Raw genomic sequence first — 144,179 nt, 5'->3', positions numbered from 1 at the left:
TGATGAATTGAACAATGTGGACCCTGTTGTAAACAAGTGTAATGCTTAATTGGGTCGTCCACTCACAGTTAACAGTCTTTGTATTGAGTTTGTGCTTAAAATGTACTGTAAATTCTGCAAACTGTTAATAAATATTTCAATCAATGAATCAAAAGCCGCCGGGTTAGTCAAGTTGAGAGCGCTAAATGCTCCTGTGAGGAAAACAACCCTGAGGCCGCGTTTCAGAAAAGAAAATAAATGTAATAGATGACTTCAAAGCTATAGGCTTTCATAGAAATGTATCAAATATAATGATATTCATCTTTGAAATATGCAGCCTTAGTAAAATCACTTTCACCATGAGCCATGAATCATGGTGACGGGGTCAAGATAATTTTAGTTTTCTCTATACACAGTGGTGGGAAAAGTATTTTTAATAAATGTATCAATACTGCAATATAGAAATACTCCAAAATATCCAATAAACGTACAAAAGTATTGGCTTCAAAATGTAGGCCTACTTAAAGTACAGAAAGTAAAAGTACTCTACAACAGAATGTTGTTATGCAAGATTGCAGTATTGATACTTTTAGTAAAAAAATGTGAGTACTTCTCACCACTGCACATAATAGGAACATACAGTATGGGTGTAGTGCTCACAGGTGTTTTTACACTGAGGGCATGCAGTCCTTTTTCTGAGATCTAGTAAAGTAGAAGTAAACATACAGAGAATTGGAAATACTCCAGTAAAGTAAAACTAGCTCAAAAGTGTACTTATTCACAGTAGCTACAATATGCACTTTTTTACACTGAGGCCATGCAGTCCCTTTTCTGGCCCCCTGGGGGCATCATGCAATAAAGATACAAACTATGGGGCCTTTCTGTGTGGAGTTTGCATGTTCTCCCTGTGTCCCCCTAGGGTAGGTACCCTCACATGTTCTCCCTGTGTCCCCTAGGGTAGGTACCCTCACATGTTCTCCCCGTGTCCCCCTAGGGTAGGTAGGTACCCTCACATGTTCTCCCTGTGTCCCCTAGGGTAGGTACCCTCACATGTTCTCCCCGTGTCCCCCTAGGGTAGGTAGGTACCCTCACATGTTCTCCCTGTGTCCCCCTAGGGTAGGTAGGTACCCTCACATGTTCTCCCCGTGTCCCCTAGGGTAGGTACCCTCACATGTTCTCCCCGTGTCCCCTAGGGTAGGTACCCTCACATGTTCTCCTTGTGTCCCCTAGGGTAGGTACCCTCACATGTTCTCCCCGTGTCCCCTAGGGTAGGTACCCTCACATGTTCTCCCCGTGTCCCCTAGGGTAGGTACCCTCACATGTTCTCCCCGTGTCCCCTAGGGTAGGTACCCTCACATGTTCTCCCCGTGTCCCCTAGGGTAGGTACCCTCACATGTTCTCCCCGTGTCCCCTAGGGTAGGTACCCTCACATGTTCTCCCCGTGTCCCCTAGGGTAGGTACCCTCACATGTTCTCCCCGTGTCCCCTAGGGTAGGTACCCTCACATGTTCTCCCCGTGTCCCCTAGGGTAGGTACCCTCACATGTTCTCCCCGTGTCCCCTAGGGTAGGTACCCTCACATGTTCTCCCTGTGTCCCCTAGGGTAGGTACCCTCACATGTTCTCCCTGTGTCCCCTAGGGTAGGTACCCTCACATGTTCTCCCTGTGTCCCCTAGGGTAGGTACCCTCACATGTTCTCCCTGTGTCCCCTAGGGTAGGTACCCTCACATGTTCTCCCTGTGTCCCCTAGGGTAGGTACCCTCACATGTTCTCCCCGTGTCCCCTAGGGTAGGTACCCTCACATGTTCTCCCCGTGTCCCCTAGGGTAGGTACCCTCACATGTTCTCCACGTGTCCCCTAGGGTAGGTACCCTCACATGTTCTCCCCGTGTCCCCTAGGGTAGGTACCCTCACAAAAAACATGCAGTAATCCTGGTCACTAAACTGCCTCCCCCTGGCCAGCCGGGGCGCCTGATGGAGGGGAAAGGAACTGGTTGGAATAACGTGTTCCTTCCACGGGCTACGTCCAACCAGGGAAACTCCCCCCTGTCAGGTGTAAAGGAGCAACTTGGACACTCAGGCATGAAGGAAGCATGAGTTCAAGTCCGTTGCTCTCCACTTGTCCCCCATATGGGAACTAGGTTGGTCTCCCCTTGTCCCCCATATATGGGGACTAGGTTGCTCTCCCCTTGTCCCCCATATATGGGGACTAGGTTGGTCTCCCCTTGTCCCCCATATATGGGGACTAGGTTGGTCTCCCCTTGTCCCCCATATATGGGGACTAGGTTGGTGGAGGGTGTGTAGAGCCCAGGATCACATTAGATGATTGACACAGGGAATCGTGGGATAAAAAAATCGTGGGATAAAAAAAAAAATATATATATATATATATATATATATATATATAAATAAATAAAAAGATACAAACTATGGTAGAAAAAATAATGGCTTAAAGGCTGTAACCCTAAACTTCAGTTTAGGGCGGTGTAAGGCAGCAAAGGGAAACACAAGTGCGTCACACTGTTTAAAATGAACAACATTGGCCAGAGAGAGAGAGAGAGACCAGACGCTTTGATCCAAAACTGAGAAAGATGTTGACTATATGTACAGACTCAGTGACTATATGTACAGACTATATGTACAGACTCAGTGACTATATGTACAGACTATATGTACAGACTCAGTGACTATATGTACAGACTCAGTGACTATATGTAGAGACTATATGTACAGACTCAGTGACTATATGTACAGACTATATGTACAGACTCAGTGACTATATGTACAGACTCAGTGACTATATGTACAGACTATATGTACAGACTCAGTGACTATATGTAGAGACTATATGTACAGACTCAGTGACTATATGTACAGACTATATGTACAGACTCAGTGACTATATGTACAGACTCAGTGACTATATGTAGAGACTATATGTACAGACTATATGTACAGACTATATGTACAGACTCAGTGACTATATGTACAGACTATATGTACAGACTCAGTGACTATATGTACAGACTATATGTACAGACTCAGTGACTATATGTACAGACTCAGTGACTATATGTACAGACTCAGTGACTATATGTACAGACTCAGTGTCTATATGTACAGACTATATGTACAGACTCAGTGACTATATGTACAGACTCAGTGACTATATGTACAGACTCAGTGACTATATGTAGAGACTATATGTACAGACTCAGTGACTATATGTACAGACTCAGTGACTATATGTACAGACTATATGTACAGACTCAGTGACTATATGTACAGACTCAGTGTCTATATGTACAGACTCAGTGACTATATGTACAGACTCAGTGACTATATGTACAGACTATATGTACAGACTCAGTGACTATATGTACAGACTCAGTGACTATATGTACAGACTCAGTGACTATATGTACAGACTCAGTGACTATATGTACAGACTCAGTGACTATATGTACAGACTATATGTACAGACTCAGTGACTATATGTACAGACTCAGTGACTATATGTACAGACTATATGTACAGACTATATGTACAGACTCAGTGACTATATGTACAGACTCAGTGACTATATGTACAGACTCAGTGACTATATGTACAGACTCAGTGTCTATATGTACAGACTCAGTGACTATATGTACAGACTCAGTGTCTATATGTACAGACTCAGTGACTATGACTATATGTACAGACTCAGTGACTATATGTACAGACTCAGTGACTATATGTACAGACTCAGTGACTATATGTACAGACTCAGTGTCTATATGTACAGACTCAGTGACTATATGTACAGACTCAGTGTCTATATGTACAGACTCAGTGACTATGACTATATGTACAGACTCAGTGACTATGACTATATGTACAGACTCAGTGAATATATGTACAGACTCAGTGACTATATGTACAGACTATATGTACAGACTCAGTGACTATATGTACAGACTCAGTGACTATATGTACAGACTATATGTACAGACTATATGTACAGACTCAGTGACTATATGTACAGACTCAGTGACTATATGTACAGACTCAGTGACTATATGTACAGACTATATGTACAGACTCAGTGACTATATGTACAGACTATATGTACAGACTCAGTGACTATATGTACAGACTCAGTGACTATATGTACAGACTCAGTGACTATATGTACAGACTCAGTGACTATATGTACAGACTCAGTGACTATATGTACAGACTCAGTGACTATATGTACAGACTCAGTGTCTATATGTACAGACTCAGTGTCTATATGTACAGACTCAGTGACTATATGTACAGACTCAGTGTCTATATGTACAGACTCAGTGACTATATGTACAGACTCAGTGACTATATGTACAGACTCAGTGACTATATGTACAGACTCAGTGTCTATATGTACAGACTCAGTGACTATATGTACAGACTCAGTGACTATATGTACAGACTCAGTGTCTATATGTACAGACTCAGTGACTATATGTACAGACTCAGTGACTATATGTACAGACTCAGTGACTATATGTACAGACTCAGTGTCTATATGTACAGACTCAGTGACTATATGTACAGACTCAGTGACTATATGTAGAGACTATATGTAGAGACTCAGTGACTATATGTACAGACTCAGTGACTATATGTAGAGACTATATGTAGAGACTCAGTGACTATATGTACAGACTATATGTACAGACTCAGTGACTATATGTACAGACTCAGTGACTATATGTACTGACTCAGTGACTATATGTACAGACTATATGTACAGACTATATGTACAGACTATATGTACAGACTATATGTACAGACTCAGTGACTATATGTACAGACTATATGTACAGACTATATGTACAGACTATATGTACAGACTATATGTACAGACTCAGTGACTATATGTACAGACTATATGTACAGACTCAGTGACTATATGTACAGACTATATGTACAGACTATATGTACAGACTATATGTACAGACTCAGTGACTATATGTACAGACTCAGTGACTATATGTACAGACTATATGTACAGACTATATGTACAGACTCAGTGACTATATGTACAGACTATATGTACAGACTCAGTGACTATATGTACAGACTATATGTACAGACTCAGTGACTATATGTACAGACTCAGTGACTATATGTACAGACTCAGTGACTATATGTAGAGACTATATGTAGAGACTATATGTAGAGACTATATGTACAGACTCAGTGACTATATGTACAGACTCAGTGACTATATGTACAGACTCAGTGACTATATGTACAGACTCAGTGACTCAGTGACTATATGTAGACTCAGTGACTATATGTACAGACTCAGTGACTATATGTACAGACTATATGTACAGACTCAGTGACTATATGTACAGACTATATGTACAGACTCAGTGACTATATGTACAGACTCAGTGACTATATGTACAGACTCAGTGTCTATATGTACAGACTCAGTGACTATATGTACAGACTCAGTGACTATATGTACAGACTCAGTGACTATATGTACAGACTCAGTGTCTATATGTACAGACTCAGTGACTATATGTACAGACTCAGTGACTATATGTAGAGACTATATGTAGAGACTCAGTGACTATATGTACAGACTCAGTGACTATATGTAGAGACTATATGTAGAGACTCAGTGACTATATGTACAGACTATATGTACAGACTCAGTGACTATATGTACAGACTCAGTGACTATATGTACAGACTCAGTGACTATATGTACAGACTATATGTACAGACTCAGTGACTATATGTACAGACTCAGTGACTATATGTACAGACTATATGTACAGACTATATGTACAGACTATATGTACAGACTCAGTGACTATATGTACAGACTCAGTGACTATATGTACAGACTATATGTACAGACTATATGTACAGACTATATGTACAGACTCAGTGACTATATGTACAGACTCAGTGACTATATGTACAGACTCAGTGACTATATGTAGAGACTATATGTAGAGACTATATGTAGAGACTATATGTACAGACTCAGTGACTATATGTACAGACTCAGTGACTATATGTACAGACTCAGTGACTATATGTACAGACTCAGTGACTCAGTGACTATATGTAGACTCAGTGACTATATGTACAGACTCAGTGACTATATGTACAGACTATATGTACAGACTCAGTGACTATATGTACAGACTATATGTACAGACTCAGTGACTATATGTACAGACTCAGTGACTATATGTACAGACTCAGTGTCTATATGTACAGACTCAGTGACTATATGTACAGACTCAGTGACTATATGTACAGACTCAGTGTCTATATGTACAGACTCAGTGACTATATGTACAGACTCAGTGACTATATGTAGAGACTATATGTAGAGACTCAGTGACTATATGTACAGACTCAGTGACTATATGTAGAGACTATATGTAGAGACTCAGTGACTATATGTACAGACTCAGTGACTATATGTACAGACTCAGTGACTATATGTACAGACTCAGTGACTATATGTACAGACTATATGTACAGACTCAGTGACTATATGTACAGACTCAGTGACTATATGTACAGACTATATGTACAGACTATATGTACAGACTATATGTACAGACTCAGTGACTATATGTACAGACTCAGTGACTATATGTACAGACTATATGTACAGACTATATGTACAGACTATATGTACAGACTCAGTGACTATATGTACAGACTCAGTGACTATATGTACAGACTATATGTACAGACTCAGTGACTATATGTACAGACTCAGTGACTATATGTACAGACTATATGTACAGACTATATGTACAGACTATATGTACAGACTATATGTACAGACTCAGTGACTATATGTACAGACTATATGTACAGACTCAGTGACTATATGTACAGACTATATGTACAGACTATATGTACAGACTATATGTACAGACTCAGTGACTATATGTACAGACTATATGTACAGACTCAGTGACTATATGTACAGACTATATGTACAGACTCAGTGACTATATGTACAGACTATATGTACAGACTCAGTGACTATATGTACAGACTATATGTACAGACTCAGTGACTATATGTACAGACTCAGTGACTATATGTACAGACTCAGTGACTATATGTACAGACTCAGTGACTATATGTACAGACTATATGTACAGACTCAGTGACTATATGTACAGACTCAGTGACTATATGTACAGACTCAGTGACTATATGTACAGACTCAGTGACTATATGTACAGACTCAGTGACTATATGTACAGACTATATGTACAGACTCAGTGACTATATGTACAGACTCAGTGACTATATGTACAGACTCAGTGACTATATGTACAGACTCAGTGACTATATGTACAGACTATATGTACAGACTCAGTGACTATATGTACAGACTCAGTGACTATATGTACAGACTATATGTACAGACTATATGTACAGACTCAGTGACTATATGTACAGACTCAGTGACTATATGTACAGACTCAGTGACTATATGTACAGACTCAGTGACTATATGTACATGACTCAGTGACTATATGTACAGACTCAGTGACTATATGTACAGACTCAGTGACTATATGTACAGACTATATGTACAGACTATATGTACAGACTCAGTGACTATATGTACAGACTCAGTGACTATATGTACAGACTCAGTGACTATATGTACAGACTATATGTACAGACTCAGTGACTATATGTACAGACTATATGTACAGACTCAGTGACTATATGTACAGACTCAGTGACCACCGCCTGGCAATAGAAACAGGCAGACACAAACAGAACTGGAGACAGACTTCAGTCTGCTCTCAAGGGGAGGTGGAAACAGAGCTACACTTTCTGTTACAATGTGACGAATCAGACATCAGAACAGTCCAAATGCACATTCTTGGCAGCAAATTACGTGTGGAGTTGTCATCAACTGAGGGACAGCCAGTGGACAGACCTGTGGACCTGTTCAGCCAGGTATATCTGGCTGAACAGGGTCACTAATTTGCTGTAATATAATTGCCTCTGTTTGTTATTTTCTTTTCATTGTTACTGTATTGCTTGTTGTTCATTATCGTTATTATTTTATTATAAAAGTTATTATTGTCTCTGTGTGCGCAATATTGCGATTTGTTTTGTTGTATGTGTGCTTTGGCAATGTAGAACATATTTTATCATGCCAATACAATAAAGCATTTTGAAATTGAGAGAGAGAGAGAGTGTGTGTGTGTGTGTGTGTGTGTGTGTGTGTGTGTGTGTGTGAGCCGTGCGCGTGTGCGTGTGTGCGTGTGTGTGTGTGAAAAGCATGAATTCAGGCCAGGTGTAGATCCAGTATCCAGTATCCTTATTCAATTTGAAATAAAACTAATATCTAGGAGAAACTAACTGTTGCCTGATCACCATTGTTCCTTCATTTAACATTTATTTAGGAATCAATCAGCATTTGAGGATCTCAGGGATCAAAATGTAACGTGAATGTCCTCATAAAAAATGGACTTAACTTTAGCCGAAGAGGCCCATAGAGGCTTCCCACTTGCTTTACTTCTTATACAGCATTTAACCCATTCTGACCTGAGATCAGATTCTAAAAAATGTCAGTTGTTCTTCGATTTTTCAAAAATAGCAGACCTACAAGCTCGTATCGCGCCACTCGGTGGCGCGATATGAGCTTGTAGATCTGCTATTTTTCAATAGCTAAAGCATAACATGATGCTGACACCAAAATGGGTGCCCGGTCAGAATGGGTTAAATTGACCAGAAAAGAGACTGCTTTGCTTTGAATGGTCTCTAACCACAAGACAAAACGATTGTTCTTGAAGAGTTCCATTGCTGTGACGGTGACCATTGTGGAGATGAGACCTGCAGTGAAATCTTATATTTTCAACGCCAACTATAGCCCACACCACTCGCCTGCAACCGAAGCATCATCTGACCATGTGGCTGCTGATTCGCAAGGTGCCGCCATGGCAACAGCAGCCTAGGTAGTCGTTTCCAATACGATGTTGTTTCCGGCGCAATGAAACTGCATTAAAGAGCAATCAAACTCCCATTTAGTTTGACATTGTCTGAACACCTCATCATGGGGTAATTATTGCCATGACTCTGAGCTAATTGCACCACTGAGGGTCGTTACGTTGCAAGCACATTCAGGATAATGCACATTTTGCACAGTTTGCACACACACCTCGTCACGGTGGTGGAAAGAAATACCCACATTGTATACGGCTACTTAACCCATTCTGACCCGAGATCAGATTCATACGAGGTTTCCGCTGGACACACACTGGTCTGATGAACCCATTCTGACCTGAGATCAGATTCTAAAAATGTCAGTCGCTCTTCGATTTTTCAAAAATAGCAGACCTACAAGCTCGTATCGCGCCACTCGGTGGCGCGATATTAGCTTGTAGATCTGCTATTTTTCAATAGCTAAAGCATAACATGATGCTGACACCAAAATGGGTCAGAATGGGTTAACACTAGGAAGGCTGAAAAAAAATCACTCCTACTCAGTCTGACTATATCGGCCCATTCGACCGCTCTCCCCCTTTATCCCCCCACCCCCGCACCACTCGTTCACACCTCTTCAGCTGGAGAAGTCATTGTTGCCTACACGCACTCACTTTTATTTATTTTTTCTTCCCTCTCTTATGAATACATTATTATACACCCAATGAAAATGTACACTTCACGGATTATATAGGCCATTTGGAATTAGAACAATCGGTAGAAAATTGGCCGAGAATAGCACAATAGCACATTAATTATTGCCTAAATGTAGGCTACGGACTTTTCTGAAAATGGTTAATCTGCAAGCTGCCCGACATTTCAACTTGATATGTTTCGTAGAGAGGGCATAGGCCTACACAAGCCAGAATTCCGTAGTTTACATGGTATTTTGAATTTTTTAAAATGAGCAAAAAATAAGCGAGTTATGTAAAGAGGGGTGGAGGGGAAAAGGCGATTATTTGGCACAATCAATCAAATATATATTAATTACATCGCGTAGCCTATAATGTTTCCCCCTCTATATAAAAATGACAATATATAACTCTAATGTCGTATTTCGTCATGTATGTGAACTATAGGCTGCTTGAAATACTGTTGGTCAAAGTAACTAGTTGGGCAGGCTAAATATAATAGTAGGCTATAAGCCCGTTTTCAGCTAAATGCGGAAATGTCCAGGCTAAAAAACTTATCGAACGGGAGTCGTGTTAATATTTATTTACTCGTCATTGTCATGTTCACTCCAAATAAGCAAGTATTATGTAATAAATAAATTAATTTCGTGGCTTTTTGTTCTCTTTTCTCCAGGCGCATACCCGCATCGAGATGAGCTCTGCGACAGCCGTGCTGTGCTGTTTTCAATTAAATTACTTGCAGTATAATATTAATAAATACTACATCCTATATACATTGCTTGTCTGTCTAATCATTCAAATGTTTTTCTATATGCATATTGCATAGTTTATGTAAGCCTGAATTAAAGTCTGATTACTGAGGCTTTTTCCCCCGTCTCTCTCACAAACAACGAAGCCTATAAATATTGTCACCTTTATGCAAGTTCGTTTGATATTGTTTAATTCGATAACGATAGCGAATATGCAGCTATCCGTATAGGTGCCCTTTGTGTCAGTGTGCGCCTGCCCAACCCCTGGCCTCTGTAGAACCTGAATCCCCCCCCCCACCTCATTTCCCCTCACTGTATTTTACATTCCTGCTGTTGTCACCACGCGGTAAATAATGAATACTTTGTGTTAATTCAACCATGTTTATTTTTTCTTATTGTTCACAATATCAGAAAGCATGAAAGAAAGTAAATATAAAGCGAAATAAAATCAGGGAAAACACAAATCCAGTTTCTGTTGCTATACTTAGAGACACTTGACACATGTCATTGTAATTGTTCCCGTACATGTGCCACATGCCCGTTTGCCACATTTGTGGCAGCTGGATAGCGTCTTGTTTCCACATCTGTCAAGCTGACACTGCCGTCGCTTCTTGGGCGTGTCTGGTGTCTGTGGACCATCCTGTCTCCTCTTGGCAGTTTGCTGGTTCTGTGGTGTGGTAGGCAGCGGCTGCAGTGCGCTGCGCTGCTGGCGCCGAGGGGTGCGTGGTGGCATGACTGAGTCCTTTTCACCCATGTGTTCCTCGCGGAGCTGTAGTGCCAAGTCCTGTAGGAACTCTCTCCTGGTGAGCTGCGGTTTGTTCAAGCACTGTTTGTACAACACATAGGCATTGATGGCAGCCAGGTCCAGAATGTTGTAAAAGACAGCCATTGGCCAACGCCTGGTGCCAAGTCTGACGCTGTAGTTTCGTGCCATCTGATCCAAAATGTCCACTCCCCATTTCGTGTCATTATAGTCCGTTACAGACTCTGGTTTCGCTTTGGGGTCTTTACCAATCACGATCGAACGGTGCATGGTGCTTAGAATGCAAACGTGTGTGTGTGTGTGTGTGTGTGCACCTGCACCTACAGTATATATATATATATATATATATATATATACAAATAGACACTTCTATGTTGCTAAAGAACAGAACAGGAATTCATCATATAGGAAGCAAAAAGGGATAGTGTTAAAACTACACTTTTGGGGTGGAATTAACTCTAGGCTGAGTTTGGTAACACTGGCGTGATCAACTCTTTCAAATGACTCCAACACTGAACCCAATTTAAATCTGAAGGTGTTAAAATGACACTTTGGGAGTTGAAATCAACTCTGCAATGTTTAACCCTGGAATTTTAACTCATGTTCTGTTCTTTAGCCACATAGAAGTGTCTATTTGTATGTCTCTAAATGTTGTGATGAATTGAACAATGTGGACCCTGTTGTAAACAAGTGTAATGCTTAATTGGGTTAATATAGTATGTTTTTGAACGAATATTTGGGCCTACAGTTTTGTGTGTGTGTGTGTTTCTGGCCAGTGTTGCCACATCTGCTGTTTATAAGCGATTTTGGGATTATCTTTGTAGATTGAAATGTTTGAGAACCACTGCTCTAAAACAATATTAGACAAAGTTTGAGTGGGCTATATTACTACAGAATTCCAATGCATTGACAGAGAGGGCGTGGTGATTGCGCGGTAATTGCTGTTGTCACCACGCCCTCTCTGTCAATGCATTGGAATTCTGTATATAGCCCACTCACAATGTGACACATTGTGACAACAGTCACAACAATCCCAAAATCGCTTATAAACAGCAGATGTGGCAACACTGGCCAGAAACCCCATTTCCCCTCACTGTATTTTTTTTAACGTTTGTCTATTGGTATGTCTCTAAATGTTTTGATGAATTGAACAATGTGGACCCTGTTGTAAACAAGTGTAATGCTTCATTGGGTTAATATAGTATGTTTTTGAACGAATATTTGGGCCTAAGCAGTTTTTTGTGTGTGTGTGTGACCAGTGTTAGTCGACTCGGAATTGCAGCCATCCGTAGGTGCCCTTTGTGTCAGTGTGCGCCTGCCCAACCCCCCCAACCCCTGATGTGTGGCACCTATACGGATGGCTGCAATTCGAAGTGGCCTCTGTAAAACCTGAATCCCCCCCCCCCCACCCCATTTCCCGAGTCGACGAGCAACACTGGTCACACACACACACAAAAAACTGCTTAGGCCCAAATATTCGTTCAAAAACATACTATATTAACCCAATGAAGCATTACACTTGTTTACAACAGGGTCCACATTGTTCAATTCATCAAAACATTTAGAGACATACCAATAGACAAATAGGGAAATATATATATATATATATATATATATATATAGCTTGTCCCATGTAGGCCTAAATGTAGGCCCCCCCCCCACCCCATTTCCCCTCACTGTATATGTATCTTTTCCCTTTTTGCTTCCTATATGATGAATTCCTGTTCTGTTATAGCGCATCATTATATCAAAACCAGGCCTATACTGAATGTATTACTTTTGTTTAAATCAACTGAACTAGACCAATAAAATAGTAGGCTAGTATTTATGTTTTTCGTTAATAATAATACATGCTGAGGGAATGTGCTCCGTTCATTGGCTCTATATAGGCCGTGCGAGACAGGATTATTTTAAATAAATATGTCTCTGCTCTGACAGAATGCGGCGGCATGCTTAAAATAAAAAGATATACAAGGCCCTATACAAGACATAGGCTACCAGCCAGTAGAACAGGAATTCATATAGGAAGCAAAAAGGGAAAAGAATAAAGATACATATACAGTGAGGGGAAATGCCAGGCCAGGTCCTACTGCTTTTGCCAAAGTCAGAATCCACGACGAGTTGAGCAGTTTTTTGTGTATGTTTGACCCCGACATGTTGGAAAACGTCAAAGACTGCACAGTGAAGTTTGCCCGCAGTGATGGACAGAATCAAGAATGGGATCTGTCTGTTACTGAACTGAAAGCATTCATCAGCGTGTTTTTCATTCGTGCGATGTCGACATCTGGTTATCCATTGAATCAACTGTGGGCGAAAGGGGCATGGGGGAATGAGACGGTGAGCGAAACAATGTCTCGTGACCGTTTCAAATCCATAATGCGATACCTGCGATTTGACGACAAGGACACCAGAGAAGCACGCAAAGAAACAGACAAGTTTGCTGCAATAACGGACATTTGGAATCAGTTCACAGATAACTGCATATCTTGCTATGTGCCTGGAGGAAACATCACGGTCGATGAGCAACTCTTCCCATCCAAGGCAAGATGTGGATTTACGCAATACATGGCCAATAAACCAGACAAGTTTGGAATTAAGTTCTGGATTGCTGCCGACCTGGACAGCAAATACTTCCTGAATGGATTTCCATACCTTGGAAAGGGCCAGTACCGCAGCAGGTGATTTATTTTCCTTTTCTAATAATCAATAATCATTTAAAATGTCTTTACATCAAAGCCTATTATGTATATATTTTTGCGTTGTAATAACCATTACACCTTCTCCCTGTCATTTGTATATATAGTGATGGCGTGCCGCTCTCTCAAGACGTGGTCCAGAGGCTGGTAGCACCATTCCTCGACAGAGGCCGAAACATCACAATGGATAACTTTTTCACTTCGATGAAGTTGGGGCAGTCTCTCCTAGCAAACAACACAACGATACTTGGAACTGTGAACAGACAGAGGCGAGAGTTGCCTCCATCCGCACGTGGAAAAGAACAGCTGTTCCACACACAACTGATGACAAGTGATGGTGCCACACTGACGATTTACCAAAGCAAAGCAAACAAAAACGTTTGCATTCTAAGCACCATGCACCGTTCGATCGTGATTGGTAAAGACCCCAAAGCGAAACCAGAGTCTGTAACGGACTATAATGACACGAAATGGGGAGTGGACATTTTGGATCAGATGGCACGAAACTACAGCGTCAGACTTGGCACCAGGCGTTGGCCAATGGCTGTCTTTTACAACATTCTGGACCTGGCTGCCATCAATGCCTATGTGTTGTACAAACAGTGCTTGAACAAACCGCAGCTCACCAGGAGAGAGTTCCTACAGGACTTGGCACTACAGCTCCGCGAGGAACACATGGGTGAAAAGGACTCAGTCATGCCACCACGCACCCCTCGGCGCCAGCAGCGCAGCGCACTGCAGCCGCTGCCTACCACACCACAGAACCAGCAAACTGCCAAGAGGAGACAGGATGGTCCACAGACACCAGACACGCCCAAGAAGCGACGGCAGTGTCAGCTTGACAGATGTGGAAACAAGACGCTATCCAGCTGCCACAAATGTGGCAAACGGGCATGTGGCACATGTACGGGAACAATTACAATGACATGTGTCAAGTGTCTCTAAGTATAGCAACAGAAACTGGATTTGTGTTTTCCCTGATTTTATTTCGCTTTATATTTACTTTCTTTCATGCTTTCTGATATTGTGAACAATAAGAAAAAATAAACATGGTTGAATTAACACAAAGTATTCATTATTTACCGCGTGGTGACAACAGCAGGAATGTAAAATACAGTGAGGGGAAATGAGGTGGGGGGGGGGATTCAGGTTCTACAGAGGCCAGGGGTTGGGCAGGCGCACACTGACACAAAGGGCACCTATACGGATAGCTGCATATTCGCTATCGTTATCGAATTAAACAATATCAAACGAACTTGCATAAAGGTGACAATATTTATAGGCTTCGTTGTTTGTGAGAGAGACGGGGGAAAAAGCCTCAGTAATCAGACTTTAATTCAGGCTTACATAAACTATGCAATATGCATATAGAAAAACATTTGAATGATTAGACAGACAAGCAATGTATATAGGATGTAGTATTTATTAATATTATACTGCAAGTAATTTAATTGAAAACAGCACAGCACGGCTGTCGCAGAGCTCATCTCGATGCGGGTATGCGCCTGGAGAAAAGAGAACAAAAAGCCACGAAATTAATTTATTTATTACATAATACTTGCTTATTTGGAGTGAACATGACAATGACGAGTAAATAAATATTAACACGACTCCCGTTCGATAAGTTTTTTAGCCTGGACATTTCCGCATTTAGCTGAAAACGGGCTTATAGCCTACTATTATATTTAGCCTGCCCAACTAGTTACTTTGACCAACAGTATTTCAAGCAGCCTATAGTTCACATACATGACGAAATACGACATTAGAGTTATATATTGTCATTTTTATATAGAGGGGGAAACATTATAGGCTACGCGATGTAATTAATATATATTTGATTGATTGTGCCAAATAATCGCCTTTTCCCCTCCACCCCTCTTTACATAACTCGCTTATTTTTTGCTCATTTTAAAAAATTCAAAATACCATGTAAACTACGGAATTCTGGCTTGTGTAGGCCTATGCCCTCTCTACGAAACATATCAAGTTGAAATGTCGGGCAGCTTGCAGATTAACCATTTTCAGAAAAGTCCGTAGCCTACATTTAGGCAATAATTAATGTGCTATTGTGCTATTCTCGGCCAATTTTCTACCGATTGTTCTAATTCCAAATGGCCTATATAATCCGTGAAGTGTACATTTTCATTGGGTGTATAATAATGTATTCATAAGAGAGGGAAGAAAATAAAAATAAAAGTGAGTGCGTGTAGGCAACAATGACGTCTCCAGCTGAAGAGGTGTGAACGAGTGGTGCGGGGGTGGGGGGATAAAGGGGGAGAGCGGTCGAATGGGCCGATATAGTCAGACTGAGTAAGAGATATATGCCTAAAATCATATTTAGAAAAAGTTTCAAATGGGGAAAAAAACAGAGATGATTTCAATCGAATATTTAGACAAAGTCATGAAAGGGGAACTTTCTCTGGACTCCATGGGCTGAGAAAATAAACATTGAAATCTCAAATTCGGTCAGAACGGCTGCTCAGACTTCCTAGTGTTAAGTAAAAGTACCAATACTGCAATGTAGACTAGAAACACTTAAAACAGCAGATCTACAAGATCACTTCGCAACATGACTTACTTGTGTACGTCACGTTGTGAGCTTGTAGATTGACTATTTTCAAATAGCCAACGTTTAAATAGGGCTGAAGTGGTTAATGTTTGTTTCAAATAATACAAAGTCAATCAAAAATAATGAAAATATACAAAATAAACGTTTTCAAATAGCCTATTTAGCTCTGAGATCTTGTAAAGTAGAAGTAAACATACAGAAAATTGGAAATACTCCAGTAAAGTAAAAATAGCTCAAAAGTGTACTTATTCACAGTACGATATTCACTTAGTTACTTTCCACCACTGCCTCTTCATTTTACAGCCGAGGTCAGCTGTATAATAAAGATCATTACAAACAAACAAAGATTAAGGTTTAACCCATTCTGAACGGGCACCCATTTTGGTGTCAGCATCATGTTATGCTTTAGCTATTGAAAAATAGCAGATCTACAAGCTCATATCGCGCCACCGAGTGGCGCGATACGAGCTTGTAGGTCTGCTATTTTTGAAAGAAATCGAAGAACGACTGACATTTTTAGAATCTGATCTCGGGTCAGAATGGGTTCATCAGACCAGTGTGTGTCTGGCGGAAACCTCGTATGAATCTGATCTCAGGTCAGAATGGGTCAGACAATGTTCTTGTACTCCTGGAATAATAACGCAGACACAGAAACACAAGGGGATGAGATCCTAGTAAAGTGGATGACTCATAGCATGGAGGTTCTGTTAACGTGTGTTCATTGGCTGAGGACGACACACATGGTTGAGGGTGACTCCTCCTCATGGACCCTATAAGTGATATTTCCTTGTTGAAATAAGTGTTCAATTGCTCTATATTCCGAATAACATTATAGACAAGTGTTTGTTCAGTAACAGCTCTTTTTTATTAAACGTATTCAAACATATTCAGGTCTGGATCATGCAGACACCCGCACACACGGCCAGAGATTTACCTGTATATCAGGATTACAGTAGCTGTATTCACTATGGAGTTAATTGTCTCCACCAGGCCGAAGGCATGGGGGGAGAGTATGTTTTGCACTCCGTCCGTCCGTCCGTGTGTGTGTCCGTCCGTGTGTGTGTCCGTGAGCAGCTAATCTCGGCCACCGTTAACCCGGTCGATGCCAAATTTTGCACACACACTCCCTGGATGCCAACGATGAACCTCTGCCCCAAAATTTCCAGAACGGCCTGTTATAGCGCCACCAGGAGGCCGCTTTGTGCAAAACAAGTTTTTGCACAGTACACCTACAGATTTTGTCCAAACATCGCGCAAATTGGTACACAGTCTCTCTAGAGCCATTCAACGAAACGGGTCTTTCAGATTTCTCAGACTCCATCCTGATTGGTTAAGATTGGCAAAGTTCACAGGAGTGCTCAGTTTTAAAAAAATGCTGCAAATCATGAACACATCGCGTGATTTCCGTGAAATTGTGCACCCACATTCCCACTAGGCCGAGGAAGAAATGCCACATGAACAATTTCAACTCAGCCTCAAGGTGGCGCTATAACTGGCCGAAAAGTGTTTTTACCTCTAATTTACTTTTGTTGCCCTTTTATCCAACCACCAGATGAAGGCAAGCTGCAATGTCCTACATTCCTATCCTGGTGGAGACCTGTGCCCAGAAGGGCACTTTTTCTAGTTGTTCATATTTTGCAATGAATAAGCTGACCTGACAGGCGGGGAGGAGAAAAAGACAGCTTGGTCGTCGTCTTTAGAAGATTTTAGGTGACACAGTTAGTTAGTTAGGCCACAGTTAGTTGCTCAGCTTTGATTACATCTACACCTACAGTAGTTCCTAGTTTAAAACGTTGTTTTAATATTCAAGTAAGTTACATGGAGTATATTGAAGTCTCTTTAAGAAAATCACATGACCACGCCTTTCCTCTTTTTTCATTTTCAGCCATGTCATCATCCAGACTTTGAAACGGTCCAGTTTGCCTATAGGTCAGTGGTCCTCAACAGGCGGACCGCGGTCCACCACCGGACCGCGGTCCACGACCGGAGCGCGGCACACCTCTCTGCGGACCCTGGAGAAATGATAGAATAAAGAGAAAAGGCCTGGGCCGTGGCTCAGCGGGAGTGACCCCCCATCGGTCTCCCCATTTCCTGTCAGCCTACTGTCTGTCTGTCCCTCCATAAAACATATCAAAGAAAGGCGAAAGCCACAAAAAAACATTAAGAAAAAAGAATAAAGAGAAGAAAAAAAGTCACCGCAACCGCGAGTTGAATTCTCCGTTGTATTCGATCAATGCCAAGAAACGCAATTAACACTCTGAATGTAGCCTATGTGTGTATTATGGGCTGGCATGTCATGATGACAATGTTGCGCTGACTGGCTTTCTAGCAGTGACACATTCACACATTCAGTTGAATGAACAAAATTGGATTTTTGGAGGTGTGAATAATGAATCTTTGTCAAAGTGAAAAAATATATTTTCATACTCTGCCACCCCAGTGTTGGTTGGGATGGGACCCGGTTTGTATAGCTTGGTTTGACTGTACTAAACAGGCATAGCTGTTTCTAGGGGTGGGGGGGAGGGGGGCGAGGGGGGCAGCCCCACCCCATGGGGCCCACGTGGCCCCTAGTTTAAAACGTTGTTCAATATCCAGTAAGTAAGTTACATGGAGTATATTGAAGTCTCTTTAAGAAAATCACATGACCACGCCTTCCTCTTTTTTCATTTTCAGCCATGTCATCATCCAGACTTTGAAACGGTCCAAATTGCCTAGGACTATGTGTTCCAGGTAGAGGATGGGCATGAGTGTGCTGCCACAATACGGGATAATCAGAAGCGGAATAAGCACTTCTTGACACATGAACACAGACAACGGAAGCAGAGACAGCAGAGGCAACAGCAGAGGTAACAGCGCTGTAGGAAGATAGACGATGGCTGTCATGATCAGGCTGTTGACAATGATCTGATGAGCTCTCTTCTCCTGGGGATTCAGGTCTCTTCCACCCGGGTCAGATCTCCTCAGAGCACTGCAGAGGATGGAGAAGTCACAAAAAGCAATAGTGGGGAGGGAAATCAAATGTGGCCAAACTGAAAACAGTGCATTGTCGTACATGTGGTACAATGACGCTAGAATGCCATCATGAGCCACTGCGGCGAGCCAGACAATTTAACCCATTCTGAACGGGCACCCATTTTGGTGTCAGCATCATGTTATGCTTTAGCTATTTAAAAATAGCAGACCTACAAGCTCATATCGCGCCACCGAGTGGCGCGATACGAGCTTGTAGGTCTGCTATTTTTCAAAAATCGAAGAGCGACTGACATTTTTAGAATCTGATCTCAGGTCAGAATGGGTTCATCAGACCAGTGTGTGTCCGGCGGAAACCTCGTATGAATCTGATCTCAGGTCAGAATGGGTTAAGCAGCCACAACCCGGGGAATGAGACTCTTCTTGGCCCTGTAGACGAGTGGATGGATCACAGCCAGGTAGCAGTCTGTCCACGCAAATGCAAGACATGAGTAGAGGTCGTCCACTCAGGCTCAACATTTCAGCACATACAACAATGTCCAATGATGTTGAGCTGTACTCCAAGAGAAAAATTGACGATGTCGACCAGGACAGTCACAAAGAAGATGATCACAGTGATGTTCAGCAGGGAGATGTCATTCGGGGTGAACGGGCTGCCGTTCCCTGTACCTCTTAAATTGCTCCCACATGGCAGCGACACAGGCGGGAAAACCAAAGAGAATATTGACTGCACTGAAAAATGCCCAGGTGATGGCACCTTCCTTCATGCCATGGCACCATTCATGCCATGGCACGTTTGGTAAATGGTGCATTTATATAGCGCCTTTATTCAAGGCGCTTTACAGAGATTGTGCATTACATTCACCCATTCACACACACATTCATACACCGATGGCAGCGGAAACCATGCAAGGCACCAACTAGCACATCGGGAGCAATTAGGGGTTCAGTGTCTTGCTCAAGGACACTTCGACAGTAACTCTGGGGGAGCCCGGGTTCGAACTGGCAACCTTACAGTTACCATCCAGGCACTCTACCCCTGAGCCACCGCCGCACCATTGCTTCAAGGGTCTCGGTGGAGTTTGTGGTGACATTTTGAGACAAAGGAAGCTGCTGTAGTAACATTGTCAAACGTAGATGAGACGATGAGGAAACTCAGGATGGACGTGAGATGACAAGAAGAAGCACTACAAAAGAAAAAGAGATAAGCATGTAGTTGTTTTACAACAAGGGCAATAAATACTACAAATGCAATTTCCAGACGAAATAATATAAATAGGACTAGTCTTTTAGGAAGTACTCTTAACATTGCAAGTGTATTGTTTTACAGCAGAGTGGAGACAGTGGAACCAGATACAGTACATACCTATTCCTCTAGTCAGTGGATATGTGGGATGAGATCCTTCACCCTTCATGGCCCATGCTATTGACGCACCGTTTATGATCAGATTTATGTAAATATATGTTGGTAGCAGATAGTCAGAGCATGACATGACATTATGTTGCATTTCTTTGTGTACTTGTATATTTGTCTTGTGTATTTGTATATTGTTGTTGTTGCTATAGGGTATTTTGCCACAGTACATTTGCAGATGAAAAATAATGCAAAAGAGAAGCACGCAGTACATTTGCACACATACACATGTCAATTTGTCTTCTAAGTTTACCCATTCTTCCCTTTCATTTGTTTTTGCATATACTCTCATTTGCAATCTTCCTGTTTGTGTCACCTGTACAGATGTAAAGTAGTGACTAAATCCAGCATTGTATAGCCTACTACTCATGTTCATTAACATGCTCTTTTCCGATCAAATAATACAAAACAAATAAATAATAGCAAGTGTCATTAGAAAAATGACAGGTGTCGTCAGAAGAAGAATGCAGAGTCTTGACTGAGATACAATCATAATCGATAAATCAGCTACAAGGGGAAACATTGGTTAACCCATTCTGACCTGAGATCAGATTCATACGAGGTTTCCACTGGACACACACTGGTCTGATTAACCCATTCTGACCTGAGATCAGATTCTAAAAATGTCAGTCGTTGTTCGATTTTTTTCAAAAATAGCAGACCTACAAGCTCGTATCGCGCCACTCGGCGGCCCGCTATGAGCTTGTAGATCTGCTATTTTTAAATAGCTAAAGCATAACATGATGCTAACACCAAAATGGGTTCCCGTTCAGAATGGGTTAATTCTATTCAAAAGGCCTGATACCAAATATTCCTATAGCTCCAGATATACTGCAAGGAGTGGAGGTGGAATAACTGTAACTGGAAGTGTAACAATGTACACTTGTACATGTCTGTGGTTTGCAAAGCTGCTCTTTGTTGACAGTCAATGAAAAATTATAATCAGTTTCCTATTATAATAAACCTCGTTGGGGTTTGGTTTTTAAGATAACACAATAGATAGATAAGATACGAGGTTTAACATTGTCTGCTTCACATTCAAAAGTCCAATCGAAAATCATCCCATCTTTCTCCAGTGGCCAAACAAATCCCAAATCGATGTCTCATTCCGCTCTCATTGTTGACATGATGCCAAGGTGAGGCCTCGCTGCCTAGCAACCCAGACCTCAATTATCCTCAATATCTCAAACAGTTTCTAGAACCACCCACTACCAATTACCAACTGAGGCATTCCATTCAACCTTATTTTTCTGTTCCCATAGTCTCCAATACATTAGGTAAGAACCAGGGGGGCAGTCAGCCAGATATTTCGTGAAGCCTCATTTGAAATCGGTAGTTCATATAATGGCCTGTTGTGGCGCTGGACTGGACCCAAAAAGCCCCATAGCTCCATAGAGGCCCATGTATTTTGGCCCAACTTCACCTAGACTGTATTACCTTAATAAACATGGTCATGAATACTTTCTGCTTCCAGTCACTAGTTTAAAGTCTCATTTCTAATGTCATAATATTCTTTTTGGAAAATTATGGTCCCATTAATTAAAAAAAATGACCATAAAGTTGCGCATGTTCTGAGGGGCGTGGCTACCGTTACAGTCTATGATCGGGATTCCCCTCCCACTCGAGTCAAAATAAAAACCAACGGAGAAGAAGGGGGGAAGTCCCGCCTCGTTGACTGGGCAGCCAATGGCCAGCTGGTCCAAAACGGAGCCAGCCAATGGCCAGCTGGTACCAAACGGATCTAGAAAGATGGCGACTTACAGTGCAGGAATAACAGGCTTCATTTTACGTCCATGTTAGACCCGGGGAACGCTTTGTCCATATTTTTTACAGTCTATGGTAAGAACGCATTTATGTTTAAAGCTCCCTCTGACTGGAACAACTCACCAACCAATATTCAAACCATTTCATCTTTCAACATGTTCAAAAGTGCGCTGTCTTCTTACCTTACGACCTCCTGCACATGCCCATGATGCCATGATGACTATTGCTCAACTTATTTATTCAATGTATTTATACACTATTATATTACATACCTGACTTAGCCTATTTATAGTTACTCGCAATGAATATATAAACAGTGTATATGTGTTTCACGTGGATACGTATGCTCTGGATATGTACATATGTGTTTAATCAACTGTACTCTAATGCTGACCAACGGAAGTGACAGTCATATCTGACAGAACAAATGATCCATCTCTTTGCTATTACACTTGCTTATTGTAATACCCTGTGTTTTGTATTTTGTGTTTGTTTGTTTTGTTTTGTGTTTTAGTTGTTTTAGTTTTTCTTTTTTCTCTTTTCTCCCTTTGGTGTATTGTATTGTATTGATGGTAGTTAGGACCCTCTCGAAAACGAGATACTGTATCTCAATGGGGTATTCCTAAATAAAGACATTTCAAACAAACAACAGACGTAATTCCAATCCTCTTCACGTCTGTCCCATCTGTCTGTCTGTCTGTCATAGATTCTCCTCGCTGTCACTGGAGGAATGATTGAAGCTTCACTTGCGTAAAGTGTGTGTGAGTGGAGTAGTTAGAGAGTTGGTGGTGTGCATCACAACATAAAGTACCACAAGTAAATTACGATTACGTAGCATATCCCAGTAGATCGGCTATTTTCAAACAGCCAGTTAATGCATGGGCAATGATCTAATTCTATAAAGTAACTACTAGTAACTCAAGATTTCTAATTGTAGTGGAGTAAAAGTACAATATTTGCCTCTGAGATGTAGTGGAGTGGAAGTAAAAGCATTTCAAATTGGAAATGCTCCAGTAAAGTAAAAGTACCTCAAAATTGTAGCCTGAAGCATCAGCACTTCACTTATGTGCTCAATGTCCTCAAATACCATCTGAACAGTGACAATGTGTGTGGAGTAGTTGGAGCCGGTGGCATGTGTGTGTGTATGCCTAGGATGTTGGTGCAGAGTGTGTGTGTGCCTGTGTGTGTCTGTGTGTGTCTGTGTGTGGGTGGGTGATGATCTCTTTATGGTTCATGATTGAAGCATTGATTGTGTGCCGACATGGTTGTGTGAATCAATGCTCTCTCCACCACGCTAATCACGCACACACATTCACAAACGACATGATCCACTGAAGTGCTCTGTTCCAGCTGAGCTCAATGACCCCCCCAATACACGCACGCACGCACAAAATGCTACACATTACCACCAATTATCGTAAGTCAGTGTGCAGTCCACATAATAAAATAGTCCTATCCATAGTCCTCCACCCGGCGCCAGTGGGCTATTGCCTACATCAGGGGTCCTCAACTAGAAATGCTGAAGGTCCACAAATATTTTTTGAACAAGACCATGGTCCAGTCTCATGCGCACGCAAGTAAAATTGCTACGCCCCTCACCTAGAAACAACTATGCCTGTTTAGTACAGTCAAACCAAGGTATACAAACCGGGTTTGTATAGCTCTTTCACTTTGACAAAATATTCATTATCCACACCTCCAAAAATCCATTTTGTTTCATTCAAACTGAATGTGTGAATGTGAGCCAGTCAGCGCAACATTGTCATCATGACATGCCGGCCCATAATACACACATTCAGAGTGTTAATTGCGTTTCTCGGCATTGATCGAATACAACGGAGAATTCAACTCGCGGTTGCAGTGACTTTTTTTCTTCTCTTTATTCTGTTTTTTTTTTAATGTTTTGTTGTGGCTTTCGCCTTTATTTTATATTCTTTATGGAGGGATAGACAGTATAGGCTGACAGGAAATGGGGAGAGACATCTCTCTCCCCATTTCCTGTCGGGATCGGGAGTCGAACCCGCGGCACACTGCCAGACTGGATTACCAGCCAAGGTGCCTGGACCGCTGAGCCACGGCCCAGGCCTTTTCTCCAGGGTCCGCAGAGAGGTGTGCCGCGGTCCGGTCGTGGACCACGGGCCGCCTGTTGAGGACCACTGGCCTACATATTCTTCATATTTGTCTGTAATACTGTGCACACTCACAAATGAGAGCATATCACACGTTGTCACACAATGTCACATTATACACCTCCTCTCCTCGCTTCGATGGTGTCAGGTTCTTAACCCATTCTGATCGGGCACCCATTTTGGTGTTGGCATCATGTCGTGCTTTAGCTATTTAAAAATAGCAGATCTACAAGCTCATATCGCGCCACCGAGTGGCGCGATACGAGCTTGTAGGTCTGCTATTTTTTTTTAAATCGAAGAGCGACTGACATTTTTAGAATCTGATCTCAGGTCAGAATGGGTTCATCAGACCAGTGTGTGTCCGGCGGAAACCTCGTATGAATCTGATCTCAGGTCAGAATGGGTTCATCAGACCAGTGTGTGTCCGGCGGAAACCTCGTATGAATCTGATCTCAGGTCAGAATGGGTTAATAAACATTTTCCAGACTTATTAAATAACTAACCCTTTGTTGCAGGCTTTGGTGCTATATAATGTCTGCCACCATTTGTTCTGCCGTGGCAATATGCCAAGCTCATCTTCTCCCTCATTACGGTTGACAGAATACAACCATACTTGATGCCAACATGTTTGCAGTGCACCTCTTGTCTGCTGAGAGGGCTCCTGTGTGTGGTTGCATTCAACGTCATATACTCAGCCTCACAAAACAAGTGAATAATGGATGCTACAGAAGGTTGCTTTCCATTCAATTGCCATTAACCCATTCTGACCTGAGATCAGATTCATACGAGGTTTCCGCCGGACACACACTGGTCTGATGAACCCATTCTGACCTGAGATCAGATTCATACGAGGTTTCCGCCGGACACACACTGGTCTGATGAACCCATTCTGACCTGAGATCAGATTCTAAAAATGTCAGTCGTTCTTCGATTCTTTTCAAAAATAGCAGACCTACAAGCTCGTATCGCGCCACTCGGTGGCGCGATATGAGCTTGTAGATCTGCTATTTTTAAATAGCTAAAGCATAACATGATGCTGACACCAAAATGGGTGCCCGGTCAGAATGGGTTAAATCAAAGGACCCTGTTTGTTTACATTCACAGGTCATTCATGGATTGCATTTTTTATAGTGCTATTCTAAGCACTAAAAGCACTTTACAATGGTCCATTCATTCATACATTGGGATTTGTGAGGTGAAGCGGCAAACTGTCTACGCCAGCGTCCTCACTTCCCACATTCACACACCAATCAGCGGCCGACTCATTGGAGGCAATGTGCGGTCCACTAGTGTCTTGCCCAAGGCCACTTTGAAATGTGGACAGGAGGAGTCGGGATCGAACCGCCGACCCACGGATAATTGGACAACCTGCTCTACCTCCCGATCCCATACAGCTCAGCCCGCTTAGAGCATTACCACAGGTTCAAACACTCCCCCTTTGTACTCCTTATCGCATCCCTCTCTCTTCCCGTTTCAACCCAGTCTGAAACCTGGGGTCGACCACACCACACTGTGAAAGAAAGAACCATCTGTCTTTCCATTCCCCATTTCCCCCCCCAAAAAGAATAGCCCATGAAGAACCTCAAAATAGTAAAAGTGCTGAGGGGCCTCTCCATCACATTAACATTATGTTGTATTAATGTCAAAACAACGTGAATGCGAACCATCACAGCAATTAATATGTGAATGCACTGAGGTCCTTTTAAAAGGAGTGCCGATCTGGATAGGAAATGGAGGCGAGCCAAGGGCTCACTCATTGACATTCCCCACACTCGTCATCTTCTATCACCACCACCAGGGCAAGGCCATCAGGGAGGCAGAGATGGATTCCTCTGTTTTCTCATTTCAACATATTTTAATCAACACGGCAGCTCATTTCTGACACCGGATGAAGCCAGAGAAAAGATATGAAGTGTGTGTAGTGGAGGTGCACGGTAATCAGTGTAACACTGATTGACTGGTTAAGTGAAAAGTTTGGAGTACAGTACAGTAAATCTCAAAACTAATCCTGCCATTGTCTGGGCATGGCTTTGTTGTGTTCGTGCACATGTGCATGCATGCAGCTAACCAGTGTAACGACACACAAATGTGCATACTGTACAATTTGTTTACCACTCCAGTATTGGGAGTAGTGGAACTGTGTAGCAGAGTAGCCCTGCCTTGGAGGCTGAGTAGATGTTTGATTTCCCATGCGGGAACACGGGGGTTTGAATCCAGGCAACTACATTGGGGGACAACATTCAGGGGACGGCAGCGTAGAGGGGAAAATGGGGTGGTTTAGGTGATGAAAGAAATGGCATATAACTTCAGATAAGACTCGACCAAGGTTTTCTCCATGGCTGCATCATCTCCTCTTCCTCTCTGGTCTTATCTCTCTCTTTGTATGAGAACATTGTCTTGTGTGCCTCCCTCCCGATCTCATTTCATAACATTGTTTCCATGCTCGTAGCTTCCAAGGTCAGCCGTGGCCTACTTGGCATGTAAAGTCACCCCCACAACACAACACTAGAACAGTGTTACTCAACGTCAGGTTCGGAGACCACCACCACCACGGACCCAAATGGACCCTTACAAGGCTTTTTACAGGTCTGTAACTCTGAGTATACACATGGAACCATATACTTTCAGACTTCAATTAACACTGATAACCGTACAGTGTAGATTGGGGTCCTAGAGATGAAAAACATCTGGTATCAATGCCAGGCCTGGCTTAACCGATTCTGACCGGGCACCCATTTTGGTGTTAGCATTACGTTATGCTTTAGCTATTGAAAAATAGCAGATCTACAAGCTCATATCGCGCCACCGAGTGGCGCGATACGAGCTTGTAGGTCTGCTATTTTTGAAAAATCGAAGAACGACGGACATTTTTTAGAATCTGATCTCAGGTCAGAATGGGTTCATCAGACCAGTGTGTGTCCGGCGGAAACCTCGTATGAATCTGATCTCAGGTCAGAATTGGTTAATGCAGGCTTTAGGGGCTTTAGGGAGGGGGGGTACAAGACTATTGCAAGTAACCGCACCAAAACATGTTTTTTGGGGCTGCTGAGGTATTGATAGTACAGTACAGCCAAAACGCATTAGGAGCAACATTCACCCCGCTGGTGAAAGGGACGTGAACACTTAGAGCCCCCTGGGTACCACAACTGGTTAGTGGTTAATCTAGCCCTGCCTAATTCACATCAGAGTCCTTCAAATGGCAACGTTTGAGAATCACTGGTCCTATAACACATGAGAGACATATAATGGAGAGATAGGCATTTTAAAGAGCAGTAGGAGAGGGATGGAGGGAGTAAGATGGGACGGGAGATAAATTAAGGGCTAATTTAATACATTGCTTGCTAAAAAATAACAGATTTTCAAGCAAAAACATGATGTACCATCGACGACTTTTGACAGAGTATAGTTTTCTCTGCCATGCAACGAAGTATAAAAGAAGCATATAATATTAAGGTGCAACAGCGTTTAGCCGCCCATCCAATCACAGCCCTGACCAGGACATTTAATCCAGTGGTGGAGAACAGCTGCAGCTCATTTAACAAGCAGCCCACTTCCAGCCCTGCCTTTTTATTCCCACCCGTCGCTCGCTGAACGCTTTTATCCTGAGACAGGCTGTCACCAGAAACCAAAGGCAGGACAGCTGGAGACGGCCTCTGGCTGAGGTGGCGACAGTGAAAGCCCTTGGTGTCATTTAACCATCTGAGCGATGAAGCGACCCTGTTCCTCAGCATTTAACCATCTGAGCTATGAAGCGACCCTGTTCCTCAGCATTTAACCATCTGAGCTATGAAGCGACCCTGTTCCTCAGCATTTAAAATTTATACTTTTTGCATCTAGTACCGAGTAGCCTACGTTGGTAACAATAGAAGTACATGAAGTCACAGACGTCATGTTTCTGAGGGGCCCCTCCTATAAACTGCTATGGTGTTTAATGTTTGTGTTGTTTGAACACAAACATTAAATGCTATTGAAAATGAATTGTGTCTGAGCAAATCAGCATAAAATGTCGGTGGGGATCCTTGGCCTCACTTCACACAGGTGTGATTTTTTTATTTGTATACACGTATGGGTGAAATTCCTTCTGGGAGTTGCCCGCTTGTTTGTTTTCTTGAATGGTTATGAGCAAGTTCAGTCAGGGAAGCTCAGTCAGCGCGCCGGCCGTTAACTCATCGATTGCGCAAAACGCTCTAAAGCGTTTTATTAATCTCGAGCGCCGTCTGCGCGTCACGCTCTAAAGCGTTTTATTGGTTTTTTTTATGATTAATGTGCTTCATATTTATACGCGCCCGGACAACATAGAAAGTAACACCGATGTCTCTAGGAAGGTCCGTTATTGTGATCCGGGAGTTAAAAGCCCCCCCCTCCTGAAAAGAGGTCTGGTCTATGCGGCATGCCGTATCCATTACGACGTACTGGAGGCGGCCTCGCCGGCATGCACGGCATAGACCAACGCAGATGTCAAGGGGATCTAAAATGGAGGTACCCATGCTAGTGTGTGTGTGAATACACTTGATTCCCCTCCCCTCCTGTTTCTACATGGTTTTTCCCGAGGCAGCAATGTAGGCCCCCCCCTCTTCGTTTCGGATCGTCGCATTTCAGTTTCAGTCCCCCCCCCACTCACTTACCCACTGTGGCTGTGCCTCGAACTGCCTTTCACCGCTGCTTCGTCCTCTCATTCTCGGAAAGAAATAGCCCTCTGCCCGACGTTACTAGGAGAGATCACCGCCGTGGAACCCCCCCCAGGCCCGCGTTGTGATCGCTTTGCATCTCTCTCATTCTCGGAAAAAGGACATAACGCCTCCAACTGCAACCGCCGCTTCGTCCTCTCATTCACTCGGAAAAATAGCCCTCTGCCCGACGTTACTAGGAGAGATCACCGCCGTGGAACCCCCCCCAGGCCCGCGTTGCGATCGCTTTCCACCTCGTCCTCTCATTCTCGAAAAAAGAGAGCCCTCTGCCCGTATATAAGAATAATCTGCAACGGTCGCCATGTCATAATGATACGCGAAACGAATGACGTATTATGAGAGAGATGATCAACTGGCCGCTTTATATGTCTTGACCACCCATGTTTGGGCAAATAAGCCCGTATAGCGATTCTCGACTCGACACCGTGGATCACCATTAGCCATAGAGCCTTCGCCAGGCAACACTATCCGTACTCCGTAGTGTGGTTGTAACCGACTTTTTATTCATTATAATTGCAGTGATAAGACCGCAATGAAGGCGTCTGCGACGTAATCGACCCGTTTGTAATGTACAGTATAACGAATACACATTGATTAGAGTCTCTCTCTCTCCTCCTTTCCACCGCTTATCTCTCCTGAGGTTCTTTGCCCCAGAACATGTCCAGACATGTCTGTCAACAACGACTAACGTGTCTCACCGTTACACAATACACTATCGTTCTGAAACTGCCTGGTACACTGATCAAGACATGTGTTGCCCCCCCTGTTACTGAGACAATTTCAGATATGTCTATAGTATGTACATGTCGCTATATGCCTTGTCTAAAATACTATTTTTCAGAGAGGATTTCAGAGAATGAAGGACCTGAAGAACTATTATTCACAAAATAAGGCCTATAGCGACATGTACATAATATATACCGTATGAAACAGAAGACTCTCTGCTTTCATAAGAAAAAAACTAATACTGTAATAATAATAAAAATCACACCCCTGTGAAGTGAGCAGTGCAATGTTGCACAACATTGCACTGCTCACTTCACAGGGGTGTGATTTTCATTATTATTACAGTAGAAGTATTTTTCTTATGAAAGCAGAGAGTCTTCTGTTTCATACGGTATATCATATGTACATGTCGCTATAGGCCTTATTTTGTGAATAATGGTTCTTCAGGTCCATGCATTTTCTGAAATCCTCTGGTGGGCGCAAGCTGCATTCAACAGCCAATTACTGACAAACTATACATGGGAGCATGTGTATTTGTTTTCCTCCTAAAAGTAGACATTCAGGGCTTTCATTCAGTGTGTAGTATGTATATGATATTATTTGTGTTCATTTTTATATCTGTCTGTCAATGTCTGTCAACTTCAACCTTCCATATCTCTGCTGTTTTTTCAAAAGAGCAGCGTGCAGCGAAAAGCAGGTTTTAGAAAAAGGTCAATATCTCCAGAATGGAAGATGGTAGAATCATATATTTTTTTTTAAATTGAAGTGGACTAGTTTGGCGTTCTTTTGATTTATGCGATGTGCGATGTGCTATAAGAGGCCCCTCGCTGTGGGCCCCTAAAAAGTTAAAAAGTCCAATGTTAATCGTGTAGCACAAGCAATCCTGAGTAGAATTTCAAACGTTAGCAATCAATGTGTTAATTGGGCCACCGCAGCATCAGGCTCTCATCCACATGATTCACTCAGCCAATCACACGCTCACCCAATCTCTCATACCGGCTACTTTAACCGAAGGTTTTGCATTCATCCTCCTGCTTGCTGGCTTGCTGCTGCCGTTTTGTATACTGTGCGCTGCTGTATACAAAGCGCTCACCCACCTCCACCCCAGCTACCACCTGTCGTTTTGGATCTACTGTTTAGGTACGGGGGATTCAGAGTGAGTCCCTATGGTCGGGACTGATGCGCTTGACCTGAGTACCTAAAAAGCAAACCATAATAAATATATTGCATTGATTATCTTATATTCAATAAATATATATATATATTACATCCTCCTTGAGTTGTCTGACTGAACTTTAGGAGTTCATTTTGACAGCACAGTGAAAGGAGAATAAGTTGAAAGCATCTCCTGATCTTAAAAGCTGAACTGTGAGTGACCTTCTGGCCACGTGGACTGGTTGAACCACAGAGAAGGCAGCCTCTACCCTATTAGTTTACTCATGTCCAAAGTAATACAGATGTAGGTTTGTGGCTGTTCTGGCATCTACCTTCCATCCAGATAACGGTAGGTTGGTACAGTAGGTACTAGGCAGAGATCTGATTGTCAAGTATTGCCAAACTATAATAACAGCACATATGCCACTACATTCGTGGTGATAAAAACAGAAGCACCACTGGGACATACACACAGGAAGAGAGCCTGTAATGAGTTACCTTTAACCTCTTAACCCATTCTGACCTGAGATCAGATTCATACGAGGTTTCCGCTGGACACACACTGGTCTGATTAAACCCCAGGGGGGTAAATACGCAACATCGGAGTTGGAACCGGAGACCAATTGGGTCTCCATTGACCCGCTGAGCGCTGTTCAGAGGTGGACAGGCGCTGCTTATCTATTTATCCTACAAGTCATATCTAGTCAAAATTATTAGTCTTAAATTGTGATTTGTGTGGCATCATTAGCAAACTCCACATTCAAGGATCGGACAAGGAGGCCATGCCATTAGTAGGTCATCTCGTTTTTCTAACACTTGGGGCCGATTTATACTCCTATTTTAGAGCCGAATAAAAGTCGGTTCGGCTCTGTAGAGCCTACAATTTGACGTCATTTGAGGTTCGGGGGGGGGGGGGGGGGGGTGGGTACCGTCCTAAAGTCGGCTCTTCGGTGCTACTGAAAATTTCTGACGAGCCAGGTTCATGTATTTGTTTAGTTGCATTGAAATCCCCATTGAGGCGATTTTAGATCGCCTCATATAACAACTGTGTTTGAAAAATGAACATGTCACCCCGGCCGTTTCACTCATGTGGATATGAAGAATCAACTGACTGAGAGAAAACGCTAATGTTACTGCTGCTGAATTAGTTAGATTTTCGCTAGAAGCAGACTGTATCATATATGAGTGACTGACTGTCGCAAACGATACAGAGACACCTCCCTGACAATAACGCCGAGACAGCTTGTTTATTTTTTAAATTTCTTCCGCGAACCAGGGGAAGCGTCGGGATGAGCGAGTTACGTCAGGACTTCGGTGCTCTATGCCATTCCTCGGAAATCGCACAAAAAAACATTTTGATGCAAACATGCCGTTGTCCCACACACACTCATACAAAACAAAACATTAATACGGTTACCAATTCACATTTAATGCCCTGGGCTTTATTGTCATCATTTTGTGAGAGTTCCGTCACATTTTTTCTTTTCAGTTTTTTGTAAGTCTTTTCAGCCTCCAGGTGGGACACCGTAAACGTCATCATGGATGTATCCTGCCATTGGACTGGGCATTCAGATTCTGACACAGCACTGTAGCCCTACGAGAGGGCATTCAGATTCTGACACAGCACTGTAGCCCTACGAAGAGGGCATTCAGATTCTGACAGCACTGTAGCCCTACGAGGAGGGCATTCAGATTCTGACACAGCACTGTAGCCCTACGAGGAGGGCCGTCTTTGTGCCCGACTCTTCACAGAAGAGAATACATTTAATTCCCAAAGGAAGGCACCCAATAGAGGCCTGACGCGGAATATTCAACAAATGGTGACCAACACCAAACTTTAGCTTAACGTCATTGTTGCCTGATACAGACCTAAAAACCTGCTGGCTCAGTTACCTTCCAAGTGATCAGTATATTTATTACTTAATTTATTTTATTTCTCGATTTCTTTTTGTTATATAAAAAACAACAAATCATTGGGAAATGAAGGCCAATTTAGAAGATCATTTGTCCCACACGTTTTTGAAGAAAATACTTAATATAGCAGATGTACAAGTCATTATTTAATCAAATATTCTTTAAAATAATCGATTAAATAAATTAGTTCGATTAACTGTTGGACCCTAATCCCTTGTAATGTTGGTTTTTCATTTTTGAACCTTTGAAGAGAGGAGGCGGCTGCAACATTACAACCAAGTTTTTCGACCATGGCAGTGTTAGCTGGTACGACTTTGAATCAATTTGAAGTGATCTTTTCACAATTTTATACCCCACCAACCAACTAGAATACAAGGTGAAGTGGTTATCAGACTAATCAATATGGTCCATTTGTTGATACGAAAAAATCAATTTGGTTATTGCTGGGTTATTGCTTTTAAATATTATTTTTGATACGTTTTCGTTGTGTCAGCCGTCATCATTGGTAACCCATCTCCAAGCATTCCGATGCAGGCCTCTATACTTGTGGTTTTTGGCCTTGCAGCCGACTGGAGAATCTAATTTTTTTTTCCAAAATGAAAAACTAAAATAAAAATATAATGCAAAAAAAAAAAAAAAAAAAAAAAACAAGACGAAAAAGGGAAGAGGTGGAAAAACACATTCCACGCTCCTCCCATAATTATCATTAACCTTTTTTTATCTTTCACAAAAACTGGAATGATACATAAAAACAGCAATCACTGCCTCTCACCTCCCTTTTTCAACCTCTGCATGATCCAAGTAACGAAAGATTGAACATCTTTCAAACACGACAAAGCTTTACAATCATTATTTTTTTTTAACCACAAGAACAAGAGAAAATACAAAAATAACTTTTTTTTTCGTTTTGTTTTTACAAAAGTGTTTCGTGTGTGTGGGGTTTTAAAAAAATAAACAATGGCGTGCTTCCGTCGCATGAAAAAATTGGGAAGCTCCCCCTCTCCTTAAAAAGACAAACCAAAAAAACACAATTAAAACGATAATACAAAAGCAGCATTGATATTTTCTTTTATCAAAAATAAAACGAGAACAGAAAGAAATAGTGCTTTGAGTCAGAAGCGACTGAGTGCTTCTGGGAATAGACTTCATCCGTGATTTGATGGACAACAACATCGCCCTACAAATGCAAAGAGCAGTGAACAGTATAACGAAGGTCAAAAAGCCCTACATGCTACTTCATCACTTAACCCATTCTGACCTGAGATCAGATTCATACGAGGTTTCCGCCGGACACACACTGGGTCTGATGAACCCATTCTGACCTGAGATCAGATTCTAAAAAAATGTCAGTCGTTCTTCGATTTTTCAAAAAATAGCAGACCTACAAGCTCGTATCGCGCCACTCGGTGGCGCGATATGAGCTTGTAGATCTGCTATTTTTCAATAGCTAAAGCATGACACGATGCCGACACCAAAATGGGTGCCCGTTCAGAATGGGTTAAAAGTGTATGGTCCATTTTATACTTCATCATACACCAGTGTATCGCAAAAAAAACAGCTGATCGACAGCCGTTAAGATCTGCCTTTTTTCCCCCAAGTTGTGTTTTTCATTTTTGAAAACTTTATTACAATTCATTTTTTTTTTATATTGGATAAAATTAATTAGTTTGATAAACAGATGTTTGAAGTGCTTATTAAATGCTCACTTGATCCTTTGCTTTGTAGGGCAGAATGCAACGGGGTGATACCCAGGAAGAGAGGCGAGCCCCCCCCCCCCACAACGCACACTCCTCCTACAGAGAACAAGAACCACCACCATTCCAATCCTGGATGGATGTCACCGCTGGTTTACTTTCTACATGATTTCATACAAACACACACACACACACACACACACACACACACACACACAGGGAATAATCTCACGTAGCCAGACCACTATTCCACAGTTCGTCTGGAACTATAAACCTTCCAAAAGCCGAGAAAGGGAGCCATCGTCCGTCGGTTCGCCACTTACTTACACTTACGAAAATATATATTAAAATATATTTTTAATTTTTTTTGATTTTCCATTTCTGATATGCAGCAAACTATGATTATTTAGATTTATATTTAGGATGAATTTACGCCACTGTAAAGACGAAACGGAAGCGGGGAGGATGCGCTGCATCCGAGTCATCCCCAGTTAACCCATTCTGACCCGAGATCAGATTTCATACGAGGTTTTCCACTGGACACACACACTGGTCTGATGAACCCATTCTGACCTGAGATCAGATTCTAAAAAAAGGTCAGTCGTTCTTCGATTTTTCAAAAAATAGCAGACCTACAAGCTCGTAGGATCTGCTATTTTTCAATAGCTAGAGCATAACATGATGCTGACACCAAAATGGGTGCCCGGTCAGAATGGGTTAACTTTCACCGTTTACTGTACGAAGCATTTTGAACATTGTGGGAGGCGACAGTCTGGCTTTGCGAGAGACTACGTAGGTGATGGTTGCAGCGTTGGCGTGTTGTTCTGTGTGGCGGTGGCGTGTTTTTCTGTGTGGCGGTGGGGGGGGGCTGTATTGTGTTCTCCGTGTAAGATGTTAACCCACAACCTATCATTTACTACAGCACAGGAACCCATGAAGGTACGTACAGTGTACAAAAGAAAACAAAAACAAAACCAACAAAAATAATATGAACAAGTGTAAACACAGCACAATAAATAGATTAAAAAAAAAAACAGCAGGCTCCGCACCATGCATGTGATAAAAAAACAATTCCCTATTAAAAAAAAAAAAGAGAAAACACTCACAGCTCTCACACTCTCAATAAGTTACTGGTTTCTTCTTTAAAGTTTGACTCCCAAGTGCAAAACATCACAAATGGACAGGTCTGGATTCAAGTAACCTATATACAAGGCGGGGCTGGGGGGGGGGGGGGGGGGATTACAAATATGTAGCCACTGTACAGATTCTTAGAACTTTTGCCTTTTTTTCCTCTTCATAATTTACAGATTTCAATCTTTCTTATATATATATATATATATATATATATATATATATATATATATATATATATATATATATATATATATATATTATTTTTACTAATGTAATGAAAAAAAAAGAAAACAAAAAATAGAAAAGAGGGAAAAAAGACAAAACCCTCAAAATAAAGATTCCAAAACAACATGGGAGAGATGAGAATTGGAACAGAGTCCCCAGGGGGGCGTTAACGTAGCCTGGCTAATAAGCCAGCCTCAAATCACACGGTCGTCGTGTGGTATTTGAGTCTGGAGAGGCTGTGTATGGATCTTGTTTCCCGGGGGGGGGGGGGCGGGTTGAAACATTTTCTCTTTGACGCAATTGGTCAGAGCTATACTGTCAGTCAAAGGTCTCAAGCATTGAAAGTCACTGTACCATACCAAAGCCCGCCCATATTGCGTACCGTGTCCCGATTGGCCGCCCCCTCAGTTCTCTGGTGTAGGAAATGGGCGTATACAATTGAGCCTCTCCAGACCGTATAATCCGCCGGCAGGCAATTTGTTTTTAGCCAAATTCCAATACCCAAAATCTCGGCCACTCACTCACTCACTCCAGCATGGGGGTGTTACGGTGAAATTGGTGACCTGCTGAAATATGTGACCATCGTGTTGACGTCACATGACATCAGTGTCCGAATGTAAATCGTTGCAGTTTGTTTATTAGCAGAGTTCAATATAGCGGTATTCAGGCCACGTATTTAAAGACCTCCATGTAAGTTGTGTGAAGTCCACAAGATGGTCACATATTTCTGCAGGTCACCAATTTCACCATAACTTGCCATGCCGGAGTGACCGAGTGTGAGCGAGCGAGTGGCCGAGATTTTGGGTAATGGTATTTGGCTTTAGCCAACGGCTGATTGGGGTCTGGTTTATTAACCAGGCTAGCGTTAATGTGGAGACTAGCCGTCTGTGGAGTCCTGCTGTCCCTTTGCTCTTCCTTTTTCTTGTGCATTTCTGTGGGGTTGATGCACAGCACCTGGAGCCCCAGGGGGAGGGCTGTCACTACGTCACCTCCATGGCCACTGTGTTCTCTGCTAGACTGTTGAGTGACGGCGTGTCTTGGTCGTGGTTATCCCTGTAGGGGGGAAAAATATTTTGTAGTATATTTAGTATTAGTATCAGTACATCCTGACAGTTTCATTATTAACCCATTCTGACCTGAGATCAGATTCTAAAAGTGTCTTCGATTTTTCAAAAATAGCAGACCTACAAGCTCGTATCGCGCCACTCGGTGGCGCGATATGAGCTTGTAGATCTGCTATTTTTAAATAGCTAAAGCATAACATGATGCTGACACCAAAATGGGTGCCCGGTCAGAATGGGTTAAAGGGCCATTTCACCGCTGGAAGAAACTACAATCACTCAATGTTAATAGTATTCGTAGTAGGGATGGGTCCGATTAATCGATTATCGTTGATAGGACCCGAAATCGATTATGAAAATTAATAATCGATAATCGTTATTTTTTTTTTCCCGTTTAAAAAATAAAATGAAAATCTGTTGGAAAGGCAATATTGTCATCCAAACAGGACAGGGTTATAGGCCTACCAAAGTGTGCCTGGGATGTGTCTGTGTAGCTGCATGACTGAGTGGAAATTGATTCCAATCAAGATACAGGTTTGGAGGATTTAGCAGGTGTTGGGAATTTACCTAATCAGGCCTAGGCTGGGGTTGCTATGGTGATCAATTGTTAGTAACCAAATGAACCCTTATTAACTCTCAAGAGTTACAATTATTGTTAATCAACTACATCAGGGGTTCCCAACCTTTTTTGACTTAGGTACCCCTTGGGGGGAAGATTTCTTTTATTTGTAGGGTTCATAAAGCCCCCCCCCCCCCCAAAAAAAAAAACGATTAATCGATTAATCGTTAATATTGAATTATACAAATCGATTTTCATTTTGGACACATTTACACATCCCTAATTCGTAGTAGATAACAGTAGCACAACTTGAAATTTTCACTTTAACAACTCAATTAAAACTCAAAGAGTGGCCCAGGCCGTAGCGTAACGGTCTGGGCACCGGACTGGTAATCCAGTCGCAGTGTGCCGCGGGTTCGACTCCCGAACCCGACACGGCCTTTACTGCATGTCATCCCCCCATCTCTCTCCCGTTTCCTGTCAGCCTACTGTCTGTCCCTTAAAAAATCAATAAAAGGCGTAAGCCGCAAAAAAAAAAAAAAAAAAACTCAAAGAGTTTTATGCCCATAATAGGGACACCAGGTCAATATAAATCGGTCGGGCTCTCGTATCGATCGATTTCACAAATCACCCACTCCCTTTCGACTGTTAATTAGTGAATCTTATTGGTCATTCCTAGACCAACCAGAAGCTCACCTCCTGCCCGTGGATGTAAACCAGCCATTAATTAACCCATTAAAATCGGAAAATATTTAGATTTTAACCACTTTAACCATATTTTTTACTTTGGATATTAAAAAATAGCAGATATACAAGCTTTATGTCTTGTAGCGTATGGGCTTTTGGATCTGCAGTTATTTTTAAAGCATGAACATTTTAGCAGTGTGTTAATATATACATATTTTAAAGTGAATAAATCTTTGCTTCTGGGGTCCCTGGAACAAAATATTTAGAGATGGGGGGGGGCCCTTGACATGAAAAGCTTTGAGCAGTTTTTCAGAAAACTATTAGGAATATTAAGAAGACTTTGTATAGAGCACCGAAGTCCTGACGTAACTCGCTCATCCCTTCGATTCCCCTGGTTCGCGGAAGTAATTTTTCTATGGAGAATAACATGGGGTGATCTTAATATCGTCTACTATAAGCGTTGTGGTCCAACAATAAACAAGCTGTCTCTGCGTTATTGTCAGGGAGGTGTCTCTGTATCGTTTGCGACAGTCAGTCACTCATATATGATACAGTCTGCTTCTAGCGAAAATCTAACTAATTCAGCAGCAGTAACATTAGCGTTTTCTCTCAGTCAGTTGATTCTTCATATCCATATGAGTGAAGCGGCCGGGGTGACATGTTTATTTTTCAAACACAGTTCTTATATGAGGCGATCTAAAATCGCCTCAATGGGGATTTCAATGCAACTAAACAAATACATGAACCTGGGGACTGACGCCCTCTACTGAAAGTGACGTCAGACTTTGGTGCTCTATCGGCCTCGGGTCTTAATAACGGGCTAAGCAACATCTCTCACCTGGAGCCCATGTCCAAGCCCGGCGCAGCGGAGACCTTGGGCATCTGGAGGCTGTGGGACGTGGCCAGCTTTAAGGCAGAGGGCGGCACGCCGCTGCCCCCCAGGGCCCGCGGGAGGTGGTGGTGGTGGCGGCCGGCCAGGCCGGCGGTGACAGACGGCGGCATGCTCAAGCGGAGGTTGTTCCCGATCAGGACCTGAGTGGCGGCGGAGGCTGCCGCCGCCGCCGCGGGGTTGCTGCAGCCCAGGAGCCCCAGCGCCGCGGCGCTGGAGTTGCGTGAGACGGTGGAGAGGGACGTAGGGGTGGAGGCGACGGTGCTGTGGAAGGGAGGGGCCGAGTGGGAGGAGGGCTGGAGGAAGGTCGGGGTGGTCGTCGTGGATTGATTGTTGTGGTGGTGGTGGTGGTGGTGGTGGTGAGGGGCCAGGGTGGGACTGGGAAGGTGGAGGCCTTTGAAGACACCTGTAGGACGGTTTTGATTTACCATTAGAGGGATTGTGACATTAAAAAAAAGGTTTTGGAATTGTTCTTGTTTTTTTTAGGTTTTCTAATCTCAATTGCACCCAAAAAACATGAACTTTTAACATTCAGTAGATTTTCTGTGATCTGGGGTTTTCTGGCTTAAACAGGTGCTTTGATTTGCCGGCAGTAAGTGATGTAAGATCCTGCAAATCCCATATATGTCAATGGGATTTGCCAGCAGATGTGACTGTTTTCACTGTGTTGCCTGTTTTCATTGTAGCTCAAAAGGCTTCCAAACCCCAAAGAAAACTTCAGACCACAGAAAATCCACTGAATGTTCAAAGTTCAGGTTTTTTGGGTGTACTTGAGGTCATAAAACCTAAAAGAAAAAAGAAAAAGAAAATGAATGTCATAAACCCTTTAAGGTTACCTGTGCAGCATTGGAATATTATGATAAACTGATTGATTAAAGTGCTATTATGCATACAAATACACACAAAAAGCACAGAGGTTGGCTGCACAGAGCCCGACTGACCTGTGGGCGACACGACCCCGTTAACTCCCCCGGCCAACACCAGCTCCTCCTTGGCACTGAAGGCCAACAGCTGGTCGGTGTTGATAAGTGCTGACGCGGCAAACTGGGCACTGGCCTGGTCCAACGTGGTAGACACCAGACCCTGCAGGGGGAAGTCACATATAGATAATGGTACAAGTAAGACGCGCAAACGCGGGAAGCGAACGCAGCTCGTAAATTGCAATAACAACAATTAGAATGAATTAAGTACTTTTTTTTCCTTTTTAGTTAGTAATTTTTTTTAAGTTTTCTACTGTGTGTGTGTGTGTGTGTGTGTGTGCGCGCTACAGCTGCGCCCTCTGGTGGCGGGCGGGTGGTGTCACAGCGGGACAGACAGACAGACAGACAGACAGACACACAGACAGACAGACATGATCTGCAGGGTCTCATAGTTAGTGCTCACTGCGTTCGCAATCACTGCGTTCGCAAATACTGCACTTGCACTCCGATTGCTCAAGTCATGAAATTGAAACCTGATAAACAAAGCATATTTTTTATGCCAAGCAGGAATTGAGTCAAGATTCACTCTTAATAGGTTCAGGAAAATAAAGCAGTACCCCATTTTCCACTGATGGGTACGATTCCTGAAATGGAATATTTGGCTCATTGCTGCTCGTGTTCTGGCATGATTATGACTGCATGCTATGAGGAGAAGACTGAACATTCTTACAAGAGCAGCCTGTTGCGCAACAGCTTTGAGATCAGTCTTCACGCCCCATACCATCCCTCTTCTCCATTCTCACTATTACTCTACTACGTCCCCTTTGTTTAACCCATTCTGACCCGAGATCAGATTCATACGAGGTTTCCACTGGACACACACTGGTCTGATTAACCCATTCTGACCTGAGATCAGATTCAAAAAATGTCACAGTCGTTCTTCGATCTTTCAAAAATAGCAGACCTACAAGCTCGTATCGCGCCACTCGGTGGCGCGATATGAGCTTGTAGATCTGCTATTTTTCAATAGCTAAAGCATAACATGATGCTGACACCAAAATGGGTGCCCGGTCAGAATGGGTTAAACACAGCCCAATAGTGGGAGATTAACACTGGCCATCCGCCAAATAAATGTGATTTGCGGTTGCTATATGCGTTCACTCAAGACATTGTGACAGGCAATTGATCAGTTGCTATTCTGTTCAGGACAAGACTGAATGATGAATTTCGGGTAATTACTTTATTCCAAAAACGTACATGCATCCCTGATAACGTCACGACACCTGGGCATATTTGGGGGGCATTCCCTTATATGGGGATATTGAGTGACTTGACGGGAAATGTATGATTTCATAGGAAATGCGACCTATGGTCGCAATAAGTCAGCTGAACGACTGTATTCCAGGCTAGGTTTGTGTGTCCATCCTTTACCAACCTGTATGTTGGTGCTGTTGGCCTGCTGTTGCTGTCGGATCTGCTCCAGCTGCTGTTTCTGCATCAGGGCCAGCTGCTCTTGGTGCTGTTGATACTGCTCTGCCGTGAACACTGTGGGCAAATACAGGTGTCAGGTGATGGATGCAAAACTAAAACCCCTTTCTCTGGTGTTAACACACAGCACAAGCCCTGCAACATGGCTGATAGTTGATGGCAGCATTAAAGGAGAATTCCATACTAAAAGGCTTTCTTACCTTTCTTTGTAGTTGTTACGTCCCCACCAAAGAGGTCCAGGTGTTATTTTGTGCAAAAGCTCCTTATTGGCTATTTCCCCTACCATAAGCCCTAAATGAATTGCATTGAATTGAATGGGAATTGAATGGGGCTATGGGGTGTTGTGCTAATTCACTTATTTCCATCGCTCAAAATTATACTTTCTTTGTATATATCCTCTCTTCATAATGTAAATAATATCCCAAGCGGCACACTTTACTACTTCTTTCGATGGAAATAAGCGAATTAGCATAACACCCCATAGCCCCATTCAATTCCCATTCAATGCAATGCAATTCATTGAGGGCTTATGGTAGGGAAAATAGCCAATAAGGAGTTTTTGCACAAAAAAACACCTGGACCTCTTTGGTGGGGACGTAACGACTACAAAGAAAGGTAAGAAAGATAAGAAAGCATTCTAGCATGGAATTCTCCTTTAACACACAGCACAAGCCCTGCAACATGGCTGATAGTTGATGGCAGCATTAACCCTCAAGCTTGTAGATCTGCCATTTTCAAAATCTGCCAAACTTTGATGAAAATATATTTGACCTGCTCAAAAACGTGTAAAGTACCGCCTCTGAAACAATTGTTGGTTGCTGCTGGCTTGTTGACAAATTCCGACTTGCGTTTTTGTTTGTGTGTGTATGTCATCCTATGTCAAGTGTGTCTTTGTAATGTGCACGTAATTATGTCAAAGATCTTAACAATATTGAAAGAGACCTGCTGAAAATAAGGACACCAGGTTCCATAGCACACAGACAAGGAATTTATACTTTTGTATCGCTTCCTAAGTACACTATTATTTATAATAGTCTGGTGCTATGACTGAATCTCAGTCCTGCATTTCACAGCTTTTCCTTTATGACTAATGTGCATAAAAGGTTTTGTCAATATATTGTGCAACGCTATCAGACACTGAGCAGGCAGGATCACAGACTATCAGACACTGAGCAGGCAGGATCACAGACTATCAGACACTGAGCAGGCAGGATCACAGACTACAAGTAAGACGCGCAAACGCGGGAAGCGAACGCAGCTCGTGTGTGTGTGGTTGTGTGTGTGTGTGTGCTACAGCTGCGCCCTGTGTGTGTGTGTGTGCTACAGCTGCGCCCTCTGGTGGCGGGCGGGTGGTGTAACAGCGTGACACACACACACACACACACAGACATTCAGCCCTTGCTGTCATAGTAAGTGGCTCACTGCGTTCGCAATCAGACACTGAGCAGGCAGGATCACAGACTATCAGACACTGAGCAGGCAGGATCACAGACTATCAGACACTGAGCAGGCAGGATCACAGACTATCAGACACTGAGCAGGCAGGATCACAGACTATCAGACACTGAGCAGGCAGGATCACAGACTAAACAAAATCCACACTACTATTCCACAGGATAGACGTTATGCAACAGCAGAATATAGTACTAGAAAAAGTGCCCTTCTGGGCACAGGTCTCCACCAGGATGAGCAGATGTGAAAAATTCCAGGCAAAGGTTTTTCCTTGGCCTCTAGGGAGTTGGCATACAAAGTTATCCACAGATCCGTGCAGTTAGAGGTAAAAACACTTTTCGGCCAGTGATAGCGCCACCTTGAGGCTGAGTTGAAATTGTTCATGTGGCATTTCGTCCTCGGCCTAGTGGGAATGTGCGTGCACAATTTCACGCGATGTGTTCATGATTTGCAGCATTTTGTTTGAAACTGAGCACTCCTGTGAACTTTGGAAGCCAATCTTAACCAATCAGGATGGAGTGTGAGAAATCTGAAAGACCGGTTTCGTTGAATGGCTCTAGAGAGACTGTGTACCAATTTGTGTGATGTTTGACAAAATCTGTAGGTGTACTGTGCAAAAACTTTTTTTGCACAAAGCGGCCTCCTGGTGGCGCTATAACAGGCCGTTCTGGAAAGTTTGGGGCAGAGGTTCATCGTTGGCATCCAGGGAGTGTGTGTGCAAAATTTGGCATCGACCGGGTTAACGGTGGACGAGATTAGCTGCTCACGGACACACACACGGACGGACACACGGACGGACGGACGGAGTGCAAAACATACTCTCCCCCCATACCTTCGGCCTGGTGGAGACAATAACACAGCACTGACAGACCTCAATAATGTTTGATCTGAACCAGCATATAGGAGACTGAAATAACGTATAGCTCCAGGCTGAACTTGAACTCAATCTGTCTCAATCTCTTAGATCCATTACAAGCAGGTGATGGGGTCGGGTGGGGGTGGTTGGTGCGGTGCGTGGGAGAGGGTGAGCACGCTATCTGTGTATGAATGCATTTGTATACTTTTATTGTATGAATCTACTGTATGACCCCGAGTCCTTTCACGTTATGGGAGATCCTTGAAAATGAGCCGCTGCATTTCAAGGGGCTATTGTTCCCTTCAATAAGATTTGAAATCTGAACTATAAACAATTAAACATGGAACAAGAATGATGAGAAACCAATACTATATACTACTGCTTTGACCCCCGTTCAGTATTAGCATCAGGGATGCAAAGGTTTACAAATTTCAATTGATTTACCTCAAACAATCATTGATTATCGATGATTTAAGAACCTCAATTTCACTCAGGATCAATAAAGTTCTATTTATTTACATCATACAAAGCTAAACATAGCTTATGATACACATAATACAAAACGCCTGTTATATTCCTCAACACCCCGATCGCCCAGGACGAAGTTCACTGTCCTTTAAATTAGTAACACCCAGCGTCCAAGACGAAGACGAACAAAAAGACGGAGGTTATCGATATCAAAACCGATAGCAGCGCTCCACAGCCTGGGAGCGCCTGTTGCGCAACAGTGGAACGTCATCGAAAATGTTCCCCTGTTTAGCCGACGAGAGTGCTCCGCCAATATAAATCGCCGGGCGCTATGATTTAATGGATTAAATAAACCCGGGCATTCGGGGTGTTAAAAGTTTGACTGCTGACATTCCCGACTTTATTGATAAAGACCTTTCCCTGCCGAACCTGACATTCCCGACTTTAGTTTATCCACCGAGTGGCGCGATATGAGCTTGTAGATCTGCTATTTTTAAATAGCTAAAGCATAACATGATGCTGACACCAAAATGGGTGCCCGGTCAGAATGGGTTAACATCAGCAGAAGCATTAACAATCCAGGGAATGACACTAAGGTCTCAGAGGCACTTGCCCGTCGGTCATTTGGGCAAAATAAATTGTCCATTATAAAATGACAGGCAAAATTTTTGTTACCGTTTAATTTAACACTTTAAAATTAAAAAAAAAAGTGTAGCAACAGTGACTGGGACTGGTGTGACTGTATATTATTAAACTGCATGGGTCCGGAGCTGTCCGGACTCCGGAGCATAAACAACATGTAGGCTACAGTACATTAGCCTCCCTCGGTCCCAGCCAGGCAGCCAGCCCAGTGTGAGTGTGTGTGAGCGGTGCGCTGTTCCCCCGTTCCCCGACCCCGATGCTGCTGGGACTCTGGGAGCATACCATACATAACGAGAGGAGGGGGTTTCAACATGAAGTGACTGACCAACACTCACCCACCCCTCAATCAACATGAAGTGACTGACCAACACTCACCCACCCCTCAATCAACATGAAGTGACTGACCAACACTCACCCCTCAATCAACATGAAGTGACTGACCAACACTCACCCCTCAATCAACATGAAGTGACTGACCAACACTCACCCCTCAATCAACATGAAGTGACTGACCAACACTCACCCCTCAATCAACATGAAGTGACTGACCAACACTCACCCCTCAATCAACATGAAGTGACTGACCAATACTCACTCACCCCTCAATCAACATGAAGTGACTGACCAACACTCACTCACCCCTCAATCAACATGAAGTGACTGACCAACACTCACTCACCCCTCAATCAACATGAAGTGACTGACCAACACTCACTCACCCCTCAATCAACATGAAGTGACTGAACAACACTCACCCACCCCTCAATCAACATGAAGTGACTGACCAACACTCACCCCTCAATCAACATGAAGTGACTGACCAACACTCACTCACCCCTCAATCAACATGAAGTGACTGACCAACACTCACCCCTCAATCAACATGAAGTGACTGACCAACACTCACCCACCCCTCAATCAACATGAAGTGACTGACCAACACTCACCCACCCCTCAATCAACATGAAGTGACTGACCAATACTCACCCCTCAATCAACATGAAGTGACTGACCAATACTCACCCCTCAATCAACATGAAGTGACTGACCAACACTCACTCACCCCTCAATCAACATGAAGTGACTGACCAACACTCACCCCTCAATCAACATGAAGTGACTGACCAACACTCACTCACTCACCCCTCAATCAACATGAAGTGACTGACCAACACTCACCCACCCCTCAATCAACATGAAGTGACTGACCAACACTCACTCACCCCTCAATCAACATGAAGTGACTGACCAACACTCACTCACCCCTCAATCAACATGAAGTGACTGACCAACACTCACCCCTCAATCAACATGAAGTGACTGACCAACACTCACTCACCCCTCAATCAACATGAAGTGACTGACCAACACTCACTCACCCCTCAATCAACATGAAGTGACTGACCAACACTCACTCACCCCTCAATCAACATGAAGTGACTGACCAACACTCACCCACCCCTCAATCAACATGAAGTGACTGACCAACACTCACTCACCCCTCAATCAACATGAAGTGACTGACCAACACTCACTCACCCCTCAATCAACATGAAGTGACTGACCAACACTCACCCACCCCTCAATCAACATGAAGTGACTGACCAACACTCACCCACCCCTCAATCAACATGAAGTGACTGACCAACACTCACCCCTCAATCAACATGAAGTGACTGACCAACACTCACCCCTCAATCAACATGAAGTGACTGACCAACACTCACCCACCCCTCAATCAACATGAAGTGACTGACCAACACTCACTCACCCCTCAATCAACATGAAGTGACTGACCAACACTCACTCACCCCTCAATCAACATGAAGTGACTGACCAACACTCACTCACCCCTCAATCAACATGAAGTGACTGACCAACACTCACCCCTCAATCAACATGAAGTGACTGACCAACACTCACCCCTCAATCAACATGAAGTGACTGACCAACACTCACCCCTCAATCAACATGAAGTGACTGACCAACACTCACCCACCCCTCAATCAACATGAAGTGACTGACCAACACTCACCCCTCAATCAACATGAAGTGACTGACCAACACTCACTCACCAACCCCTCCATCAACACCCATCGTTTAACCCATTCTGACCTGAGATCAGATTCTATAAATGTCTTCTACATCCTGACAGTTTTCTGAAAAAGCTATGTTTCTATGTCAGTCGTTCTTCGATTTTTCAAAAATAGCAGACCTACAAGCTCGTATCGCGCCACTCGGTGGCGCGATATGAGCTTGTAGATCTGCTATTTTTAAATATCTAAAGCACGACATGATGCCGACACCAAAATGGGTGCCCGGTCAGAATGGGTTAAGTGACATTGAGCAAGACGGAAAGACAGACTTTTGCAATTTATAGATTACCCACATTCAGAGACGCAAACTCTCACACACACACACACACACACACACACACACACACCATACAACAGCACCACAATCTTCTCCTCTCCTCAACACAATAGTACAATAGTTTGCGTGTTTAGACAGCTGGTGGATGGAAAAGAAGCTCCACCTCCGCGGCTGACTGACGCGACGGACAGATTCCCGGAAACGCTCTCCTCCGCGTCCACCAGCTGTCTAAAAAGCCGGAATGACGTCGGGCGCCAGCTACCTCTGTCCGCGGCTGAGCGCGAAGGTGTGCCCCCGGCCAGTACAATCCAAGGCACCAAGACAGAGTAGGGGCAGCCCTAGTCCTTTACAGCAGGGTGACCCACGCTTTACAGTATGAAAACAGAGGAAGGCACAGAAGATGAACAAGAAATATGGCCCGTATTTGCACCCGAGCGCAGGTAAATGGAACTTATGATTATGTGGTTGGCACATTAACTTTTGGAGCAACCAGGGTATAGAGCGGCGCAGTCCCTCCCCCTTTCAGAACAACGAACGGCCCAGGAAATGAAAACGCAATGCATTTCCCCATAGGCAGTTTTTATTACATTTATTTAAAGACCTTTTAAGCGTCGTAATTCTTGTCATGACAAATCATGACAACACACACAATATTTCGGGCCAAACAAAGAATTAGAAAGTAGGAAAAAAACGGCAGGTTACAACACTTTTTTTGTTGTTTTTCTTCTTTGTAATTATTTGTTTGGTCCAAAATATTGTGTGTGTTGTCATGATTTGTCACGACAAGAGTTGGCTTCGTACGACGCTTAAAAGGTCTTTAACCCATTCTGACCGGGCACCCATTTTGGTGTTGGCATCATGTTATGCTTTAGCTATTGAAAAATAGCAGATCTACAAGCTCATATCGCACCACCGAGTGGCGCGATACGAGCTTGTAGGTCTGCTATTTTTGAAAAATCGAAGAGCGACTGACATTTCTAGAATCTGATCTCAGGTCAGAATGGGTTAATCAGACCAGTGTGTGTCCAGTGGAAACCTCGTATGAATCTGATCTCAGGTCAGAATGGGTTAATACACAAGCTCGTATCGCGCCACTCGGTGGCGCGATATGAGCTTGTAGATCTGCTATTTTTCAATAGCTAAAGCATAACATGATGCCAACACCAAAATGGGTGCCCGTTCAGAATGGGTTATTAGAGATGTCCCAAGACTGTATCGGTATCGGAAAAGGGTATCGGATCTGCCCTTATTTGGTCATATCGGATCATATCGGTATCGGTGAATATGCCAGTCTAACCACCGATCCGACACAGGGGTAAAGGGGTTGACACTATGGCAGGTAAATAAAATGTTGGGGCATCATGTGGAGTTTGCTTTGGAGTTGCCCAAACTGCAAGTACACATTTGAGTGAGGCGTCTGCTATAAACACAACACGAGATATATAACTTGATAACTATAAAACACTATTCCCGGTTAGTGGACTTCAAAATAAGTTATTTTTTATTTATTTTAATTATTATATATATTATTCTCTGGTATAGGTATTCGGTATCAGTTAACACAGAAATTGTCGTATCGGGATCGGAAACGAAAAAAGTGTATCAAGACATCCCTAACCCATTCTGAACGGGCACCCATTTTGGTGTCGGCATCATGTTATGCTTTAGCTATTGAAAAATAGCAGATCTACAAGCTCATATCGCGCCACCGAGTGGCGCGATACGAGCTTGTAGGTCTGCTATTTTTGAAAAAAATTGAAGAACGACTGACATTTTTAGAATCTGATCTCAGGTCAGAATGGGTTCGTCAGACCAGCGTGTGTCCAGTGGAAACCTCGTATGAATCTGATCTCAGGTCAGAATGGGCTAATTATTATTCTGTGCAATTATATTAATGTTTTCTCTCCAACTCTGGGAAACTTGTCAAGGTCTTGGCGCACAGATAGCGGTGGGTCCTCCCTGCATTCTTCTTCCTCTCTCCTCATTCTCCCCCTCACCTCTTTGCCCGTCTCTGTCTCTCTCTGTGAGTGGGTCGAACTGGGACAATATAATACTTGTGTCCTGCTTTCTCACGACATGTTCCTTGAAGATCCTGCCATGAGCACATCTGTCAGTGTCAATTAACATCCGTGTAATAAATGCCACTTTGAATCACTTGAGACAGCTTTTGCAATACTCATTCCTCAACCGTAACAGTGTACAAATTAGCCACGTCAATTGGTGTCGGAAGTTTGTGAATCCTGCGTATTGAGCTCCCGAGGATTACGTTTCTACACAATGCAATTCACCAGGACTAAACCTGGTCCAGACGGGAGGGCATGGATTTGAGTTAGCAAATATTTACGTTTGAAGCAACTTTGACAGGAGGTTAGGTCTGATCAATGTATTGACAGGAGGTTAGGTCTGATCAATGACATTTCAAGGAGATGAGAACATCATCCAAGATTCAGAGGAAAACCCCAAGTGAGAGAGAGACACACACACACACACACACACTAGGGCATTCATCAAAAAATCGATTTATCGATTTATCGATAAACGAGTCACGAGTCGACTCGCAGCAGCGCGAGTCGAAAGTTGAGCTTTTTTTTTTTTTTTTTTCTCCCCTTTTTTCATTGCATTCAGAACGCGCCCTTAATTAAAAACCAAATGCAGCTGTGTAGGCTATGTGGCTCTCAGCGCGCGGTGTCCCACTATTGAGACTGGCTGAAGTCTGTTTGAACTGCGCTGTGTCAGAGAAGTAACAGATAGAAGCACGCAAACGTTACCCCCAAACGATATCCCCCTCACCTCCGTGCTGGAAATATAACGTCTGGGTTCCCGAGGCTACATGCATGCTGACGCAATGACTGTCTGTTTCTGGCTAAGCTTTACGCGCAGCGCACATGAACCTCTCCGTCTCCGGTCAGTGCGGGTTGTTGTTTATTTGCATGGCTCAGAAAATGAGTAACAAATGAGAACGTTATCGAGTTGTGGAGGAGGAGGAGGAGGAGAATAATAATGTCATATCTCTCATTGTGTTCTCGGTGCTGCTGCTGCGCTGTGTGCCAATACCACTACTTTACCTGGATAACATCATCTTTTCATTTTGACATGATTCACATGAAATAATAATCCTGTACCGGAACCGCGTGTAGCGTTTGGTTTCATTAATGCGATCGTCACAAAATAGCCTACAGCTGCTGCTGCTAAAGATACAAAGATTGGACATTTTTAAACGACGCAAAACTTAGAATTCCCCTCTTGCGTACCAGTGCCACGTGTCCCGCGGACCGGCACCGGTGTTTGGGAACCTCTGATATAGATGATACATGCACTGTGACTGTGTCATATTGGAGAGGCCACTGAATGCGCAGTGCTATGTTTGACATGCTCCGTATTTGAGCGCGCGGCAGCTCCACCCGCCCCTGTTAAATCCCCCCCCCCCCCCCCGCGCGTCCGCGTCCGCCCCCCCCCCCCCCCCCCCCCCCCCCGCCGCCAGAAACGATAAATCGACTTATCGATAAATTACTGTCCGACAAGTCGACTGGGAAAAATCTCAAGTCGTTAATGCCCTAACACACACACACACACACACACACACACACACACACACACACACACACACACACACACACACACACACACACACACACACACACACACACACACACACACACACACACACACACACACACACACACACACACACACACACACACACACACACACACACACACAATCCACCAAAATGGTCCTACTAACAAAATGGTCCTACTAAACATCAGAAACGGATTCAGAGCCTGCGACATCCTGAACCTCTGCTCTCCATCCTGGATGGCATTCTTTTAACCCATTCTGACCTGAGATCAGATTCATACGAGGTTTCCACTGGGACACACACTGGTCTGACGAACCCATTCTGACCTGAGATCAGATTCTAAAAAATGTCAGTCGTTCTTCGATATTTTTCAAAAAAATAGCAGACCTACAAGCTCGTATCGCGCCACTCGGTGGCGCGATACGAGCTTGTAGATCTGCTATTTTTCAATAGCTAAAGCATAACATGATGCCGACACCAAAATGGATGCCCGTTCAGAATGGGTTAATATTCAGAGCACTCCGTCAGGAGCCAGCACTACTGACTCAGTTGTGCACCTCTCTCTCATATATCTATTTATACAAGACCGTTTCCAAGTCTCCCTCAAGCTGAGAGAGAGCGAGTGCAGACATTAATGTATTCGAGCAACGAAAGTGGGTCTGAAAGCAAAGGGCTCATTTGATTTACCACTGTGTGTGTGTGTGTGTGTGCGCGTGTGTGTGTGTGTGTGTGTGTGACTGTGTGTGTGTGTGTGTGTGTGCCTCAGTCTGTAGCAGAGAAATGAACCTTTGAAATGCCTCATCGGAATGCAATACAAATAGGCAGACGTTGGCCAAACAACAGTAGGGGTTTGCATTAAAAGTAAGTAAAAGTAAGTTCCCCACACACACACACACACACACACACACACACACACACACACACACCTTACATAATTTCATGCATGGAGACATTTTCCAATTATCTTGGTTCCTCTACACACCATGCAGTCTATAAAGGTTACTCACAATTTGGCTTTTACACAAATATAAGAGCTTCAGAGAGGGGGGGGGGGGGGGGGGGGGTTCGTTTGACTACTCTAATGAAGTGCCAGACTCTCACCTTAGAGGCCCTACCCTGCTGCTGCCTCCATATGATGGACTGCTCAGTGTCCTCACAAAGACAATACCTTAACCCATTCTGACCTGAGATCAGATTCATACGAGGTTTTCCACTGGACACACGCTGGTCTGATGAACCCATTCTGACCTGAGATCAGATTCTAAAAATGTCGGTCGTTCTTCGATTTTTCAAAAATGGCAGACCTACAAGCTCGTATCGCGCCACTCGGTGGCGCGATATGAGCTTGTAGATCTGCTATTTTTCAATAGATAAAGCATAACATGATGCTGACACCAAAATGGGTGCCCGGTCAGAATGGGTTAACCCATTGACTGAAAAAGCTGTGTTTCTATGTCAAAAATAGCAGATCTACAAGCTCATAGCGCGCCACCGAGTGGCGCGCTACGAGCTTGTAGGTCTGCTATTTTTGAAAAATCGAAGAACGACTGACATTTTTTCCAATAGCTAAAGCATAACATAATGCTAACACCAAAAGGGGTTCCCGCCCCAAAATGAGTTAATGCTCAGTGGAACTTAAACCTTTAGGTCCAGTTTGCCTGTGGTGTGGATGGTGCAGATCTTACATGCTTCTTCATTGCAGCTATTTTACCATGTTTTGAAACCAACTTATAGTTATCGCCGTTGTATACATTGGGTGATGGTGGTGAGCAGAACAATAGCAACATTCCTTAATGTAAACGAAGTCCACACCCACAACACCAGAGGGAGTGCAACAAACCATGTACAACCCAGATTCGGCACAAACAAGGGACTAAATTATTTTCGCTCCTATGCCACCAAAATGTGGAACGCCCTACCAACAGTCATTAAGACATGTGAATCCCTTGACTCCTTCAAAACCGCTCTCAAAGGGCACCTACGGATGGCTGCAATTCGAAACTGGCCTCTGTAAAATCTGAATCCCCCCCACCCCACCCCCCCCCCCCAATTCCCCTCACTGTATAATGTATCTTTTCCCTTTTTTGCTTCCTATATGATGAATTCCTGTTTTGTTCTTTAGCTACATAGAAATGTCTATTTGTATGTCTCTAAATGTTTTGATGAATTGAACAATGTGGACCCTGTTGTAAACAAGTGTAATGCTTAATTGGGTCGTCCACTCACAGTTAACAGTCTTTGTATTGAGTTTGTGCTTAAAATGTACTGTAAATTCTACAAACTGTTAATAAATATTTCAATCAATCAATCTGAACAGCCACTGTCCATACCAACATTTCCTTCTTATGGTTTCCTCAGTCTCCTCTGTCTCTATGTTCTTATTTATATGCATTTGTGTGGCCTGCCAAAGGACATGATTTATACAAATGAAGATCAGGATTAACTCACAGTTAACAGGGGCGGGTGGCGGTCCGACGCGACTCTGGCCATTGGCTCCCCCAGAGGCCTGGTTCCGGCCAAAACCCCTAAATCCTCGGCCCCCCGGTTCCCCTCCACCCAGCGGGTGGTGAGAGAGCGTCCGTGGTCTAAAGTGCCTCCAGCGGCACGTCTTAATGTTCAACAGAATCTGACCGAGGTCCACGGATGCTGCCGCCACCGAAGAGCTGGAAGGGGGACGCAGGGTGCCGGCGGCTGGGTCCGAGGTATGTGTTTCTGAGGTACTGGCGTTGGGGTTTCGGAGCTGACAGCTCGGCGGTGCGGGGACAGGTGACGACGACCAGGAGGAGGACGAGGAGGAGGAGGAGGAGGCAGCGGTCAGTTGTTGGGGCTCGGGTTCCGGGTCTGAGTCCAGACTGTGAAAGATGCCGTCCAGTTCTGTGTGAGCCCGGTCCAGCTGGACCCTGCAGGAGGAGAACACAAGCGTCATTAGAGATGAGTAGAGCTGGGACTCGATTAAAAAAATTAATCTAATTAATCAGAGGCTTTGCGATTAATTAATCTAGATTAATCGCATTTTAATCGCATATCAATATTCAACCAGAGAACAGCAAGAAACCTTTTTTTTTAATGTTTTTTGGTATCCCAGTGAATCAATGAATAGTGACTACAGGATACCACTCATTTTCAACATTTTACTGTCATTAATATACCTGTTGTGGAAATAATAATAAAAAGTCACCCCATTCTGTGTTGCCTAGAACTGGAGGTCTGAAAAAACATTAGTAACAGTAACAAGTACATCTCAGTGACATCACAAAGCTGTACTTACTTCATATTGTTACTGTTTTTTGTCAGACCTCCAGTTCTAGGCAACACAAAATGGGGTGACTTTTTATTATTTCCAGTTTTCAGTACTATAGAAAAGCGCCCAGTGAGAAACGTTCCGCGGTGAAAAAAAAGGTGCGATTAATTTATCTGTAGTTAATCGCCATTAATTTTTCTGTAGTTAATTAATCTAAATTAATCGCAATTAGTCCCGGCCCTATAGATGAGTTAACGTCTTCCCGGTACTTGTGCTGGTGAAGTGGTCAAGATTCTTTCTCTACGGAATCCTTGCTTTATGGTACATCTACGTACACAACATTGTTAGATATTGTCAATAAAGAAGAGTGGCCTGCCTAGGTCTTCTATTGAAACATTGGCTGGCAATAGCTAATGTCTGGAGGTTTGTACACTTGTTTAACACAGAGTTAACGTAGATCAATTCAACCGTCACACTTCCTTGGGTGGATTTTAACGTGAGGCTAATGTACCGAGAGGACGCATCTTGATATGGACAGGGCAAGGGTAGCTGCAGTCAACTCAAAGTTCTCAAACCATTAACCTGCTTTTGCATCTGAAGATTATTCTTCATGGTGACAAATGAACATGTGCGTGTGAATGGGAGGGGAAAGCTGTGAATGGGAGGGGAAAGCTGTGAATGGGAGGGGAAAGCTGTGAGGGCATCAGACGCTCACCTGCCCCCCCTGCCCACACGGCGGCGCGCCAGTCCCACACAGCGTCTCGGAGACATCAACGACGTCAGACAGTAGCGGAAGCGGCGGTCGCCTGTGCCGCCCTCCGACGGACAGACCCAGGGCCAGCTGCCTCCGCTCTGGTCCGCACGACACTGGAGAGAGAGGAGGATCGGTAAACCAGGGAGAGGAGAGGAAACGTGAAAAAGGAGCCAAATTGAAAAGCCAGAAGAGGCCAGAAAGAAAGCATAGGAAAATCAGAGGAGAGTGTGAACAGAAATGTGGAGAATTAAGAGTAGGAAAGGAAAGAAAGCAGAAAACAAACCGTAGACATTTGTTGGAACACATTAGAATTTAAAAGAACAAAACAGAAGGCAGGAAGATAAAGTAGATAGGAAATCACAGTGAAAGGAGGGAGAAAAACAGAAAAACATACAAACGGGGAGGAATGTGTATTGATAAAGTATTATAAAGAAGGAAAGAAGGGAAATGAGATTAAATAAATACAGGGGATGTCTCCGGTACTGCCATTGATTTGAGGATCAGAGGGTGTGTAATGAGGCAGGCCAGCCAGACTGGTCAGGCAAGCGACCTGGGGTTCTATTAATAGACGTGTGTGTGTGTGCGTGTGCGTGTGCGTGTGTGTGTGCGTGCGCGCGTCACAAATGCACTCACAGCGTAGTACTGACAGCCTGCCTTCCTCCTGAACGCATAGCAGCCGTCTGGGTCATTCTCCTCCTCTGCCTCCGACGAACCTGAATGGATCTAATAAGAAGAAGGAACATATCATGTTGAGTTTTGGTTTTCACTCTAGCTGTCAAAATGAGTTAAGGAAAACACTAGCTGGCTGGATAAACAACGACATTGAAGGACCAATGCAAAGACTCCAGTCCTTCATATGAGGATGGATTTATGATTTGTTAACCCATTCTGAACGGGGAACCCATTTTGGTGTCGGCATCATGTTATGCTTTAGCTATTTAAAAATAGCAGATCTACAAGCTCATATCGCGCCACCGAGTGGCGCGATACGAGCTTGTAGGTCTGCTATTTTTAGAAAAATCGAAGAGCGACTTGACATTTTTTAGAATCTGATCTCAGGTCAGAATGGGTTAATCAGACCAGTGTGTTGTCCAGTGGAAACCTCGTATGAATCTGATCTCAGGTCAGAATGGGTTAACAGTCGGTTGTAGACCCTTCTGCCCAGCAGTTCTAGCCAATACTTAGATTTCCCCAGATGTGTCGGTAGGTGGAGATCTCCGATAGTCCAATCAATAAATTAGCATCTACAGGAATTGAGACCAGTCCAATCACAACAAAGATCCGATGGCCTGTAATAGCATATTTCAGCAAATTGAGATGAAATGACTGCTGACAGAGCTCAGCCCAGCCTAAAATGCTTTATTTGTGCTGTGAATGGACCTAAATTAAATGATGTCACAATACATAAAGAGATTAGTCTTGTTCATACTTGTATTCAGCGAGACGTTTTGGTACTTTGAGAAAACCCAGCCTCTGTGAAAATCGCATTCGACTCATTCAGAAAGCATCTGCTATGGTTTTAACAGTATAAGAAAGAAGTAGTATCATCAAATATTGGTCCTCGTCTACAACCCATTAACCCTCTAACACCCGAATTAATTTCTACTTGCAAAAAATAGATTTCAACCTTACTACTACTTTGTACTACTAGGACTAAGACTAAAAAATGTTAAAAAAATAAAAAAATAAAGTTTGATGAAAAATTTATAATAATTATATAATAACATAATAAATTAATAATTTACATTTTGGGGATATCTTTCACAATAATGAATAAAACATGTTCTAGACATTCTAATGATCACAAAAAAACATATATTACAATTATTTTACCTACTTTTATTAGGGTAAAGGTCAAAAGTCTTAAAAAAAAGTCAAAATCGCGAGTCCAGACAATTTTTATTTGTGTGAATTTCAGCCTCTGTGGGGGGTATTTATATGCAAATATCATGACCAATGGCATTGAAATGGCATTGCAATGAACATCACTGATGACGTTTAGGTAAAAAAAGAACAGAAAAAAATAATAATAATTTAGTAATTAAATTAAATAAAATTGTTGCTAAAAAGCAACGCTGGGTCTTAAAGGGTTAAAGCAATTTTAGAAAGTTGTTGAAAATCGAACGTCTGAGAATTACTGATATAGAAGGTATTTGTAGAATCAGTCTCAGGTCTTAATGGGTTAAACTACTCTGGGATTTAGCGCCAAAAACCCATCTGATCATGATTTCACATATATATATATATGAACCCTCAAGAAGTCTCAGGTCACACGGGACGTAATGTTCCTAGAGTAAGCAAAACATGGTAAGGCGGCGTCTATAATAACAATAACTTATAATAATAACTTGAAGTGCCTAAAAGAATGTGCACAAACAAATATGGTGAGGCAGCTTTTTGCTTCTACGGCCCAACAGCCTGGAATAAACTTCCATTCGAGCTCAGACACGCACCCTCTGTAGACATTTTTAAATCTCAACTCAAGACTCACCTCTTCACTCTTGCTTTTAGTTGAGTTGTAATATGCACGTTCCTACCCTGCCCTGACTGATTTGCTGCATGTGGTGTTTTTATTTGTTTTTATTTATTTTATGTTCTTATATTCAATTTTGTTCTCTGCCATTGTTCTATCATTTTAACTACTTGTGTTTTATTGTATTTTATTTTTGTGTCCTGCCCTGTGAAGCACTTTGAGCTGCATTTATGTATGAAAAGTGCTATACAAATAAAGTTTATTATTATTATTATAATCATAATTCTACACTGCCGTTCATTACTAAGAACCGACACGCAAACCACCGTGACATTTTATTCTTTACCTGAGAGAAGGCCTCGTCCTCCGAGCTGGGGAAGTCGTACTGGTTCAGGTCCTTGGGGTTGAACACCGAGGGGCCTGAATTCTGGGCTGCCACCAAAGGAGGGACCTTGGGCTTCTTCTCGTATTTCCTCTTGGTTCGGACCACCTCCATTTTCTCTGGCTGGTTTTGACGAAACAGAATGAGGTTTACCATCATGGCTGCCCCCTTCCCAATGTATTCAGTATTTTAGCTGTGACGTGAGCGCCCCCTCCTGAGATACTTCCGGGTCCTACTTTTGTGTCGCTTTTGTGTCCCCATGGAGTTATACTGTGACGCTCCGTCGGACTAAATCTGAGACGAAAACAACCGCGAAAGTCTCATTTTACCGCTTTCCTCGCAACAACAAAGCTGCGCTGCTCTCCCAAATCTGACAGTGACAGGCCGTCTGTCCCACATGGAATACTATCGCCATTTTATTTTATTGTGTCAAATAAATCCTCATAATGAAAACTAGATTCAACATACTCAAGCCTGCACACATTCTAAATATACCCCAGACATATTTTACCGATCAAATGGACTGTTGCCACCTTCAATAATAATGATAATAATAGTCTTTATTGTCTCCACATCATATATTTTTGTTGTCATGGACACTTGTACAAAACATTAATAATTCCACTCGAGTTGGAAGCATTAAGACCCATTTTAACCCTCTATGGCTTCCTTTCTGAAAAATAACGTCACTGTAAAAAGATTCACGCGTTTAGATATTCTATTTACAATGGGATGCGGACGGGAGCTGGTGCCACTTGGACCCGGACGTAACGTAGCACTACAAAATGATGTTGGACTTAAATACTGAATTCATTTGTGATACAAGGGCAGCTGAGAACCGATGGAGGGAAGCTCTGGTTGGGGTTAACCCAGAGAAAGCAGGGGTGCATGTGTCTCCAAATACAGGGAGCACCAATACTATATCGAACTATCTCAACACCACTGTGTAGTCAAGCTCACAATGAGTCTATTCTGTGAGCTTGTAGATCTGCTATTTTAACTAGCTTTGAGTCCTGGGGGAGAAATCAAATGTATCTTTTGGGTCTCAAGGGAACCAGTGATCTACACACTGAAAAATGAAGGTCCAGAATATTGCATTGACATACTTATTTACAATGTGTCAAATGTTTGCCAAGTATCCTAGTGAAGGACCATTGCCCAAAATGTAAGATAATAAGTGTAACGGACGTATAAATAAAATAAATGTAATGCTATTAAGTGAACTACAGGAACTAAGCAAGTTAGGAACAATGCAAGTTGAAATGTGTGCCCCAGAATGTTATACAATCCTTTTGAATGGCACCCGTTCTGTCTCTTTTATGCCCATATATTGCTTTGTCTGTGACCGTTTTATCCCCATATATGGAGTTTCCTGATGTCATCAGTGGTATGCAGGGCAACCCATCAAATGGTATTTGCAACTTGCAAGGCCCCAAAAGGCCCTTGTTGTTGTCCATGCTGAGGAGTGTGTGCATGTTGGAAACAGCAGTGAGCAAATAGTCATTGATATGCAGATGGTGGCACACGACAGATGCCACTGCCAAGCCAGATGGCTGCTGCACTCCAAGTCCCAACCCCTAATGAGCTAAAACGCCTTGCCATTATTGGAGAAAATCCCCCCCTAATCGACTGAACTCACACTCTCTGATTTAAGTCTTATTTGGGGTCTCCAACATGGGTGGGCTACAGCATACCAGTCACACACCAGTGGAGCATCTCTATACTTCATTATGTATGTGCGCACATCGTCTCGGTTATGCAACATAGAGGCCAGGGTGACTCAAGTGAAAGTTACAGCAAGAGAAGAGAGACAGTCCTGAGACAATATGCCGGAGTCAACCAGATGCCACAGTAAAGGAGAAACGGGAAAGGGGTGTGTGTGTGAAATAAACTGTAGGTAAAGTTATAATAGTTGGTGGTGACATGTGAGTTTGCCTCTGCTGTCAGCAGTCTCTAAATGAAGCACAGACACTGAAACATGCACTGCAACAGTTCAACTCCGTGCAAGAAGAAACATCCCCGCTTTAACCCATTCTGACCTGAGATCAGATTCATACGAAGTTTCCACTGGACACACACTGGTCTGATGAACCCATTCTGACCTGAGATCAGATTCTAGAAATGTCAGTCGCTCTTCGATTTTTCAAAAATAGCAGACCTACAAGCTCGTATCGCGCCACTCGGTGGCGCGATATGAGCTTGTAGATCTGCTATTTTTCAATAGATAAAGCATAACATGATGCCAACACCAAAATGGGTGCCCGTTCAGAATGGGTTAAGAGAACTCGAGGGTGACAGCAGCACACTACCTGCATACATTACATTATGTGTTGCTTACTTGTTTGGTGAATAACTTGTGATTATCAAGAGTCTAGTGTCGGTATATATCGCTACGGCTCTACGGGCTCTTTCCACACAGTATTTCTTTTGGGACCCTAGAATCCTGACAATTTCGGGGTTTTGACGTTAGGCATGCCATTTTGTCGGCTTCCACAGCTGCTCGTGTGAAGCAACTTGGGCGCCTCAGCTAATATATTCTATGCTTATCCCATTCTGACCGGGCACCCATTTTGGTGTCAGCATCATGTTATGCTTTAGCTATTTAAAAATAGCAGATCTACAAGCTCATATCGCGCCACCGAGTGGCGCGATACGAGCTTGTAGGTCTGCTATTTTTGAAAAAATCGAAGAACGACTGACATTTTTTAGAATCTGATCTCAGGTCAGAATGGGTTCATCAGACCAGTGTGTGTCCGGCGGAAACCTCGTATGAATCTGATCTCAGGTCAGAATGGGTTATATTCTACTGGGTAGCAAGCCGATCCATGATGGAAGGTTCCCAGGGGTCCCATCAATTGTATACAAACGGGACTCAAAAAAAGCACTCTCTCATGAATAGATAGATGTAGACGTCCCCAAGCTTACCTTCTTATAGTCCTTCATGTCCAGGTGGTACTGGTTGTTGCTGGGCAGGGGGAGGATAGGGATGGTGTAGACGGGCTTCGCCAGGGCCTGCTGGGCCAGGGCTTCAGCCATCACCTCACTGCCAAAGTCAGGCAACGTGTTCCTGATGTGTGAGAAAACAACAGCATTTGTAGTAGAACAAAGGAATACCAGAAGACTCGACCCGGTGCTTGCCCGTTTTTCCTCCCGGAATTGTCACCAGGGAGGGGGATAACTTTGTAATATGCTATTGGCTGTTTGTATTCTTTTTGGAAAAATCTAAAAAGATTCTCCTGTAGAAAGGCTATATTATTTTACTTATATTGACCCTATAAACAATTTAGTATTATTTAGTATATGTAAGGTTTTGCACACTCAAATGGTACCTACAACTTCTGTGAACAGACTTCACTGTAGTAGCTTTTCATAAATTATATTTGTACTTAGGCTGTTCTGCTGTCATGAAAGTTTATAGTTAGAGAAATTCAAAGTCCAGCCGTCTGCTGTCCAGCCTCTCCCACCCCTCACATTGGGGAAAATTCTGGGAGGAAAACAGAAACGGGGCGAGTCTTCTTGTTACCGTATGTCCTACCGGTAGGGGCTCCTCACTGGCTGGTGAGGCAGTATAGGATACAACAGCAGTGACAACTTGATACACATGGCTCTCTCAACTACATTGGAGCAGCAGGTGAGAGGAACAATCTTTCAAAAATAGAGAAACGAGCACAGTGTGGAAGTAAAGGTATGCACAGGCACAGATTCCCCACCGCCGCCACTAACAGGAGGAAATTGAAATGTCACTACAAATCAAAAGCACTTCCAAGGACAGGACGTTCAATTCAAAAGCTACTTCCAGAGGGAACTGGTTTCCATTCGGCTGTCATGTCCAGATGGATTGTACGTTTGGCAATTGGGAAAACGGAACAATTCAAAAAAGAGCTCTAAAATGTATATTAAAAAACAGCTGAGCGCACAAACACAGAATAATATGATGCTACCACCTGGTATATTGCCCTGCCTAGCGGCGACCGGTCCAAGTTTGTGGAGCGAGCTCAAAGTCAATGAGCTCATTTCCTTTTGACCTTACTGCGCAAATAAGGTGAACTCGATAAATTGGCGATGCATGCCAAACCGTGTTCAGGGCGAGAACGTAATTGCCACCACAAATGAACACGACCAACCGTGCCAGACTCCATTAAAACGACATGCTTTACGAGCCATCATACGACAACATCACCGCTCCCCAGCGGTTCTCATTAGGCTTTAGCTTATTATATTGTTTAACCCATTCTGACCTGAGATCAGATTCATACGAGGTTTCTGCCGGACACACACTGGTCTGATGAACCCATTCTGACCTGAGATCAGATTCTAAAAATGTCAGTCGTTCTTCGATTTTTTTCAAAAATAGCAGACCTACAAGCTCGTATCGCGCCACTCGGTGGCGCGATATGAGATTGTAGATCTGCTATTTTTCAATAGATAAAGCATAACATGATGCCAACACCAAAATGGGTGCCCGGTCAGAATGGGTTAAGCCTTATTTACCCAGGGAATGTGGATTAAGCACAGATGTCATCCACCTTGAACACCTGGTCCATAGATGTTCAGGACAAACACAGAATCCAGTGTACTGTGTAGGTTAGGGATGTCAAAGGGTAACTGGATAGCCGGTTAGCCGACCGTTAAGAAATATCCGTGTATGCTTATCAGCTTTACGGTTTCATTTGCATAATAATAATAAATGAGTGTTCTGATCTTAACCCATTCTCAATGGGCACCCATTTTGGTGTCGGCATCATGTTATGCTTTAGCTATTGGAAAATAGCAGATCTACAAGCTCATAGCGCGCCACCGAGTTAGCCTTGTTAATAAACCAGACCGAATCAGCCGTTGGCAAAAAAAAATTGCCTACCGGCGGATTTCGGTCTGGAGAGGCTCAATTGTACGCCCATTTTCTACACACGAAAACGTGTGCGCCCAATCGGGACACGGTATGCAATATGGGCGGGCTTTGGTACAGTGACGTTCAATGCTTGAGACCTTTGACTGACAGTAGCTCTGACCAATTGCGTCAAAGAGAAAATGTTTCCCTGGAAATGAAATCCAAGCTGAGCCTCCCCAGACTAATATCCCGCAGTCCGTGCGATATTAGTCTGGTTTATTAACCAGGCTACCACCGAGTGGCGTGATACGAGCTTGTAGGTCTGCTATTTTTGAAAAATCAAAGACACTTTTAGAATCTGATCTCAGGTCAGAATGGGTTAATAATGAAACTGTCAGGATGTAATAGACATTTTTAGAATCTGATCTCAGGTCAGAATGGGTTAAATCCCTTTATTTTAGATAGTTTTTTTTAATAATAACATACTGTAAACATTACAGAGACTTTAGTTGTCACTGTACAATACTCTAAAACAGTGGTCATGTTGCACACATGCCTAAAATTGATGATATTTGCGCCGCCCTCGTTGAAAACAAAGTACCGGTATTTCAAACTCCAGCTTGTCACTCTCCAATCGATCGAATGCACTATAAAAGAGCAATTGGCATTAATCAACAGCAATGGCGGTAAGCATAGTATCAAAAAAATAGAACTACATCTACGGCAATGGCGCTGAATAAAATAAAAAAGGCTTAGCCCAAGCTGCCAGTGGCTTTTAGGTTGCTCAGATCTGGACTGGACACGTATTTATTTATGTTTTGGACTAAGCGGACCGCCGGACCCCTAAATGTTGCTTGTTTGAATACAATGTACATACTAGTATTCCATTCATCAAAAGAAAATCAACAACCGTTAACCCATTCTGACCGGGCACCCATTTTGGTGTCAGCGTCATGTTATGCTTTATCTATTTAAAAATAGCAGATCTACAAGCTCATATCGCGCCACCGAGTGGCGCGATACGAGCTTGTAGGTCTGCTATTTTTGAAAAATCGAAGAGCGACTGACATTTTTAGAATCTGATCTCAGGTCAGAATGGGTTCGTCAGACCAGCGTGTGTCCAGTGGAAACCTCGTATGAATCTGATCTCAGGTCAGAATGGGTTAATGAACTGGATAATGCCATCGGCTACCCGGCTGGGAAATTAACCGTTACCGACATCCCTAGTGTAGGTGCTATAGTGGACAGCACTCATTCACTCATCCCTAGTGTAGGTGCTATAGTGGACATCACTCATTCACTCATCCCTAGTGTAGGTGCTATAGTGGACATCCCTAGTGTAGGTGCTGTAGTGGACAGCACTCATTCACTCATCCATAGTGTAGGTGCTATAGTGGACATCCCTAGTGTAGGTGCTGTAGTGGACATCCCTAGTGTAGGTGCTGTAGTGGACATCCCTAGTGTAGGTGCTGTAGTGGACATCACTCATTCACTCATCCATAGTGTAGGTGCTATAGTGGACATCCCTAGTGTAGGTGCTGTAGTGGACATCCCTAGTGTAGGTGCTATAGTGGACATCCCTAGTGTAGGTGCTGTAGTGGACATCACTCATTCACTCATCCATAGTGTAGGTGCTATAGTGGACATCCCTAGTGTAGGTGCTGTAGTGGACATCCCTAGTGTAGGTGCTATAGTGGACATCCCTAGTGTAGGTGCTATAGTGGACAGCACTCATTCACTCATCCCTAGTGTAGGTGCTATAGTGGACAGCACTCATTCACTCATCCCTAGTGTAGGTGCTATAGTGGACAGCACTCATTCACTCATCCCTAGTGTAGGTGCTATAGTGGACAGCACTCATTCACTCATCCCTAGTGTAGGTGCTATAGTGGACATCACTCATTCACTCATCCATAGTGTAGGTGCTATAGTGGACATCCCTAGTGTAGGTGCTGTAGTGGACATCCCTAGTGTAGGTGCTGTAGTGGACATCCCTAGTGTAGGTGCTATAGTGGACAGCACTCATTCACTCATCCCTAGTGTAGGTGCTATAGTGGACAGCACTCATTCACTCTCAAGGTCTAGTCAGACGGGGAGCAACTGACGGGCCTAGTAATTGATTTTCAATGAGAGGCATGTATTTATTTTGGACGCGCGGATAAGTTGAGGGGCGACTACGGCTACGCAAGTGTATTTTCACAGGCTTGGCCCCGTGATTTTTTTACGCTACGGCTCCCGTGCCCCTCCATGAGCAGACCTGGCACAGTCACCCCTTCCCCGTCTGAAAGGACATTTACCCTGTGTAATACTTTGTTCAGGGATTCATCTCCAAAGCTCATTTCTTCTCTTTTCTAAGCTGCCATGCAATCAGCCATCTATAGACCCAACATCCAGAATCTACCCAGTATGACTTCACCACGCAATTAGCTTCTTCCACAGCTCAATGTGGTTTACCACCTTAACTTTAGTACTACCACAAAAAGGTTGTGTATACTTGTATGAGTATGGGATACCTGATTTAAGTAATTAACCCATTCTGAACGGGGACCCATTTTGGTGTCAGCATCATGTTATGCTTTAGCTATTTAAAAATAGCAGATCTACAAGCTCATATCGCGCCACCGAGTGGCGCGATACGAGCTTGTAGGTCTGCTATTTTTGAAAAATCGAAGAACGACTGACATTTTTAGAATCTGATCTCAGGTCAGAATGGGTTCATCAGACCAGTGTGTGCCTGGCGGAAACCTCGTATGAATCTGATCTCAGGTCAGAATGGGTTAAGCAACTAGTCGACTATTCAACTAGTCGACTAGTAAATCCACTAGTCAACCTTGTTGGTACTAGTTGATAAGAAAATAAAAGGGGGGGGGGGGGGGGGTTGTTTTTTCGATTTTGTAGGCCTCAAGATCAGATAGATTATAGTTATATCACCAATTTACAGTTTTTTTTTTTTTTACATAATATGTAGTTAAACTAGTCTACTAGTAAACTAGGCAACTGGTCAACTAGTCAAAATGACTTGAAGTGAATGCCCTAGCATGCATGTATGAGTAAGAAGCTAATCGTCCCAAACTTAATTTGAATAGGGTTGGGATGGTCACAGTTGACTAACTAAAACATGTTCCTCTAAAACCCTTGATGTTCTCTCTCTACACGTGTTGGGACTGCACCCTGTGTGAGGCATCCCATTTGGGGAGAAGCATCACTATATGCTCCCTAAGTATATATATATATATGGATGGTTGTATTACAGTCCCATTGCCTGGTTAACATTCTTACCTCTTCTCCACGATCTCCAACGTGAGGTGCAGCAGCTCTCTCTTGCTCTTCTCCCTCCTCTTGATCATCTCCAGGACGGTGACGGCTCGGCTCAGGTCCCGGCGCAGCTTCAGCATCTTCTCGTATGACGCCTCGTCATTCTTACGGTTCTGCAAAAGGAAAACGGGACCGTGGAATCGGGTTATGATGCTGTAAAACAAATGATTCCCCTAGAGGGGAACGTGTTATTCTCTTGGTATTAGCTGATCTGCTGATGGGCTGAGATTGTATGGACTTTAGCACCTTCCTAGTCTGCATCTTCTCTGTGCGCCGGCGAAAGGCCACATAAGGATCACTGGTGCTGGAGCCATCCCGCTTCTCCTGCTTGACGTTGACGCCGAGGCAGCCTTTCTTGGAGCCTTTCCGTTTGCGGCTCCAGTAGTCGAAGACCTCCTTGATCAAGTCGTCGTCCTCCTTCAGCAGTAGCTTGGCTTCCTGCAGGCTGACCAGCTACAGGAGGAGGAAACAAGACGTCAAGTAAACCTGGACATCCGTGCCTATCCTCACTGTGACAAAAGAAATGGCTGGTCCTGTCAAAACAGTCAAAAAGCACAAGACAGGATTCTCTCAATTAGCCTGTCACCGAGTCCCACCCAAGCACGTTGTGCTGTCCTCACCAAGCATGCACCTTGAGCTTGGCTATACAGCCAGCTAAACTCTTGTCCACATAAGTACAGGCAGAGACAGTGTTGAATCCTTTTGATAAATATTTATGTAGAAAAGTGTAAAACTGTAAATAAAACAGAAATACAAAACAAGTGTCACTCTTACAGTATAATGCTTAATACAAGCAAGAATAACATACAGCAAATGTGTACATGTATATTAATGTAAACACAAAATATCCCAACAGGGATATAAGTATATTAATAAGTATATTTTTATATACCAAAGAAACATAAAACACAATACTAAAATGAGGAAATATCAGAGTAGGCATCAGAGGTAGCCAGTAATGACAGAGCAAATAAACACTCAATGCACATTTCAAATGTAGGCAAGTAAATAAGAAATAATATCCTGTCACAAGGTTAATAACATACAAAACAATAAGTATCACTTACAGATGATGCCTTTTTGAGGGCAAAACGTGATAGATGGGACTGGATTGAGAACAGAAGTACAGAACATAGCAAAATGTCACAATGTGCTGAAGTGAATGCAACTTCCTGTTTCCTGTTTGTCTGAGTGTCCTTCAACTGTTTTCCCCCAAAATAGGTTCCTACCTAACAGAAGTTCCTAAGAAAAAACATTTGAACCACCACTAGGTGTCACAAAGTTCCAAAACACAACACTCCCCGCTTGGCATCTATAAAGATGCCACTACCAACTTCTCACTTATCTTGAAACTTCATGCAACAGAAGGCAAGAGAAGACCAAGTCGTTTGTTCTTTCGATGCTTCTAACATCGCTCCCTTGTGGTGTTCTCTGCGAATGGGTCCGACTCCAACCAGGAGTGCTGCCTGGATCCCACAGATAAAGAGGACCACTGGCTAGTCACAATCATGCCATCAGATTCACTATAGTTGTCTACAGAGACAGTGTTTTTCTCCCCGCTGTCTTTTGTGACCTCATCCATGCTGAAGGCGTGCAATGCCGAGTCGCAGTGATGCTTGCGTCCTGTGTTATGGCTGGGTTGCCTTCGTTGCTGCAGTGGGGTCAGTGGTGGGGCAACTTGGTAGGGAACTTTCAACTTAGAGCACTCATCCTTCACTCTAACGTGGCTCTGAAAGGTTTTTAGGGAAGTGGTGTGTCCTTTTTCTATGATGCATGTCTTCATAGAGGTGACTGTGGAGGGGGCTTGTGTACTGCCTAGGCAATCGTCACCTATTATGACCCAGCCTAAATCAAGCTTCTGGGCGAACGGTGCATCGTCTGGGCCGTTGAGCTGTTCACGGACCTTGTGAACCCGCAATATGTCCCTGCCAAGTAGTAAAAGGATCTCTGACCTTTTGTCCAGGGGTGGGATCTTGTCTGCTATGGCCTTTAGATGACTGTGATGATACGCAACTTCCGGTGTGGGTATTTCTGTACGTTTGTTGGGAACTCCGTCACATTCGATTAGAGTAGGGAGTAAGAAAGACATTTTCTCATCCACTGACTCGACAATTAAACCATGAGCTCTTCGGCCAGATGTCTCCACTGTCCCTGTGCATGTCTTTAATGTGTATGGAGCTGGTTCTCCCTTGATATTGAACATGTTGAAGAACTCTGGTTTGACCAGAGACTTGTTGCTCTGGTCATCTAAGATGGCATACATCCTGCGGGTCTGTTGGCGATGTCCAGCTGGATAGACATTTACAAGACATATCTTGGAACATGATTTGCCACTGATCTTGTCACCGCATACCTGGGTACACTTTGAAGAGACTTCCGTGTCAGACGTTTCATCATTCTCCCCGCCATGCTCTGACGGGGAAAAGGGAGTGGGAGAAGAACGTGTTGCTGTCTGAAGGACTGGGCCTGGGTGGAGTGCTGTGAGATGCCTCTCACTCTTACATTCATCACATTGGATGGGAACTTGACAGTTCTTGGCTTGATGCTCTGTAGAAGAAATACAGCGGAAACAGATGAAATGTTCTCTGAGGAATGCCTTACGGTCATCTAGGACCATGTTCCTGAATGTTCGGCACCTTTTAAGGGGATGAGGTAGATTATGTAGGGGGCACTGTTTCCCTGGACCTTGTGTTATGTCTTGTTGTGGACCCTCTGTCTCTTTCCCAGAAGGTGAGTTTGTGGCTGACACATTTGTGTCGTGGACTGAGACTGATGTCCGCATGAATGGGTTAGTTACTGGTCTGTCTTTCTTTTGTGTGGCAGAGCTGAAATCCAAGTTGAAGCTCGGGTCGTTTCTGGCTTTAGCTTCTTTCACAATGAAATTCAAAAAGAAAGAGAAGGGTGGAAAACTGACAGAATTGTCTTGTTTGTATTTAGAGCCTACTGACATCCACCTCTCTTGCAGATTAAAAGGCAGTTTATCAACGATTGGACCTACTCCTCTGGCTGTGTCAAGGTAAGATAGGCCGGGAAAGTTTTTATTCTGCTTTGCCACCTCTAGTTCCAGTAGCAGGTCTCCCAGTTCACGGAGCTTTGGACCATCTCTGCTTGATATTTTAGGGAAACTTTCAATCTTGGAGAAGAGTGCTCTTTCAATGGCCTCCGGAGATCCATACATCTCTTCTAGTCTCTCCCAGACTACATTGAGACCAACTGAAGGGCTTCCGATGTTGACCGATTTTATTCGCTGTGCGTGCTCACTAGACTCTCTTCCTAGCCATTTTACAAGCAGGTCCAGTTCTTCAGCTGCTGCTAGGTCGAGACCAACTATGGTGTTGAGGAATGTTGATTTCCAGGCTAGGAAATGTTCTGGGAGATCATCAAATTTGGTAAGACCTGAAGACACAAGCTGACTTTTAGCAAGGAACTTTGCAAGGTCTGTTGCGGCAGTGAAGTCACTTGAAACATTTGCACGACTATAAGGTGACGAGCTGTCTTTCAACGGCATGGTGCCATGCTGCACCGACGTGATGTTGGGTCTGGGTTCTGCTGAACGGTTGTATTGTGGAACATAGTCTTCTTGACGAAGCCGTGTTGCTGAGTGACTATAATGAGGATTGACGTTTTCCCGACGAGGCTGTCCCGCTGAGTGACTGTGGCTGTAGTCCTCCTGACGAGGTTGTGCTGCTGAGTGACTGTAGCTGTAGTTCTCCAGACGAGGCTGTGCTGCTGACTGACTGTAGCTGTAGTTCTCCAGACGAGGCTGTGCAACTGAGTAACTGTAGCCGTAGTTCTCCTGACGAGGCTGTGTCGCTGACTGACTGTAGCTGTAGTCCTCCTGACGAGGTTGTGCTGCTGAGTGACTGTAGCTGTAGTTCTCCAGACGAGGCTGTGCTGCTGACTGACTGTAGCTGTAGTTCTCCAGACGAGGCTGTGCTGCTGACTGACTGTAGCTGTAGTTCTCTAGACGAGGCTGTGCTGCTGACTGACTGTAACTGTAGTTCTCCAGACGAGGCTGTGTCGCTGAGTGACTGTAGCTGTAGTTCTCCTGACGAGGCTGTACTGTTGACTGACTGTAGTTCTCCTGGCGAGGATGTGCTGCTAGCTGACTGTAGCCCTCCTGCTGACGCTGTGCTGCTGAGTGACTGATGTCCTCCTGGTGAGACTGTGCTGCTGAGCGACCGTTGTCCTCCTGGTGAGACTGTGCTGCTGTGCGACTGTAGTCCCCCTGGCGAGAATGTGCTGCTAGCTGACTGTAGTCCTCCTGCTGACGCTGTGCTGCTGAGCAACCATTGTCCTCCTGGCGAGACTGTGCTGTTGAGCGACCGTTGTCCTCCTGGCGAGACTGTGCTGTTGAGCGACCGTTGTCCTCCTGGTGAGACTGTGCTGTTGAGCGACCGTTGTCCTCCTGGCGAGACTGTGCTGTTGAGCGACCGTTGTCCTCCTGGCGAGACTGTGCTGTTGAGCGACCGTTGTCCTCCTGGTGAGACTGTGCTGCTGAGTGACTGTAGTCCTCCTGGTGAGACTGTGCTGCTGAGCGACCGTTGTCCTCCTGGTGAGACTGTGCTGCTGAGCGACCGTTGTCCTCCTGGTGAGACTGTGCTGCTGAGTGACTGTAGTCCTCCTGATGAGACTCCTTCTGTCTTACTATTCTCTCCATTTCTGTCTGCATGTTATTGTTCACAGAGTAGTGTAGCACATACTCACTTGTTCTTTGTCTTGAACTTCGTTGCAGAGACATAAACTCTACGTCAACTAATTCTCTTTCAGCTTGCAGCTCCACGCTTCCTACAGTCTCTTCCAGTACTTGAGCCTCTGCTAAGGCAGCATCGGCTTCCATTTCTAGTTCCAAAGCATGTAGAGTTGCATCGAGGCGGGCCCTTTCTACTTTGATGTTAATTTCCCTCTGTGCATAAGCTGCTCTAGTTTGGGCTGCTTTTGCTTTGGCTTTAGCTCTTGCCACTGTAATGTCTGCATTTGAAATTAAAGATGTTCGTGAGGTTTTAATTGATGATCGGGCAGATTTAATTGATCCGCCCTCTATGTCATCGTCCTGTTCTGTAAAGTCTTGCTTAGTGTTCTCCATGACATCCATTAAATCTTTTTTTATTGCGTGTGCAGATTGTCAGTGTACCTTGATTGCTGTCATTTAGCAAACCTCTTGACTGTATGACGTGGCAATCAGAATCCAGTTGTCATCTTCCCCCAAAACACGGCCATCTTTTTACTGTGCTGTCCTCACCAAGCATGCACCTTGAGCTTGGCTATACAGCCAGCTAAACTCTTGTCCACATAAGTACAGGCAGAGACAGTGTTGAATCCTTTTGATAAATATTTATGTAGAAAAGTGTAAAACTGTAAATAAAACAGAAATACAAAACAAGTGTCACTCTTACAGTATAATGCTTAATACAAGCAAGAATAACATACAGCAAATGTGTACATGTATATTAATGTAAACACAAAATATCCCAACAGGGATATAAGTATATTAATAAGTATATTTTTATATACCAAAGAAACATAAAACACAATACTAAAATGAGGAAATATCAGAGTAGGCATCAGAGGTAGCCAGTAATGACAGAGCAAATAAACACTCAATGCACATTTCAAATGTAGGCAAGTAAATAAGAAATAATATCCTGTCACAAGGTTAATAACATACAAAACAATAAGTATCACTTACAGATGATGCCTTTTTGAGGGCAAAACGTGATAGATGGGACTGGATTGAGAACAGAAGTACAGAACATAGCAAAATGTCACAATGTGCTGAAGTGAATGCAACTTCCTGTTTCCTGTTTGTCTGAGTGTCCTTCAACTGTTTTCCCCCAAAATAGGTTCCTACCTAACAGAAGTTCCTAAGAAAAAACATTTGAACCACCACTAGGTGTCACAAAGTTCCAAAACACAACACACGTTGTTGGCCAATATCACGTTAGCAACGGTTACTAGGTTAGGATCCTGGTCAAGCTTGCAATGCTGGTCAAAATGGTTAAGCAGTGTCAATACATATATTTGCTGTACAGCATGTGTGGACCTCAGAAAAGAGTCCATTCCATGAATTATTTCGCTCCGTTGTGCAGTTTGTTTAAGTTTCTGAACGGGCACCCATTTTGGTGTCAGCATCATGTTATGCTTTAGCTATTGAAAAATAGCAGATCTACAAGCTCATATCGCGCCACCGAGTGGCGCGATACGAGCTTGTAGGTCTGCTATTTTTGAAAAATCGAAGAGCGACTGACATTTCTAGAATCTGATCTCAGGTCAGAATGGGTTAATCAGACCAGTGTGTGTCCGGCGGAAACCTCGTATGAATCTGATCTCAGGTCAGAATGGGTTAATAGTATATATAAAAATAGGCTCTCATTGACTTCCGTTGTAACGGGGAAACAGCTCTCAAAAGTCAGTTAGCACATAAGCGAACACAACAAAAGCTGATTATTCTGACAGTTTATGACATCAGGAAAACTCATGCCGTTTTATTTTTTCGTCTTTTGATAGATTTATAAAATAACTATATTGGGTTGGAGATATACAGTGAAGCGGTTCTGGCGTTCCTCGTTTGTAAACAAGTCGCCATGCTGTTTGAGATGCACCCAGCTGCAGTCCCGACTCCCAGACATTTCTCCATGCTGTTTGAGATGCACCCAGCTGCAGTCCCGACTCCCAGACATTTCTCCTAAAGCATCTCCCTCAAACACGTCCAAAATTGTGTATGGTGTTTGCGACAAGTGGACGAGATCAAATACATTTGTTTACATTCAACGGTCTGGATGGTAAGCCTGGGACCGAGGCTACTTCAGGAGTGTGTGTACAGATTTGGACCAATCAGATCGTTTTGTAGGCAAACCGGAACTTCTTTCCACACAAACTTGTCGGGGTTGCCAAGTCTGCTTATTCCCCGCTACTTTTGGCTTAAGGCTAATAATTAGTACTGTAATACAATACCAAAACATTAATTATCATAGACATAGGCCTACATAGTATTTATGATGATAAATGCATACAATATTTTTATTAGGATTATATATGGGCATTTGTTTTTCTTGATTTGGCTTTAAGAGTTGGCTTGTTTTTGGAGGTGGGTTGGCTTATATCTCTCACACAATGTGGCAACACCGTAGTCAAAACAAAAACAAGACAACGTTGATTTTTTTTAATTAAAAATAAAACCGCATGAGCTTTCCTGATACCATAAATGGTCAGAATCAGCTTAGTGTTCTAAAAGAGTGACTTTGAGAGTTGTTTCCCGAAGTAAATGAGAGCCTATTTTTATTTCTAATACTACTAAACTGCACAACGGAGCGAAATAATTCATGGAATGGATCCAGTTTGCTCATAACAAGGTAAGAAAACAAACCCTCTTTCTGAGTTCCTCACATGCTGTACAGCAAATAGATTTATTGACACTGCAAAACCATTTTCACCAGCATTGAAAGCTTGACCAGGATCCTAACCTAGTAACCGTTGCTAACGTGGTATTGGCCAAGAACGGGCTTGGGTGCGAGTTAGCGACAGGCTAGCCTGACCTAAGCAGAGACATTTCTGGCCTAGATGGGAGGGTCGCGCCTCAGAAAAGCGCGCACCCTGATTGGATCTCATCGATCTGTCCGTCACCCCCGGCCCCTCCTCTCCCCCCTAGTGCAGCGCTACGTCACATCATTTAGAGCGACGCCCACCCGGAAGGGTTGACTCCCACTTTTAGACTGGTTCAGCCCACGGCTTTTTCCAGGCTTTCATCTTTCGCGCAGACGAAATGAAAGCCTGGGTATCGAGGCTAGCGACAGGCTAATTATAGCCTTGATAGTGAGATGTGTCATTACTTAGATTATTACTCTAGTATCAAGTGTGGCAGGAAATTAGAGATTTCTCTATATTTGATCTGTAGTTATGACAACATAAAAAAGAAAATCTTCTAGTCAACACTTGCTGGCAAAACAAAACATCTCAATGCAGAGAGCCAGAGACTAAATGTTTGGAAAAAACAATATACCCCACAATAGTATAATGTAATTAGGTTTTAAAAAGGTACATGACACCAACCAATCACTCGTCCAATACCCTAACAGGAGAGCATGGCTGAACTTCATATCTACATATGAACGTACAAGATAATAACGTCACAAATGGTTGCCTGTTGCAATGTTGATACAGATCCCCAACTCGTCTCATTATCCGACCTTGGGGCATCTTTAATGGCTTGTTTCAAGTTAAGCTAATTTCTCACTTTGCATAGTCATTTAAAAGTTAAAGAGACAATTAAACTCTGGCACGGGCAGGGATGACCGTGACAGTTTCAGAGGACCTGCACACTGGCCTATCTTTGATAATAAATTAGGAGGCGATGTCTGAAAATACTTGAATGTAAGCGAGCATTTTTACCAAAGCCTTCCTTATGAAAAGTAGGAATGACAGAAACTGACCAAATCAAATTAGAAATTTCTAAAGCTCTGAGACTCTGACCACTGAAAATCTTAGCACGTTCGTTAAGCCATACGAAAGTGTTTGACTTCTGGTTAGTGGACTTAACAAAATAAGCAGAGCAGTCAAATTGTCGGAAGGTATGCGTTTGACTGCCGGTGGGTGGAATCCAAAAGAAAAGCAACAATGACTTAAACTTTCACCTAACAAGTAGTATTTATAGTCCAGCACTTTCCACCTACACTACGTTTTCCCCCTGCGGTCATTACAATCTACAGTGTGTACCCTACATTATAAATAAATAATGTTATTCGATTAAGCTTTTATAAACAACCTTTCTACTTTGTCCAGTCACGAGAACACGTTACCTGCTGCCCGCTGCCTTTCTCCAGGCGGTCGACCATCTCCTCAAACTGCAGCGCCGTGATCTCAAGCTTCTTCTTCAGCTTATTCACAAACGTGTCGTCCTCCGAGTCCAGGTCATAGTCGGGCTGCTCTGCGTCCAAGCTGAAAGCTGCATGTGTGAAGGAAAAACAAGACGAGAGACGGATGAAGAGGGAACTTCTGAGTGGCAATACGAGCCTCGGCTTGCATTCACATGCAGCCACATTGTAGGGCATTAACCAAACGTGATTTTTGATAGTCGACTCGACTACCATCAAAATCGATTTATAGTCGATTAGTCGGCGGTAAAATATGATATTTATTCCATCCAATCAAGCATTAAAACATCGCGTTCTGAAACAGCCAGCGAGTGAAGCAAAACAGAGCCGGTGAATGCACTCAATGCAGGCCGTGTGGAATAGTACTAAGAGAGTGGCGACACCTATGGGCTATAGTTCCAAACATTGGAACTGTATCCCATTGAGATAGAATGAGCACTTCCGCATTCCATTGTTACAGTGGGAGTCAACGCGAGTGTCGCCACTCTTACTAGATTACGCTGAATGCCGCTCTGGTTGGCCGAAATTAGCTCAGCTGTTTCAAGTCAAAGTTGCAAGTCCACAATGACTCACGGATGGACGCGTTGTGAGCTTGTAGATCTGCTATTTTTTATGCGCAAGACCGTTCTACGGAACAGCATAGCATGTTACGTTGTTCACAATGTTTTGGAGTGGAGACTGAAGCGGGGAGGAGGCGAAGGAATGAACCTTGCGATGTTTTTCATACAACCATAAATGTTCAACAACAAGTTACAACAACAGTTCCTTTGGTTTTTAGAAGGAGCTACAAGCTAGGGGGAGGTTTGCTAGCTAGCAGGCTGCCAGGCTATGAATCAGATGATCAACTACTTAACTCCATCGCGAGTCTTTTGCGACTATTAGAACTATGGTCGTGCGGCATAGCTGTTTGTTTTTAATAATGCCACACGCGGCACGCCTGGACTTTTGTTGGATAAGCATGAAGAAACATGAAATCACGGCAAGAGCTACTGTAGTTTGACTGTCACCAAACTGGATAATATTGGGCAGAGCGAGGAGGAACTCCTGCTATACTTTACTGTACCGGACGACGACACGTCTCCAATCTAACTTGTTGAACAAACTACAGTAATAAACTCACCAATAGTAAAAGTATTTACACACTGCAGTTGTCCCCATTGATCTTATGAGCCTATGAGGCATATCGCATATGCTTTTCCCAAAGAAAATCTGTCTTGAATGCTGCTAGTGCCACCGCCGCCCACCGCACCTACACGAGTGAGGGTGACGGCAAACTCCACGTACAGTAGGCTTGTATATGATATGAAAACAATCAGCCAAGAATGGATTAGTACTGAAGTTGGCGAACTACCAACAAAACAACCGAGCTCACAGCTGCATGACTGCATGTCTGCTGTAGAAAAGAAAAAAAAAGAAAAAAAAATCATAAAAAATATTAAAAATTAATATTAGCGAATAATCGGATGTCAATTAACAGTGTCGACTAGTGTTTTGCTAGTCGACTAGTCGACTATTCGATTATTATGTTAATGCCCTACCACATTGTCCTTAGGTGGCCTTTCGATCCTTTATCGATCTATTGCGTCTAAGGATGCAAAGCGCAGCCTGTTAACACCACTGTAACAGACACATCATATAGTATCTCTCTCATCCCTAGGGATGTGATATGCGATACATCATTTGACCACAAACGCACCACATTTAACTGCAAAGGAATAATACCACTCTGACTTTAACTTGATGTTGCTGCAGGCTGTTGTGAACGCAGGAGTGAGGAGTGAACTGCAGGTGCACAAGGCTACATTTCAACCAACTATCAGACTCATGTTAAGATTATGCAAAATCATTGACCTATGAAGTAAAAAAAATTGAAGTGAGTGGTGCATCTCTGTGTGGGGTGGGGGGAGCTTCAAACCCACAGGAACGCACCCAGGGGGGGTGGGCCGATTCCGGCGAGCCGTCCAAAACAGTTGAGAAATGACAGTTACTGTGTGGGGGTCCCTCTACTGTACCTTATACTGTACTGTAACTGTACTGTACTGGCACACGCGAAAACACCAATTATACAGTTAACCCATTCTGACCTGAGATCAGATTCACACGAGGTTTCCACTGGACACACACTGGTCTGATTAACCCATTCTGACCTGAGATCAGATTCTAAAAATGTCAGTCGTTCTTCGATTTTTCAAAAAATAGCAGACCTACAAGCTCGTATCGCGCCACTCGGTGGCGCGATATGAGCTTGTAGATCTGCTATTTTTCAATAGCTAAAGCATAACATGATGCTGACACCAAAATTTGTGCCCGGTCAGAATGGGTTAACATGTGTGTGTGTGTTAGGTTGCGCACAGGTGGTGAAAAACAACCATGCTGTTTTCTTGCTCAGACATACCCACCCACCCACACAGCTACGTGAGGGAGTGGTTGCACCACAAAAATAAATAAAAATAAAAAATAAAAGGCAAAACCACCATTACAAGTAACAGGACAATAATGGTAACTTTAGTGGTCTTATCCTATCCAAAAGAAACTATTGCTGAGAAAGATCTAAGCATTTGTGTGAGCTGGACTCCAGACTAGGGATGGAGATCCAAACACGGTTACTTTAACTAGGGATGCACCGATCCGATACTCGTATCGGAGATCGGCGCCGATCCAGGCTAAAATTCCAGATCGGGTATCGGATCGGTGGCCGATCCATTATCCGATCCCATCCCATCCGATCCGGTAATTATGTGTAATTACAGTATGAAAACAACTATACCTCCTCTGTGACACAGCAGTGTAGTATTGACAGTATAACATGTGGAATGCAGCCAGGCTAGCCTGCGCACACATTAACCTGGTCTAATTGTTGCACAGTTATTTAATAAATAATTCAGTGCATTTATATCTGTGTTTGTTACATTTTGTTTTACAAAGTTGGGAAAGTAATGTTTAAGTCAAGCCTTGATGTTGCCTTACACAAAATAATGATTCCAGACTCCACACAGCTTAATAGGTTATTACGTTTCTTTGTGGGGGGTATCGGATCGGTACTCTGTATCGGCAGATACTGGACCCCCATGTATCGAAATCGGTATGGAATGCCAAAAAGCCGGATCGGTGCATCCCTAACTTTAACCCATCCAGAAAGTCATCCCCCAAAACGAATACAGCCGTCCTTGATCTCCCTATGCGAATCAAATGCCAAAAAGGTCCCATCTTCAAGGGGATACAACCGAGTCGAAACGCCAAACATCGTTTTGTGGAGCAGAGCGTTCGGTTCCATCAGATAAATAGGTTGCAGGTCCAGAGGGAGCACCTCTAGTCTGGCTCAATTTGACAGCCTGACCCATAATTCACCTCCTGTTTTACCCTTCTCTCTCTGCAGCAGTTTGCTCAAATGCTTTCAGACCCCTCTGGGATCACAGATGCTAAAATATACCCCAGGGACTGGTACATTCCTCTGTGTGTGTGTGTGTGTGTGTGTGTCTCTCTCTCTCCACCCCACCCCCCGTTTTAGAAGTAGCCTAAATGATAAGGACAGTAAGTAGTCAGGCATGCAGACACGCCCAGGGTGAAAAAGGTGACAGTATGCGGGGGCCCCCAAAGGGTGCAACGGCCATCATTGCAAAGCACGCAACCGGGCATTATTGCGAAGCGTGCATCGGCCGTCATTACGAAGCCCACGGCACGAAACATTTGGGGGGAATTTTAGGGGTGCGAAACACATTTTGGGGGGTGTTACTGTATATAAGGTTATACTACACTTGAGTCAATCAGTACACATCTATACACTCGGCATTGAGCAAGATATGAATATTAATTCCCTGATGAGATGAATACATTGATTTGCAGTGCACTCACAGCCACAGGTTGTCGCATTTTTATATGCTAATAATGCACAACCTGCTCGTACACTGCATGATGTCATTACGGTCTGTCAGAAAGAGTCATCCGGGGGCCACGACCAGCCCCCCCCCCCCCCCCCCCCCCCAACACATTTCTCAACGGATTTGCATGAATCACACAGTGACAGGTGACCCGTTTGGTTTCAACACTGCATACAATTTGCACAATATAAAAACAGTAGGGATGCACGATATTGATTTCTTGAAACCGATAAGATAACTTCTTGCTTCTCAAGACCGATACCGATAATGAAAATTATCGGTGGCTCAGGGGTAGAGTGCCTGGATGGTAACCGTAAGGTTGCCAGTTCGAACCCGGGCTCCCCCAGAGTTACTGTCGAAGTGTCCTTGAGCAAGACACTGAACCCCTAATTGCTCCCGATGTGCTAGTTGGTACCTTGCATGGTTTCCGCTGCCATCGGTGTATGAATGTGTGTGTGAATGGGTGAATGTAATGCACAATCTCTGTAAAGCGCCTTGGATAAAGGCGCTATATAAATGCACCATTTAACATTTACCATTTTAACGGAGTGGTGCAATTCCCCTCTCTCTCTCTCTCCCCGGATCCCACTTTGAGAACCACTATTGCCTGTGTGTGCGTGTGTGTGTGTGTAAACAGAAGTCTCTCTCTCTCTCGTCTCAGCCGTTCCTCACCGAGATATTGGCGACAATGCCGTCTGTGCAGAGATTAATGCGGGTTTTTTCTAGCCATTAACATTTGCTCCATTTGCCATATTGTGCACATTTTAGTCAAGTGTATAAATACTAGTACTAAATCAAGTTAATGTCTGCCGCTTCTCCGGATTTGAACGTAGCCTGCCCTGTCATTTGCAACACTATTAGCGTTGCAAAGCTACCAATTATTAGCATAGGGTTTGGGTTAAGTTAAGCACAATCACACCTTGATAGTATGCCGTTCAGTTATTCCACCTCTGAACGCCTTTGACTGAATCTGCAAAACACTCCAGGATATCTATCCGGAACATTAACCCATTCTGACCTGAGATCAGATTCATACGCGGTTTCCACCGGACACACACTGGTTCTGATTAACCCATTCTGACCTGAGATCAGATTCTAGAAATGTCAGTCGCTCTTCGATTTTTCAAAAATAGCAGACCTACAAGCTCGTATCGCGCCACTCGGTGGCGCGATATGAGCTTGTAGATCTGCTATTTTTCAATAGCTAAAGCATAACATGATGCTGACACCAAAACGGGTGCCCGTTCAGAATGGGTTAAACTAAAGTTAAACTAAAATCGCATTACTGTGATTTCTGCAGTACATATAGAGAACCTGGTTTATATTCACAGATCAGTGCTTATATCCAGTCTAGAACCTGCCTATGCCTACTCACTGTATCTGGTAATCTGCCAAAAACATAAATGCATCCTCTCTAAACAGGATTACTAGCCAGGTTTTATTTATATATAACCGAAAATCTTCACTTTTTAATTGAATGTAAATTAACCAACAAACCGTTGGTTAGGGCAAACCCTATCAGAAATGCAGCGCATGTCTCTAGCATCACTGAAAGTCTCACACATCCAAAGTGCCAAACACACAAACAAAATGCAGCTTCTGCCGTCTATGTAAATACTTCCTGTAAGTGTACTATGCTGTCTATGCACTTTTTTTGAATTAAACGCAAAGCAAAATGAAAGTAACAAGTGGACAATGAAGTTCTTCCTAACTGCGTACACCTAAACCCATAGAATGGGTGCATCAGTGAGTTTGTTATGGAAAAGGTTGAAAGCTGACAAACTAGCACTTACATCAGTAAAAACCTTGTATCCACTAGGTGCATGCCTTCTCCCCCCACACCTGTCCATAATTAAACCCTTGGCCTGGGAGGCGTGCCCGTCTGTGCCCAAAACAATAACTCAATTAGCCAATCATCTACAGAATATTCTAGGCTAATAAGGCTAAATAATAACAGAAATAATAATCAAAAAACACAGTGAATTGGCTTCTACACTTCCCCCTTGATTTTTTTCGCCAAACACATCCCAACTCTGAATCTAGCCATGCAGCTCTCTGGAACCAAATTGTCTGGTGGATCCCAAGATAAACAGCACAGCCACTGGCCACTGACTGAACACAGCAGGGGATGCAATCAATATGAAACATAAAAAAAAGCACAGGACTGACAAGCCATTTCCAAATCATAACACAGGCTCTACTGACTGGCTGAGGCTGCAACATTTTGCTGAATGTTTCTGGGGGGGGAAACTAAACTAATAAACACAAAGTTTCAGATTTTGTGTAGTTACTATTGGGGGAAAAAAAACATTTAAATGTTTATTTAATCTAATAATTTACTCTTGCAATACGACAGCCCTCATGACAATAATAACCCATTCTGACCGGGCACCCATTTTGGTGTTGGCATCATGTTATGCTTTAGCTATTTAAAAATAGCAGATCTACAAGCTCATATCGCGCCACCGAGTGGCGTGATACGAGCTTGTAGGTCTGCTATTTTTGAAAACAATCGAAGAACGACTGACATTTTTAGAATCTGATCTCAGGTCAGAATGGGTTCATCAGACCAGTGTGTGTCCAGTGGAAACCTTGTATGAATCTGATCTCAGGTCAGAATGGGATAATAATGGACACAGACACACACACACGGCTAATGGCAGACTCCTCCCTCTACTCACGCTGTAAGTGAATGAGCTGCTTCGGCATCCTGAAGTCCCCGGGGTAGAGCGACTCGTAGTAGTTGATGTCGCTGTCTGCCTCGGGGACGGGGATGACCATGTTGTCGCGCTTCTCCCCGTACAGCTGCTGCGCTGAGATGGCCCGTTGGAGATGGTGTTCCTGACGGGGGAGAGAGAGAGAGGACAGACAGGCGTTGAGTACGGAGTTGGACATTGGCCGGGGAGAGAATTACACAGCAGGGGACCAGGGAAAAAGCCCACGAGCTCCCGGGCTCGGGGACCTCCAGGACGAGAGGCCGAGGTGCGCGCGCGCCGTACCCGACGGCGAGCTCCTTCCAGGCGGCGGACTTTGAAAATCCGCCGCCTAAAAGTCCCTGGGAGCCCAGGAGCTTGGGGGCTCTTGCCCAGTCCCCTGGGTTGTCTGGTAGTGCTGGATTGAGCTGCATCATGGTATTATTCAGCACAGCTTCAGCTATAAACGTTTACCGTACATGCGCGGCATAAGCTTTTTTCAGGTCTGTAGTAGTGTTACTAGTGTATGACAGAATGCTCAAGGTTTTGCGGTGCACTCACACCGAAGGCGACCTGCAGTCATTCATTCATATGAAATGACTCAGGGGGGAGTGAGAAAGACTGAGAGTGAAACATATTTCGGGTCTCTCCCCCATGTGTTCCCACTGATTACAACCACACAGAGATTTTGAAAACATGACCAATGACAAAAAAATCCCATATCTGCTGGGCGAAGTACAACAATGTGCAAACACAGCAGCAAGATTTGTGAGTTGCTGTGATAGGAGAAGGATATCAAATGGAACACAACCACCCTAAAGACTAATCATTGTGTATATTCCTGCACTATACCTGCATCGAGTGACCTGGGTACATAGAATTTGATCTATTGAAGATTCTGACCTTCAAATGTACATAATTTTTGTATTGATTGTATTGCTGTATTGTTGTATTGTTCTTTCTGCTTTGGCAATGTAAACGTATGTTTTCTCATGCCAATAAAGCCCTTTGAATTGAATTGAATTGTGTGTCTCACATACACACACACACACACACACACACAAACAGGGTAACGAGTTGGAGGGGACGAGAGTTGAAAGGAACCTCTCTCTCTCTCGCATGAAGTCGCATGCATTCATGATGTAGGCTCATAACTTTGTGTGGTGGTGCATGCTTAAAATGAACAGATCTACAAGCTTACATACTGTAACATACGGTACCGTACATACCATTCCGTGTCGATAACTTGTACATCTGTTATTTGTGCGCATGTGAACCTCGTACGCTGCCATTACATTTGCGCTGCGCCTCCTAGGATGCGGGTCTAGTGGTCTACTATATTATAATCAGTTGACAGCTGTCATATCAATAGTGATCCCCGTAAAAAAAGACATGCTTTTATACTATAGACATACAATTATTAACCCATTCTGACCTGAGATCAGATTCTAAAAAAGTCTGTTTCAAAATGACAGTTATCTGAAGTTATCTATGTCAGTTGTTCTTCGATTAAAAAAAAATAGCAGACCTACAAGCTCGTAGCGCGCCTCTAGCTTGTAGGTCTGCTATTTTTAAATAGCTAAAGCATAACGTAATGCTAACACCAAAACGGGTTCCCGCCTAAAATGGGTTAATGAAACCTCACAACTGCCGACGGCTATATTCCTATATTTGGTCCTCTATAAAGTCCAAATGCGTTCACACCAGTACCCAACCGCACCTTGGTTTGTTTGGAAGCGGACCGCGTTCGGCCTGTTTTGGCTGACCATTTGATCCGCACCAGAGTTCGGATGCACGTTCACACCAACCGAATTAAAGGGTTTTAAACGAAACAAACATGTCCGGTGTGAAAGTGCCCTTAGTCTCCAGATCTAGACTCAAAACTAACATGTTAGTGCTCATATGTCTGTGGTAAAAATTTGAAATGAACTCTGTCGAGATCCCAACTTGCACCATAGCCTTGACATTATACCAACCTTGAAACGTACCATAGTCAACAGCCGATCGCAGTACTTGCGTGCTCTGCTTTCGCAAGTAATAACTGATGCTGGTCATTGTGGTCAACACTGACATCAGTTGATTTATGCTACTGCTACAAATTGGATATGACATTGTAACTTAACACTCTTATCGCAAACAGGAAGTTAGTTAATGTTTTAACTAGGGCAGGTTATGCCCCGCTGCTTACAAAGGTAAAAGGAAAGGGCACCTCAGACTCATGGCGTCCTCCTGCGAATGTTAATCCCTTTGTTGTCACCAATCATTTATAAAGTATGCCCTGCAATAATGAAAACTGACATGGAGCTGGAGAATTTTGTTGTTGTTGTTCATTTCACTGTGTATCTAATGTAAATTCATTAAATGGTCTATCTACGGTAAATTATGTCTGGTCTTCTCGGGGGGCGGCGGTGGCTCAGGGGTAGAGTGCCTGGATGGTAACCGTAAGGTTGCCAGTTCGAACCCGGGCTCCCCCAGAGTTACTGTCGAAGTGTCCTTGAGCAAGACACTGAACCCCTAATTGCTCCCGATGTGCTAGTTGGTGCCTTTCATGGTTTCCGCTGCCATCGGTGTATGAATGCGTGTGTGAATGGGTGAATGTAATGCACAATCTCTGTAAAGTGCCTTGGATAAAGGCGCTATATAAATGCACCATTTACCATTTATTTACCATGTTGAGACTTGAGAGCTTGTAAATCTGCTGCCCAAACTCCCCAAAGCCATGTGATCCTTGTTTTTACTCCTCTCCACCCCCGTCTGCACACACACACACACACGGTTTGCCTGTAGCCTCGCATAGCCACTAGCCAGCCTTTAACTGTCTTTGCAATGCATATTGCGTATCGCTAAGCCTGTAAGCAGCAGTAGGCTACGACATCATGCACACAATCAGTCTCACACACACACACACACACACACACACACAGGCTAAAAGATATGCCAACAACAGTCAACAGACCAGGAGAGGGAGGCTAGACTCTCTCTAACTTGAAGTGCATGCACTGCATGAAGCCACACCAGTCAAAATGGAATCTAAATCAAACAAGTTTAATTTAATTTCAGCATGGATATTGTCTGGTTAGACCGACATGAATCAATGATTCATATTAACCCATTCTGACCGGGCACCCATTTTGGTGTTGGCATCATGTTATGCTTTAGCTATTGAAAAATAGCAGATCTACAAGCTCATATCGCGCCACCGAGTGGCGCGATACGAGCTTGTAGGTCTGCTATTTTTGAAAAATCGAAGAGCGACTGACATTTTTAGAATCTGATCTCAGGTCAGAATGGGTTCATCAGACCAGTGTGTGTCCGGCAGAAACCTCGTATGAATCTGATCTCAGGTCAGAATGGGTTAAATAGCCACACCGGACTGAATCGGGCTCTGCAGATGGCATGCATGATGCATGCTTGCCGCTGCCGTCACTAGCAGCCAGCCACCAACGCGAGTGGTAAAGGATTACTTGTCTTGTTTTGGGCAAATGGGCACGTGCTGTTACACATGCACTGCAGTCGCATGCACTGCAGGGCCACTTCTGATTGGTTAGAATAGAGAGCACAGCAGTGTCGTAAACACTGGATCAGACTCGCTCCGGTTGAATATTATGATAAAATAAATATAAATCGCGGCCGTTGCGATTCACTGATCACGTAGCCTGACCTAAGCAGAGACATTTCTGGTCTAGAGGGGCGGGTCGCGCCTCAGAAATGCGCGCACCCTGATTGGATCTCATCGATCTGTCCGTCACCCCCGGCCCCTCCTCTCCCCCCTAGTGCAGCGCTACGTCACATCATTTAGAGCGACGCCCACCCGGAAGGGTTGACTCCCACTTTTAGACTGGTTCAGCCCACGGCTTTTTCCAGGCTTTCATCTTTCGCGCAGACGAAATGAAAGCCTGGGTATCGAGGCTACTGATCACGTGGTTTCAAATCACAATTTCTGTTTGAAAGCGATTAATCGCTCAGCCTTAAATTACAGACATACAAAGTCAGAAGTGGGCTAGCACTGCTTAAAATAAATAAAATTAATTAATCTATAAAGCGATAACTCCACACTTTTCTGAATATAATGTTACCGTGTGTTAGTGCTGCTTCTGTGCTCGCCTCACTGGCACAGATGCACAGCATTGCACGCCTGAGGAGACAAAATGTATAAATCTATATTTTCCTTCCATTCCTGTGTTCCTTCCAGTTAACGTTACCCTGAAGAGCAAATGAAACCAATAAAAGTTGCCGTGGCAACTGACGTGAGGCCCCCCACTGCTCCCAGTCAGTGTTTTCAGCTCATAGAGATTCTACCATGGTCATCATTCTTTCACACATTACAGTTAGTCACATGTAAGGTTTGTGAGCTAAATGGTAAATGGTGCATTTATATAGCGCCTTTATCCAAGGCGCTTTACAGAGATTGTGCATTACATTCACCCATTCACACACACATTTATACACCGATGGCAGCGGAAACCATGCAAGGCACCAACTAGCACATCGGGAGCAATTAGGGGTTCAGTGTCTTGCTCAAGGACACTTCGACAGTAACTCTGGGGGAGCCCGGGTTCGAACTGGCAACCTTACGGTTACCATCCAGGCACTCTACCCCTGAGCCACCGCCGCCCACAGTTCATTCTAATAGTGGCCCATTATTGCATATCCCTCTGAAGGAGTGTCGGCCAAATACAATTACACTGCCGCAGCACTCATTGTTAAGTCACAGAGTCCAGAGCAGCATGTGGTCACTCAGACAGCTTAGTGCAGATGGAGAGCAATCTCGTTGTGCAGGATGTGGGTCAAGAAGCTAAGCTGTGCACAGACGACCTGTAGTAAAACTGCCCTCTTCATCTTGTCTGTCACCTCGTTATGCAACACTGCTGTGTGTATGTGGACAGCTGGTGGGGGGGAGGAGGGGAGATGAGTCTGGTGGGAACTTGAATGACGAAGACGTTCTAGTGCTGACTTCATTGCGATGTCCTGTCATGCCGGTGACTGTCAGTTTTCAGAGGCTATGCTGTCGCCGACCTATTTTGGCACTGGCCGACAAGTCCCGACTGGTGCAAAATTGGGCTTCGCTACCCAAGGTTTTGCTCTGTGTGTAAACAGCTGATAGAGACGGCGATTCCAGCTCTCGGGAGATGGCTTGGGGAGCGTCTCCAGACATCTAGCATGTTTGATATCTGGGCCAACTTGAATTCATACAGTAAGAAGTGGAACTACGTTTCAACCAGCACTGAGAGCAGGTGGAGGTGGCTACAGCCAATGAGAGCACAGCACAGGTGGACACGGGTGCTGGATCGATTGTGTCAACCCATTCTGACCTGAGATCAGATTCATACGAGGTTTCCACTGGGACACACACTGGTCTGATGAACCCATTCTGACCTGAGATCAGATTCTAAAAATGACAGTCGCTCTTCGATTTTTCAAACATAGCAGACCTACAAGCTCGTATCGCGCCACTCGGTGGCGCGATATGAGCTTGTAGATCTGCTATTTTTCAATAGCTAAAGCATAACATGATGCTGACACCAAAATGGGTGCCTGGTCAGAATGGGTTAACAAAACGTATTCTTCGTATATTGTATTCAGGACCCCATTCAGGACGGGAACCACTTTCGGGGTTCTTGTTGCCATCTACAGTAATATAGCAACAGTCGGCTTCAGTTCTAAATTGATTAATGTCGACAATTTAGATTGCCATTGCCAAGTCCATACTCAAAACGCACCTTTCTTTCCTTGGCTTTCAATGTTATTTGATTTTTATATGCTATATGTTTTTTCTATGCTCTTGCTTGATGCATTTGTATTTTGCTTAAATTTCTTTGTTGTGAAGCACTTTGTCAACCTTGGTTGTGTTATGTGCTATATAAATATAGGCTGATTTGAATGAGTCCCAGATTCTAGCCCATTGATGCTGCTGCCAAATGTCCTGTTAAAAGTATTATTGAGAAAGACCATTAACTCCGGCTTGCACGTCTGTAGCCCTGGAACATGACTGCCATGATGATTATCATGACAGTCATGCAGTAACTTTGCCCTGTTTTTTGCGCTCGCTGCATTTACAAGATTTCCGTATATATAAACATTCAGATTTCAAATATAAAGTACTCACAAAGTTTCCCACGGGTGTTAGTTAGTAGCAGCGCCAGCGATTAGAATTGCTGCGTCCCGCGTTGTTTAATAAAAAGCATTTTTGTCCGAGCTCCCCGGCTACTTTTTTCAAACGGGGTTCGTTTGGGAAATCCACAGTTGCACACCGGGAGCGCACTCGCCTATTAGTCTGTATTGGCAGGGCGGTCAGCCTACCTATATCGAACACACCGAGTGCCACCCTCCTCCCGACCGATAGGGGCGCGTAGTTGAAAGCCAATGGCAAAATAACACCTCGGATAAAAATGCTTTTTATTAAACAACGCGGGATGCAGAAATTCTAATCGCTGGCGCTGCTACTAACTAACACCCGTGGGACACTTTGTGAGTACTTTATATTTGAAATGCGAATGTTTATATATTTTAATTACTTGTAAATGTAGCGTTCGCAAAAACCAGGGTGAAGTTACGTCATGACTCTCGTATGAATACGAGAGTCATGTTTACAGGGCTAGCACGTCTGTAGAACGTCAGCTAAAACAGCTGAGGGCCGTCACCTTGATATCTGTGAGAATACAAGTAAGACGCGCAAACGCGTGAAGCGAACGCAGCTTGTGTGTGTGTGGTTGTGTGTGCGTGTGCGTGTGTGTGTGTGTGTGTGTGTGTGTGTGCGCGTGTGCGTGTGCGTGTGTGTGTGTGTGTGTGCTACAGCTGCGCCCTGTGTGTGTGTGTGCTACAGCTGCGCCCTCTGGTGGCGGGCGGGTGGTGTAACAGTGGGACAGACACACACACAGACACACACACAGACACACAGACATTCAGCCCTTGCTGTCATAGTAAGTGGCTCACTGCGTTCGCAATCAGAAAGCGCCTCCAAAGTGTTTCAATCACAATCATATTGAAGAGAATATAAAAACAGCATCAAGTTAAACCAACCATATAACATTGCACTCCTCTCAAGTCTTTCTGGCTGTATACCGCTCTGATCTCAAATGTAAACAAACGTGTTTAGAGATGTTGGGATCTTCAGCAAGGAGAGACAAGTGCAGCGCAGCGTACAACAGATACACATGCAGTGGTGTAAAGTACATAAATACTCAAGAACTGTACTTAACCCATTTAGACCTGAGGACGATTCTACAAAATGTCTTCTAAATCATGACAGTTTTCTGAACAACCTCATGTTTCTATGTCAGTGCTTCTCTGCATTTTCATGTCAAGACCCCAAAATGTATATTGTAATTTTACTCCACTAATATAATTTGAAAACTTTAGTTACTAGTCATTACAAAACATACATTACCCACTTCAGCCCTATATACACATTTCGGCCATTTGAAAATAGTCTTATCTACAAGTTCACAATGTGTCGCTATTTTCAAAAGATTATTTTTTTCCCCAATACAATTGAAAACGTGAAATAGGACATTCATTCTGCATGAGTGCCATTTACACAAGTACATTTTGAATCCCAGACTTTTCACTTCTAACAGTATTCCTATATCATAATTATGTCAGTATTGATACTGAAATTGTGAGTAATTTCCCCACCACTGCACACACATGGCTGTCATTCTCACAGCATCTAGCTGTCAAAACCAAGACGCCGGGGCTCATAGTCGCCCCGCGGTGTCCATTCACAGCCAGTACAGCCTCTCCCCAGGCCCATCCCGGTTAATGCCTTCACCAAAGAGAAAGTCAACAAAATGGTGGAAGCGACATATGTCACGTGACTCCTTTGTGCATTCGTGCTGCGATTTCAAGCGATGCAAAATTGACACAACAAGACATGTCAACTAAATACCACATCAGTGCAACATTACAACCACCACCACGGCACAACGCAGTCGTTAAACACAGTATTCACTGAGATCCCGTCGTGTGCACGAAAGAAAAGGAGAGACATGGCGGCCATTTTCCACTAGCTTGCACCAGGCAAAGATATAGTGGCACCCCTTGGAAAATATGAAAAATGTCAAATCTAACATCCCCAGCATAAGACGTGCACAGCAATAAAAACATACCGATTCCTCCTCCTTCTCCATCCCCGTCGGCATTTGCGGTACCGTCCGGTTGATGGAGGCATATTCGTGCAGGTCTGGCAGATCCTCGCAGCGGAAGACGGGCATGGGCTTCGTAGCGTCCAGCGCCCGCGCCCGAAACGACAATTTACTCATTTTTATAACGTCAGATGCGGCATAAATCCAGTACGTCTGCCAAGAACAACAGCGGCTCTCTTGAGAGTTCTCATGGAGGAAGCCGTTCGCGCTCTCTAGCGAGTCACACCGAGCGATCTAAAGAGGCAAAGGGGGGCAAAGCTCTGCGGCAGGCAGGCAGGCAGGCAGCGGCGAGCAGAGCCGGGGCAAGGCTCCGGGTCTCAGGCGCCCTCGGTCGGTCTCTTTCTCTCGCAGGCTCCGCTGTTCCTCCGCTGGCTCAGTGCGCCATGGCCAACATGGCGGACATTTACAAACTCTCGCAAGCAATCCTAGTGCTGCTCACTGCCTGGCTGCCCGGCCCCCTCGGTTACACTACAGCCATTCCCACGCAATGGGGCGCGCGTGCGCGCGCTCGCGAAGCCTCCTCCGGGTCCGGGCCGGGGCGGGCGATGGATGGATGGATGGAGAGACCGAGCGAGGGAGCGCGCAAGGTGCAGATGAAGGTAATTGTCTCCAGTGTTGTCCCACTCACTTCACTGACTGACTCCAGTCCACTCCTGTGGCTGTGTGATGCGGCGTGATGCCTGCCCTGATGCGGCTGCCCAAAGTTGATGCAAACCTGCAGGGTGCCACGTTTATTTTTCGCCAAGGAGAAAAGAAAAAGACTGCTACGTTTTCTACACAGCCACTTTGGTATCCATACATAGAACAGGGACTTTTTCAAAACATCCTTTTTTTTATGTATTGTAAAACTAGCGCAAGTGACTTCTGCAATCCTTAAATAAATCACTTAAAAAAAGAAATCTGTAATAATGGCAGTTGTTTGAAGTATTGTACAACCAAAGTAAAACGTCGCTGACAATTAGAATCCATTGTGTGCAAATGTCGCCACCCTGTGGCATTATACAATGTCAATCAAACTACAGCTCATAAAAGCTTGATGGATAACAGTTAGTGGATGGATTAACCTTTAACCACAATAAAGTTCCACATTAATAATCAAAGTGTATCTTAACTTTTAATACAATAAAATAAAAGTTCAATCTTGAATGAAAATACACATTTGGGTGGAAAATACAATTAAACCTATAAGATTATGTATTCTGATGTATTCATTTAATGTTCTGCTTTTCTTTCTACAGCGTCTGAAAGCAAGCTGCTTGTTGGGAGCAGTTAGGGGTGCAGTGTCTTGTTGGGAGCAGTTAGGGGTGCAGTGTCTTGTTGGGAGCAGTTAGGGGTGCAGTGTCTTGCTCAACCTGATGCCAAGAAGATGGGGACTTTGGGGAACCACTACCATGGCCGCCACAAATGGGCCACTGTCATTCAATTCATGCTAAGATACTTATATTTTAACCCATTCTGACCTGAGATCAGATTCATATGAGGTTTCCACTGGACACACACTGGTCTGATGAACTTATTCTGACCTGAGATCAGATTCTAAAAATGTCAGTCGCTCTTCGATTTTTCAAAAATAGCAGACCTACAAGCTCGTATCGCGCCACTCGGTGGCGCGATATGAGCTTGTAGATCTGCTATTTTTAAATAGCTAAAGCATAACATGATGCCGACACCAAAATGGGTGCCCGGTCAGAATGGGTTAAGAAACATGTATTTTGCATTACAATCCTGGAGATAACATCTCCATTGGATTTGGATGGACAGTTTTATCCAAAAGTGCCTCTGAGTAACTACAGTACAGTAGCAGACTAAAAAATGTGGCACAGGATTTTGAGAATTACACATATTTTGATTACTGCAAATGTAGCACTTATGTGGGATATTACCACACATATTTACACTAGTGATGTTTATTAAATCAAAGCAAACATGAATGCGGGACTCTGTACTGGCTGGCAGTGGCACTGGCACAGACAAAATACATTTTGTCCGCCCCAGACGAGCCTCCTTCGGCTCTGGGGCGTTTGTATCTCGAGGGACGGCAAGCTTCTGTGATGCACAGAAGGGGGCGTGTTCGGCAATAAGAGGCAATGTAAACGTATGGTTTCTAATGCAAATAAAGCTCCTTTGATTTGACAAGTCCTGGAAAAGATGCGCCGTGATTGGCCAGTAGTCACTTTGAGTGGCAGCGTGCGTTCCGCATGACTTCCGCCTACCCGTGCAATACAGGTCGCTCGCGCTCCAATGAAGTGCAGCGGTGAACGAGGCAGCCCCTCCTCCTATACACAGATTTAATGTTTGTCTTTAGTTCAATGTTTGTTTTGTAGACGCATCGACAATGAAGGGAAAATGAACATCATGGGTCGTCATTTACGTCATATTGTCTCCATTGTTAATGGCGTTTAACCCATTCTGACCGGGTACCCATTTTGGTGTCAGCATCACGTTATGCTTTAGCTATTTAAAAATAGCAGATCTACAAGCTCATAGCGCGCCACCGAGTGGCGCGATACGAGCTTGTAGGTCTGCTATTTTTGAAAAATCGAAGAACGACTGACATTTTTTAGAATCTGATCTCAGGTCAGAATGGGTTAATGTTTGGACTGTTTGTTTTAGGCCTAATAAAAAAAAACTTTGGTTTCCGGTTGCCGACCGACTCTATTAAATATGCGCGACTCATATTATTTTATTGGCATTTGGTGGAAAAAAAAAAAAAAAAAAAAAGAAGCTCAGAATGCGACCGAGTAAGACCCAAAAGGTCTTTATTAAAATTAAAATTATCTTTGATGAGACCATTGGGACGCGCGAAGTCAAAATAAAGTTTTCTTTCGTCTAAAATATCACGTGCGCAAATGTTTTGGAATGCGTCATCGCGAGGAGACGCACAACACAACAGTGACAACATACAGCATGGACCTGTGCACGGTGTCTGTGACTGTCCACTGCCCGTGCAAAGCACCGCCACAGATCATACGATTGAGTACAAAAACATTTGAAGACATAATTAAGGAGGTGAAACCGTGCCGGTGTCGGTTTAAGTCCGCAGAAGGGAGACACGACCGAGCGGATAAATGGACTATCATCTCAGCCGACATACTCTCCCCCCCCACCCTGGAGCCTCTAGGCGCCCAGGCTGGGTGCGTGCTGGGTAGGGCTGGGCGATATGACAAAATCTCATATCACGATATAGAATTTATTTTATCACGATAACGATATACTCACGATATAGCATATTTTTTACGATACCTATTTTTTTATCTAAAATAATTGATTTTTGTTCAGGTCGAGTACTTTACTGTACTTGGACTGTACTGTACTGTACTGTACTGTACTGTACAAGCTCTCCTCCCTGGCCTCTGTCTGTGTTAGGCTGCACAACAGTGACACTTGGTGGTGACAATAGTTATGCTATTTCCGTGCTCGGATACAGGGACAGGGACACACATAGCTAATGTCTATAATGGTTGCACCACTCAAAAAACAATTAAATTCACATTATCCAGTCTACTTATATGAATATAATACTGATGCCCTTCCCATGCACAGACAGGCCCAAAGCAAGTACAAAAATATTACAAAATAAAATGTATATAATAATAATTAGAGGCTGAACTCAATTGTTCAGCCTCTGTAGACATTTTTAAAGCACAGCTCAAGACCCACTTCTACAACATTGCTTTTAATTGATCTTTTATTTTTTGTTATTCATGTCCTCACTGTATTGCATCACTGCTTGTTTTTTAATGTCGTTGCCTTGCTTTTCTTTTTTTCTCCATTGCTCTGTAAAGCACTTTGAGAGCTGCATTTCATGTCATGAAAGGTGCTATACAAATAAAGTTTTATTAGTATTATTAATAATAATTATTATTATGACAATTAAAAAGAAAAAAGAAAGAAATAAGACGTTGCCATTCAGACACATAAGTACAGGCCTGTGTCTGCATTAAATTGGCTTAAGGAAAAAATAAATATCTCATGTCACAGTTTGTCACTACAGTTGTTTCAGTTCATTTAAGCTCTGTATAGGGAATCAACATGTTCTGTTGTAGTTATAGTTTAGTTTGTTAAAGACGTTGGGCAGCTTAACGATGTTTAATTGACTACAGGCGATAGAGTGAGAGAGAGAGTGAGAGAGAACGCGATCGTATATGGGAGTCTGGGACGAGTGGGGCTTTTTCTTTTCCTTTTTTTTTGATGATCACAACAAAGTCAGCGTCTTGTGTTGTTGTTGTAAGCTGTTGCTGAATTAAGGACTTTTCAAATGGAATAATTTATTTGGAACAATAAAACAAGACAGACACGCACGCAGCAGGAGGACTGCACAGGTAAGAGGAACGTCTTCGTCTTGGAAGAAGTTTGCAGTGCACCCGACGACGGACAAGCTTATTGTTCAACTGTGTAAAACATGCGTGGCTCACGCAATTTATCAATTTGACCCAACATGAAACCTGCATTTATAACAGTGAATGACCGGTTACTTTAGGGCGCGTTCGGAAATAGCGCACTAGGCGCACTGTGCAATGCAAACTGATAGATGAGTTCGCTCCGGTGTGGTATTTCCGAACGTGCCCCTTACACCGCTCTGAATCTCGTCAGCCATCATCTCCCTTCATGTAATCAAAACCACTTCCATATCCATACAATGGAAGACGTTGCCCCTCTTTTAGGTGCAAGCACCACCTCGGCTGGTCGTGTTGGCCTTAGAGTATATAATAGAGAAGACATCCGAAAGGTGTTGGCTCACTGTTTTCAGTGCGCGCGGTGGGCTGCTGGGCATGCCGTATATAAGCGCTGTGACGTAAAATACTGCCGTAAAGCGAAACGGCGATATAAGCGATATAGCTTTTTTTTCGTGATAGACATTTTCTATCGAAAATACGATATATATCGTCATATCGCCCAGCCCTAGTGCTGGGCATGTTTGACTTTCGGTATCTATAGCCCTGAGATGCGAGGAGGAGGAAACCCATTCGGCTCATGCTTCTACCCCGTCAGAACGTTAGCTAACGTTAGCTTAGCCCCATATATGTGCTCGGAGCTACAGAATGAGCGTAGGGAGAGGAGAGGGCACATATGGGGCTAACGTTAGCTATGTTTTTGTCTTTTAATAACTAGCACTATAGCTATGTTGATGCCAGCAACACGTTCTAACTTTTTATGTCAAAACATGAATGGGCGTAGGGAGAGGAGAGGGCACATATCATATATGGGGCTAACGTTAGCTATGTTTTTGTCTTTTAATAACTAGCACTATAGCTATGTTGATGCCAGCAACACGTTCTAACTTTTTATGTCAAAACATGAGCTGGAAAGCAGAGGTTGTTTTACGTTAGGTGGGTTGTTGCTGACACCACCGTTACCTAAAACTGGATGGCCAATAAATGAAGTACACGTGATTTCACAATGTTTACAAGCATGAAAGATTCATGCCACCCCAAAACACAGGCGCAACTAAATAAAATAGGGGGCTTGCAAATGTAGTCTTAGACCTGCCATGATTCCACAGTTCAAATGAACTGAGTTGCAGGCAGGAGGAGGGGCAGCAGTTTGACGTGACTGTGCATTTCATTACTGTCAGAGCCTTCTAGTTACTGTAAGACAGTACAATTTACAATTTAGGCATTTATCAGACGCTCTTAATCCAGAGCGATTTACATTAAGCAAGAACAAAAAGCATGGGAATACATCACATAAAAATAATTTATCATGAAACATGCGTATTAAGTATTCAACCAGTGTGTGGACATTCTATTCAAAGTTTTCAAATGTTTAGCTGTAGGCATGTAGACCCATCCTTCCCACGAAAAAATAAAATAAAATAAATTCCTTGCTACCCAACTTTCCCACGAAAAATAAAATAAAAAAATAAAATAAAATAAATTCCCTACCTACTCAGCCCAAAAATGACAGCCAATCGGAAACCAAAGTTTTTTTTTTTTAGGCCTTACATTACCATTACATCACCTAATCAACATGAGTATATTAGCGCCCCTCACTTCACACGGGTGACTTTAATGGCACAGACCCCATATACACACGCTCCAGACTAGAGCATCTGCCCATCTTTATAGCCAATGCACCTCCACTTTCGCTGGTTATGTTTTACTTCGTCGCACGCCATTTCCCGCACGCCACCATTGTACGGTGAAGTATAAATCAAGTTTAAAATGTAAATACCAATATCCGAAAGGAATACCACTCACAAGACCAATGAATATTCATTTCTCAGTTCCGTCTATTATTCTTCACACAAGCCTTCCCTTGTCTAGCTCCTAACCCATGTAAATCTGACTTAGGCAGACGTAAAGTAGGAGACATGTATTGCAGTCTGGACAGAGAAATGCATAGCCTAACCTACTGTACCCAATTCTACAGATTTTTAGCCCCTCTTCTCTAACCTACATTAGAACTGTAGGTTACTACAGTTACTGTCCCCTGTGCTCTCTTTCTTTCACACCCAACGTTAAAATTGGAGCAGAGCATGCAATCCGAAATGACAATGTTAAAGGAGAATTCCATGCTAGAATGCTTTCTTATCTTTCTTTGTAGTTGTTACGTCCCCACCAAAGAGGTCCAGGTGTTTTTTTGTGCAAAAACTCCTTATTGGCTATTTTCCCTACCATAAACCCTAAATGAATTGCATTGCATTGAATGGGGCTATGGGGTGTTATGCTAGTTGGCTTATTTCCATCGAAAGAAGTAGTAAAGTGTGCCGCTTGGGATATTATTTACATTATGAAGAGAGGATATATACAAAGAAATTATAATTTTGAGCGATGGAAATAAGCGAATTAGCACAACACCCCATAGCCCCATTCAATTCAATGCAATTCATTGAGGGCTTATGGTAGGGGAAATAGCCAATAAGGAGCTTTTGCACAAAATAACACCTGGACCTCTTTGGTGGGGACGTAACAACTACAAAGAAAGGTAAGAAAGCCTTTTAGTATGGAATTCTCACCTACCCGGTGATGTCTTTGACCAACATAGAGTTTTTGTTTGTAAAAACATTCATAAACAGTGAATGAGGAATCCAAAAAAGAAAACTTGATGTAATTAATCAGACTCCCACGTAACAGCACAACTATATCAAAAGTCCAAAACACAGCTCATCACAACGCAGTCCGTTGTTCTTCTGTGGTTATAGAACGAGAAAATATACATTAAATACATTTAAAACACTAGCGGGCTAAACCGGCTCATGCACCAAACCCTGACTGAAAAATATCAGTCGATTGGATTCCCTATGGCGTTTGGAATGTGTTAAGCACTTGCGCAGGAGACCGAGGTTTGAATCCAGGGTAGAACACTGTCAGGTATGTTACAGAGGGCAGCATTTAAAAGAAACATGAATTTCAGGCCATAGCCGGGGAGCCACAGGCCCAAAAGCTCAACGGTTAAGGATTAACCTGTCATGCCGTACTTTTTTATGTTTTCTCTATTCACTTGGGCATTAAGGTCCACAGAATGAGAGGCCTGCTCTGCCAAAAACATCGCGAATAAAAGTTATGGACATTTTTGTATACCACACCATAGACAACCAATATAAGGCAAAATGTCCCAAATGTCATCATTCTTTAAGTAGCATGTGACAATTGTGACATGTCAAACTAGGGGGTTTTCATGATCCTGAATCCATTCCAAGCATTTGTTTAGCACGAAAAACACTCCTTGGCATAAAATCTGCCATAGCCGTCATCACAAATGTGATGAGGTCAGCTAATTTGGGAAATGTTGCCTTATATTGGTTAATGGTTGACTATGGTGGTATACAAAAATGTCCATAACTTTTTTATAGACAAATAGAATAGAATAGAAAAAACACAAATAAAAAGTACGGCATGACATCACAGGTCGCGTCCAATTTTGAGCCTGTGGCTCCCCGGCTACCATGTTTACTCTATGTTTGGATGGGAGGTCACAGGGAACACTCCTGCCGGATGAGGCAATAAGAAACAACAATAAAATAAGATATGTGCAAATAACCTGTGAGGAATCGGATAGGTGACAGCTGCTGCCATGGGAACCAGCAATTAATCCAAGTAAGGTATGGGTAGTCCATGTCCATCATCCACAGGGGAGCAACAGGGCCTTCACTGTAGTGCACTGCACAGGTCTGGTTAGCCCTACAAGCAGAACCCAATGCTAATGAAGTTTCTGACATTTTTGACGACTCAGAGCATTGGGTCCTATTCCAACTCCACCCTGCCATCGGGTACGCACACATATAAATTAACGTAAACACCTTCGGATAACTCCTTCTGCGCTCTTTGAGGACTTTTTTTCCTTTGAGGGCTTCTGAATCTGTGAACTATAAGTACCTATACATACCGCTGCGAATATCTCCTGTGGCGCGGAAGCCGTTAAGTATTTTTAATCTTTGTTTGACCGATTTGGTCGCTTTGATTCTTCTTTTCCTTCCTTGTTTATTGACACCTCATTGTACCGCCTATCTGGCTAGCTAGTGGCGCTATAGCTATGACAGAGCAGATCAGAGGCAGGGACGTAGCCGGCACAAGCCAACCGCACATCGGGAGGCGGTACAATAAACGGCAAATAAACAAGAAGAATCCAAGCTTCCAAATCGGTCAAACATAGATTAAAAATACTTAACGGCTTCCACGCCACAGGAGATATTCGCAGCGGTATGTATAGGTACTTATAGTTCACAAATTCAGAATAACTCAAACAAAAAAAGGCAGTCAAACGCCGCAGATACGATGTTACCGAGCATATTTATGTCCGCGTTCCAAAATTCCCATACGAAAATATAGATACGCACAGGGACCCTACATAAAGTGACATCCACATTTCAGAAAAGCTTTATGGAGGGTTCCGAGAGGGGCTAAGGTCTGGTTAGGAACACAGTCACCTGTCACTGTGACAAAAAAGGGACATATAAACAAAACAAACATTACTAATGCAATCTGTACATTGTATAAAAGCACAGGCCCATTTTCATGTGGCATAGTAGTCTGATTCAGACTCTCTGAATACAGCAAAGCCAATGAGAGACATTACTCACATTTATTCTATGTATGTAAGTCTGTGTGCAAGTACTTTTCGCAACAACATTCATCACACGAGCACGATCAAGGCAAACAGTAGCCTACATAAATGGAATAAAATTACAGCAAAGACACACACAACCGAGGAAAAAAAGAACATGGACGAAAACAACAATTAAGGAGCTAACGTTAATGGAAAACGAACACCAATGTCTAACCAGCAGGCTACGCTTTCTCTTGTAGATTCAACGCGACAGCCCGTGGATTTGTCTTGTTGTACACAGCTGTTTGTTTGTCAAGGGAACAGCGCCACCGAATTCAGTTGTATGACGTTAGCCATTTATTTAGCCCTATGGTACACCGACATAGGTGACCCATTGAATTGTGAGACGAGGTCGCTGCTGCAAATAATGCGAGCTATAAGCTGACAACAATATTATAGCATTATAGCATAAGAGAGTAGCACTTGTGATTGTGGAAAATGAAATTCTTTCTGACCTCCTGTTAGTAACAGGAGGTCAGGTCAGTCTAGTTTTTTTTTAATGTTCGCCCACATTCTAGCCCCTCTCGGAACCCTACATAAAGCTTTTCTGAAATTTTGATGAGTTTTGTGTCGTCAAACAGTCAGAAACTTCAGTACCATTCATTGGGTTCTGCTTGGAGGGCTACCCACATTCCAGACAGAACATTTGCACCAAACTAAGCAAACAGCGACAACGTCTAGGGCGACACAGAATTCAATATGTCGCCGATTGCGATGTAACAGTTGACCCTGCGCCATTAGCTATGACAGCTAACACTTTTACAGACACAAAAGCAGAAACAGTTTAATCTAACCAATCACACAACAACAACACGAACTTTATCAAGAAGTTAACCAGTGCGGATGTCGACTCCCTGGAAGGAATGAACGGAGAGAAAGTTGAGTGGCAACTTATACCTGATGGCTGCCTGCTGCTCCAACCCGCTGGGGATGAGGATGGCACTTGATCTTCGTCTGGCTGTCATTGCTAGCTTTTGCTAAAGGGCTGCTTAGCTCCCTTTGAGACGCTTCCGAGGAAAACGCTTTCCGATTTTGCTTTTAAAGTACGATGAACTCGCCCGAGAGTGCCACATCCTTCAACGCGTAGAGGTTAATGTGTTTACCGGGTAGAAAGTCGCACAAGGCTGAGAAGGCTCGATAACGTTTACATTACTTCTTACAAATACGTTAAAAAAAAATGCTTCAAACTGACCACCAAGCAGATACTTCGCAGACGGCTTGTGATTGGACAATGAAAGCCACCAATCACCTGCGGAGATGAGCTCGATGGTCCCCTCCCACCCGAATCAACTCTATGACCCGAACCCGTTTATTAATGAATTAAATCATCATCATCAATTCATCATCATCATCATCATCATTCCTGAGGCACAGGAAATAAACAGATGTTAATTCGGATCATCTGATATGTGTCTGACTGCACAAAGCAAGTTTGTACATTTTTACATCATCACTGTTCTATATCACTAAAAAGAGAATATACATACTGAACTAAAACGACTTAATTAACTAAACCTGACTTAATGAACTGTTTTTACACTTTGCAACCAAATGTAAAATGAATAAATAACGGGGACATAAATTGCGCAAAATACTGTTAAACATGACGGCAGCAGTGTAAGTGTACCCCGGCTGATAAAAGGATGAGCTCTCGCTGATGATTTAGAATGTTTAATTCCAGAAACACCGTAAGAACTATAGGTGGAAAACACACACACAAACGGTACACAAATGTTACATATATGGCTTCTGACGAAGACAATATTAACAAACCATACAGTAGCAAATCTGAATACTGTACTATATGAAAATCAAAAAGTCACAAATACATCGATAACTACTATTGCTCAGCAGTCAGCATGAACTGTTTTTATATCAAATTGACAATCCTTTGAGTGCAAAACATGAATTACTGTATCATGAATTATCTTAATGACAAAACCTTTACATTTTATCCTTTTCAACCAATAATGGAATGTTTGTTATTGTATCTGTACTGTATAATTATAGCAATAACAAGCAAGGCTAATATTATTTGTATAACACATTTTCCTTTGGCAAACATGAAATGTACCTTTTAATCTATCAACTGTAAATATGAATTACCTATCTAAATCAAAGTATTTATATAATTATTTATCAACGTTACTGAGGCTTCACAAAAAGGGTTCAAAATAGACAGGCAGAATCACGTAAAAGAGATTGCATACAAAGCAACAAAATAAACGCTAAACTCTACTCATCTACTTGACCACTTCCTTCCTGTTTCTACAGTATGAATATATGCTATATGCAAATATGCCATAACGTGGTTATTATTAGTTGCTTTGGAATGTACCTGCCATGAGGTCATAATAACGCAGATCACATCGATATATATAGCGCGATATGTACTTGTTTTAGATACAGGATTGATATATAATATATATAATTATTTCGGGCCTTTAGAGGGCAGCAACGGACCATCTTGGGGCTTCACTTTCGGGTCGAGTGGCCTTCCCCTTTTGGCGAGAAGACTTCACTTTCCGGGGCGAGTTCTCTCGGACAACCCGCCCCGGAAAGTGAAGACTTCTCGATCAAAGGGGAAGGCCACTCGCCCAAAGGTGAAGTCCACTCGCCGAGGCGAGTAGTCCGGTATTCGTAGGCTACTGCGCAATGCGGCATTTGGCCTGGGTCCTTATTGGTAGGTTAATATCCACAGTTTCTCTGTAGGGTCCGCAATTAACCTAATGTTCAAGCTTCACACTCCATACTCCAATACAAATGAAACTATTTGAATAAAGGTTGTACACATCAGTGAAATTAACCTCTGGGGAAAATCCCTAATTGAGAGTGTAGGCCTAGCAAGCGCAGCGCAGATCATATAGGCTGCATGGCACTATACCCTACCATCTCTCTATAGTGGGGCACCGACGATCTACAAGCTCACAACGCGCTGCATGTGGACGCAACACTTGGAGCTTGTAGATCTACGGCTTGCCCTCCGTGACAATTACCTAAACATGAGAGAGATATGCCATATATGCGCACGCACGATCATTCCATTCACACCTCTCTCTCTCTCTCTCTCTCTCTTTCCTCATAGCATTTGGCTGCCCTGAGACCAGCATTCAATTGCTGCCCTCAGGGCAGCAATTTAACCTTGGTGTTTGTATATAGCCTCGGTCCCAGGCTTACTTAGCTGCGAAAAGAAAAGCCTGGTCACAACCTAAGGCAGAGAAGCATAAAGAAAAGCCTGGTCACAACCTAAGGCAGAGAAGCATAAAGAAAAGCCTGGTCACAACCTAAGGCAGAGAAGCATAAAGAAAAGCCTGGTCACAACGTAAGGCAGAGAAGCATAAAGAAAAGCCTGGTCACAACCTAAGGCAGAGAAGCATAAAGAAAAGCCTGGTCACAACCTAAGGCAGAGAAGCATAAAGAAAAGCCTGGTCACAACCTAAGGCAGAGAAGCATAAAGAAAAGCCTGGTCACAACCTAAGGCAGAGAAGCATAAAGAAAAGCCTGGTCACAACCTAAGGCAGAGAAGCATAAAGTAAAGCCTGGTCACAACCTAAGGCAGAGAAGCTATCGGCGGTTGTATCCTCCGGAACAGCCGTCAAATGTATTTCCCCTGGAGATACGATATTTTCCCGACCAATCACAACACTTGTTTCATTCGCGGAGAATGTAAACTGATTTGTAAAGCATCAACGATTTCACTTCCGCTAAAATCCCGCAACTTCCGCTGATAGTCTTTTCAGCTTAGGTCTTGCCCAGGGTGGTGTTTGTATAGCATTTAGGCTGCCCTGAGAGCATTCAAATGCTGCCCTGAGAGCATTCAAATGCTGCCCTGAGAGCATTCAAATGCTGCCCTGAGAGCAGCAATTTAACATGGTTGTATGTATAAAAAAACCCGTATATTTTTAAAACAAAGAAATACAGCCGATCATCAGGCGTTGTAACTTTATATAATGCCAATTACTTCCATGAGAGGGGGAGAGGACTGCTTTAGCAGACATTTTGAGGGTCCAATGGAGTTAAGAAAGAGGTTTTGTCCAAAGCACTATTTACTACTTTCCATTGGTTAAATATTTTCGAAACAACACACAGACAGTAAAGGGTGTTCAATAGCACTGATTTATGCAAAAAACCTCAAATTGAGTTATGAGGAATGAGGTTTCCTCTCGACAGCAACAAAATAATAATATGGGTGTGGGTGTTACATTCTGCATTTTTATCCAAGCGCCCCGGCTATTTTTCTCAAGCGGGGTGTGTTCGGTTAAAACTTGCTGTTGCACACCGGGAGCGCACTCGCCTATTAGTTTGCATTGGTAGTGCGGTCAGTGTGCCTATATCAAACACACCCAGTGTGTCAGAGTGCAACACAACTCCCAACCGATAGGGGCGAGTAGTTGAAATATGGCGAAAGAAATATGTCTAAAAAAACTGCTTAGATAAAAATGCTTTTTATTAACCCATTCTGACCGGGCACCCATTTTGGTGTCAGCATCATGTTATGCTTTAGCTATTGAAAAATAGCAGATCTACAAGCTCATATTGCGCCACCGAGTGGCGCGATACGAGCTTGTAGGTCTGCTATTTTTGAAAAATTTAAGAACGACTGACATTTTTAGAATCTGATCTCAGGTCAGAATGGGTTAATCAGACCAGTGTGTGTCCAGTGGAAACCTCGTATGAATCTGATCTCAAGTCAGAATGGGTTAAATAACGCGGAATGCACAGGTGCTAATAGCCGTACTAGGAAAATTCTAACAACCGTGGATGAAATCTGAGAGTTCATGTACACGTTTGCTCTGTAAATGTATAGTGGTCTCAAAAACAGGCTGAAGTTTCGCCATGACGCTTGTGAAGTACAAGCGTCATGTGAACCATCCATCCATCCATCTTCAACCGCTTATCTGTAGTCGGGTCGCGGGGGCAACAGCTCCACCAGAGAGCTCCATTTCCCTCTCCAGAGCAACATTAGTAACTATCTCATCCTTGGTCTGCCCAGGGGTGTCCTCCCAGAGGGACGTGCCGCGAGGACCTCCCTAGGGAGACGCTCGAGAGGCATCCTAACCAGATGCCTGAACCACTTAAGCTTAAGATGAAGAAGCACAACTCTACAAAGGGAGATGCCAGCCTAACCTGACTCCGCCAGATCGGGCGGTATTGATTCACAAGTTCACAACACAGCCTCCATCTGGATTCACTCCCGCAGTAACGATGAACCGTCTCGGCTGCGGTTCGGACCAATCAGCGGCAGCTATGGGCAAAAGAGACCCCGCCTTCTTCAGCAATTGGGCTACAGAGATTCCAGATGGAAGTACGCTGTGAAACCTACTTGTGAAGCAAACGTCTTTGATCTAGCAGAGTCAGGTTAATGCCAGCCACCCGTCGAAGGAAACTCATGTGAATCATGGCTAGTTGTTCAAGTTGTTCAGCTATAGTTGTTCAACAACAGTCACATTAAGTAGGAGTAATTTATTCAATCCACTCACTGGCAAAACACGCTCAGTCACAAGAAGCAATAGCAACAGTGCTTCCAAGCACGTGGCTGCCTGGTGCCCAACTGCCCATCCACCCTCCCTCCCCTTCTCCTTCCATAGCCTTGTTGCGAGGCAGGGTTGCCTCTACCTAGGCTACTCCCCTTTCTTCAGAATCACTGGGATGGGCGAGACTGTGATATTCACACAGCCCAACATTTTCCACAGGACAAAGATGAGAGGGAATGTATGCAGCATGGCGGAAGAGGCATATGGAGTCATTTTCTCTGGTTCACCAAATGCACTGCAACCACTGTTCGAGTCAGAGCCTGTCCTGTGACACAGGGAGAGGGGAGAGGGGGCTCCTTTGGTTAGAGAGTAAAGCTATGATTAATTTTGCTTTTACTAAACTCCCCCCAGCAAGGTCATCAGCAGCCATCGGTTGGGCAGAAAATGAAACCCAAATATCCATTTAGATTTGAGAGTCCTCCACTGTTTCACTGCGCTTACACGATCCGATCCAACGCACCAGTGAACATTTCCATTATACCCCTTCCTCTCCTAACCTGCTGTAAATTTAAGAGGTGCAAGGAAGTAACAGTACTCCACATTTTGGATTTCACTGTATGGTAAATTCAAAGGCCTTCCGATGAACCATGACAGCACCATGGGTGCACCAGAGGCAGGCCTTTTCTGTTAGCATAAAGCCATAAAAAGTAGCTTCTACTATGAGCCACACATGAAGTGAATCTAAAAGAGAGAACATGCCCTCATTTCTGTCATTATGTGGAATGACGACAGTACCCTTTCCTCTCCTCTAGAGGGCAGTGGTGGTGCATCTAATATTTCGACTTTGATTGAATGCTGGTGCATCATAATAATGGATCATGCAGGGCGTTCAAATAGGCTATTTGAACGCCCTGCATGATTAAAACTAAAGAGAGATGGCTATTTGAAATAGCCATCTCTCTTTTCCTTCTGAGACCTGAATAACAATATCTAACCATGTGCCAGCATAGATATGATCATTTTATTTTATAAGGGGGTTTATAAAAGACCACTCTATACAGACTAGCACAAAATAATGTTGAGTCTGGGTGGGAATATAATTGTACAACGTATAGTTAGATGCCTGTTGCTATGCGTTCCCAATGGTCATCGCTATGCAGTACAGTAGCCTACCTAATATGCATATAGTATACTTATGCTATGATGTCATGCAGTTATACGATGCAGGGAAGGAGATGACACTGGAGCAGCTCGGACATTTAAGCCTTTTTATTTTAACCCATTCTGACCTGAGATCAGATTCATACGAGGTTTCCGCCGGACACACACTGGTCTGATTAAACCCATTCTGACCTGAGATCAGATTAAAAAAATGTCAGTCGTTCTTCGATTTTTCAAAAAATAGCAGACCTACAAGCTCGTATCGCGCCACTCGGTGGCGCGATATGAGCTTGTAGATCTGCTATTTTTCAATAGCTAAAGCATAACATGATGCTGACACCAAAATGGGTGCCCGTTCAGAATGGGTTAGGGTGACTGACGCTTCAATGCCTAAGAAGACATCTATCCTCAGAGTCATGGCGCCAGTTATAGGATGTCTATATTGATGACATAGATAAACAGACAGACAGACAGACATGGCAAATTTGAAGTCAATCGGTTGGACGGTTCTTGAGATATGCAGGGAACAGACAAACATTTATAGATAGAAGAATAGCAAGTTAGGATCAAAGGAGAATGAGTCAGGTGTAATAATAACCTCCTTCCATCCTGTCAAAGCAATGGCATGCACTGCTGACAACAGTTCAGACAAAAGGATGCTCTTTCATTGTTGAGCTGAAAGAAAAGGTAAAACAAAGTTTGTGTGGGACAGAATGTTCTGTCAAACATTAAATTCCAATTGACAATGAATGGAGAATTTACGTCATATTATGACGTAAATTCATCCATTCATCTCCATTCATTGTCAATTGGAATTTAATGTTTGTGTAGGACAAAAATATATACGGTACTAATAGCTGAATATAGGGGGGGGCTAGCATCCCTAAAAAACAACGCTCATGAGATTTTGTTGGACAGGACACGAAACACATTTTGTGCTCCTTTGTTCCAAACAGCAGCCAATAACCAGACAAAGATTGACAGCCTTACAGTGAGTGAAAGGGCTGTGCACTGGCACCGTCCTCACTCCGTTCCAGTTCCTCTTTTTGAGTTTTCTCTGAAAGTGGGCAAGCTACTTACACCCATCGATGCCCGTGACTCATTTCCATAGCAACAGGAAAGACACACCAAGGCCAAAACCATGCAGCCAGACACTGACATGACCACCGTGATCGCAAACCACGCCAGGGCCTTGTCAGACAGGGAAAGAAAGCCGTTGAAAGCTGGTTACTGTTGAAAGCTGGTTACTGGATAGCAGGATCGGTCGATTCTTTCCTTTTACTGCTCCGTTGGGAAATACCTTTTATGTTATGAAGGAAAAGCACATCCATCTATCTTGAAATTCAGAAAACTGTTTGTGTGGGTGTTTGTCCCATAACTTGGGCACCATCTGACCAATTGACATACTTTGACTTTGTTTTAGTTTTTTAGTTTTTTTTTCTCTCGCTTTTTACCTCTTTTGTCTCCCAATTTAGTCATTATGCCAATTGATTCCTCCCCACACTTGTTTCCTTGTTGTCACTACTCTTGTTTACACTGCTTACCTGCCAGTAAGGAGTGTACAATTTTGTATTTTCGGCCCACTCTGCGTTTGAGTTTGTCATCCTTGTGGCGTTGACAGATCAGAGCATACATGAACCCTATGCACTGCTGTGCAGACAAGACTGAGACTGAATTCAAACGAGAAAGCAAAAGTTTGAAAGTTTGAAAGCAAGTTTGAAACAATGTCATGTGGTATGGTAGAAAAAGGCCCATCAGCCCAGTAGCATCTGGTTATTCCCCATATGAACTAACCACAGGGAGACAATTATCTGGACCAGCTCTAAGTGGGACTCCCCTGGATACGAGCAAAATATGTAAAAAATGTATTACAAAAATCCTAACTGCATTGGAAGTCTATCTTTTTAACCCATTCTGACCTGAGATCAGATTCAAAAAATCTCAGTCGCTCTTTGATTTTTCAAAAAATAGCAGACCTACAAGCTCGTATCGCGCCACTCGGTGGCGCGATATGAGCTTGTAGATCTGCTATTTTTCAATAGCTAAAGCATAACATGATGCCGACACCAAAATGGGTGCCCGGTCAGAATGGGTTAACAGGCACAGGAGAAATGACAGGAGACAGCTGACCAGGAGGCGGCAGAAGAGCCAGTCAGGCAATTAAGACTGTATAAGAAGAGTCCCTGGGTGTGGCTGAATGTTTAGTAGTAAAGGTGTAACGTGGTATATCATCTGAATTAGTGTGCTCCAGCTGTCCCAAATGAACAGCGCACACTCACTAAGGTTTGCAAGGATCTGCAACAACAGACCTTTTTATATATATATATATATATATATAATGATATACATATGTCAGTCTGTGACTTGTGTTATGTTTTTTGTGTACCCTGGTTTCATGGTTTTAGTTAGTTAGTGTTTTACGTTGTTACTGTGATGTTGTACTCTGTATTATTCCTTGTTTCTTAGTTGCAGTTTTGCTTTACACTGTGAACTGTTATTTTGTAGTCTTGTTTTGTGCCTTCCTGTCTGCCCCTGTAGTTCTGTTCCTGTCTTGTCTCACTAGTCCTGTGATTGCCAGTGTTTCCTCCTGTGTCTTATTAGTCTCCCAGCCAATCCCTGTGTTGATTTGTCAGTGGTGTTCACCTGTGTCTAGTTATCCCTTGTCTATAAGTTTGCCCTTGTGTGTTCAGTTCCTTGTTCTTTCGTAAAATGTTGTCAGTGGTTTTTTGTTCCTAGTGTTTTGCCTTGCTCTCCTCGTACTCCAGTGTATGTTCCTGATTTTGGTTAATAAACCCCCCTTGCATTCGACCTGCCTGTCCTCTGCCTTTGTCTGCACTTGGGTCCAACACCTGCCTGTCCTGAACCGTGACAACATAATCATCTTATTAGCCCAGTGTGATCATTTGTATGCAAGCATTATGTGTTGTATGGTTTCTAAATGCTAGGATCTCTTCGATGGATTACCTTTCTCATGCAGGATGCTCCCCGGGGGGGGGGGGGGACAACGACGACGACTCCTGTGTGTGTCTCTACTTATAGTGCTGAGTAACTGAGTGGATGGAAAATGGAAGGGCTTTGTTGCATCTATCTTCCTTCCTTCCTTTCTTTCTTTCTTGCAGCTACAATTAGTTATGGCATAGTGTGATAATATAGTTTTGCTGAATATTATGAATATATTATGTTATTGTGTGTCTATGCTTGAACACTTGACCCACATCATTATTAGTTGTATGTTGTGTTCCCAACAGAATACCACATGAAGTTCAGTTAATTCAATCAATGCCAACATGCAGACATGTTGTATAGATACTGTGGCTCATATCGCGCCACCGAGTGGCGCGATACGAGCTTGTAGGTCTGCTATTTTTGAAAAATCGAAGAGCGACTGACATTTTTAGAATCTGATCTCAGGTCAGAATGGGTTCATCAGACCAGTGTGTGTCCGGCGGAAACCTCGTATGAATCTGATCTCAGGTCAGGAAGTATTAAGAAACGAACATACATCCATAGCAATTTTTCAAAAATAGCAGACCTACAAGCTCGTATCGCGCCACTCGGTGGCGCGATATGAGCTTGTAGATCTGCTATTTTTCAATAGCTAAAGCATAACATGATGCCAACACCAAAATGGGTGCCCGGTCAGAATGGGTTAAAGCTCACCTAGCGAGTGAAGGGAGGTGGAAACACCTCGAGCACAGTCCTATAATATCCCAGAAAACGAGCTAATCATATAATCATCATCATTACTATCAGCTTAGTGATGCAAATACATGTGTACAATAGGCCTACTTTTGTACTTTTACTCAAATCAATTTTGAATTCCGGACTATTTCTTGTAACAGCGTATTTCTACATTGCAGTATTGATACTTTTACGTAACCACCACTACCACCACACCTGCTCACTGATTGTAATACCGGAGCACCTCCTTCCATGCTCACCTCTCCTTGGCCTGCGATAGCTACAGTACAGTACAGTACAGTACAGTGTACACTACTACAGTATGAAATGTTGGGGTTTCTAGAGCCCATGGTGACAGCTCACTGTTCTCCCAAACAGCCTCGGAGGTCAGCACCTGCAGATCAATAGCAAGAGTCAACCTCTTTAAACCCATTCTGAACAGGCACCCATTTTGGTGTCAGCATCATGTCATGCTTTAGCTATTGAAAAATAGCAGATCTACAAGCTCATAGCTTGTAGGTCTGCTATTTTTTAAAAATCGAAGAGCGACTGACATTTCTAGAATCTGATCTCAGGTCAGAATGGGTTAATCAGACCAGTGTGTGTCCAGTGGAAACCTCGTTATGAATCTGATCTCAGGTCAGAATGGGTTAAACTCAAGAGGTGTTGCCTCATAGTACGTACATAGAATCTGATCTCAGGTCAGAATGGGTTCATCAGACCAGTGTGTGTCCGGCGGAAACCTCGTATGAATCTGATCTCAGGTCAGGAAGTATTAAGAAACGAACATACATCCATAGCAATTTTTCAAAAATAGCAGACCTACAAGCTCGTATCGCGCCACTCGGTGGCGCGATACGAGCTTGTAGATCTGCTATTTTTCAATAGCTAAAGCATAACATGATGCTAACACCAAAATGGGTGCCCGGTCAGAATGGGTTAGACGAGGGAGATAATGCTTCACCTCAAAAAAGTGTGTGACATCCTCCTCGGTCATGGCAAATTGTGATCTGGATGTGTACATATCTGCTTCCAAGTGAAGTGAGCCACTGACAGATTGGGAGGGGGTGGGTAGAAAGAATAATTTGTTTTTTTCTTACAGCCCCATCATAGCCATCGACAGGCCCTCTGCATTTTGTGCGTTGCCAGAGGCTCGACTGAACCACCCAGTTGAATATGCACTGCATCAGCTACTCCGCCACCACTTTAATCAACCCGCCACAGTGGTCATATTTTAACTGGCATGGAAATGCAGGTTTGGTTTGGGTACCTGATACGATATTCTATGCTAAAATATATATATAGGCCTATGTATATTTAACATTTAGCTGACTTGCACATGCAGACTGACTTACAGCGAAACAACTGCAGAGGAAAAGCTGCAGCATAATACACCAACCAAACACAAACTTTTTTCAGCTTCGGTAATGCCTTTTCCATGTTCTGTTTGGGAGAAACTGCACCTTCAATAATTTCTAACTTTCCTGATCTGCCCAAGGCTTAATTGATTCTACCAGAAAAGATATTTGTTGTTGTTTTGAAGAGAGGCTGTATGGCTGAGGACTGTGAGGAGGTTAGGAGGTACAAACACCTCTATGCCTAAAGCCAAACAAACGTTTGGCTTTGTTTAGAGTAGGGAGGTCTTACCAGGTTTTAGCATCACTTCCCGCAGTTCCGGATGCTCAAAAAGTGTAAGGAATCAATAGTACGGTGTAAATTATTCAGAGCCAAACATTCGGAGACAAGGTTCCTCCTGTAGCCTCGGAAACCCAGACGTTTTTATTTCCAGGGAGGAAAAAAGGTTCCTGTGACCTATAGCATGAAACAGGAGCCAGTGCCATAGCAGTGTCAAGAACGAAGCAGGGCGAAGGTATAGAATGTTTTTTCTCTTTCATATGAAGCAGCTTGACGGATTGGTTAAAGGGACACTTCACCCTTTTTGCAAAAGAATATATGTTATTGACGTTTAGAAGCTTTAGAACACTTTCCTGGGGGTCTTTATGTGTGCAATATGTGGTTTTAGATATTTTAGATTGTACTACATTGACTACATGTTGTCTCAGTAAGACAGCTCTCCCCCTATCCACAAGGAGGAGCAGTGCACCAAAGAATTATGGGAATTGTAGTCCAGGAAGGTAGTGAGACCAGTGTCCATGACATCAGAGACAACAGGCTCACTGCTACAATCTAAAATATCTAAAACCACATATTACACACATAAAGACCCCCAGGAAAGTGATCTAAAGCTTCTAAACGTCATTAACATATATTTTTTTGCAAAAAGGGTGAAGTGTCCCTTTAAGCGAAGTGCCTTACAAAATTGAATTCACAACACGGAGGGTTACACGAGATGAGCATCACCACATAAACACAGACAGCAGACAGGCGGTAGAGGTGTAATAAGTATTTATGCACTCTTCACCCCTCTCCCTCTCCCTCTCCATCTCTGTCCTCGTCTCGGCCTCCCATCCTACAGCTCTTTCTCTCCCGTCACTCTCTCCCTGACAGGGAGCGGTCCCATTTCCATCCCCAGAGGTAAATATCCCATTCTGACCTGAGATCAGATTCATACGAGGTTTCCACTGGACACACACTGGTCTGATTAACCCATTCTGACCTGAGATCCGATTCTAAAAATGTCAGTCGCTCTTCGATTTTTCAAAAATAGCAGACCTACAAGCTCGTATCGCGCCACTCGGTGGCGCGATATGAGCTTGTAGATCTGCTATTTTTAAATAGCTAAAGCATAACATGATGCTGACACCAAAATGGGTGCCCGGTCAGAATGGGTTAGAGAAGGGGCTGGGTGATCAGACATCACCACAGCTCACAAGCCTCTATTTTCCGCCTTGGGCGGCCATAATAATGTAGCTCATACCCGTCTTAAAGCAATCCATGTCTAACTAGAAAAAGTGCCCTTCCGGGCACAGGTCTCCACCAGGTTATCCACAGATCCGTGCAGTTAGAGGTAAAAACTCTTTTCGGCCAGTTATAGCGCCACCTTGAGGCTGAGTTGAAATTGTTCATGTGGCATTTCGTCCTCGGCCTAGTGGGAATGTGGGTGCACAATTTCACGGAAATCACGCGATGTGTTCATGATTTGCAGCATTTTGTTTGAAACTGAGCACTCCTGTGAACTTTGGAAACCAATCTTAACCAATCAGGATGGAGTCTGATAAATCTGAAAGACCCGTTTCGTTGAATGGCTCTAGAGAGACTGTGTACCAATTTGCGCGATGTTTGGACAAAATCTGTAGGTGTACTGTGCAAAAACTTGTTTTGCACAAAGCGGCCTCCTGGTGGCGCTATAACAGGCCGTTCTGGAAAGTTTGGGGCAGAGGTTCATGGTTGGCATCCAGGGAGTGTGTGTGCAAAATATGGCATCGACCGGGTTAACGGTGGCCGAGATTAGCTGTTCACGGACACACGGACACACACACGGACACACACGCGGACGGACGGAGTGCAAAACATACTCTCCCCACATGCCTTCGGCCTGGTGGAGACAACTACAAGCAGCTTAATATAGTGAAACTGTCGTAATTCTAGAGCTAATGCGTGCAAATCGGAGCTGACCTCCAGGGATGCGTGCCTGTCAGATCACTGTTTGAAGAATTGCCCCCCTGAGTAAATATCAGGGAAAACATAACCTAGTTTTTAATATAAAAACTAGGTTAAATATGTAATCTGTGCAATATGTTGAATCTATGGAATATTGTTATGTGTGTTAAATAGAGCAGTGTTACTTCCACACTATGCTGCACCGCCAATTCCACTGATTGATTGATTGATTGAAATATTTATTAACAGTTTGTAGAATTTACAGTACATTTTAAGCACAAACTCAATACAAAGACTGTTAACTGTGAGTGGACGACCCAATTAAGCATTACACTTGTTTACAACAGGGTCCACATTGTTCAATTCATCAAAAATATGATACTGATATGATACTGATATGCCCGTATGGAGATATCTGTATCTATCAGTCCTTGTCTCTTTCATGACCATATGATGATCTCTCTTTATCTGTCAGTCATTGTCGCTTTTAGTCCCATATCGAGATCTCTGATGTCATCATCCCCATGTATATATGGGAATGCCCCCTTTTGTGGTCATATATGAACATTTGGGCACAGTTTGTGCAATTTCCTGTTTAACCCATTCTGAACGGGCACCCATTTTGGTGTCAGCATCATGTCATGCTTTAGCTATTTAAAAATAGCAGATCTACAAGCTCATATCGCGCCACCGAGTGGCGCGATACGAGCTTGTAGGTCTGCTATTTTTGAAAAAAATCGAAGAACGACTGACATTTTTAGAATCTGATCTCAGGTCAGAATGGGTTCATCAGACCAGTGTGTGTCCGGCGGAAACCTCGTATGAATCTGATCTCAGGTCAGAATGGGGGCCGGCGGGGGCTATAGAGGCTGTCCACCTCATGAACAGCTCTCAGCGGGTAAATGGGGCTGGGCAAGGTCTCAGGTTCCAACTCCCATATTTTAGATTTTCCCTCCCGGACCCCCGTGGCGTTTAAGAGGTTAATTAACTCCTATTTTAATGTGTGTATGTGTGTGTGTGTGTGTATGTGTGTGTGTGTGTGTGTGTGTGTGTGTGTGTGTGTGTGTGTGTGTGTGTGTGTGTGTGTGTGTGTGTGTGTGTGTGTGTGTGACAATAGGCCTATAAAATACGGCATAATCAACTATTCTCTCCTCCTGCTTCCTCCAACAAATTCTCACTAAGACTAACAAACAATGTATTGTGAACCCATTCCCTACTGACAGCAGGTGTGAAGGGGTAAATACTGATATAAGATTTCCTGTGAAAACATACCCCCTCTCTTCCCGCTTGCTATAGTGTGGGTTGTAAAGGTTATAGAGGAGGCAAAGTAAATACAAATAAAATGACAATATAGTTTAAAGAAATTAATTTTGTGATCAGGGTGACATTATGCCATCAGTTAACTCGGGCAAGCGGATACGGGCGTCTTTTTATGGTTTTATAAAGCTGCCGTCGTCATTATTTAGTTATTATCACTGCTGCCTTGTCTGAAGGAAGCCAAACAATACCTGTACAAAGATGACGTTTCTTTACAGTATATTAACTATCTATCTACAAGCTCGTATCGCGCCACCGAGTGGCGCGATACGAGCTTGTAGGTCTGCTATTTTTGAAAAATCGAAGAACGACTGACATTTTTTAAAATCTGATCTCAGGTCAGAATGGGTTAATCAGACCAGTGTGTGTCCAGTGGAAACCTCGTATGAATCTGATCTCAGGTCAGAATGGGTTAACATTCACTGCCAGCCACTGCCAGGCTCTTATACCGTTTACAGGAGGATCTCTTGTAACGCTTGGCGAAGAACAAGGTGACCACAATAATCCTCTCAGTTCTCCTTTCATGGAGGTCAACATTGATTGACTCGGATGTATAGATCAAAATCTCCAGATACGGAAATAGCCGGATCTGAACCTATATATAGCGGAAACCGGATACAGTGTTTCAGAGGCGGGACAAGAGCGAGTACTCAATTAAATGGCGATAAAACAATAACTCGTTACTCATAAATAACGTCCCCATACCCGTCACCTCATGATTGATGCCCCTTACAAGCATGCCCTGCATGGTAAACAAGGAACGGATGGCATGAACTGTCTTAGAAATCCTGTTGCTCTCCCCCATGCAGCGCCATATGAAAGTTGCTACTCCTGGAACCTTCGTGTAAAGTTGCCCGAACGGCCAAGGCTCCAAGAATCGACAGTCCAAGAATGTAGATCTTTTTTGGTATTTTATTTACCTCTGACGTGTAATTCCTAACTATACACTCACTAAACTGGACTAAAATAGACAAATGACGAAGAGTATTTCAGCATCAAAAACCTCCGACGATCGGAGGGAAAAACACGCAGGCAGAGAGATGTGAACTGAAGTGTAGCGTTGTATTTATTGCAATTAGTCAGACCGAGACAAACACAGAGGGCTTCCCGCGGCCCTTGAGTTGAGCCGCGAGCCCAGAGCACACCTGACCGTACGGTCAGGCTGCCCCAACAAGCCTCCCTCTTTCACTTACAAAGTCACATTTTATACAGTTCCATCAAATAGGTGTTTTACACTTTTGCATATCAACAGTGGGGGATTGCATATATAGTGACATCTGATTTTAATCAACGGCCCTCTTGGTGGAGCATGCTAATTCCTGTCACACCCGGCAGAGCCAGGCCACTTACTATGCACAGACTGAAATGTTGATTCCCACAGTGACTTTAGCCTAGGTAGAATTATGCGTCCAGATACGACACCTCAAAACACAAAGTGTGCAGGCAAAAATAATACTTCCCGAAATAAGACTGACAATACACTTTCAAATAACCGAAAGTAAGAAAACACTTGACCACTCAACTAAGGAAAAACAACAAACCAAGAACTTAAGAAACTGAAAACAGGCTATGCCTTCCTGGCCCTGGCAGCTCTCCCCTGGAGTTGTCTCCTTTGTTAGTATCAAGCTAAACTGATTCCCCTACCAAACATTTCCACAAGCCTCCCTTATATACCAGGTGAGACCCCACCCACAATGATTAGTAATTGGACCAATCTACTCAAACAAGGTAAACCATGACCCATGAGTTAGACCAACTATACAATTACACATTTAGAGTCTGAATGTTTTCCAAGGCATCACATCAAACACAACACAACTATGATAGCATTAGGCAACACAGATAAGTAGTACAGTATATGACGCTACACATAGCCACACCTCCAAGGAGCTTAATGACAGTCAATTAATGGAAGCAGCTGTGCAGTGTGCGTTTGTAATGTTCAGTTTCACATTGTGGAGTCTTCTAGTGTCTATAGGGCACGGGTTGCCCCGTGACACTTCGTTTTAAAACATTTTCATCGTTTAGCTGCTGTAGTTTTGGTATAGGATGCCCAAATTTGACACGCATTGTTACATTTTACAAGCATTACAAAGTGCTTGTAAATGTACTCTCCACTGATGTTTTGGGAGAGAGAGAGAGATGAGGTGTGTGGGCTCGGGGTGACAGATGCATTTATACTTAGTGAACTTGCCAGTGCGTGACACCACGTCCTAAGGTGGTTTAACCCATTCTGAACGGGCACCCATTTTGGTGTCAGCATCATGTTATGCTTTAGCTATTTAAAAATAGCAGATCTACAAGCTCATATCGCGCCACCGAGTGGCGCGATACGAGCTTGTAGGTCTGCTATTTTTTGAAAAATCGAAGAGCGACTGACATTTTTAGAATCTGATCTCAGGTCAGAATGGGTTCATCATCAGACCAGTGTGTGTCCGACGGAAACCTCGTATGAATCTGATCTCAGGTCAGAGTGGTTTAAAAGCAAATTGGATTTCAATCCGTCCCCGGGCGTGCCTCTGGCACATTAGTGCAGTTCCTTATGGTCAGCCAAATGAGTTTGTAGGCTTTAGACGGAGATTTTTAAAACTATATATTTTTGGAAACCTTATAGCCTAATGAATCAGAAAATGTTTGTTGCCATTTTTTTCGAGGTCGGTAAAGCGGCCATCTTGGAACTTTAAAAATGGCTACTTTCAAAACGAATTTCTCAATATCTCGCCTACTAAATGACCTAAAATCAAGATTGCAGTGGTTAAATCTACATTTTTGGGGGCAAGGAATCCAATGGAGCCGACTACATTGTAAATGAGACATGTATGGGTGGGTATTTTGCATTTTTACATGATCAAATGGTATTATTCTGGTAATCTGGATATGTATATCTTCCAAACAATGGAATATTTCACAAACACTTTATCACATCTCTCAAAAGACAGGAGACAACTTGAATCAAGACAAAGGGACCTTTAATCAAGAACTTAACAAAAAAATCACACCTGTGTGAAGTGAGGGGCGCTCTTGTCATCGTACATCATCATGACGTAGTACACTATGACATCATCAGACACTATGGCGTAAAATTCTCAATTCAGGACAAAGTTTGTGAACATACACTAAAAGCTGGACCTAGGAGGGGATAGTGCCCCTCAAAAATCCAACATATCCCATAATATCTGTACATTGAACGTTCAATGAACTCTAACAAACATGTCCAACATAATATCCATCAAAATATAATATAAATATAAAAAACATAACAAAATGTACAATCTCTCATTGTCTGTTGTTGTTGAAAAACACAGGCTGTTGAGTCTACATAAGCTAATCTCCATCATTTTCATTGTCATCACTGTCACTTGCATATGTGATATCACGACAGTCTTCCTCATTCTGGCAGTCAGAGCTACACTGACAGAGTTCTGTGCAGGGGAGCCCGACTGAATTGCACGAACATCTGTGTGAAGAGCAGTCTGCTTTACACTGACATCTGACCATCTCAATGATGGATTCTGGTGCAGGGAGGAGCTCAGTTGTGACTGGTTTCAGCTGGCCGTCCTTGTCTTTGTGGTAGCCGTTCTGTAGTGGGTCAAGGAACACTTGCTGAGCGATGTCAGCCTGACCCCACACGCTGGCCTGGATATGGGCCCTTAGGACATGCTGCTTGAGGGCACCAAGTGTGGGTGGAAGCTTCTCACTTTCTGCCATGTGTTTGCAGAAAAGATGCCACCTCAGTTCAGGGATATTGTCGATTTTGATCCCTTTCGGAGAGTATGCAGTGCAAACAAACGTCGCTAATCGAGAATGAAGATCCTCTGTCACTTTCCTAGTCTGTGAAAGCATTTGAAGAGCCTTAACGGCATAGTCATCTGCTTTTAGGTAGATGCTCAGCCAGGTAGCTTTGCCTATTCTAGAAAAGCGCCCTGTGTTGTCTGCTCCTGTAAATGCATGAAACGCTGGCAAAGCTTTTGCTCGATCTGCACCAAGAGCATTCCATATTGGCTTCACTTCCAAAATCCCAGATACCATGGAAACAGACGTATTTTGCAGCAGGATTTCATAATTTGCAACAACCAACACAAGTACATCTGTGTCCGGGGAGAAGAACATGAGCTGTGCACTGGAAAGGTTGCGACGTGAAGCCAGAACTGCATGGTGGATTAACAAGGTGTCTGCTTCTTCGTGGTTGTTGCCTTCAAAGTGCAATCCACTGTTGCTCTCAGTGTGACCTGCAGCAGAAGCGATGACAAGCTTGGGGGACTCTTGGCTGTATTCAATGGTCTTTGATGCCAGATACTCTGTCAGATCCGCTTTTGTTTGGTCATGTGAAAGTAAGCGGCTCATTGGAATGTTCTTGATGCTTGTGTCGTCCCTGATTTGATGATTTGATTGGATGGGATGGTGGTTGTCCAAAAGCTGACAAAGAAGCCACCAACAGTAGTCACAGTAAAAGATTTAAGTGTATGGTTCTACGGTAGACTGATGTCCCTAACCAGAGACTACGATGAGGTGATTCTGGTTTTTGATACCTACAAGGCTGATTCTTTGAAGCACATCACAAGAGAGAAAAGAAAAAAAGGAAAGGATCCAATTCAATATCAAATCAGGGACGACACAAGCCTCAAGAACATTCCACTGAGCCGCTTACTTTCACATGACCAAACAAAAGCGGATCTGACAGAGTATCTGGCATCAAAGACCATTGAATACAGCCAAGAGTCCCCCAAGCTTGTCATCGCTTCTGCTGCAGGTCACACTGAGAGCAACAGTGGATTGTACTTTGAAGGCAACAACCACGAAGAAGCAGACACCAGCGTTTCATGCATTTACAGGAGCAGACAACACAGGGCGCTTTTCTAGAATAGGCAAAGCTACCTGGCTGAGCATCTACCTAAAAGCAGATGACTATGCCGTTAAGGCTCTTCAAATGCTTTCACAGACTAGGAAAGTGACAGAGGATCTTCATTCTCGATTAGCGACGTTTGTTTGCACTGCATACTCTCCGAAAGGGATCAAAATCGACAATATCCCTGAACTGAGGTGGCATCTTTTCTGCAAACACATGGCAGAAAGTGAGAAGCTTCCACCCACACTTGGTGCCCTCAAGCAGCATGTCCTAAGGGCCCATATCCAGGCCAGCGTGTGGGGTCAGGCTGACATCGCTCAGCAAGTGTTCCTTGACCCACTACAGAACGGCTACCACAAAGACAAGGACGGCCAGCTGAAACCAGTCACAACTGAGCTCCTCCCTGCACCAGAATCCATCATTGAGATGGTCAGATGTCAGTGTAAAGCAGACTGCTCTTCACACAGATGTTCGTGCAATTCAGTCGGGCTCCCCTGCACAGAACTCTGTCAGTGTAGCTCTGACTGCCAGAATGAGGAAGACTGTCGTGATATCACATATGCAAGTGACAGTGATGACAATGAAAATGATGGAGATTAGCTTATGTAGACTCAACAGCCTGTGTTTTTCAACAACAACAGACAATGAGAGATTGTACATTTTGTTATGTTTTTTATATTTATATTATATTTTGATGGATATTATGTTGGACATGTTTGTTAGAGTTCATTGAACGTTCAATGTACAGATATTATGGGATATGTTGGATTTTTGAGGGGCACTATCCCCTCCTAGGTCCAGCTTTTAGTGTATGTTCACAAACTTTGTCCTGAATTGAGAATTTTACGCCATAGTGTCTGATGATGTCATAGTGTACTACGTCATGATGATGTACGATGACAAGAGCGCCCCTCACTTCACACAGGTGTGATTTCTTTGTTAAGTTCTTGATTAAAGGTCCCTTTGTCTTGATTCAAGTTGTCTCCTGTCTTTTGAGAGATGTGATAAAGTGTTTGTGAAATATTCCATTGTTTGGAAGATATACATATCCAGATTACCAGAATAATACCATTTGACCATGTAAAAATGCAAAATACCCACCCATACATGTCTCATTTACAATGTAGTCGGCTCCATTGGATTCCTTGCCCCCAAAAATGTAGATTTAAAGGTATATTCAGTGATTTCACTTAATTCAAATATCACTTATTTTTTTGTTTTGTTGTGATAGTCCTCCCTACTATAGAGTGTGCTGGCCATATAAGGAGTTCCTCCCTGTCCCCAGTTAACCCCTGGGGACAGGTTTCGTTTTTGACTCTCTATCCTGATTGGACGAAAGGCTGGGTCCCACAGCCAAAAACGAAACCTAAGGTTTTTTGAGTGAAATCACTGAATATACCTTTAACCACTGCAATCTTGATTTTAGGTCATTTAGTAGGCGAGATATTGAGAAATTCGTTTTTGAAAGTAGCCATTTTTAAAGTTCCAAGATGGCCGCTTTACCGACCTCGAAAAAAATGGCAACAAACCTTTTCTGATTCGTTAGGCTATAAGGTTTCCAAAAATATATAGTTTTAAAAATCTCCGTCTAAAGCCTACAAAATTACATAAGGAACCGGACTACATTGAATATCTGAATGCCCCAGACGTGTTTTAACCCATTCTGACCTGAGATCAGATTCTAAAAGTGTCTTCGATTTTTCAAAAATAGCAGACCTACAAGCTCGTATCGCGCCACTCGGTGGCGCGATATGAGCTTGTAGATCTGCTATTTTTCAATAGCTAAAGCATAACGTGACGCCGACACCAAAATGGGTGCCCGGTCAGAATGGGATAATGCGATGTGTAAATGCAGTATAGTATAGGCGTGTTTTAATGCAGTATAGTATAGGCGTGTTTTAATGCAGTATAGTATAGGCCTATACCTGCAGTAAGATGCCTGAGGACGCATCCGCTGGGTGACAACAGACTGCTGGGCGAGCGCTGGCGCTTTGGAATGGGGGGGGTCAGATCAACATATCCGTCTGGGTGACAGCAGACTGCTGGGCGAGTGCTGGCGCTTTGGCATGGGTGTATAAGATCTTAATTTTCGGGCCTGTTGAGAACTCTATAGTTTACGCCGGCTGCCGGGCGTGGCTGCACTAATAACTTTGGGGCAGGCCTGTATAGAGTTTAAATGGACAGGTATCAGTCAAAAGGGAGACATCAAAGAGGAAGGCTGGATGGGGAAGGATCAACATATGGAATGTCAGAACAGGTCAGCTCCATTTGAGGTTTGAGGTCAGATGTAGAGTTGCTGTCCAATATTGATGACATCATGGGATCTCCAAATATGGGCTTAATGTTGATGACATCGGGCCCTATAATGATGTCACGTGATGTAACATGCTCTCTCACCTGGGGTACATCCCTAATGATGTCACGTGATGTCACATGCTCTCTCACCTAACCCACCACGACCAACCAACACACTGACGGGAAATGCACGATTCCATAGTTATAACTGCGACCTTCGGTAGTACTGCTCGAAAAGTAGCACATATAGCCTACATCAAGTAGAAGCTGCTTGGTGTTTTTTTGACCATAAGATGAGAAACTAGAAAAAGTGCCCTTCTGGGCACAGGTCTCCACCAGGATGAGCAGATGTGAAGAATAGTGGGAATGTGGGTGCACAATTTCACGGAAATCACGCGATGTGTTCATGATTTGCAGCATTTTGTTTGAAACTGAGCACTCCTGTGAACTTTGGAAGCCAATCTTAACCAATCAGGATGGAGTCTGAGAAATCTGAAAGACTGGTTTCGTTGAATGGCTCTAGAGAGACTGTGTACCAATTTGCGTGATGTTTGGACAAAATCTGTAGGTGTACTGTGCAAAAACTTGTTTTGCACAAAGCGGCCTCCTGGTGGCGCTATAACAGGCCGTTCTGGAAAGTTTGGGGCAGAAGTTCATCGTTGGCATCCAGGGAGTGTGTGTGCAAAATTTGGCATCGACCGGGTTAACGGTGGCCGAGATTAGCTGCTCACGGACACACGGACGGACACACACACACACACACGGACGGACACACACACGGACGGACGGACGGACGGAGTGCAAAACATACTCTCCCCCCATGCCTTCGGCCTGGTGGAGACAATGGTGGAGACAATTACAGTATCAACAACATGTCAATGTCGGTGAACTGACACCCCACAGCACATCACATCTTGCATCAGGGAAACCAGGTCTCCCTCCTCAGCCCCTCCACGGAATTCAGGTTTCTGGAGATCCTTTTGCGTGCCAACTCAGTGAACCTATTGGAGTTGATGGAGCCCCAGGATGCAGTGGTAGATGAAGAGAGGGGAGCATATGGTGCTGGAGCCTCTCACATGGACGCTGGATCATTATCCTCCAATGTGCTGCTGATTTCATCTTATCGTCTTATCCACAGATGCACCAAATCCAAGAAAGGGAGATAGTGAGAATACATGCGTGCGTGTGTGCGTACAATACATACATAGTACATACTTATAGTCATACATACGTACGTGTGTGTGTGTGTGTGTGTGTGTGTGTGTGTGTGTGTGTGTGTGTGTGTGTGTGTGTGTGTGTGTGTGTGTGTGTGTGTGTGTGTGTGTGTGTGTGTGTGTGTGTGTGTGTGTGAACGTATTATGGCCTTGGGATATAACTGTCAACATATTGTCCTTGTATTTGGAAGTCTGGGCCATGTCCATAAACTTGTGCTCAGGGGTCTGCAATTGGGTGGATTGTTAAAAACAAATGCAAAAAAGCTGGCTAAAAATACTGTTCTGTCTCAGCTACTATGGGCAGTCTGTCTATCTGGAGAAGGCGTTGTTTCATTTATCCCTAGGTGGCTTAAAAAACCCAAAACAAACATCCTGTCTATAGTAGTGTCAAGTAATAGTATGTCAACAATGTGCTATATATATAAAAATGTTTTCTTCTTTTCCCTCTGTGTGTTAAGCAGCATGTGCAGCAGCTATATCTGGTTGGACCATATAATGTATAACCTAATTCTGATCAGTGTTTGGGTCTGTAGTATTACGCCTCTTGTGCAGATCCAAATAAAAGAATTCAAATGTGTGTGTGTGTGTGTGTGTGTGTGTGTGTGTGTGTGTGTGTGTGTGTGTGTGTGTGTGTGTGTGTGTGTGTGTGTGTGTGTGTGTGCGTGCGTGCGTGCGTGCGTGCGAGTGGCCTGCTGGTGGTTTGCAGTAGGCTAGGAGCAGGGACGGTGGACACTGTCCGCAGACCATGGCGGTCCACAGGCCCATAAAAACAAACGAACATTTGTTTACTTGGGGGGCGACTGTGATCTGGACTGTGCGATCTCACACTATCTCACTACTGTTTTTTCTGTTCTGATGTTAATAATAATTAACATCCACAGCCACAACAAACTTGTTATTTTGCATTCTCTATCAGCAGCGGATCAAGGACATCACCGCATAAAATTCGGCACAGGCTGTCAAAACAACAAGAACAACTAAAGATTGTTCTTTTAATTTCACCACTCCAAAACTATGCCAGATGGTATGTTTATGTGACCAGGTCCCGGAGCTAAAATGGACATTCTTAATTTATTTAAAATAAATTAATGAATAAATAAATAAACTTTTGATTTTGATTACAAAATGTCAAAACATCCAGTTTCATTACAATAATTTGTATACCCACCCGCATGCTTTCAGACAAAATAAATGATCTAAAAATAAACAAAGGGCGAATCCCCTCACCCCCTAATCCCCCCTAACCATTTCATTAAATCCTCTCAAAGTCTCTCACTGCATGAGTTTGTTTGTATGAGATTTGCAATTTGGTTTGCAGAGGCAAATAACCACAAGGTGTTATTTCCGGTACTACAAGCACACACAGACACACACAGACAAAACGGACTATTATGCCTGGAATTACACAGATTTAATTGTCTCCACCAGGCCGAAGGCATGGGGGGAGAGTATGTTTTGCACTCCGTCCGTCCGTGTGTCCGTCCGTGTGTGTGTCCGTCCGTCCGTGTGTGTGTGTGTCCGTGAGCAGCTAATCTCAGCCACCGTTAACCCGGTCGATGCCAAATTTTGCACACACACTCCCTGGATGCCAACGATGAACCTCTGCCCCAAACTTTCCAGAACGGCCTGTTATAGCGCCACCAGGAGGCCGCTTTGTGCAAAACAAGTTTTTGCACAGTACACCTACAGATTTTGTCCAAACATCACGCAAATTGGTACACAGTCTCTCTAGAGCCATTCAACGAAACCGGTCTTTCAGATTTATCAGACTCCATCCTGATTGGTTAAGATTGGCTTCCAAAGTTCACAGGAGTGTTCAGTTTCAAACAAAATGCTGCAAATCATGAACACATCGCGTGATTTCCGTGAAATTGTGCACCCACATTCCCACTAGGCCGAGGACGAAATGCCACATGAACAATTTCAACTCAGCCTCAAGGTGGCGCTATAACTGGCCGAAAAGTGTTTTACCTCTAACTGCACGGATCTGTGGATAACTTTGTATGCCAACTCCTTATCCAACCACCAGATGAAGGCAAGCTGCAATGTCCTACATTCCTATCCTGGTGGAGACCTGTGCCCAGAAGGGCACTTTTTCTAGTTTGATTTGAGTATCTTTTTAGGTAATTTAGGTAAAACCAGACACCATATTCATATTTTCTCCTTAAAAACACAAGGTTGAGGAGGCTATGTGTGTTTTCATGAACATTTTTATTTGCATTCAAGACTAAAAATGAGTTGCTCAACCAATCATATAAAGTACAGCTTCATTTTATTTACTCAATTTTACACCTGGAAATGAGCACTGATTTTAAATCATTTTACTGAGTGATTTCATCCAGTTGCATGTACACTACATCCATCAGTAAACTCACCCCACATGTACACTACATCCATCAGTAAACTCACCCCACATGTACACTACATCCATCACTAAACTCACCCCACATCCACACAGCCATCTTTTTTTTGTACTACTGAATCTGACAGTGGACTACTGAATCATTTACTTTTTCTTTTATAATTCTTATCCCACGATTTTGCAACCCAGTGCCCATTATCTAATCATGTAATCCTGGGCGCTACACTTCCTCTGCCAACCTGGGGGGGGGGGGGGGGCAGCGGACTGACCTCATGCCTCCTTCCATGCATGAGGAGTCCAAGCTGCTTCTTTACATCTGACAGGGGGGAGTTTCCCTGGTTGGACGAAGCGCGTGGAAGGAACACGTTATTCCAACCAGTTCCTTTCCCCTCCATCAGGCGCCCCGGCTGGCCAGGGGGAGGCAGTTTAGAGACCAGGATTACTGCATGTTTTTTGTGAGGGTACCTATACATGGTACCAGGAGATGCATGCATAGTCAAAGAAACCTTGTACGAGATGTTTTTGTTGACCAGTGAGGAGATCCTGTAAAGGAATCTTGTTCTTTGGTTGACTTTTTTGATTATGTTGCACAAGTAAAGGGCATTTCACCTGTATGAGTCAGCATGTGTCTTTTTAGATTACTCTTTTGATTACAGCCTTTGCCACAAACTGCACAAGTAAAGGGCCTTTCACCTGTATGAGTCAGCATGTGTGATTTTAGGTCACACTTTTGACTACAGCCTTTGCCACAAACTGCACAAGTAAAGGGCCTTTCACCTGTATGAGTCAGCATGTGTCTTTTTAGATTACTCTTTAGACTACTGCCTTTGCCACAAACTGCACAAGGAAAGGGCCTTTCACCTGTATGAGTCAGCATGTGTCTATTTAGGTCACCCTTTTTACTACAGCCTTTGCCACAAACTGCACAAGTAAAAGGCCTTTCACCTCCTGTATGAGTCAGCATGTGTGATTTTAGAACACACTTTTGACTACAGCCTTTGCCACAAACTGCACACGTAAAGGGCCTTTCACCGGTAGGAATCATTGTGTGAATCCTCAGACCATGCTTACGATTAAACATTTTGCCACAGTATTTACAGCTAAAGTATTTATTCTCTGTGTGACACTTAATTTGTTTTGCTGGTGTCAGGTCCTCGCTCAGGTTCTTGCTCAAATACAACCTTTGCCCTTCCATATGTTGTGCACCCCTGTCTTCAGTGTCAGATTCAGAACAGTGTGAAGAGAGGTGCTGGTCATCACTAGTTGGTTGTGGTGTTCCACAGTCCTCTACATCAGCCTGTGTTTTCGAATGTTCAGCTGAGGTGATGGTTACCTCTGTCTCTCTGCTTTCACCATCACATTCATGTTTCACTGCTAGTGATGGCAACCCCTCCTCTGGTCTTAGAAGTCGATCCTCTTGTTCCTCTTTAATCTGTGGAGGCTGTGGTTCCTCCTGGACCAGATTGGAGTTCATATGCTGGTCATGTCCAGGAAGTAGCTCCTCTTGTCCATCTTTAATCTGTGGAGGCTGTGGTTCCTCCTGGACCAGTTCAGGGTAAACCTCTTCACACAAAGGGATGTGCATGGTGTCTAGATAAAAGACAAAATGAGATACATGCTTGAAATAAACAATTGTCCACATCTGTGTTTGTTTTGATAAAAGCTTAAGACTTCTAGTCGGAGCTCACATTGCATTGCTAATCTAGTTTAAAATACCAATATGCATAAATGTTCAACTTTGAAATCCTAACACCATGGAATGGTGGAATTTGAACACAGAAACAATGCTCTCCCTAAACTGAATGGTGGCGGATGGGCGGAACAAGTATAATAATTGTACATTGTCCCACCTAAATCTATAGGAAAACCATAATTGGTACAGTACTGTACAGTGTACCAAGCACAGCCAATATATTGTTATGATCTATCTCGTTCCCAGACCAACTATAGTCTGAAATGCTTTCAAATGGCATACACAACATGGTATTAAATTCTGAGAGGTTACTGAGAGACTGTTTGTCTGGTGAAAAAACATAGAAAAATAGAAAAAGTGCCCTTCTGGGCACAGGTCTCCACCAGGATAGGAATGTAGGAATAGGGTTGGATTGGGGGTGGGAAGTGAGGACGCTGGCGTCGACTGTTCGCCGCTTCACCTCCCAATGTATGAATGAATGAACCATTGTAAGCGCTTTGAGTAGGCACGTAGTGCATAGAAAAGCGCCATAAAAATGCAATTCATTATTATGTAGGACATTGCAGCTTGCCTTTATCTGGTGGTTGGATAAAAGGGCAACAAAAGTAAACTAGGGAGTTGGCATACAAAGTTATCCACAGATCCGTGCAGTTAGAGGTAAAAACACTTTTCGGCCAGTTATAGCGCCACCTTGAGGCTGAGTTGAAATTGTTCATGTGGCATTTCTTCCTCGGCCTAGTGGGAATGTGGGTGCACAATTTGACGGAAATCACGCGATGTGTTCATGATTTGCAGCATTTTGTTTGAAACTGAGCACTCCTGTGAACTTTGGAAGCCAATCTTAACCAATCAGGATGGAGTCTGAGAAATCTGAAAGACCCGTTTCGTTGAATGGCTCTAGAGAGACTGTGTACCAATTTGCGCGATGTTTGGACAAAATCTGTAGGTGTACTGTGCAAAAACTTGTTTTGCACAAAGCGGCCACCTGGTGGCGCTATAACAGGCCGTTCTGGAAAGTTTGGGGCAGAGGTTCATCGTTGGCATCCAGGGAGTGTGTGTGCAAAATTTGGCATCGACCGGGTTAACGGTGGCCGAGATTAGCTGCTCACGGACACACACACGGACGGACACACGGACACACGGACGGACGGACGGAGTGCAAAACATACTCTCCCCCGGCCCCCATGCCTTCGGCCTGGTGGAGACAACTATTGTGGGTTGTTGAGCCCAGACCACAAAGGATGAACTAACGTGGATTACATTTACCGGTAACTAGAAGTAATCCAAATAAAGGACTTCAACATGAATATTAAAACCACAATGGAATCTTACTATTGAATACACTTAAACCACATCTATGTTTCACTCTGACACTAATGTTTCACAATATGAATGATGTGTGTTTTAAAGTAATGTTTACCAACCTGCTCTGTATAATTTGACGTACGGTTTTAAAACCATATCCAGTAGTTTGCTTTGGCGGGCATTTTCTCGTTTCAAAATGCAAACTTCGTCATTATGCGCTGCTACAATTTGTCCAACTTCGTCATCGTACGCTGCTACAATTTGTCCAACAGTCCCAAATATCTCTTCAGCAGCTGCAGATAGTCGCTCGTTGACCAAGGACCTCAGTGTTTGTAATAAAGCCATTTCTCAAATCCAGCTCTCTGAATTTCTGTGACAAATTCACCAACACCAAGAGAAGCAAGTTCAGCTTCTTCAACAACTTGCAGAGAGTATAAAGTGTTGCCAAACAGAAACTGAGCCCTGCTAAAGACGCACAAGAGAGTATGATCTATGATGGCCCAATCTGAGAAGGGGGGTGGGGCAACAACAGACAAATCCTGGCACATCTGAACAAAATTAACCCCCCCCCCATACAAGTACAACTTGACATTTGATTGCTTTAACGTTTAAACTCAACCATGAGTATTGGTATTTGGATTTGGGGGAGACTGTTAATATATCATAATAATAATAATACATTTTATTTATAAAGCGCCTTTCAGGGCACTCAAGGTCGCCGTACAGATTAAAAGCAGTACAAGAACACAGTTAAAAGCAGAAAAATAATAATAATTAAACTAGGGCACAGCTTGCAGCAGAAAGTCACACAGAGCCATAGGCCTGCCTAAACAGGTGGGTTTTGAGGTGAGTTTGAAATATGGTGATAGAGTCCATGTTTCTGATGTCAGGGGGGAGGGGGGAGTTCCAGAGGTGATATATATAGCCCATATCCACATAAGCTTGTGTCACAGTTAGATCAGTATAGACTAAATAGTGTTTACTTTACAGGGTTACTGTACATGTTTCATGAATCTCTAGCCTGTACAGTACAGCCTCAGTCATTAAACTTAAACATATAATCAAGTTAGTGTAGGGATAATGTAATGCTCAGCTATAAACTTCAGCTATAGCTGTACACTGTCCATCAATACCTTTGGATTAAAGCTACTGTTTGCATTGCCCAATTTAAAAAGAAGTATCTCTATGTATTGGTGAGATGTGCTAAATAGCCTTATCTGACAATAGCTATAACAACCGGCATGATATTGCATGATGTGTTCAGCATCTATTTTGTTGTATGTATGTTAATATATGTAATATAATACTATAGCGTATAATAGCAACACATGTCAGGTTATTATTATTTTGTGAAAACAAGAAATAATAACAAGTTACAGTTCCCAAGAAGAAATGAGAAAGTATTAGGGCAGAGTGGCTACTCAACTCAAGAAGACTTAAAAAATAATGGTTTCTCAATATTCCATTGTAAATATGTAGATTTATGTTATATTGTATATCATATGGATGTATTTAATCTACTTATAAATAATAGCTAACCTGATTTCCTATATTGAACATAGCAGATCTACAAGCTCACGATGCATTGTGATCTTGTAATAGGGCTGAAATGATTGATTTTGTAATAATAATCAAAATCTATAAAGTAACAAAAGTTCTTCAAATCATTGTAGTTGAGTAAAAGTACAATAGCCTATAGTGTTTCATCCGAGCTGTAGTGGAAACTGGAAGTTGGTAATACTAAAGTAAGGTACAAATACCTCAAAACTGTACTTAAGTTATAGACCCGTCCTGAAATGGAAAAAAAAACCTTTAGAAAATGACCCTGTATAGGTATTCTTGAGGAAAAGTACTTAATGAGTTGATTGTCTCCACCAGGCCGAAGGCATGGGGGGAGAGTATGTTTTGCACTCCGTCCGTCCGTCCGTCCGTCCGTGTGTGTGTCCGTCCGTCCGTCCGTCCGTGTGTCCGTGTGTCCGTCCGTGTGTCCGTCCGTGTGTCCGTGAGCAGCTAATCTCGGCCACCGTTAACCCGGTCGATGCCAAATTTTGCACACACACTCCCTGGATGCCAACGATGAACCTCTGCCCCAAAATTTTCAGAACGGCCTGTTATAGCGCCACCAGGAGGCCGCTTTGTGCAAAACAAGTTTTTGCACAGTACACCTACAGATTTTGTCCAAACATCGCGCAAATTGGTACACAGTCTCTCTAGAGCCATTCAACGAAACACGTCTTTCAGATTTCTCAGACTCCATCCTGATTGGTTAAGATTGGCTTCCAAAGTTCACAGGAGTGCTCAGTTTCAAACAAAATGCTGCAAATCATGAACACATCGCGTGATTTCCGTGAAATTGTGCACGCACATTCCCACTAGGCCGAGGAAGAAATGCCACATGAACAATTTCAACTCAGCCTCAAGGTGGCGCTATAACTGGCCAAAAAGTGTTTTTACCTCTAGTTTACTTTTGTTGCCCTTTTATCCAACCACCAGATGAAGGCAAGCTGCAATGTCCTACATTCCTATCCTGGTGGAGACCTGTGCCCAGAAGGGCACTTTTTCTAGTTCTATATGATTTTGATGTGCTGAATCCATTTCTGCCGTATATGCCGAGTGATACAGGTCACCGTGTGGTCAGAAATTGAGTAATTAGCATAATTAATCACTAAATACTGGAAATGGGCTATAATTCTGAAAGAAAATTGTGCTTAATGTATTGTTTCTATATGATTTTGATGTGCTGAATCCATTTATGCCGTATATGCCGAGTGATATGGGTCACCGTGTGGTCAGAAATTATAACTAAACGTCCTTTGAGTGACAGATTTGTAAATCTGTCAGATGGGGAGTATTTCAACTTGTAGATCGACAATTCTTTGCAAGCGACAACCGTCGAAAACAAAATATAAATCAGATGTGTCTGAGATTATCCAGACTGAATCATTTAGAAATCAAAGGAACAGACCTTAATACTATTTCTTTGTTGCATCCTGACGTGGTGTTTTTGACAGAAATCTTGGCGCCAGACATCTCCAATACACAGCATTAATCAACAAGATTAGACAAAGAATGGGAAGCAAATCCTGTATATGACTGCTGCTAATGCTGGATGAAATTGAACTCTATTGGTAATCATGCTTCTCATTGCATTAGCATTTTAATGCATTTTTGTAACTTCATATTTTTCGGTTTTGTTATCCTCCATGCTGCCCTATGTTTGTATTACCATTTTAATTTGATAGTCCCCATAGACAATGATAACCCTGCAGCTTTTGCAAAAAACCCTGAATATAAGGTTATCTTTGAGTTAATGCTATTAACTGAACGAAGTTACATATTTTCACAACATCTGAAAATGTAAGGTTCTTACATTTCACACCAATATGAATGACTACATTTGCCACAAAAGTAATTTCGCTTATACCAAAACAAAACAGTACACACACACACACACACACACACGCACACACACACACACACACACACACACACACACACACACACACACACACACACACACACACACACACACACACACACACACACACACACACACACACACACACACACACACACACACACACACACACACACACACACACACACACACACACACACACACACACACTCTATACTCATTCTGCTATGGCCGCTGAATGGTTGTGTATTTATTTACAAAAACAGTCAAGTAAGTAATATATGCCTGATGATGTCCTTTCTTACATCATCGGTATAAGAAAGAACAGCATATCAAACAGCTGAGTGGCTTCACTGCATGGGCTTCACTGCATGGGCTTCACTGCATGGGCTTCACTGCATGGGCTTCACCGCATGGGCTTCACTGCATGGGCTTCACTGCATGGGCTTCACTGCATGGGCTTCACCGCATGGGCTTCACTGCATGGGCTTCACCGCATGGGCTTCACTGCATGGGCTTCACTGCATGGGCTTCACTGCATGGGCTTCACTGCATGGGCTTCACTGTATGGGCTTCACTGCATGGGCTTCACTGCATGGGCTTCACTGCATGGGCTTCACTGCATGGGCTTCACTGCATGGGCTTCACTGCATGGGCTTCACTGCATGGGCTTCACTGCATGGGCTTCACTGCATGGGCTTCACTGCATGGGCTTCACTGCATGGGCTTCACTGCATGGGCTTCACTGCATGGGCTTCACCGCATGGGCTTCACTGCATGGGCTTCACTGCATGGGCTTCACTGCATGGGCTTCACTGCACCGGCTTCACTGCATGGGCTTCACTGCATGGGCTTCACTGCATGGGCTTCACTGCATGGGCTTCACTGCATGGGCTTCACTGCATGGGCTTCACTGCATGGGCTTCCATCAAGACTGATCCTGCCGAGGCTCCAGACTCTAAGATGAGGATGGAAAAAGGACCTCTAATCTTCCTCTCGATGAAGCCCTGTCCACGGCCCGGTTTAGAGTAAAAATGATATATATAATATAATATACATACAAGCTGTCATATATATGTCGTTGTTTTTCCGGGGGTCGCTCGCCGCGGCACGTGGTAGGCCCCGCCCGGCCTGGTTGTGGCTCTCGGCCAGGCACATCAGTGAGCTGGATGCAATCGGAGAGAACAGATGGTGGAGTTGAATGGAACACTGTCCACCCCCCCCCCACTCCCAGTGAGCTGTGGCATTCCACAAGGAAGCATACTAGGGCCTTTACTGTTCCAGACCTCCCAAAACAAGCTCCTACTTGGCCTCACCCCCCGAACCCACCTCACCCCTGCCCACTTTGACAGGCTGGAATGGCTTAGGGTCGGCAACAGAGTACAGCATCTTGCAATGGGTCTGGTCCACAAGATTCGATACACCACCAAGATACCCATGTACCTGTCTAGATACTTCACTAAGATACCCATGTACCTGTCTAGATACTTCACCAAGATACCCATGTACCTGTCTAAATACTTCACCAAGATACCCATGTACCTGTCTAAATACTTCACCAAGATACCCATGTACCTGTCTAAATACTTCACCAAGATACCCATGTACCTGTCTAGATACTTCCTTAATGTTAACGAAATCCACACCCAGGCCACAACACTGCAGAGGGAGTGCAACAAACCATGTGCAGCCCAGATTCGGCACAAACAAGGGACTAAATTATTTTCGCTCCTATGCCACCAAAATGTGGACAAGGTCAAGGTCAAGGTTTCCTTCCTTTGTCTCCCGAGAGGCGGCATGTGGTGCAGGGTGCGTGTGTATAGTCTTTAGTTCGTGTTTATGTTCGCGTATCCTGAGTAGCTCGCTCGGATTTGGGTCCGAGGTCATCGTTATCTCATGTCCATGATGGAGAATGGAAAACAACTGTAATTCTGCAAACTGTAAATAAATATTTCAATCAATCAATGCCGCAACGACATCAAAGCCACTTACTCTCTCGGTCTCATGCCGAAAATCCGACTGGTTTTACAATCAGTACGATTGTAAAACCAGTTGGATTGAAAAAGGAGCACTCGGAACATATATATACATAGTCTGCAATGGTGATATAATTTAACCTACCATGAAGGGGACTGGAGTTACTGTAGGAGCCAAAATATACATTTTGTTTGTTTATTCTATTTGTTTATGTTTTCCCACGCTTGGGTTTTCGATGTGCCACAGCCCTTACCTGGTTGATGAGCTCCTGCTGTGTGTCTGCTAATCATTGTACTTATGTCAGCTGTGTGTCTGGGCAGTGGCATTCAGTGAGAGAATGGGGGTGAGCTCTAGGCTCAATATTTTCTGTTGACCGTTTGTCTTTTGATCGTTTATACCAACAGAGTACGTTTTCATTTATCAACATTTTCAGTACATTCTTGGACCTTGTTTATTTGTCAATAAATCTAAAACTACAATAAGAACCTTTCTGGATTTGATTGAAACGCGTCATACAGTTCCTGCCGACAGCTCAGCCTCATAGCACTACTACTATTTGATTTGATGGGAAGAAGTAGTCGCTACAACAGTTACCATTACCTATCATTACAATGTGCTGCAACTTGATCTAATTCGGTGCTATCAATTGCTATCAATTTTGATATATGATGGTGTCACTTCACTGTCTGCGAGCAGTGGGAGATTATGGTCATTATGGAGCAAAGCTCCTAAAAAAGTAACGCAGTACATCATTAGAGCTTAACCCATTAGTCTGAGCCTGTGTGACTAACCAAGGGCTGGAGAATATATGTGGGATGGACAATTATGTCAGGCTTAATATAGAAATAGGAAGGAATAGCTATACCTACGACAGACTTAGACCTTAGCCGTCTCTAATGGGGCCCTCATGGAAGTCAGCCTTCAGGCCATGTTTAGGGAGATAGTGTTTTACGATTGTTTTCTTTTTTTGTATGTCTGCTTCTAATCTTGTAAACTGGATCAGCGTGACATTCTTGTGCACACTGACTGCCACCAGGCCATGGAGCCCAATTCTATTTGATTTATTTTTGTATTACATTTTCTTTTATCTCAAAATGTTTATCCCCCGATATTTGTAACAGATTTCTTTCACCCAGTTTGTGGAGTTAAGGGTAACTGTCATTTTCGCGAATTAATAATTTCCGGAGCAGTCGTCCCCTCAGGCTAAGGGCCGATTCATACTCCTATTTTACCGCTGTTTCGGCGCTGTAGTGCCGAAATGATTTTGGATCGTCAGAAATTTTCAGTAGCACCGACGAAGAGCCGACTTTAGGACGGTACCCGTAGAGAGCGAGTCTACCACCAGTGGAAGAGGAGATAAAGAGAAGAAGGTGGGGATGGATAGGCCACACACTCTGGAAGCCCAATACCAGCATCACAAGACAAGCCCTAACATGGAACCCACAAGGCACAAAGAAAGAGAGGGAGGCCGAAGAACACCTGGCGCCTTGAGACCGACATCAAACAGTGTGGCCTGACATGGAAACTGCTGGAAAGGAAGGCCCAGGATAGAGGACTCTGGCGAACTGCAGACGACGGCCTATGCTCCATAAAAAGGAGCGATAGGCACAAGTAAGTAAGTAAGTATCTGTCCATAATGTGTGGGATCCACTGACATTGGAGCTGCATGGGCAGCAATTAAGAAGCATAACGGTATTGCAGAACAGCCTTTCACTGCAATACAGTACACATATGTTCATAATGAGTTTTGCCCAGACTTGCCCAGGAGGATGTAAGTATGGCGAGATCCATTTTTGCATACTTCCAGTGCACATGGACCTCAGTGTTTTGTCTGGACTATGAATTGACATTTGGGCTAGATAGCATTGAAGGTCATGCTCAGCCTATAGTGATAACATGCCACAAGTCTGCTTAATCTGTTCAATGTCCAAAGGTTTGTCTCCATAATAGTTTGTCGTTATGTTTGCACCGCAATGATGTAATGACAGTTCTTTACATATAATAAGTGCTCTAGTCTATAGACAAAAAATGTGGCCACATGACATAATCTTCAAAAGCCATGCACAAAAATACCTAAAATGTTACAGTACAGTACATAGGCTATACTTAGTTAATTTCCGCCACTGCTAACAAGTCAAACAGATTCGATGTATTATGCCCATACAGTACACACACACACACACACACACACACACACACACACACACACACACACACACACACACACACACACACACACACACACACACACACACACACACACACACACACACACACACACACACACACACACACACACACACACACACACACACACACACACACACAGACGATCTGGCATGCAGTCATCTCCCTCAGAACGAGGAGTATATCACTAATCAGACAGAGGGACGCAGCCTTGGAGGCAGAGTATGGAGTCTGGGTTGCAGTTGTGTACATGAGGATCTTGTTCCCTCTCAAGCAGCATTGCCCAAACAGCACTTTCCCATAACGTGACTTAAAGTGGCATTCGGAAGCTTATAGCTCTGTGAAATCACACGGCGCCTTATTGCCATCTAGTTCATTGGGGAGACTATATATAATCTCTTCAATAATTCATAATCCCTCTGGCTCTTTGTCACAGAGACAACGTACAGGCGTTGGCCTGCCCCCAGGCAAATACTGACCTTAGTGTTACCCCAACCCATTCTGACCGGGAACCCATTTTGGTGTTGGCATCATGTTATGCTTTAGCTATTGAAAAATAGCAGATCTACAAGCTCATATCGCGCCACCGAGTGGCGCGATACGAGCTTGTAGGTCTGCTATTTTTGAAAAATCGAAGACACTTTTAGAATCTGATCTCATGTCAGAATGGGTTAATAATGAAACTGTCAGGATGTAATAGACATTTTTTTAATCTGATCTCAGGCCAGAATGGGTTAAGTAAAATACCACCCATGATATTAAACTAGAAAAAGTGCCCTACTGGGCACCGGTCTCCACCAGGAGGAGTGTGTGTGATGCAACAATTGTCTTCATTTTGTTGAGGAAATTACTTTTTCTTTTTTTTTATTTGTAAAAAATGTGTGGCATGTCGTCCTCGGCCTAGTGGAAATGTGCGTGTATAATTTCACGGAAATTGCACACTGTGTTTGTGATTTGTGGCATTTTGTTCGAAACGGACCAATCATGTGAGTTTTGGAAGCCAATTTTCTGTGTTGATCACATGACTATGGTGATACTAAGTGTATACCGAATTGTGTGATATAGGCCTATGGATAAAATGTGTACGAGTAATCTACACAAATGTGTTTTGATCTGCCTCATGGTGGCGCTATAACAGGCCGTTGTGGTTCATCGTTGGCATCCAGGGAGTGTGTGTGTGCACAGTTTGGCATGGATCGGCCCAATGGTGCCCGAGATTAGCTGGTAACGGGATGGGCACGCACGCACGCACGCACGCACGCACGCACGCACGCACGCACGCACGCACGCACGGAGTAATGTGGTGTCAGACTGAAGGGCAGCCATAGGTGTACTGTGCAAAAACCTGTTTTGCACAAAGCGGCCTCCTGGTGGCGCTATAACAGGCCGTTCTGGAAAGTTTGGGGCAGAGGTTCATCGTTGGCATCCAGGGAGTGTGTGTGCAAAATTTGGCATCGACCGGGTTAACGGTGGCCGAGATTAGCTGCTCACGGACACACGGACGGACGGACGGACACACACACACACAGACACACGGACGGACGGACGGACGGACGGACAGAGTGCAAAACATACTCTCCCCCCATGCCTTCGGCCTGGTGGAGACAATTATCTTCTACATTACCTGTCATCTACAGCTCGCTTGGAGGCTTGAGTTGGCCCACATCGCCACAGCGTGTACAGTGCAGAGGTGTAGCCATGGGTGGTGTACCTCCATAACCTATATATTATGGATCTTCTGGCAGTTGTTGATGACATTTGAAACCAATACTTGGAGGCAATATGGTAATTCACTTGTACATCTGTAGGTCTATGTAGATATTAAATGTGCTTTAAATGCTTTCACATCAAATAGTTTGTTTGATACCTACCCACTAAGTTTGACATTGAGGCAGCAGAAAACAGCCCGGTCACGTGGTTCATGTTACTCATTTGTCACTGTAAGGCCTATAGACTCCAATGCATTCCGTAAACTTCCGGTTCAGGCCTGTGTCACTATTCTTCGCCAATAGAAGTCTATGTAGAAGACTGGACTGGCCCAATGAAGTGAATGGAGTTGTCGTAACTCTGTTTTACTCTATGGCTCTGGGTATGCCTACTACTGACCAATCTAGAGCTGTCATCATTTTTAATTATTCATATGTTTATTTTGAAGGGACAGCGTATATTAACCTACAATGCTGTGCTAATGCTATTTTTTCCCATCTGTAGTCCCCATTCAGAAAACAAGCAACATTACAAAAATAAAATAAATAATCATGGATTCTATATATAGGGCATGGCTGACTTCAAGACCCTATGAAAAGTCTGCACATGCACAGCTTTGCTCCTCAGCGTTTGGTTTATTGCAAAACACTGTCGTCATTGCAGGGTTATTTTCTCCCTGGAAATAAAAACTTCTGGGTTTCCGAGGCTATATTGCAGCCGGGCTATTACACAACATTTCAGCCATTGTTGGCCTTCATCAGACTTCAAGACCTTACCACCCTAGCCCATTCTGACCGGGCACCCATTTTGGTGTTGGCATCATGTTATGCTTTAGCTATTGAAAAATAGCAGATCTACAAGCTCATATCGCGCCACCGAGTGGCGCGATACGAGCTTGTAGGTCTGCTATTTTTGAAATATCGAAGAACGACTGACATTTTTAGAATCTGATCTCAGGTCAGAATGGGTTCATCAGACCAGTGTGTGTCCAGTGGAAACCTCGTATGAATCTGATCTCAGGTCAGAATGGGCTAGAGTAGCCGTAATATATCAGCCGTGATAACGCTGCACATATCCCAGACTCTTATCCGTCCTGGGCCTGGCGCTCAAACTGGAATAAAATCCCCATGTAATCAGCTGTAATCTCAAGACTCATCTTTTCAGACTCCACCTTACTCCCAGCACCTCACTCACTCTCCCTGTACCCCTCCCTCCTGCCACCGTATTTGCCATTTTTTACTATTTTGAAAAACATTTTAAAATAGACAGAAATGCAAACGGCAACAGGATCTCCTCACTGGTCAACAAAAATCCCTAAACTACTTTGCCTTTTTTGACTTATTTCATCATCCAAAGTCTTGTTCAAACTAACAGTCCTTGTTGTCTTGCTTGCCATGCTTTGAGCATATTAACATACATATTGGTTGGAAACTAAAAAATATTCAAAACATTATTCATTTTCATGCAACACAGTAGGAGGGAAGGATAATGGTTTGTCTTTTGCAGTGCAGTATGATGTGACTCAAATAGAAACATAATTCTTACTTCATACTATTTCCAGAAACTATAGAATTACTATACTATTTCCTTCTCTCCTTTGAAAACCTTGCAAATTATTAAACTCCTCTTATTCATTTTATTATTGATCTGTGTTAGCTTGAATATTGCATATTCTGTTCATTGGTATACATATTCTTACAGTATATTGAGTAATTTACAAATTTTACATTTATCCCATTCTGAACGGGGACCCATTTTGGTGTTGGCATCATGTTATGCTTTAGCTATTGAAAAATAGCAGATCTACAAGCTCATATCGCGCCACCGAGTGGCACGATACGAGCTTGTAGGTCTGCTATTTTTGAAAAATCGAAGAACGACTGACATTTTTAGAATCCGATCTCAGGTCAGAATGGGTTCATCAGACCAGTGTGTGTCCGGCGGAAACCTCGTGTGAATCTGATCTCAGGTCAGAATGGGTTATACTTGCCCTAACCGAACTATACCGCTGCACATGTCAGCACTTACACCTCTAAAAGATAAACTTTCCCATATTCCGGTATAGCAAGGCAACAATATACAACTTCAAGCTGATTCAAAAACCGGCATGCAACATATAGGCCTTTAATAATGACTTTGTGAATGGGTTGCGCTGTGCACACCTAAAGTGCATTCAGCCCAAAGCTCATTCCTGACTCTTGTTGCGAGTCCTGAATGAAACGGGCGATCTGCACTTAACCCATTCTGACCTCAGATCAGATTCATACGAGGTTTTCCACTGGACACACACTGGTCTGATGAACCCATTCTGACCTGAGATCAGATTCTAAAAATGTCAGTCGTTCTTCGATTTTTCAAAAATAGCAGACCTACAAGCTCGTATCGCGCCACTCGGTGGCGCGATATGAGCTTGTAGATCTGCTATTTTTCAATAGCTAAAGCATAACATGATGCCAACACCAAAATGGGTGCCCGGTCAGAATGGGTTCATCAGACCAGTGTGTGTCCGGCGGAAACCTCGTATGAATCTGATCTCAGGTCAGAATGGGTTAATGCAGGTGAAAGTTGCAGCCAAAGATAAGATAATCAAAACATCAATACACTCCAAGTCAGCAGAGATTGGACTGTCATGTACAATATAGTGGTGTGGTACTCTTGGCTCACAGTGAGTCATTCACCTTAGGCTCACTAGGGGGCAGTGTGTGCTCACTTCTCTCCCATTAGCTGAGACATTGGGGTTGGGTCACTAAAGTGTGCCTCATCATAAGTGTCACAGACAGTTCTAGCATGTACAGGAGATTCTGTCACTGTCTAGCCCATTCTGACCTAAGATCAGATTCATACGAGGTTTCCACTGGACAACACACTGGTCTGATTAACCCATTCTGACCTGAGATCAGATTCTAAAAATGTCACAGTCGTTCTTCGATTTTTCAAAAATAGCAGACCTACAAGCTCGTATCGCGCCACTCGGTGGCGCGATATGAGCTTGTAGATCTGCTATTTTTCAATAGCTAAAGCATAACATGATGCCGACACCAAAATGGGTGCCCGGTCAGAATGGGTTAACAGTTTGCAGAATTTACAGTACATTTCAAGCACAAACTCAATACAAAGACTGTTATAACTTTGAGTGGACGACCCAATTAAGCATTACACTTGTTTACAACAGGGTCCACATTGTTCAATTCATCAAAACATTTAGAGACATACAAATAGACACTTCTATGTAGCTAAAGAACAGAACAGGAATTCATCATATTAGGAAGCAAAAGGGGGGGGGGGGGGGTTCAGATTTTACAGAGGCCAGTTTTGAATTGCAGCCGTCCGTAGGTGCCCTTTGAGAGCGGTTTTGAAGGAGTCAAGAGATTCACATGTCTTAATGACTGTTGGTAGGGCGTTCCACATTTTGGTGGCATAGGAGCGAAAATAATTTAGTCCCTTGTTTGTGCCGAATCTGGGTTGTACATGGTTTGTTGCACTTCCTCTGGTGTTGTGGGTGTGGACTTTGTTAACATTAAGGAAGTATTTAGACAGGTACATGGGTATCTTGGTGGTGTATCGAATCTTGTGGACCAGACCCATTGCAAGATGCTGTACTCTGTCGTCGACCCTAAGCCATCCCAGCCTGTCAAAGTGGGCAGGGGTGAGGTGGGTTCGGGGGGTGAGGCCAAGTAGGAGCCTGACCAGTTTGTTTTGGGAGGTCTGGAGCCTTGTTTTAATGGCCTTTGAGGTGCTGTGGTACCAAGAGGTGGATGCATAGTCAAAGAAACCTTGTATGAGGGCTCCTGTTAAGGTCTTCAAGGTGTTTTTGTTGACCAGTGAGGAGATCCTGTAAAGGAATCTTGTTCTTTGATTGACTTTTTTGATTACGTTGGTGGCCATTTTATCACCGGATAGATTGGCCTCCAGGATGGAACCTAGGTAGGTAATTTGATATTTCCGTGTGATAATATTGTCACCCACTCTAACCAAGAAACCATCTGCCTTGCTGAGATTACTATTTGATCCGAAGAGGATGGATTCAGTTTTTCCCAGGTGTAAGGATAGTTTGTTATCAGCGAGCCAGGTGCAGATTCTACCGAGTTCAGAGCTGAGGGTCTTTTCAACCTGCAGTTTGTTCCTGTCCGAGACCAGCAGTGCTGAGTCATCTGCGAACAGGAACAAGTTGCAGTCACAAGCTGATGTCATGTCGTTAACATATATTAGGAACAGTAAAGGCCCTAGTATGCTTCCTTGTGGGACGCCACAGCTCACTGGGAGGGGGGGGGGACAGTGTTCCGTTCACCTCCACCATCTGTTCTCTCCCCTCCAGGTAGGATTGCATCCAGCTCACTGATGTGCTATCAAAACCAATAGCTTTAAGCTTGTTAACCAGTATGGAGTGGTTCACGGTGTCAAAAGCCTTTTGGAGGTCCAGCATGACCATGCCGCAGTATTTTCCAGCATCCACCTCGTGTTTGATGTGGTCGCTCAAATAGAGGAGGCATGTGTCAGTGGAGTGGGATGTTCTGAAACCAGATTGGAACTCGTACAGCAATTTATTAGTGGCAAGATACTTTTCAACCTGTTCATAGACTATTTTTTCCATCACTTTCGAGATGGAGCTTAGAATAGAAATAGGGCGGTAGTTGCCGGGTTCTAATTCACTCCTTTTTTTAATGCTGGCATATAGAGGTAGATAGTAGGCTGTAGACACACAAACCATAGACAGACACAGATGGGCTCAAGCTGATACAAGCGCACGCACGCACGCACGCACACGCACACACACACAAACAAGTGTTGTTTGGGGCTGGGACACAGTTAAGGGCACACACATCCATCACAAACAGGTGAGATTTATTTGTGTAGTGAAACATTTTCGTGCTCTGTGTTGTTGTGGACAGGTTGAGTGACAGCAGTGCACGAAAAGCCCCCAAGGATAGCTGCTGAATCCCCCCCCCCCCCCCCCCACACACACACACACACACACACACACACACACACACACACACACACTCAACCGTCCATCAGCCATCTGACCAGAACAGTGGCAGACGCAGGACTGTGAATCTGCACTACAGGGCTGTAGGCGTACAGGTAGCATATACCAGTGTATTTTTGCATGTATGCACACACACACACACACACACACACACCCTCACACACACACACGAGTCACGTGTGCCGTTCAGTGGCACATGCTGTGGTTTGTGTGAGGGAGCAGGTCTCACCTCCATCTCACCATTTGACCCCAGTATGACACCAGACCATCACTCTCATGCTCTGTCCTCCCCTATACACACTCTCTCCAGACCTACACTACTGTGTGTGTGTGTGTGTGTGTGTGCGTGTGCGTGTGCGTGTGCGTGTGCGTGTGCGTGTGCGTGTGCGTGTGTGTGTGTGTGTGTGTGTGTGTCCGCCGTAGCCTGAAAACCCACCTTTTCAGACTCCATCATGGCCCTTAGCACTTACCCTAAACCCTTAAATAGCATTTCTGTTGGATTATATAGCATTTGATACAGACTTATAGCATGTTATGTAGACAGCACTGTAATTGTATTGTATGTAGTCATAGCACGCCATAGTACACATAGTTTATATGTATAGTGTATGTATAGTTTCACTATATAAATATTCCACTGTTACTTTCTTAGCTTACGCATGTTTCATGATAAATGCTTTTTATGTGATGTATTCCCATGCTTTGTTCTTGCTTAAATGTAAATCGCTCTGGATTAAGAGCGTCTGCTAAATGCCTAAATTGTAAATTGTAAATTGTGTGTGTGTGTGTGTGCGAGCATGTGCCTCCCACCTCCATTTCCCCTTCCTCACGGCATATTCAATAAGATATACGAAAACACAATCTGGGATTTTTGTGGAGATGAGTGTGCACTTTCGCCTCGCTGCGCATTGATCCGAGGGGATCCACTCCAAATGAAATGCATTTTGGAGTGGCCATTACTTTGTGAAGTTTGTGAAGGCGTGTACTGTATTCTTACTGCATGTCAAATCATGTTGTACCCACTTTGCATGTTTAGTCACTGACAATTCCCTGCATGTCACAAATGACACAAACTTCAGTACGTTTACTTTGCTGGCACCAATAAAGTTATTCTGTGGACTCTATTATCGAAGGAAACACATCCGTCATTGTCTTCCACAGCACCCTACCAATGCACCATGTGGGTGGATATACTTATACGGTTATACCTGACAGTGTACCACTGTCACCCACCCTCTTGTCAACATGCTGATATGATTGACAGCTAATCCATCAACGCCAGAGCACTCGCTTGCTATTCAGCCATGCATAAAGGGGCTTCCTTTTTTGAATATCAAATTATTATGGATCACGTTTTCCCATAATATTTATGCTTGGCTCGACTCAGGAATAGAATTGTATGCAAATTGCATAGGTGAACCAAAACATATAAGAAGGGGGTGATTGGTTGCAGCACAAGCTATAGTAAAAGGTGAAATATTTTGCAGGGCTGTGTTGCATTCAGAGTGTGGACGAGAGAGAGAGAGAGAGAGAGACACAGGCGCTGATCAGTTTGTTTTCCAGAGGAATTCCCTCTGCCACTGTGGCCTGTATCACACAGGAGGGCCCACCCGTGAAAAATAACAACAAAATAACACATTCTGACCTGAGATCAGATTCATACGAGGTTTCCGCCGGACACACACTGGTCTGATGAACCCATTCTGACCTGAGATCAGATTCTAAAAATGTCAGTCGTTCTTCGATTTTTTTCAAAAATAGCAGACCTACAAGCTCATATCGCGCCACTCGGTGGCGCGATATGAGCTTGTAGATCTGCTATTTTTTTAATCGCTAAAGCATAACATGATGCCGACACCAAAATGGGTGCCCGGTCAGAATGGGATAAGCTGAAGCTGAAATAAGCCGTTTACATAGAAGTACATAGAACTCCATGAGGGATCCTTGCAGCATTGTTCACATGGTGGTTAGTGTAGCAGTAAACAGTGGGATAATAGTCTTGAGGCCTGCAGTGCGTACAGTACAGTATGTAGCCTTTTCGAATGCCAAAACTAAAATGTCAGACTGGCTGCCTGCATGCCTTTGGATTGTGGCAGGCTTAACCCATTCTGACCTGAGATCAGATTAATAACGAGGTTTCCGCCGGACACACACTGGTCTGATGA

General features: G+C 43.5%; 1 protein-coding gene across 2 annotated transcripts; it reads right to left on the bottom strand.

The window, feature by feature from the left end:
• Nucleotides 1-36,842: 36,842 nt before the first annotated feature.
• Nucleotides 36,843-99,989, bottom strand: LOC310868008 (enhancer of polycomb homolog 1-like). 2 transcript variants are annotated; one of them, XM_083778210.1, is made up of 15 exons: nucleotides 99,721-99,989; nucleotides 97,765-97,904; nucleotides 81,626-81,785; nucleotides 74,992-75,137; nucleotides 66,443-66,649; nucleotides 66,161-66,309; nucleotides 60,979-61,120; nucleotides 58,018-58,176; nucleotides 55,832-55,921; nucleotides 55,160-55,311; nucleotides 53,652-54,103; nucleotides 41,780-41,889; nucleotides 40,366-40,507; nucleotides 39,374-39,830; nucleotides 36,843-37,281 (listed from the first exon to the last, which is right to left on the bottom strand). In XM_083778210.1, exons 3-15 carry the CDS (start codon nucleotides 81,723-81,725, stop codon nucleotides 37,209-37,211), a joined length of 2,379 nt encoding a protein of 792 aa, XP_083634336.1. In that variant the 5' UTR covers nucleotides 81,726-81,785; nucleotides 97,765-97,904; nucleotides 99,721-99,989; the 3' UTR covers nucleotides 36,843-37,208. The 2 variants fall into 2 exon arrangements, with proteins under 2 accessions (XP_083634336.1, XP_083634335.1); XM_083778209.1 differs by lacking the exons at nucleotides 97,765-97,904; nucleotides 99,721-99,989 and adding an exon at nucleotides 89,746-90,044.
• Nucleotides 99,990-144,179: the final 44,190 nt, after the last annotated feature.

Source organism: Protomyctophum parallelum (genome assembly GCF_964188405.1).
Source record: "Protomyctophum parallelum genome assembly, chromosome: 12".
In the NCBI taxonomy this organism is placed as follows: Eukaryota; Metazoa; Chordata; class Actinopteri; order Myctophiformes; family Myctophidae; genus Protomyctophum; species Protomyctophum parallelum.
This window is presented reverse-complemented; position numbering and strand designations above follow the sequence as displayed.

Bases quoted from the DNA above. Each gene is read 5' to 3' on its own strand.
- LOC310868008 (XM_083778209.1), bottom strand. From the start codon at position 89,898: ATGAGTAAATTGTCGTTTCGGGCGCGGGCGCTGGACGCTACGAAGCCC. The intron at 55,922-58,017 runs GTAAAGAATAAA...TCTTCTTATTAG, and splicing joins AGGACGAGGCCTTCTCTCAG to ATCCATTCAGGTTCGTCGGA. The intron at 40,508-41,779 runs GTTGGTAAAGGA...TTCCCCCTGCAG, and splicing joins CCAACAGCACCAACATACAG to GGTCTGGTGTCTACCACGTT.